This window comes from Salvia splendens, chromosome 21, assembly GCF_004379255.2.
Source record: "Salvia splendens isolate huo1 chromosome 21, SspV2, whole genome shotgun sequence".
NCBI lineage: Eukaryota > Viridiplantae > Streptophyta > Magnoliopsida > Lamiales > Lamiaceae > Salvia > Salvia splendens.
In genome coordinates, this window is record NC_056052.1 from 27,245 (window position 1) to 168,291 (window position 141,047).

The 141,047-nt window shown below is 39.1% G+C and overlaps 15 protein-coding genes, 1 long non-coding RNA gene and 3 pseudogenes across 21 annotated transcripts in view; 10 read left to right on the forward strand and 9 right to left on the reverse strand.

Annotated features, from left to right (window-relative positions):
* Window positions 1-21,939: 21,939 nt before the first annotated feature.
* On the forward strand, window positions 21,940-26,527 carry LOC121784689 (annotated as a pseudogene).
* Window positions 26,455-30,847, forward strand: LOC121784688 (alcohol dehydrogenase-like 6). Of its 2 annotated transcripts, none has more exons than XM_042182887.1 (10): window positions 26,455-27,099; window positions 27,509-28,144; window positions 28,456-28,502; window positions 28,620-28,942; window positions 29,116-29,198; window positions 29,289-29,364; window positions 29,460-29,521; window positions 29,865-29,960; window positions 30,048-30,209; window positions 30,528-30,847. In XM_042182887.1, exons 2-10 carry the CDS (start codon window positions 27,989-27,991, stop codon window positions 30,642-30,644), a joined length of 1,122 nt encoding a protein of 373 aa, XP_042038821.1. In that variant the 5' UTR covers window positions 26,455-27,099; window positions 27,509-27,988; the 3' UTR covers window positions 30,645-30,847. The 2 variants fall into 2 exon arrangements, with proteins under 2 accessions (XP_042038821.1, XP_042038822.1); XM_042182888.1 differs by having other exon boundaries at window positions 26,455-27,036.
* Window positions 30,848-31,450: 603 nt separating this feature from the next.
* LOC121785374 (uncharacterized lipoprotein syc1174_c-like) lies at window positions 31,451-33,863 on the reverse strand. The gene is made up of 8 exons (XM_042183775.1): window positions 33,725-33,863; window positions 33,512-33,646; window positions 32,777-32,893; window positions 32,564-32,692; window positions 32,282-32,461; window positions 32,072-32,212; window positions 31,811-31,987; window positions 31,451-31,743 (listed from the first exon to the last, which is right to left on the reverse strand). The coding sequence occupies exons 1-8, from the start codon at window positions 33,845-33,847 to the stop codon at window positions 31,513-31,515; spliced, it is 1,233 nt and encodes a 410-aa protein (XP_042039709.1). The 5' UTR covers window positions 33,848-33,863; the 3' UTR covers window positions 31,451-31,512.
* Window positions 33,864-34,040: 177 nt separating this feature from the next.
* On the forward strand, window positions 34,041-36,249 carry LOC121785373 (pentatricopeptide repeat-containing protein At2g22410, mitochondrial-like). Its single transcript, XM_042183774.1, has 2 exons — window positions 34,041-35,735; window positions 36,111-36,249. The coding sequence occupies exon 1, from the start codon at window positions 34,041-34,043 to the stop codon at window positions 35,667-35,669; it is 1,629 nt and encodes a 542-aa protein (XP_042039708.1). The 3' UTR covers window positions 35,670-35,735; window positions 36,111-36,249.
* LOC121785375 (kunitz trypsin inhibitor 5-like) lies at window positions 35,775-36,732 on the forward strand. Its single transcript, XM_042183776.1, has one exon. The coding sequence runs from the start codon at window positions 36,050-36,052 to the stop codon at window positions 36,653-36,655; it is 606 nt and encodes a 201-aa protein (XP_042039710.1). The 5' UTR covers window positions 35,775-36,049; the 3' UTR covers window positions 36,656-36,732.
* Window positions 36,733-39,647: 2,915 nt separating this feature from the next.
* On the forward strand, window positions 39,648-40,414 carry LOC121783859 (kunitz trypsin inhibitor 5-like). The gene has a single exon (XM_042182033.1). It carries the CDS (start codon window positions 39,670-39,672, stop codon window positions 40,267-40,269), a length of 600 nt encoding a protein of 199 aa, XP_042037967.1. The 5' UTR covers window positions 39,648-39,669; the 3' UTR covers window positions 40,270-40,414.
* A 1,761-nt stretch (window positions 40,415-42,175) lies between these two features.
* Window positions 42,176-47,696, reverse strand: LOC121783724 (annotated as a pseudogene).
* A 2,703-nt stretch (window positions 47,697-50,399) lies between these two features.
* Window positions 50,400-51,737, forward strand: LOC121785183 (probable carboxylesterase 18). Its single transcript, XM_042183563.1, has one exon. It carries the CDS (start codon window positions 50,464-50,466, stop codon window positions 51,472-51,474), a length of 1,011 nt encoding a protein of 336 aa, XP_042039497.1. The 5' UTR covers window positions 50,400-50,463; the 3' UTR covers window positions 51,475-51,737.
* A 201-nt stretch (window positions 51,738-51,938) lies between these two features.
* LOC121785182 (organic cation/carnitine transporter 1-like) lies at window positions 51,939-54,234 on the reverse strand. Of its 2 annotated transcripts, XM_042183562.1 has the most exons (3): window positions 53,779-54,234; window positions 53,514-53,700; window positions 51,939-53,340 (listed from the first exon to the last, which is right to left on the reverse strand). In XM_042183562.1, the coding sequence occupies exons 1-3, from the start codon at window positions 53,899-53,901 to the stop codon at window positions 52,100-52,102; spliced, it is 1,551 nt and encodes a 516-aa protein (XP_042039496.1). In that variant the 5' UTR covers window positions 53,902-54,234; the 3' UTR covers window positions 51,939-52,099. The 2 variants fall into 2 exon arrangements, with proteins under 2 accessions (XP_042039496.1, XP_042039495.1); XM_042183561.1 differs by having other exon boundaries at window positions 53,514-54,233.
* A 1,779-nt stretch (window positions 54,235-56,013) lies between these two features.
* Window positions 56,014-56,722, reverse strand: LOC121784979 (LRR receptor-like serine/threonine-protein kinase EFR). Its single transcript, XM_042183282.1, has 2 exons — window positions 56,318-56,722; window positions 56,014-56,129 (listed from the first exon to the last, which is right to left on the reverse strand). The coding sequence occupies exons 1-2, from the start codon at window positions 56,720-56,722 to the stop codon at window positions 56,091-56,093; spliced, it is 444 nt and encodes a 147-aa protein (XP_042039216.1). The 3' UTR covers window positions 56,014-56,090.
* A 173-nt stretch (window positions 56,723-56,895) lies between these two features.
* LOC121785209 (probable LRR receptor-like serine/threonine-protein kinase At3g47570) lies at window positions 56,896-58,726 on the reverse strand. Its single transcript, XM_042183594.1, has 4 exons — window positions 58,721-58,726; window positions 57,942-58,668; window positions 57,790-57,884; window positions 56,896-57,189 (listed from the first exon to the last, which is right to left on the reverse strand). Exons 1-4 carry the CDS (start codon window positions 58,724-58,726, stop codon window positions 56,896-56,898), a joined length of 1,122 nt encoding a protein of 373 aa, XP_042039528.1.
* LOC121784977 lies at window positions 58,553-62,372 on the reverse strand. Of its 4 annotated transcripts, none has more exons than XR_006046870.1 (5): window positions 61,725-62,372; window positions 61,213-61,437; window positions 60,727-61,110; window positions 59,373-59,903; window positions 58,553-58,668 (listed from the first exon to the last, which is right to left on the reverse strand). XR_006046870.1 is itself a non-coding variant. In XM_042183281.1 (5 exons), the coding sequence occupies exons 1-5, from the start codon at window positions 62,322-62,324 to the stop codon at window positions 59,557-59,559; spliced, it is 1,455 nt and encodes a 484-aa protein (XP_042039215.1). In that variant the 5' UTR covers window positions 62,325-62,372; the 3' UTR covers window positions 59,445-59,556. The 4 variants fall into 4 exon arrangements, 2 of the variants coding, with proteins under 2 accessions (XP_042039214.1, XP_042039215.1); XR_006046869.1 differs by lacking the exon at window positions 58,553-58,668 and adding an exon at window positions 58,873-59,090; XM_042183281.1 differs by lacking the exon at window positions 58,553-58,668 and having other exon boundaries at window positions 59,445-59,561; window positions 59,663-59,903.
* Window positions 62,373-63,928: 1,556 nt separating this feature from the next.
* Window positions 63,929-65,603, forward strand: LOC121783900. The gene is made up of 2 exons (XR_006046667.1): window positions 63,929-64,388; window positions 65,116-65,603. It is a non-coding gene; the product is annotated as an uncharacterized LOC121783900 (long non-coding RNA).
* Window positions 65,604-66,390: 787 nt separating this feature from the next.
* On the reverse strand, window positions 66,391-72,888 carry LOC121784746 (protein argonaute 1-like). The gene is made up of 21 exons (XM_042182967.1): window positions 72,759-72,888; window positions 71,494-72,170; window positions 71,193-71,401; window positions 70,923-71,072; window positions 70,713-70,846; window positions 70,478-70,587; window positions 70,167-70,273; window positions 69,755-70,010; window positions 69,470-69,577; window positions 69,301-69,372; window positions 68,999-69,121; window positions 68,751-68,916; window positions 68,130-68,389; window positions 67,904-68,046; window positions 67,700-67,762; window positions 67,546-67,609; window positions 67,313-67,448; window positions 67,144-67,217; window positions 66,971-67,065; window positions 66,860-66,891; window positions 66,391-66,772 (listed from the first exon to the last, which is right to left on the reverse strand). Exons 2-21 carry the CDS (start codon window positions 72,157-72,159, stop codon window positions 66,558-66,560), a joined length of 3,183 nt encoding a protein of 1,060 aa, XP_042038901.1. The 5' UTR covers window positions 72,160-72,170; window positions 72,759-72,888; the 3' UTR covers window positions 66,391-66,557.
* Window positions 72,889-84,477: 11,589 nt separating this feature from the next.
* Window positions 84,478-87,683, forward strand: LOC121783405. Its single transcript, XM_042181464.1, has 7 exons — window positions 84,478-84,645; window positions 84,722-84,820; window positions 85,468-85,798; window positions 86,432-86,566; window positions 86,878-86,960; window positions 87,172-87,277; window positions 87,354-87,683. Exons 1-7 carry the CDS (start codon window positions 84,497-84,499, stop codon window positions 87,447-87,449), a joined length of 999 nt encoding a protein of 332 aa, XP_042037398.1. The 5' UTR covers window positions 84,478-84,496; the 3' UTR covers window positions 87,450-87,683.
* A 6,905-nt stretch (window positions 87,684-94,588) lies between these two features.
* Window positions 94,589-116,356, reverse strand: LOC121783683 (annotated as a pseudogene).
* An 8,799-nt stretch (window positions 116,357-125,155) lies between these two features.
* LOC121785211 (secreted RxLR effector protein 161-like) lies at window positions 125,156-125,632 on the forward strand. Its single transcript, XM_042183595.1, has one exon. It carries the CDS (start codon window positions 125,156-125,158, stop codon window positions 125,630-125,632), a length of 477 nt encoding a protein of 158 aa, XP_042039529.1.
* Window positions 125,633-137,200: 11,568 nt separating this feature from the next.
* On the forward strand, window positions 137,201-140,817 carry LOC121785332 (bifunctional D-cysteine desulfhydrase/1-aminocyclopropane-1-carboxylate deaminase, mitochondrial-like). The gene is made up of 10 exons (XM_042183715.1): window positions 137,201-137,550; window positions 137,621-137,686; window positions 138,372-138,566; window positions 138,657-138,767; window positions 138,859-138,950; window positions 139,461-139,553; window positions 139,641-139,698; window positions 139,776-139,889; window positions 140,024-140,121; window positions 140,410-140,817. The coding sequence occupies exons 1-10, from the start codon at window positions 137,299-137,301 to the stop codon at window positions 140,612-140,614; spliced, it is 1,284 nt and encodes a 427-aa protein (XP_042039649.1). The 5' UTR covers window positions 137,201-137,298; the 3' UTR covers window positions 140,615-140,817.
* Window positions 140,818-140,821: 4 nt separating this feature from the next.
* The window catches only part of LOC121785333 (putative D-cysteine desulfhydrase 1, mitochondrial), a 2,441-nt gene continuing 2,215 nt past the window's right edge, over window positions 140,822-141,047 (reverse strand). The window contains exon 10 of the mRNA XM_042183716.1: window positions 140,822-141,047. This exon is cut by the window's right edge and continues 136 nt beyond it. Within this exon, the coding sequence (XP_042039650.1) occupies window positions 141,015-141,047 (33 nt within the window). The 3' untranslated portion in view covers window positions 140,822-141,014.

Here is a 141,047-nt window from a genome sequence, read left to right on the forward strand (position 1 = left end):
GTTGGGCCTGGCGCATACAATCGCGCTTATTTTTCAATCCATCATGTTTAACAAATTAATGAATATATGAGTTTCAAATAAAAGTAAATAAATAATTGTAAGTATTTTACATTATCTGTAATTTGATTATATAGTTCACCATCTTACTATAAAAAGTTAAGTTAATGTTCTATAAAACTTAGACTACTGTCAAAACACAACGTACAAATTAAAATTTATAGTAGTATATTTTTTCATCAAAAATTGAATCGGTTAAAAACCAAAGTTTGAGTATATACTTTATATATGTAAAATCAATTTATTCTTGATATAAACTTTTTCTATAGTTCTGAAAAAAGGAAAAGACGGCTAACTTTTTTTTTATTCCTATGAACATTATCCCATGAGAAATAGGACTTAACAAGTATGAGGAGAAACTACTACATGTAAAGGAAACTTTTTATGCATCGTGAGTCCACTAGATTCACTCACATCAAACTCCTCCATCTTTACTTCATTAGGCAATTCGAAATCGAAGTTATGCACTAACTTTGTTAAAGCAAGCTCATAGACTGTCGTTGTGAATGTAATACCAGGACAACCCCTCCTACCTGCCCCAAACGGGGTCAGCTCAAAATGCAAACTCTCTGTAGTCTATGTTCGTCTCAAGAAACCTCTCCGGATAAAATTGTTCGGGTTTTTCCCATAACAATGAATCCCTAGCAATTTCCCAAGCATTGATCAAGACAGGTGTGCCGGATACAATGTCGTAACCTAGTACTTTTGTGTCTTGAGTTAATTCATGAGGAACTAGTAATGGGATCGGTGGATGCAGCCTCAGACTCTCCTTTGTCACTGCTTTTAAATAGAGCATTTTCTCTAAGTCTTTCTCATCTATTTCGACCTTGCTTCCCACTACTTCTCTCACTTCATTTTGGAGTATTTTCATGGTAGTTGGATTCCTTGTAAGCTCTGTCATCGCCCATTCAAGAGTTGTGGATGTATTATCGGTTCCACCATCATACATATCCTTATATAAAGAATCATTATACATACTCCCTTATTTATGACACATTCATAATAATTGATCCATTAGCCTAAAAATCAACTAATCGAATTACTGATCAATGGTACTCTGATTCCACTACCGGCCAACCGGACTGATCCAGGTTGCTCAGATCTAGGTTATACAGTTGGGTGTGAGACTATTGATCATGCATGAATACTCTAGTATATATCTATTATAAAAAAAGCATTAAAATTTTAAAGTATAACAACAAATTGAGTGTCAAAAACTCAAATCATGATATCACAAAAGATTATTTGCTTGCAACTTAGTGAGGGTTTACAAATAAGAGAAAAAGTGCTTGGAAAAAAGTAAGAAAAGCGTAAAAAAAGGTACTCCGGAATTTAAATAGTTCAAGAATTAAACAAAGGTTTTTGTTGAATATACCAAAATAATAAATTGAATGTTACAACTTCAAATAATTCAACCGTGGGCCCATTCACGGTAATACATCGCGATTTTAGGATCATAATGATTCAATGTTCCACCAATTTAATTCCACTATTTCCAAATTGCCTATGCAGCATGTGAGTTCACGGTCATATCAATCAAATTGAGTAAACGGCTTGAAAAATTACAAAATTTAATTAATTTCTTATCAATTCCACAACTTTTAAAAATAACCAATCATATTATTTTCTTATTTTTAAAATTTATTTAGATTTGAGGGGTGTTTTTTTATATAAATTTATATTCACTTGTTAAAACCATAGATTTAAACCTGAAAAATATGGAATATAATGTGAAAATTATGAAATAATTAACTATTTTTAAAGTAACAAAATTAATCACAAATTAACCAAACTTTGCAATCTTATGATGACACAGATTAATAAAATATAAAAAAATGACTAAAAAATTGTTAATCGTTGAAGTTGTCGTCTCATTAGAAAGAAAAAAATTAACCAAAAATTCAAAGTAGACTATCTTTATCGATAGAATAAAATGAAAGAATGACATGTGAGTATATATATATAAGGAGATGATCAAAATAAAAATGCATTTATATCCAGAAATGCAGCTCAAATCTTGGCCCTAGGATTAGATGATCTAATGGTCAATAATTAACCAAAAACACGGAAGGTCATAATTAAGCAATTTTAGGTCATATTATAATATTTGGGTTTAATGTCATGCTAATATCATTTTAGGTCATGCTTTGTTAGCATGACCTAGAAATTAACTAACTATGACCTAAAAGTGCCCTACGTATGATATTGTCCTGCGTTTCTATATTTAAATATATTTTTGTATAGATCAAAACCATATATATATATATATATATATATATATAGGGATGTAGGCGTTTGATCAAAACAAGTATGGCCTGAAACAAAGAAATGCATGCCGTTTTTCAGCCATTGGATTGTCTGAGATCATCTTGATTTAATAAGATCTTACGGTTTATTTAATTCGATTTTTATTATTATTTGAATCATTTAAAATACGAAAAGGTTAATTAAGTAATTATCTATTTGTTGTTGGTTAATTGATCTCCTATAATCTAGCAATTTAATTTATCTCTATCAAAGCATACGCGTCAATTGTGATTTTAACTTTATCAACTGCATCTTCTTCGTGATTCATCTTTTGTAGCCATTGTAACCCCAGATTTGCAGTCTAATTCTTACAGATTATTATTTTCACGTGTCAAATATATATCATCATCTTTTGAAGATCACAACTCCATTTGCGTTGCAGTTTAATCTTTTCAATTTTCGATTATATTTAATCATAGTTTGCAGTTTCCAAACTTTAAAAATGGAATCCGAAACTCTTCCTACTTCGCATGTAGCTAATCAATCATACTCCGATGACGTTATTGGGAATACAGGTTTTGGTCATTGTTTTTATTTTCATTTGTTTGCTATGCTCCGATTCACATTTTAAATCTGTTTATTTCCCCGTCGTCGTTTGCGTGTACCTTTGCAAATATAATATTTGAGCGTTTTGTCCGCTATGCTTCTGTTTGTGTATAGTATGACACATTTTCATATATGATAATTTTGTTAGTTGTATGCCACTATGTAAGCCTATTATGAATTATTATCATCCTACACCCAGTATATGGTATTTTTTTGTTATTATCACTCATATTCCGGTGACGTTTTTGAGAATACAGGTTATGGTCATATTTTTTATTCATATTTTTTTATATGTTTATGTTGTCGTCTTCGTTTGTGTGGCTTTTCTCAAATATATTATTCTTCTGTTTTTTCCAATATGCTTTGATTTAAGTATAGTGTGACACATTTTTATATATGATAATTGTATTAGATGTATGCCACGATATAAGCCTATTATGAACCATTATCATTATACACTCAGTATATGGTTGCTTGTTTGTTATTAATTGTTTTTATTTCATGTTTTTCTGATTATGAATTTTTACAGATTTAAATATACCAGAATGCCCTATAGAGCATAAACCTTTTGTTGGTCGTAGCTTCCCCACATTGGACAACGCAATTGAATTTTATGAGAATTATGGTAGACTTGTTGGATTTGATACAAGGAAGAACGGTTCAAAGAAGGTTGATGATGTCACCATATGGTTTTACATGGTGTGTAACAAAGAGGGAGAACAGAAATTTAACGATCAACAACCCAAACGACGACGTAAATCGAAAAAATGTGGATGTAATGCTTATGTTGCATTTAAATTCGATTCCGACCGTGGTTATGTAATTAAATATTTGAATGAAAAACACAACCACCCCATGGTTGAGGTACAACACCAGAAGTTCATGAGATTAAATCGTCAACTTGAACCAGTTCACCAAAAATTTATTTTAGATTGTGCTGGTGCTAATATTGGGTCATCTCTCACTTTCAAGTTGTTGACTGAATTGATGGGCGGTTATGAGTCTGTTAGGTGTACTGTGTTGGACATCGGTAACTACACACAGGACATCAAAAGATACGCTGAAGGATATGACGCCCAAATGATAATAGATGAGTTGAAGAAGAAGAAGAAGAAGGAAAATTGTGATGCCTTCACGTACGAGTATGAAGTTGATTCCCGAAGTCGTCTGATCCATTTATTCTGGTGTGATCCTATTGCTAAGATGAATTACTTGCAATTTGGTGACATCGTCTCGTTTGATACTACGTACTCAACTAATAGGTAAATGTTGGTCTCTTAAAATTGATGCATTTATCTGTTGTGCTATGATTTGAGTTTATTTTGACATATTAGTTGTTATATCATTATTCACGTGTAAATGTTGTAATACTATTTTATGTTTCTTTGAAGGTACTCAATGATTTTCGCTCCGTTCACTGGTAAGGACAACCATGGGCGCGCAGTGTCCTTTGGAGCTGGTTTGCTTTGTAGTGAGAGCACGGATTCTTTCTGTTGGTTGTTTAAGCAGTTTGTGAAGTGCATGGGCATACATCCCAAGTTGATAATTACTGATTAGGACTTGGGCATGAAAGTAGCCGTTGAAAAAGTTCTTGTGAATACACGTCACAGATGGTGTATGAGGCACATCATGGCAAAAGTAGCTGAAAAAGTGCCTAAGTCACTTCTGGGTAATCATGATTTTAAAAAGGATTTGAATTCATGCGTTTGGTCTGAGTTGATTGAACCCACTGAGTTTGAAGACAAGTGGAAGAATGTGATGGAGATATATGAACATGATGGCGCTGAATGGTTCGTTTCTATGTTCGAATCAAGAAAGTATTGGGTTCCTGCTTACTTTAGGGACTTCCCTAATTGTTCTTTGATAAAGACGACATCTGTTTCGGAATCGCAAAATAGTTTTTTCAAGAGGTATACTCAGTCCAGGGCTAACCTTGTTGTTTTTTTAATGAATTTCAATAATGCGGTTGATGCCCAACGAAACTACTCCGCAAAGCTGGACTATATGGATTATAATACCACTGCAAAGATGAAAACAGAATGGCCTATTGAGAAGCATGCCTCCACAATATTCACTGATGGTGCATTCAAGGAAATTCAAGAACAGATTCTTGAGGCTTATAACCACTGTAGTCTGGTATCAATATCTAATGATTCAAGTCTAGAGGTTTACAAGGTTTTAGATCATTTTTTAAGCACATGGACTGTCACATTCTCTGTGGAGGATTCTGTCGGTCTATGTGGTTGTAAGATGTTTCTAGGACTGGTCTTGTATGCTGCCACATCTTCCTTGTGTTGAAGAACAAAAAGTTGTGATTGATTCCTGAGTATTTGATTGGAGGTAGATGGTTGAAATCTCATCTGCTTAAGGCTGTTCATGCCGTCCAAAACCCAGATGTAGGTCGGCATGTTTATGTTGATGAGAAGAAGAAGGCCCAAGCAATTTTATTGGGAGAGATGTTGGGTCTTTACCAGGCTGTGTCTGTTGATATTGATCAAATTCATGAGCTAACATCTATAGTTCGTGAAGCCAGACAGTAGATTTTTGCCGACGGGGTTGTAACGTCTACAGCCCAGAAGAAGAAAATAATGGAGGAATTTTATGGGGCTGAGGCACCCCAGGAAGTAGATGTACAACCACCTGAAGTCGCCAGCACGAAGGGATGTAGTAGTAGACTCCCTACAAGAGTGGAGAAGGCTTTGAAGCTTAAGAGCAAGCCTATGCGTCAATGCAAGAAATGTCAGGAGTGGGGTCACCACGATTCAAGGAATTGCGACAAATTCAAGGAGAAAGAAAAGATGAGCTCCTCAAGAAATTCTGATGTTTGATGCAAGTTTTTTAGTTTTTGTAAGTAATGTTCGTTTAATTCCTTTCTGGAGACCTCTTATATTGCAATGTTAAGTATTTCAAAACTACTGAAGTCATTCATCAACGTTTGAGGCTTTTTGTTTGTCAATAGTTTTATGTCATGACTGAAATTTTGGATTATTATGACTAAGGTTACTATTAAATGTTCATGACCTATATATTCATCTAGTGTGACACAATAGACTAGATTAATATTTTGGAACATAAAATAATATTTTTATGTCATGACTCTAATTTAATATTATTATGACCCTATGGACCCATATTATTTTTTGACGCATATCATAGGTTAGTATGACCCAAAGGCATACTTATAGTTTTAAGTAAATTTTTTTGCATGCTTGGATTGTACAAGCGTTATTAATGTGGTTAAAATATGAGCAGAAACGCGGTTTTGTTTTTTGAATTTGTTACCAGACTCCAAAAATATTCTTCAAACGTACTTATTATCAGTTTGTTTCATGTAAACATTTATATTCTTCTGTATGTGGCCTTCTGTTATTCAGTAGTTTTAGGTAATGCTTTCTATTGTTGTATATTTTGACACTGAGTAAACTAACTATTATATGACTCACATACGCAATGTATTATGACCCAGTGTATGGAGTAATGTTAATAGCATCAGTTATCGTTCAACAGACAAAATAGGGACGCACTCAAAGGTCATTGCAATGAAATTTTTTCTCAACTTATTGATGAAACAGTATATAATTTTGTTTGCCATCCACTAGCCGAGTATAACGGAATTAAAAATCATGGGTCACACTATCCCTAAAGAAACGAATAAAATGATCCACTAATTTAAGCTACGCAATAAACATTTGGAGAGATCAATAGTTTGCTATCATGTTTTCTACGTTGATCTTTTTTTTCTTGTTCTCCTTTGCATAATGTTTATAAGCCGCCTCTTTATTCAGTAACGCGCTGTGATTATTTCCTGCCAACATCAACACACGGTTGTATTTAGCTCTTAAATATTGTAGCACACCTTTGTTTTTTGTCGATAGTCCACAATTCCATTGTCCCTCCCTTTCACCCATATAGACTTCAAGGTGTCTAAGCAAATAAACGCCGATGTCATCTACATTGTCTGAATAGGTACGTTTATCACTTATTTGCATTGATTGTGACAACCAATCCTGGCTAGATACTTACATAAGAACGTCCTCTGTAAAACATGCAATGTGTTAGTATCAACAACTATCTAGTAGTACTGTGAGTGCTAATGTGTCATTCATACCAATGCCTCTGGAATACAGCCGTAGGTGAATCGCAAGCCATGGTCTTCTCCATCTTTACAAGCATCTATAATCACCACTGATCTTCGTTGGAAATAAAAGCACACAGTGTAGTACCTTTTTGAAACGCAGAATGCAAAGAATACCTATATTGAGTTATATGTTAGTGCTTTTTGATAAAATGAGTGGGGCCTTTCTCAAAGTAAATTACAATTCTATCATGGATTTTACAACAACATACCATATCTATGTCTCCCCATGTGAAGTGTGGTATTTCGCTGACCTCTTTGTCAATGTTTGAGGCAAATTCATCTAGTTTGTCCTCATCATCATCTTTTCCATTACTCTCTACAACCGTGTAAAGCTACACATATTTATATTAGTAGAGTTAGTTCACAATTTTATGTTAACAAATAACGGACTAGGTTAACTCACAGTAGGGTAGGTTGTGAAAAACAGCCTTTTGGGAGAAGTGACCGATTTCAAAGCTTCCATATGGTTAAGCACAGAGCAGTAGGCGCTAGTTATTCCAATAGAAACCTCATGATGTGGCAGTAGTGAACAGAATTCCAAAAGCATGACTTCAACAACTCGGTCATTGTATATAATATGTTCTCTGTCATTCAAACAATTATTATTTTGTTTATATGGCAAAGAATCTGAATCTATGTTGATATCATAGTAATTACTCATTTCCGTTGTAAGTGGTCATCAACCAGTAATACATAACTCGTTCATATGGAGTAAGCTTGCGTGACACTGTAACTGCTCTCTCAAGAAATGGTGAACGCAGTGCATTAGAACATCTTATGTCTGTCTTGGGGCGAACATTCATCTTTAATTTTTTTTGGTTGTCATGTGGCTAGAAGTAGAGGGTATAGATTAGTGGTATATGATGTATATATAATCTTTATGTTCAGTTTAGGCAGTTCACGTTATACTACATACAACTAAATAGATCATTAAAACAAATCTTACTTGTTTGTTAGCGTACATGACCAAATCTTTGCCCAATTTTGGTTCTGACTTATTAGCTAAAGGTGTGACAAAATCCTCATCAACCTCATCACATTCCATGTAAGCTTCCACTGCAGATTTGACTATGGCTTCCACATCGAGTACCTCATCCTTCATATTAATTTTACCAGAAACGTACATAAGACGTCATAATAAATACGGGGTTTTTTTAGACTGTAATTATGGATAGACACATACATTAGTTTCATCCTTGCTTCTAAGCTTATTATCCAAAATTGGTTTTGGTTTCGTTCCTGAAGCTTCTGAATAAAATTCATCAGCGGCATCATCACCTCCGCCTTCCATGTAGTCAGCCACGGCTAATTTTACAATCTCTTCCACATTCATAGTTGTTTCCTGTTTATAATACAGTGCATATTAATCAGTGCAATAATTTGCGGCTGATGTCGTAATGCCTGATATTTGGTTAATAATGTGTACATACAAGAATATATATGTACGGTGTTTGTACCTTTTCTAAACCCTTTTGATGTGATGCAACGCTACCACCGTTATTTGATGTACCAATTATTGTGTTGCGTTCCTGGTTCTCACTCTGGAACAAACATATATGTCAACATCTATATAGAAACTCAACAAACATTGCAGTACCCATAGTTATCTAATGACATTTTAACTTTTCCATTTACCTTTGATGCACACAAACATGCTGATCCAGAACCAACACTTATAACTGATTTTTCAGTGTTCGAGCTTTGAATCCTTCCTATAGCCGTAAAGCTACTAATCTCTGTAACAGACTAAAATAAATAGTAATATTAATGAATGTGTACGTATGTCAATGACCTTCAGAAATAATTGTTACATATTGTACGATATGGTCATTTTTAAAACCTATGTATAGTAGTACTCAAAGAAGTTAAACTATTATTACACTAGAATTACCTTGTTTACTCCATCATGTGGTGTTCCAACACAATTTTGAAATTCATTTATGTTAGGACTTTTTCTTTGTTTCACACCGATTCTTCTTGTGAGATCACCCTACAATTCACTATGGTTGTCGACTCGAATTCTTTGGATATTCGTAAAAAATATCAAAGTAATAGATCAATTATATTAAATTTATATTAAAAGCTGGACATTGGTGCCAAGTATTAGCACGGCCGAAGAATTCACCAACATTTACACCAAACGTATTAAAAAAATTTGGGCCATACTAACTGAATGTTTAAGTCATGAAAACATATGCTCAACACTGGTAATCACAAGCTGTATTTGAGTCATACGTTTAAATCATACATTGATAATATTTAAACAATTCATTGAAAACTTTTGGGTCATAATATGCAAATATTTATGTCAAAAAAACATAAAGATTATTTTGGTCATAACAAGCATGTACTGGGTCAGACGATTAAAACATACATATACTGTCATAAAATAAATAACAATTCTTGGGTTATACTAGCAGATTTTTCGCAAGCTGAGACATATGCATAATTTAAGTAATAATAATCAGTTCCTAGGTCATATGAATTTGAGTCTATAATAATAGTCATTGAAATCCAATAGACACGAGTCTGGGTCATATTTATCAAGTATTTGGTTCATGGTTTCAAAAGGTTTCACATCGTAACAAATAAACTGGTCCTGGGTTCCACATTGTCACTGCACCATTACAAATTACACAAGTCTTGTTCACAAAAGTGTTCAAATTTTTAATACAGGCAAATTGGTTTAACATCAAAAATTACATCGTGGTTCGAGTTAGTCTTCAACTTACATTCTTTGGTTCAAAAGAAGGATGGATGTCAAAAGGTGGCCATTCCTCAGCAAGCTGTGTAAGCTGTGCTGTTACTTTGAACATGCTCTGCACAGCCTCTACAAGCTCTGGTGAATTGAACTTGTCCTTCGCCAAAGCCGTCTTCAGTGATGCCACTGTTTCTTCCTCATCCACCTCCACCTCGGGAATTACCCCAATCATATTGCATGCAGTCGCTCCAGCAATCTTCATTGCTTCGAAGTTCTGGATGAGGTTTTTCACATCAGTCATACTTAGCAACAAGTTTTGAAGCCCCCTCACAGCATCTTCACTTGCTGTTGCAAATCCCTCGATTGCAACTTCCCATTGGTCCTTTTTCTCTGTCTCTGCCTCTTCAAAAACAAGAATGGTGGATGGACGAGGCAGCTTGTCAGGGTCACCTCTGTCTACTAAACTTCCCCTCCCGATAGTATCTTCCGATTCAAGCTCCATTTTCTCTCTTTGCCTTAGTTTTTCGCTTGTCCAGCCAAAAACTGTTGGGAATACGCGTGACACCAAAAGTTTTTTGTGGAAAACCCGATCCACATAAAATGCCTGAAGTAGATGTTTAATAGTTTAGCAGTAATAAGTTGTGCTGCAATATTTGAAATCTCATACGTAATGCATATTTGTAAATTTGAATGTTCATATAAAAAACTATTTGAATAAAGTGTGTTAGAGAGCATACCACCAAAAATGCTATAGGTCCTGTGAATGGTGTATTCTTGGTAGTCCTCCAATTTTTAACTGCCACAGCCAGTGTCTCCAGTACATAAGCACATCAATTGTAATCTTTCACAAGTGATATGTCTCTGAATAAATAGTTTATATGCGTCCTACACTTTCCATCCCCATAAGGATTAATAAGAACCGTGTCTACTATCAGAATGAAAAACTTGCGAAACCATTCGCCACCACACTTATACTTTAAGACCTCCTTAATCAGGTCTTCTGGAAGAATACGCTCGACATTTTTTCCAATTCTTCGAGCAACCTCCTCGAAGAATGGCTTCTTTTTTTGTCTATTGACGCGGTTGATCAAAGTCCCCCCGATAGGCAGCCCTAAAGTCAAGTAAACATCTTCCGGGTAAATTGTTAGACGTTGGTTTTCCAGCTGAATAGTGCAGTCTACTTCCCCGAAACCTTTGACCAGGTCATAGGCCATTTTCCTAGGGACCTCAACTATTCCAAAATTCCTCAACTCACCAAATCCCATATCTATAACTTCATTCATTTGCTCTTCGTTTAGAGATTGAAACATCTCGATTATTTTCCGTGGACTGGTTTTGAGCTTCAAGGTTTGGTGCCTTATTTTCTCTGCATCTGTCTCTCCTTTTTCAACTCCCCCATGTACCTTCTCCTTCCCTTTATTCACCTTCTCTTTATTCACCTTCTTTGTCGCAGGGCCCTTTTTGGGTACTTCCTCTGTTTGTTCTTCGTCATTTTTGTATAACGCTGGATCGTTTCTATTCAACGCAGATTCTTTCATGCGCTTTGAACCTGTAACCATAAAAACAAATCAAATAATATTCTTTTTTGTTAATAGTATTAGTTGTTGTATACTAGTGGTATACCTTTTGTCTTATCGGGTGTATCGTTAACAGCATCAATCTCTTGGACATTGGATGTATCAGCATTATCACTTTCAGATGTTTGCAGATTCAATCTTTTTAGGCTTTCCTTAGCCCTAGCTCTTTTTTCTGATAATGAGTTCGTTTGCCTTGTTTAAGGACAGTCCACTCCTTCCTACAGCCACACATTGTTTAGAAAAAATAATTAGATTTCCAGTTTCATAATATTGGCACATAGTATATATTATCATTGTCACTTATGTCAAGACAACTTTTAACTCAAAACATATTCAAGTACACACAGATTGATCATTATTTGTTCAATATACATTGCTTTTCAAACTACTTCCACAGTTGAATGGTTTTCTTTAAAAGTAATGATCATTAGATTTCATTAACAAAACTACGAATTAATCATTTCAAGTGTAGATTCATTAATTGTGTAATGTTTGGATTAATTTTCATAATATCTAATGTCCAATTTAGACATAAGAAAGAAGTTAATATTGAGACATAATCATCATAATACAACAATTGTCTAATACACAACTCATAACAAACATAGCAAGATATTTATAGTATATAAACGTACACAGACAAATATTCCAGCTTAGTGCTACTTTTAAAGAAATATTTTACAAACATTAAATACAATGACATTTATAACACATAGATGCCACCACATGTGTTCTACCAAAACAAAATTGTATTAGAGATATCATATCAAACATATCAAGTAAATACTTGTTGGGAGGAGCACAGACCTTTACCAGTAATTGTTATATCTGCAGCAGTCTCCTTAACTGGTTCAGATTGCGGAGTTGTTTTGTTATGAGGTGCAATCACTGAAACATAAATACATCAGCGTATAACATTTAATCAAAAAATGCACGTAAATATGCCTCTTATTCCAGAACTCTTTACCCATATATGGCATACCTATACATCAGTTTTTAAAGATCAGCGATACAATAATGTAACAAATATATAATTTTAACCTGGATTTATGTCATGTATAGCATCACTTGCTTCAGTTGATGGTTTGGTTGAAGTTTGGACTTTTGCGTATGAAACAAAAGACCACAATTACATACCAACTTCCAAAATCGAAAAAAGAGGTATACATCCAAAAACTAGAAGGTGAAATCTATTTACTCGTCTGAGCTTTAGGGATCCGCGGTGGTTTGTTTGCATTGTTTGTTCTCTGATACACTAGGTCAACCAAAAAAATGAAGTTAAAATTTTGATTGATTTTGTGGGATGTAGGTCATGGGTTACAACATAGAACTAACCTTTTCCGTTATGAGTTGAAGATCCAGATGCTCTAGTATTCACCGTTGTTGAATTTGATTGTTGGCTCCCTTTGTTCATCGCCTTCAACAAAAGGGATAGGTTTTACTGGGATGAACCGATTTTTGTGGGTGGGCGATTTTATGCGAAGGACTCTATGAATCTGTGGTCGATACGATTAATTGTTGGAGTTTTGTAGATTTTTGGCGAATCGGATGCCCAGATTTTGTGGGTGATTTAGTGCCTAGGGTTTTTGTTTTTGAGTGAATATTTTGGGGAGAGAGATGAATTCAATGGAGCGGGAGCCGAAGAATCAGGTTGATGGCGTGTGGAGTAATGATCCCAGGAATTCCGCGATTAAAAACGAAACGGCTGTTTCATTACTTTTTCTGTACCCAAATTACCCTTGTATGCCTCAAATTGACCTTATTATGACCCATAAAAATCGTTGACAAGCTCAAATCGTGGCCGTTCAGAACCAGATCGTACGGTCCAATATTGGTCTGTATTTTTATACTTAAGGGCTTCCTTTGGTAGATGAAGACCCTAGGGATGTATTCATATTCTTTTTGTAAATATGATTCATTCTTCCAATCAAATCTCAGCCCCATGATTTGAAGATCTGATGGACGAAAATTAAGCGTGTTTTCATTATTTAAATTATTAAATTAATTGGAAAGGGAATTGTTGGGAGTCATTTTTTACTGCGGTTATTTCAACTCCTAAATTCTCTCCATTAATTTTGGTAATTATATTCTCTAATTTATTTTCCATATATTATTCTTCTATCCTCCATCTTTAAGGTTTACATTGCTGCAAATCACAAAATTCAAATGCCATTCGTCTGCCACAATTTTGAGATTGCTTTCGGTTTTTTCAACAATGGAAGAAAGTCATTTAATTAATTCGTTCATCGATTTCGAGAATTATTGATAAATTTTGGTAGAAAGTTATTGTATTAGTCGTGTAACTGACATCTATGGTTTTCTGTATTTGTTTGTGATTAGTTCATTCTTGTATTTAGTTTTATTTTGCATCAACTGTCGTTTTATTTTCAAGAAATCATCTGACATTTATAGATTTTCGTGTTTTCTTTTCGTAAGTTACAGCTTGTAAATTTTAGACAAGTAATGTACTATATTAAGTGTATAATGTTGATTGTATTAATGTACGATTATAGTTGTATAATGTATATGCCGTCTTTTAATAATGTAGATTACAATGGGTTTAATGTGTGACAGAAGTTAAATTCATTCCCGAAAGGGTTTAGCAATCCATGGGGCTAGGGTATAGTACCGACTCACTAACAAAACCTTGACTACGGGAAGAGAGTTAGAGCCATTCCCATAGGGTTTAGCAATCCATAGGGTTAGGGCATATTACTAACCCATACATCAAAATTCATTTTTGAATTATGTATGTGTTTCGGGGAATAATGTTTAGGCTAAGTAGAACCAAATAATGTACGCCAAGTGGCCTTTAATGCACATGTGTAATAATGATGTACTTGTTTAAGTATTTAATGTTTGGCGAGAGTTGAATCCATACCCTTTGGGTTCAGCAATTCATGGGGCTAGGTTGTAGTACCCACTCACAAACGAAATCATCACCAAGCGCAGAGAGTTTGAATCATTCCCCTTGGGTTTAGCAACCCAAGGGGCTAGGTTATAGCACCACCACATGAATTAAATTTTATTTTTTAATGCGTTTAAGATTTGGTATAGTAAATAATGTATCAATAATATCTAATAATGTGTACAGATCAGTGAATAATGTACTCGGCGATGTTGGTGGCGAAGGAAGAGCTCCGCCGCGTCGTCAAAGAAGGCAACAGATTCGAGGAAGCGCAGATCGACGATCTACCTGACCTGTTGCGGCGGATATTGTCACCAAGAGCAGGGAGATAACTCTTTTCCTTTAGGGTTCAACAATTCATTTGGCTAGGGCATATTACCAACACTTTCCTATAATTTCTATTCTTATCCTTTGGTTTTGGTTTTGGTTTCGGTTTCATACAGAACTTGATGTACGAATACGGTTTTGTAATGTACGAAAGACTTAGTTTAATGTACGAAAGAATTAGTTTAATGTCGAAGTTAATGAATGAAAATGGTATATGAATGTATGAATCTCAGACATTAATGTAATTAAATTACTGAATAATGTAAGTACTTATATAGCTACATCATGTCGCAGTGAGTGATATTTTGAAGTCATGTACAATTATGCACGTATAATGTATCATGGGTTGGGGAAGATTGCATGTCCTCCTTAAAGTCCTCATCACCAAAATTTTTTGGGCGCTTTGTACCTATTCAAAAATATTGACATTGAGGAGATTAGACTACAACCAATATCAAACCAAAGTACGAGGAGATTACACTATAAGTAACATCAAACAAAAATACATCAAATAATAATATAGATAATCTGTTGTGCGTAATTTACAGAACATGTTCACCAATGTAACTCAAACTGCCATAACACATATTAATGCAGCATATATCAAGAACTAATCTAATGTTTTCCATCAATGTACTTTGTACAAGTTTAGGGGTAAATAATGTACATCTGAGATTGTATAATGTAGTAGTCTATATCAGAATAATGAATGACAAGGTTTTGTTAGTGAATCGGTACTATACCTTAGCCCCATGGATTGCTAAACCCTTTAGGGAATGAGTTTAACTTTCATAACACATTAAACCCATTATAATCTATATTAATAAGAATGTGAAATATACAATAAACAATCATAATCGTACATTAAATTCAAAGAAGTATTCATACTGATTGTTTGAAAATCATATATTAAATAACCATAATCGTATATTACTGAATTAATGTAACAATTTCTGTGAATAATGTACACGACTTGAATGTAAAAAAAAACATTCAATTGGCGACAAGCACTCACCAACAACACATTACAGTCGAAATCACACTTAGAAAGATGGTTTAGGGTGAATTTAAACACTACATCAAAGTGAATTTCACCACTTTCGACCATAAAATATAGTAGATCATACCATAATCCAGAATAATGTAGCACATCAGTACGTAATGTAAATATTGGGTTAAATAATGCACAAATGCTTTTTAAAAGAAGATATAGATGAGTATATAGAACAGATAATTGATAGGGCCTATTTCATGCATCGGTTTATGGGTGAAATACATGCTACTTGATCGGTTTATCGCGCAAAACAAGTGTTAAATGTGCAGGATTACCACTTTACCAAGGCTTCAAGGCCGACCTGATCAAGCAAGTACAAAGGCGATAAAAGGCCTGATCGGGGGAGATGATCAAGGGGGGCGATCAAGCAGTTAGGAGGGGACCACGGGCTTCTGGAAGAAGAGCACGTGAGGAAATGAGCTTGATACAGCGCACCATTCTGTTATCAAGGACGACGTTCTAGAAGGGGACACGTGCTGGAATATGAGACGCAAGGACGAAGCTGAGTCACGAATTTGTTACCAAAAAGCGTCGACATTCTAGAAGAACAGCACGTAGCAATCAATGAGTCGCTCATTCTCAGAATGAGTGAATATTCCCTGACAAGATCGTTATCCAGCTGGAGGCCGAATCGAGCTTATAAATAGAGGGTGTGCCACCACAAGAAAGGGGGAGACACTTTACTTTCCGCCTAGTTTAGTTTAGCATAGTTATCTAGCGTAGTCCAGCTCTCTAGCTTAGTTTAGTTTAATTCTCTAGCTTAGTTAGAAGGGCGACCAAAGGGAGCGCTGCAGAATACTCATTTCTATTAGCGTGACTTAAGTTTCCCGCTGAGATTCTTCTCAGTTTACCGCTTTCTTAGACTCCAAGTGTTAGCTTAGTTTAATTTCACGTTGTAATCAGTTTTTAGTTAAATCAAGTTATTTTCGCTTTAAATCCGCGCATTTACTTTTCTGTTGTTTCCTGCAAATCACTTGACACAGTAGTTAGAATTCTGTTGATCAAGCTAGCTAGTTTAAATTCTGTCTAGATTAAAACAGTAGTTAAAACTCTCAAATTAAAGTGTGGCAGCAGCCAACCCCCCTCCCCTTGTTCACTACTCACACACTCGACACACCAACTTCCCTGTGGGATCGACCCCGAACTTGCCGCTTTACTGTTAAAGTTGTAAAAAATTGGGAGTTATAAATTACTTTGGCAAGGCGGAAAGGGCGAGAGCCAGAGTGCATTGATTAAGTGGCAACGACATTTGCTAACTGATCCAATCGGTTCGGTTATCACTCCATATAACTTGATCCGCATTCTATTCGTGTTTTCGATCTCTTTCCTAGTCCCTCCAATAATGTACGAGCACCATTTAAATATTGTAGCAAACCAAAATCGATATCCATCACAAAACCATAAATTGTAAATTGACCGAATGATTGTAGAAGCACTAAAACGACCAAAAATTCAATTAACGAACGACATACAGTAGATAACCTAAAATTGAATTTCGGTAATGAAAGAAAATGACCTTAGATTTACAAAAAATGTAGTTTTCAGTGTACAAGAAGTGAAATTATTGCTCAATCATCGGATTTCGATCAGAAATTTTACCTGCTTTCGGGCTACGAATATAAACGGCGACGTCTGGTTGTGACAAAATAGCTAAATCGACCCTCGAATGATGAGAACAAGATCAGAGTTTGCTTTGGTTCGATTTCCCGTCATCCTTGCAGCACGAATCGACATATTTTCTTGATCTGCGGATGTAAAACGGTGCGGTTAGGGTTTGGGAAGAGGGGAGAAGTGAGGAAGTCGCGACTAATGAAAGAGAATGGAATGAGGGATATGTCAATCGTCTCTCCAAATAACCACGTAATTATCGCACTTGCAGTTTTGAAACTGCGGATATAACATGTTTACAATTATACCCCTACAATGTACCACGAACATGGTTTAATGTAACGCGGAACATAAAATCTCCTCATCATCTAATCCGCTCAAAACCTTAATCTAATGATTAATATTAAGTTGAAACTTAACACTATAGAGGTAGTAGGACCTATATATATACATATTCGGTATGCGGTATTTATTAATGGTATATACCTCAAATTACGGTATATATCGTAATTTGCAATATAAGCGGTATATGAAAAATTCATACCGTTACCGTACCAAAATCTTACGGTGCGGTATCACACCATACCAAAAATTGCAGTATATCGAAAATTTGGTATTTTCGATATTTTTCTGTACGGTAAGTATGGTATTTCAGTATTACAGTATTTTTCCCCAGCTGAAGATGGACTGTGAGATTATCTGCTGACCAGGAGAAAATTGGAGATGAGTTGAAGAGGGGTGGAATACTATTGTAAATTCTCTTATAAATTCCAAATTTATGTTTATTTATGTTTAGGACTAAATTTCAAATTTGGTCAAAAATATATGGTCATTTTATGAGTTTGATCTATAATTGTTATGTTTGATATTAAATACTACATCTCCAAAAAAATAGACTAGTTTTATCATTTTGATCGTCCATCAAAATTAGATTAATTCAAAAAATGGAAAGTTTTAAACACAACTGACACGACTAGTAATGTGGACCTCATAATCCATTAACACTACTTCTGACACCTTTTTCCCTCACTCTATCTTACTTTGCCAGTTACCTATTAAAATTTGTGTCATCTACAATTTTGTTTATTTTTTTTATCGACGGATGTAGTATACTCCCTCCGTCCTACAAAAATATGCTCTTTTAAATTTGAATTTTAGTCTATTATAAATTGGGTTATTTGCATGTAAATACAAGAACTTTCAACATTTTCTGCTTTTTCCTCCGAACTTTTATTTTGAATCTAAATAGATGAAGTTTTTGTTTTTATGATTTTTCCCCAAAACATAATTTTTCTATAAATTGAAGCTGACGTGTACGTCGGATGTGTCAACATGGCAAAAAGCGACGAGTATTGAAGCTCAAAAATACACAAACTTTCGTTTTTTTTTATTTCACCCAACATTTAAAATTTTCTAGAATTTCCCCTAAACTTTGAAAATTTATAATTTTTTCTCCAACAATAATTTCTTTCTAAATTATTTAATTCCCAATACTTTTAAATTTAGGTGTGAATATTAATTTATAATATATATCAAAATTTATGGAAAAGTGAATTTTTTAAAATAACACTCCATTTCAATAACATTTTTAATCACGTCATATAAATAAAAAAAATTATATAACTAAAATAAAATATGAATAGATGTGAATTTTTACATAATCCTTTAAATAATGAAAATAAAGCATTAGTATATAAAAACGAAAACAATCATCATTCTAATCAAATCCAACTTAAAATACAAATTTCAAGACATTAGACAGTTAAATATAATTAAATTAATTTGTCGTCTAAAACAACTAAAGTTGCAATTTAGAAAAAGGGTAAAATTATTAGTAAATATTATTTGATTGAAATTGTTTATTGGAAAAAAATTAGAATTCTCATTATTCATACATTTAAATTAGAAAAAGGAAAAATATCAAAAGTTGGTGTATTTAAAGGCTAATAATATTTTATATTGATTTGTCACCTTTTGTCTCGTAATGGTAATATGCTAAGTATACTCCATATCAGCTTTAATTTTACTAAAATATTTTAAATGGGGGAAAATAAAAAAATTTCATAGTTCATGTATCTACGTTCAAAAATAAAAGTTCGGAGAAAACAACAGAAAATATTGAAAGTTCTCGTTATATATTCAGTAGTATTTGCGTTTAAATTAAAAAAATATTACTCTCTCCGTCTCATGCTACTCGCACTTTTTACTTTGACAGCGTAAATTTAAATATGATTAATTAGTGTAATTAAATTAGAATTTTAAGAGTAATAAGACAACATTTAATAAGGGACACACTAACTAACTCTAATATCTTAATTAAATACCATAATTTTTTATTTAAAATATAAGTAGTGGAAATAGTTTGGGACAGTCCGAAAATGAAATGTGCAAGTAGCATGAGACTAATGGAGTATGTAAGATTGATTGTCTTAAATTAAAAAAAATAGTACTACTCATATATATTACTCCCTCCGTCCCAAGATAAGCGACACATTCCTTTTTTGAACGTCCCAAGATAAGTGAGTCATTCTTTTTTTGGTATTCTCTCTCTTATTTTTTCTCTCTACTTTATTAACTCTCTTACTTTATTCACTTTCCACTTTACTAACAAAACTTCATTTCCTTAAATCCCGTACCGAAAAGTTTGTGCTCATTTATTTTAGGACGGAGGGAGTACTACTAATATTCTAACTCTGCAATATGATTATGAGAAAAATAAGAAATATAGGGCTTCTGCATCTTAGGCCACCCGCAACACGTCACACGGGTGGCTCGTAACCCTCACGCCGGGACGAGACGACGGCAAGACGCGTTGCAGCGTCCCATTTCGTCCCAGCCCGCCGAGCATCTCGTCCCGCCGAGACGGATGGCGAGCCAGCGTCATGCGTGACGCCCACTCGCCGGCCCACGAGTGGGCATCGTCAGCTGACGCAATAAATCATTTTTTTTAATTCGAATTTAAAAAAATAAAAAATAAAAATTTGAAAAGTGGTAATATTACTGTTATTATTACCGTTTTTTTCTTTTTTTATTATTTTTTATTTTTTTACTCTATAAATACTCATAATTCATCCTCATTTCACACACAAATACACATCTATTCTTCCAAAATCATCTCCATTTCCTCTCCAATTTTCATCTAACCTCTTATCACAAAATGTTCGGCGACGGAAACTCTGGCGGTGGCGGCTCCGGCGGGTTTGACATCAACGCGTTCGACGACTGGGGGGACATGTACAATGTCCTGGGTGGTGGTTCCGGTTCGTCGACACCGGCCACCCAGGGTTCGTCAACGCCGGGGGGTACCAACCACCCCATTTTGATGTGGATGCATACGCCTGTCCCTCAGCCCCGAGGTATTCGCAGGGATTATCCCAGATTCGAGAGGATTATTCGGCTGAACCCACTCCGGAAGGAGGCTGAGGCGGTGGAAGCTCCAGGGCGGAGGCGGAGGCGGACGAAGAGGAGGAGGATCTAGGCCGGCATCCGTACAGCTCCAAGGAAACGCTGCCCATGTACAACGCCTGGATCAGCGTCTCATACGATCCCATCGTCGGGAATCAACAATCCCAGAAGTACTTATGGGAAAAGGTCACCGAGGCCTACCACGAGATTAAGTCGAAGGGGTCCCGCCGCCGCACATTTAAGATGCTCCGCGCTCACTTTGACCGAGTCGACAGAGAGGTCAAAAAATTATGCATCATCTACAAGAGTGAAGCGGCTCATTACCAAAGCGGAGCCACAGGAGCCGACATTCTGAGGTCGGCTTTGCGAGTCTACTTCGACGACACCGGCAAACAATTCAAACATGTAGATGTTTGGGAGGTCGTCAAAGACGAGGAAAGGTGGGTTGGCGGTGTCCGGTTCAGCTCGGGCTCGACCTCGAAGCGCACGAAGCACACGGTGGGTGGCCAATACTCGTCTAGTGAGGGCGGTTCTGGCAGTGCCGCACAAGAGTTTGCCTCGCAGGAGGTTGAGGGCACGGCAGACGATGTTGGGGGGTCCTCCCGTGGGTGCCGTCGGCCTCAAGGGAGAAATGCGGCGAAGGCGGCTAGAGGGAGGAAGGGCCGAACCGAATCAAGCCAGGCGGGCTCGGGCTCGAGGGCACCCTCGAACTCCCTAATGTCCACATACATGACCGCTACAATGGCGGACACTTCCCGCATGACGCCTCCCCAATACCAAGCCTATCTTGATGGAATTGAGTTTATGGCAAGACAACTTGGTATTCCGCCTCTAGGTGGCTTCAGTGCACTTCCACCGCCTTCAGGGGATGATTCGCCGGCGGAGTAGTTTTTTTATTTTCTATAAAATTGTATTTTAAATTATGTAATTTTTATTTTTTTTGAATTTTAATTATATGTTTTTTTAATTTTTTTGAATTTTAAGTTGTATTTTTATTTTATGTTGTAATTTTATTTTATTTAATGAAGTGTGCTTTTATTAATTGAATTTATTGGAAATAAAAATAAAAATAAAATTGAATGAATGAATAGTAATTTAAGAGACGGTTAAGGGACAGATGAGAGATGGAGGGTTGCAGGTTCCGTCCTTTAGTTAAGAGATGGAGTAAAAAAGTAAAGTGGGGCCCAAGAATAGTAATTTAAGAGACGGTCAAGGGACGGATAATAGAGAGCAAAATGTAAAGTGAACCCAAGAATAGTAATTTAAGATACGGTCGAGAGACGGATAAGAGAGAGCCAATTTCACGTTGATTTGAAGATCAAAATCAAAGTATCTCCCTCCCCCGCCATCGCCACTCCCTTCCCTCCATCTGAATACAGATATTGTTTTGTCGTTGCTCTTGATTTACTGTAATCCTTCCACAATCAAGATTCAATCAATTACTATCTTGTAAAGGGTATGGATTTGGAGCAATGGATAGCTAAGGTGAAAGAGGGCCAGCACTTGTCCGAAGACGAGCTTCAGCTTCTCTGCGAATACGTAACTTCTTATTTATGCACCTTCTATTTATTTATTATTTCTTCTTTAATTTTGACTCTGCATCTCAATGTCTGGAGAATTCGAGAATCCCTTTTTCTGAAGGATGGAAGAAATTAAAACAGAGTTTCATTCATGTCGAGTCTTAAATGTTGGCCTTTTTCTGGTAATTAGGGTTTTGCATTGATCGTTTGGTTCTTGGGTTTAGGGATAACATGTTGACAGAGGATTAGGGTTCTTGAAGATTTTTTGTGGGATTGGGTTTTAGGGTAAACTTAGAATTACTCGAGAAGAGGTTCCTGCACCTAAACGACTCACTTCATACTCTTTAGTTTTTGCTGTACTTGAGAGTCGAGCACTGACAGCTGATGATATTCTGCACTATGTCTATTCTGGAAAATCACTACTTGGTAGATGAGTTGAGTGTAAGTTTCCAGTCTGGTTGTTTTGTTCTTGACTTCTAAAAGATTTGGGAGGACTCTACCTGTGCAAGTTAATATTGAATCTTATTCTCGTTTTTATGTTCAGCACTTTATCATTATTTGAATTCTTGACTGGTCTCAGTGCACTGCTGATAATCGTTGAAAGTTTCTTATCTTCAATCTTCTCCATGTGCTTTTAGCTAATGGGTTAATAGGAGTTAATAAATACTTACCCATGGCATCCTACTATTGCATCCTCACTTACCAATAAATTCCCGTCGGGTCCTATGGATAGTGAACAATACATTAGATAAATTAGGGTTGCTTGATTGTACTTGCCTTTTATTTTTAATAACCATTTTAAAATCTATTGTGAAACTGCTTTATTCTCCAGCAGGGATTCGGAAACTTCTCCAACTCTTATGACATATGAAGTCCTTGTAATTCTTGCTCTATATGGTTATATGCTTGTAACATATAGTTAACATGTGATTTGTGGACATGCTTCTGTTAGGAAAAGACTTAGTGTTCAGGCATTTTGAGCCATCACAAAATCTTATGATGGTTAGGCTGCTAATTTACTCCATAACATGTGACATACACATTTGCTTGATCATGGCAGTGAGTGATTATACTGGGGGCTGACGCTTGTACTAGCGGTTGAAACCAAACCTATTGGAATTCTGATTAATTCTTTACCTTAAATTCTTGTTTTTTCATTTTAAATTAGTTTTCTTGTGAGCTTCTGGGTAGATACACGGGTTGCCCTTATAGTTCTTTGATTACATCGCTTCAGTTACCCCAAATTTGTAACTTGCTCAATCACACACACTTTTTTCTCCCAGTCTCCCTCTCTGTGCATGTACGCCTATTTTCATCTTTAGTTCAATTCTAAATTTGATCTGGTCCTGCCTTATTCAGGTCAAGGAGATTTTGATTGAGGAGTCAAATGTTCAGCCTGGCAACAGTCCGGTCACAGTTTGTGGTGATATCCATGGACAGTTTCACGATCTAATGAAGCTTTTCCAGACTGGAGCCATGTACCAGAAACAAATTACATATTTATGGTAAGTAGTTTGAGGTGATTTCCTACTTTATTGTTTTATGTTTGTCCTGATTGTAATTTTGGCTAACAGGGGGACTTTGTTGATCGAGGTTACAATAGTCTTGAAGTTTTCACCATCCTTTTGCTTCTCAAAGCAAGGTGTGTATAATTCAGTTCAGGAATATTTATCTATTAGAATTGGTATGTGTCATTATTTGTCAGTGGGTCAGTCCATCACCTTCTACCAGTTTCCTCCTCTAAATAGCTAATATGGTGTGAATAGCCATTTAATATTTCGTTCAGTTAACTTATAGGACTTAACCAAGAGGTTTTATCATCACAATATGGTTTCTTCAGCTTTAGCTTTGATCTTTTATTTAGTAATTGCTATTATCCTTAATCCTTAGAAGTTAATAGTGGACTACAATTCATTGACTTTTTAAAAATCTTCTCTTTACCACAAATATTATGTTATTCAGCATTAGAAACTTGGACTGCAACTCTTTTTTGTTATAAGTTAATCCAGAAAATTAAGGTCCACCAGTTAACCTGTAGCTTACAGACTTCTATACAGAATGATACTCTTGTATGGCACAATCTCATCTTGAATCATCTATTCTCAAAACATTCTACCTTATTTTCAGTCATTGAAGATACTTGCTAACAACATACTTACTGGTCTTTCTAGGAGTCAGTGGACTTTTATTTAATGAATAAATGAGCACTTGATAGTTGATAGCTAGTTGGACTATATTAAACTGTTTGTTATTGCTCCTTGTAGTTATTTATTGATGTCACGTACCTTTGCTTTCAGATACCCTGCTAACATTACCCTCCTACGTGGAAATCATGAAAGCAGGCAGCTAACGCAGGTATTTTTGTTAAAAACTGGTGTATCTATTTTAAGCCATAGTAATTTGTAAAAAACTTAAAGCAGTTCTTTCATGAATTTTAATTGTACATATACTTAGATAAATTATTGCAGGTTATGAAATAACTAATTGTGTAAAGGATCCAGCTGACAGGGCTTTCCAAATTAGGCTTTAATGACTGACGTTGATTTAATGATTTACACAATTTTTAGTTCTTTACAATGATGTAGTTGATGGAAACTCATATCATGTTCTCCCATATGCCCTCTTTGTTGGTGGTTTGGCCTTCTTGTATTCGATCGCCAAAATTTTCAAAGATGTATGAATCCTGAAAATTGCATTTTTTTTTGTTTTGGGGGTGGGGGGGGGGGGTACAAGTTGATTAGTCACTACATTTTATGTAGCAAATTGTGCTTTATAAGCATTAGGCTCCTTGTCACTCACTATTAACTAAAACTGCTAACTCTTTGTATCGTTGTTGATCCTTGTAATGTTTAATTAAAATCTCATTGAACTAAGTAGTTCTATGAGAAACTTTAACTGTATCCCTTGTGGGAAATCGTATAAAACCCTAACAGGGCTGGCTTGTGTTGTATTATGTTTGTATTACTTCAATTTTGATAACCTTAGGCACATATATGCATGTAATATGACAAGGTTGCCAACAAATATCATGTCAATACTTGTCTAATTACTAGTTCTCAATAAAAGGTAGCTGCAGAATTTGTTGCCACTGCGTTCCTGATTAATGATGAATGTCAAAGGAAGTATGGCAACGCTAATGCTTGGCGTTATTGCACCGATGTCTTTGACTATCTTACTCCATCAGCAATTATTGATGGCACGGTATGCATTCTAAAGTTAGTTAAATGGTTCTTCGTATCCCTGCTTGTAGATCCAACTTTTTATAATTTCTAATATCATCTAGGACTTGTTTTGAATTCAAGGTACTTTGTGTACACGGTGGTCTATCTCCAGATATTAGAACTATTGACCAGGTAAGGCCATATGCATTACACTGTCTTTAGTTGGACGGTATGTCCTGTGTAATGTAAATAATAATTGATGAGCGCTCATGTGCTTATTGTATATTAAGTCTTATTGACTTCTCCATTTTGTTTGTAAGCAGATTAGAGTTATAGACCGTAACTGTGAGATCCCACATGAAGGGCCGTTTTGTGACCTAATGTGGAGTGATCCTGAAGATATTGAGACGTGGGCAGTGAGTCCTCGAGGAGCCGGGTGGCTGTTTGGATCAAGGGTCACCACGGAGGTGAGTCGACATGCCTCGAGATATCGGTGATTAGGTTGGTGGTGCAAAGCTAAACTGCTGGATTTTGTTTTGCAGTTCAATCACATCAACAAACTCGACCTAGTTTGCCGTGCACACCAACTTGTTCAAGAAGGTCTGAAGTATATGTGTCAAGATAAAGGACTTGTGACAGTGAGTTGCTTATTCTCTATTAAGTGTTCTGATGAATGATCATAGATCAAGATATAGTTAAATTGTTTATTTGATGGTCGTGTCTTGGACAATGCAGGTGTGGTCTGCACCAAATTATTGTTACCGGTGTGGAAATGTAGCATCAATCTTGAGCTTCAATGAGAATATGGTAAAGAGTGTTGATGTGTGTGTTATCTTGATTACCGGTGTGGAAATGTAGCATCAATCTTGAGCTTCAATGAGAATATGGTAAAGATTGTTGATGTGTGTGTTATCTTGATTGTTTTTTCCTAGATGAAATTTTGATTTCCACCATTGTATGGATTAGGAGAGAGAAGTGAAGTTCTTCACAGAAACTGACGAACAACCAAATGAGAGGACCAAGAAGCGGAGTACCTTATTTTCTTTAACTTGGAATTTGGTATTATTCTTTGCTGGATAAGTGAAATGTAGTTTGGATAAAGATATATATAAGCTGTGTTAGAAGGTGCAAAACTTATATACTTTTTTGACATGTATTCCATTTCCCAGATAGCACATCACGTGTTTAAGTTTCCTTGATTTTTTGTTAAAGAACTCATTCATATCTTACAATTAATTTCCTTAATACACTTTAGCTCACAGAAGGTGCAAGTGTGAGGATTTCCTTTAGTTGCTTACCTCCATGGCCAGGAAGTTCTCTCCACTTTATCATGCCATAACTCTCTCTTTTGCCTTGCAATTACCTTTTGAAACTGATTGTTTTTCTGGATTTTTGTTTCTTCATGATATTCAAATTGTTTTCATCAGTGTTACTTGCTTTTATTCCCCAATGTTGATGAGTTGTAGGGGGAAGGTGATGAATATGTCGTTGGGGACTGTCCATTTGTGGGGAACTGTGGCAAACCTCACTCAGAAGCCTGTGATTTGTACAATGTTTGTAATTATTGCGTTGCGGTCAAAAAGAAGGGAGGTGTATAGAGCAAAACTCAGAAACAATCAAAGGCCAAAAACAAGAACCGGATATCCTGCAATGGTGATCATCAAGCTTGTGCGTTGCAGCTGTCGAAGTTACACACGTAGGAAATGTTTAAAAAGTGCCAGACTGAAGTAAGTAGCTACAGACGTCCAATTCTGACTTTTGTTGTCAGAGGAAGTTGAATAGATGAAGAAGTAAGTGTCCTTGATCACAATGCTGTAGAAAAAATAGTTGGAACAAAGACTACAGGCGTAGCTGTCTCTTAAATGATGCTGATCGTGATCTGGAATGTAGTTGCAGAAATCACAATTAGACCTGTCAATTGGATTATCTCAAAATCGAAATTGAAACTCCAATGAGTATAAATGACAGGAAATAAGAGCATTCCTAACTGTGCATGCTCTTAGCTAAGTAAGAGCATAGTTTAATGTAAAAATGGGTAATGAATGAGAGTATTTATAGATGATTTGGATAAATTAGAGATAAAAAGTAAAAAATAAATAAAAAAATATTTTGAAAAAGAGCTCTATTTTAGAAAAGTGAAAAAATATATATATTTTATTTTTCTGATTTTTTAAGAATTAAAAAAAATACATTTAACAGGCGCTTGCCACCCGGAAAAGCAGAGCTCGAGCTAGGGTGTCCACAATGGTGAGGACGCCCGACTCCCACCGCCACCCCCCTTCTTGCACAGCCGTTTCACCGCCGCGCCGCCCGCATTCGCCCCGTTTCCACACAATAGGGCGCCGCGGCCGTCGCCCCACCCATTCTCCCTAGCCGCGGTCTCACCCCGAACTCGGCTATCCCGCGTTCGCCGTCCTGCCGCCCCGAATCCGCGTCCGCCCACCTTCCCCACTATAGCCGCCCGCCCACCGCCCCCAGACGCAGCTATAGCCGCGTCCTACCCATAGTGGATACTCTAAGAGAATGATCATATAAGTTTATAAGTCTAAATAAATATGGCCTCACCTACTACCTCTTCCCCACCAAACTATCGACTCACCTACCTGGCTACCTTCCGTTTAGTGTAGTAAAAGTAAGAGTGTGTAGTAAAAGTAAGAGTGAAGAAAGCATTCGCAATTGATGTCGATTAGATGCAAAGCGGCGGTGGCGTGGGCAGCGGGAGAGGCGCTGGTGATAGAGGAGGTGGAGCTGAGCCCGCCTCAACCACTGGAGATCCGCATTAAAGTCGTCTGCACTTCCCTTTGCCGCAGCGACCTCACCGCTTGGCTCTCTCAGGTGCACCTCTTTATCTTTTTTGTAAACCCGATAGCCTAACTCCACGATAACTTCAACTGAATTTCGCTATGGAATATGCTGTGAATTCACTACTTGGATAAGCTACTATGATTTGATTTGCCTTACTTTTTTTCTCTCCAGCTTCCGTTTCTGGTTCAATATTTTAAGCAGAATTCTCGATAATAGAAGTAATCCTTCACCTTATTGTTTTCATTCTTTGAGCTTGATGTCTATTTCTGTTTCTATGCACATTGCACATTTCAAGTGTGCTGACATATCATTTTAAGACATGCATTCTACTGTTTTTGCAGGCTCAACCTCAAATATTTCCTCGGATATTTGGGCACGAAGCATCAGGGTGACTTCTCTTTGTCCTTATTACTCCTTTCATCTTGCTGGATGTGGTTTTATCAATATCGATGGTCTTAATCATATGGAAAAGAAACATGGTTAACACATAGTTTCATATTTATAGAATTGTCGAGAGTGTGGGTGAAGGAGTTACTGAATTCGAATTGGGGGACCATGTACTGACCTTATTCACGGGAGAATGTATGAGATGCAGACCATGTGCCTTAGGCAAAAGCAATATCTGCCACACGCTTGGCTTGGAACGTCAAGGCTTAATGCATAGTGACAAGAAAACCCGCTTCTCGTTGAAGGGAAATCCTGTATATCATTACTGTGCTGTTTCGAGCTTTAGTGAGTATACAGTTGTGCACTCTGGATGTGCTGTGAAGATTAGCCCAGTTGCACCATTGGATAAAATATGCCTTCTAAGCTGTGGAGTGGCTGCAGGTACTTATCTCACTTCTTTTTCCAAGGATTGTGATGTAAACTTAGCATTATCTCAGCCTTACCATCATAAGCATTCCCTTATTTGTCGGTGTTATTCTTGGCTAGCATGTGGGAGCTGTTGCTTTTACTGTAAACTTGCTAATATGAAAGCTGCCTGAATTTCCCACCACTAGGTTTAGGCGCAGCTTGGAAGGTTGCAAATATCTCAGAAGGATCAACTGTCGTTGTTTTTGGCCTTGGAACTGTTGGTCTTTCTGTGAGTAGCAATTTTCTTATTCCACCATCATGACCAAACCTTATTTTTTTCCTAGTGACGTCTATATCTCGCTTTTCCACACCTGAACAGGTTGCACAAGGTGCAAAACTGAGAGGAGCATCTAGAATAATTGGTATTGACACAAATCCGGAGAAGAGTGAAAGAGGTGCTTAAAGTTTATACCCTGATGTTCATGAGCTACAAAAATTAAGCATAATAGAAGATTTACTGAATTGCGATCATGTTTTGTTTAACATACAGCCAAGGCTTTTGGAGTAACCGACTTTCTGAACCCAGATGACCATGATCAACCTATCCAACAGGTTTGCACTTGCATTTTCATTAGGCAGAAATTGTTATACACACTATTTTGTGTTATGTGGAAAAATTAGCCAATAGCAACCAGAAAACTAGAGTAGAAGCTGAAACAGTGCGATGCACTTGGTAATTGTGAATCATGTTTTACTTATTGACTAACGTGTTCTGATCGTGGTTGCAGTTTATTGATGTTATCCTTTTGATTTTAAATAGAGTTGAGACCTTACTTTCTACCCTATTTTTCTATCATCAAATCTGTATTACAATAGCTTGCTTCCAAGAGCTCATCTTAAAAATTATACTTATAATAAGTTCATATACAAGGCTTTATGCTGAATCCCTTTTCAGGTTATCAGTGGCATTACAGATGGTGGTGCAGACTATGCATTTGAGTGTGTGGGAGACACTGGCATGATTACTGCTGCTTTACAGTCATGCTGTGCTGTAAATTCTGAACTTCACTTGTTCATATTGTTTGGTTCACTTGTTTGAGGAGGACAATAAGATTCCAGATATATCTTTTGGTTACAGGGGTGGGGTTTGACTGTGACCCTTGGTGTGCCCAAAGAGAAACCAGATATATCAGCTCACTATGGACTCTTTCTCTCTGGAAGAACGCTAACGGGATCACTTTTTGGTGGATGGAAACCAAAATCTGATCTTCCTTCACTTGTTGACATGTACCTGAAGAAGGTAACAGCATTACATAGTCTTGAACATCTGCATGTATTAGATTACTGGGACATGTACTGTTTGATGTATTGTGATTATACTGCTTGAATGTTTTGACGTTTCACTTTCCTTGATTTATGCAATCACATTAGCTAGTAAGTTTTGAGGTAAAGAACACCTCATGCAAAAAAAGTTAGCTAACTTTGTGCAGAAGAATCCTAATAACTCTACTTCAAACTAGTTAATGGAGATAATTATTCAATTTAAAGGTATCAGCAGAAATTGATTTTTTGGAACACTGTTATTGTAATTGACGTCACTACAATTACTGTGCTTCAGGAAATTGAGATCGATAGCTATATAACGCACAACCTGATGTTTGAAGATATAAACGAGGCGTTTGAGTTGATGAGAGAAGGGAAATGCTTGCGCTGTGTCATCCACATGCCAAAGTAGAGTTTTTTCTGATGAAACCAATGAAATTACTAGTTGAAGCCATTTTGAGTTCATTGCATGATTATGTTGGAACAGCAATACATCATATGTTAGGGTGAGATTGTACTATTTTTTTTACTTAGCCGTCTGGTTTCAAAATTATGAATGTATTACATGGAAATCATCTAGCATGTTAACTGATTATGGAATATAGGATTATGATATCTTGTATGGTTTCAAATATTGATCAACATCTTCTTCCCCATCTTGTTTGTGAGCTTAATTCAACTTAGTCATGCTTCGCTACCCTCTAATGAAGGTAAAAAAAAAATGAAAATTGTGTCATGTTTAGATGGCCTAACCCTCTCTGACTTTCATGCACTTATTACTTTAGTTGTTTAGGTAAGAAAAAAGGTTACCATTTTTCCGACCAAAGAGAAAACTCCACTTTCATAGTCACACACATATATATGAGTACACCATAATTATATCAATACATAATTTAGACTTAACATACTGGTTTTGGCAACAATAGAAAGTTGGTGATTAGCCTTGTCTGACCAGAGCAGCAATTGAGAGTAGAGCAAGTACTTGTCATTTTGGACACAAACTCACAATAATTAATTCTTTTTTTTGTGTGTCGCTGATGCCCCTCTTCCCATGTCATGGGAAGACATAAATATCACATCATCTTAATTTTTATGTTTTTTTCTATGTTTTTTGCCTACAATATATTTCGTTTTTGTTATTTTATACTACCTCCGTCCAAAAAAAATTGTAAATGACGAGGATTTTAATATCGAATTGATAAAGTGGGAGAGAGAATGTGATAAAAGTAGGGTTAGTAGATTGTAGAGTTAAATGAAGCCAAAATAAATAGATGAATCAATCAGCACAAGGAGTTGTGTGGCAAAACTGCATTTGATTGGATTGAAGAAGACGTGAATGGTATGAAAGTGATTCCATCTTTCCGGAGAGAATTGGGGTCGATTCCTGCTTTATGAGCTGCAATCACTCCTATTGCTTCCCAGTAATTCGATACCTTCACCGCTGAAATCCCAAGTTTCTCAGGTGTATCATTCAGCACAGTCTCATTCTCTTCAACCACAACTATAAGCGGCTGAAACAAACAACACCATTATCACCAACGGGCACTATTTGAGGATCTTCGAAACAAGGATACTTACCCTCTTTGTCTTCCTAGTAGCAAACGCGAGAGCTGCGTCTCCTCCACAAGCATCAATCGGCAGAATCACACTGTCCACGTCACCACCTACTATATCATTCCTCGAATCCCCTGATAATGAGTACTGCGGGGCGCTGCTCAGACCAGCAAGCACACACGGTAGGAACGTGTACCCTATCTGCATTCACACCACAACAACTTTCATCAAAACCTCATTCTCTTTGTAGAGTACTTAATTACACAAATGAATGAATGTACGTACCTCTTCCGCAGCTGATTTGGGGCATAAACGAGGGCTCGCTGGGAAAGGCAACATTGCAGGAGCGTGCGCACAAGGAATCCCAAATTTCTGCACCACGAGATGACTTATCACCGCTTCTACGCCTGCCAAAACATCAACTCCCTGCTCAAATCCAAACCCCTTTGTTAGTATGCAAAGCAGTAATTCGTGCATAAAGGTAATAAAATGTACCTTTCCTTGCCGATACTTATCTAGATCATCGTCATCGTCATCATCTGGGAAGCGAGCTACAACTGCTATGGCATTAACGCCACTTCTCTCCACCAACGTTTCCACAGCCCTCAATAGGGAATCAGGACGGTTTATCCTACCAGTTGACTTTCCAGTTTTCCGGTCAACCCACTTTTCCACCTACAGCATACATAAAACTCAGATCTTCACTCTAAACTTTATTAAGGATTTAAAGTTACACCACACCAAGTGATATAATGAATCTAGTTATTAGCTGCAGACCTGTAGTGCAGCATCTGTGACAGTATATTCTACAACAGGCAAGCCAAGAGAAGCCCTTGTTGCATCCACCACCTGCAAATGACGAAGGCGAAGATCTTCCTCTATCCCATAATCAAGAACTAGCCCCACCTAATTGGTATTGCCCATGTTCCATTTCAAATTCTAACAAATAAACTTATGAATAGTCAATGCACAACCTCAGGACATGCTCACTTTATTCTGATGAACTGGTTCAAGTGCCCAAAGGCCTTGAGCAAATCGATCCAGTGCATAGCCCTCAACATATAGCACATTTGGCATTGGCCAGTAAAGCATTGCTGCATTAAGAACCTGAAGAATTACACCCTTTTACCATGAAATGCCTTCAATGCACAATCCACCACATTTACTTACAATGAAATGGGACTGATCTAATCAGTTTCTTGATGTTCAAGTTTGACCTTAAGCCATATTCATTTGCGATTGATTCTTCAAGTAAATCTTACACAACATTACTGCACGAGGGCCAATACGAACCTAAGCATTGACCTATGCTTATCCAAAAAAGGTTGCTCCCTTTTGGAATTGCTTTATACCCAACAAGTTTAACTTGTACAAGCTAGATAACAATGAACTAACCAACCAAAGATGAGGATCACATTATAAGGTGAAAACTAACGAGTTTCCAAGCCTCATGGGGCGTTTACTTTACACAATTGAGTATTTTTATCCTCCAATCCTACTCTTTCAATGAGATATGAGTCCAGCAAATTTAGCTCAAATGATGGAGATATCCCAAAGCAATAGATTACCCTATATACTTTTCCGGGATATCTATTGCTTAGGGATATCCCGCACGCTTGATAACTTTTCTATATTGTTATTTGCTGATTTTTTATTCCTGTAAAAGAATGTGCTGATTTTGGAACAAAGTATAGATTAACCTATACGTTTTTTACAGGAACATACATTGGGATGAGAGATGAGGCAGTCGACAACAGAGGCCAGAGCTCGAGCTACCGGCAAAGCATCTCCGGCGTAGCCGCCAATGGCCGCTCCTACTCCAGTTGGCACTATCATCACACTAGTGTACGCCCTTTTAAACTGTTTCAATAATCCACAACAAAAAGTTGGCATTTTTTTCAATTTTTTGTTTTCCAGATATACATCTTTCCAGCTTACCTTATTTGGGAGGAGAGAGGTCGAACATGAGATTCTCATGGGGGTGGCTGAATTCTGCGGAAGCCGCCCTAGTCTCCGGCCAACGCCGGCAGGAAATAAACGGCCAAGACTAAGGCTCGTCATTCAATTTCAACCTACAACTGTGTATGAAATACACCAGAAATATACTATGGTTGATGATAATAAAATAAAAAGACACTTTTGCCCCTTCAACAAAGCACAATAGATATAGAGAAGAAACAGCGGCAACAACAGGAGTTCAACTTCAAAATCCGTTCTTTCTTCTCCTGTGCTGAACAAATTGGGTCGGAATTTTATGATCGATTTAATGCTACAGACACATATCCACAAATCCCAGGCTGCTCCAATTGTTGAGCTGAAAAATCTATTGGCAAAATGGGGGACCCGTTGCAGTCTTCTCAACGAAATTCTCGCCCACTCCATCACCGCTGGCGTCTTCGCGCGGGAGATCGCAGGCGGACTGCTTGGCGCTTATGCGAAACTCAACAAAGTGGCTGAAGCACGGAAGATATTCAATGAAATGCCTAAACGAGATGTGGGGTCGTGGACCTCTCTTCAGAATCTTTACCTCAATATCAAACGACCTAGGAAGTCGCTGGCGATATTTTCCGATTTGGTTTTGTCTGATTTCCCGAAACCCGACTCGCATTCCGTAGTTGCAGCTCTTTCTGCTTGCGCTCGCTGCAAGGATCTGAGAAATGGAAGAGCGATTCACGCTATGGCGTTAAAGTACCTAGAATATCCTAAGACCAATGTGCATAATGCGTTGATCGACATGTATGGAAAAAATCAAAGGGTTGGTTTAGCTAACCGAGTTTTCAATGGCGTGAATTATAAAGACGTGGCTATTTGGACCAGCTTACTTAACGGATATATTGTAAATAGTGATATGGATTCAGCTCAGAAGGTGTTTGATGAAATGCCGCAGAAAAATGTGTTCTCTTGGACTGCGATGATTGTAGGGCACGTTCGCAGCAAGAATGCTCTCGAGGCGTTGGAGTTGTTCATGAAGATGAGACACGAAGATGTTGGAGAGCATTGTTGCAATCCCACTACTTTCACTGTTGTTGCTCTGCTTTCTGCTTGTGCCGATATTGGGGCTCTGAATTTAGGAAGTTCAGTTCATGGATATATTAGCAAACGCCATGGGTTCGCTTCGGATGTTACCGTGAATAATGGGTTGATGGACATGTATGGAAAAAGTGGAAATCTTGATTCAGCTATGAAGCTGTTTGATTTCATGAGGAGGAAAGATTTGTTTTCATGGAGCATTATGATATCTGGTTTGGCACTGAACGGAAGGGGCAAAGACGCCCTCGTTGTTTTCGATTCAATGGTCGAATCAGGGCTGATTCCAAATGAAGTTACTTTTCTATCAGTTTTGTCCGCTTGCAGCCATGGAGGATTAGTTAGTGAAGGAGAGAGATTGTTTGAAAGATTTGTAAATAGCTACAAAATTAAGCCGTGGATTGAGCATTACGGGTGTATGGTAGATCTCTTTGTCCGAGCAGGACGTTTGGAGAAGGCCTTGTGGTTGGTTGAGCGGATGCCTATTAAGCCAGACGCTGTGATCTGGAGATCCCTTCTGGCTGCTTGTCTCCAACATGGGAATTTCGAACTAGCTGAAGTGGCAGGAAAGAAGGTGCTTGAACTGGATCCCGATGATGATGCTGTTTACGTGCTCCTTTTCAGCATCTATCGCTCCAAGAATAGGTGGGATGAGGCTGTGAGTGCGATGAAGATGATGAGAGATCAAAGAATCAAGAAAACGCCTGGATGCAGTTGGATTGAAGTGAATGGTGGTTTTCATGAGTTCCTTGCTGAATCTTCTGAACACTATGTTAGTGACAACATAGGGATTATTTTGAATGGGTTGATTGAGCATTCAAGATTATATACAAATCTTTTCTTGGAATCATCTTGAGATTATCATTTTTATCATGGTTTGATGGATTCATCAATCATCACGAAGGCACAGACAATTTGTGAGGTATTGTTATTAGTGGTATAATTAACTTCATTTCTATAATCTGTCTGTTTCAAATGGATTAGTGCTTACGTGCACTGAGGCTTGAATTTTCAGCTATATGATCAATGTCAACGATCAAAATTGAATGAATGTTTGAAAACTTGTTACATCTTTAAATAATTTCATGTGTGGATATAGGTAAGTTTGATTTTTCAGTGCAGCCTCATCTGTCTAGTAGGAAAAGGTCTTGAGCTTCATTCAATTATTGGGTTGGAATAGTCCTATAAGAGCAACTTACATCCATTTCTTTGACTTATTCACTTATACATCTCAAAATGAAGTCATCTTATATCTCTCTTTGTTTGATTCTCTTGTCCATTTCTGTTAACTCTTCAGCTGCGGATGAAGGTGCTGCAGTGGTCGACATAGATGGGAATCCGGTGCAGGCAGGAGTGGATTACTACATCCTGCCTGTTATCCAGGGCAGAGGGGGCGGTCTCACCCTATCCAGCACCGGCAACAAGACTTGCCCACTAGACGTCGTCCAAGAGCCACAGGAAGTGGATAACGGCCTCCCATTAACGTTCCACCCTGCCAACTCCAGCCAAGGTATGGTCCGTGTCTCAGCTGATCAGAACTTTGTATTCTCTGCTGCCTCCGTGTGCGTTCAATCCACCGTGTGGAGACTCCAACGCGACGACTCAATCTCAAACTTCATCATAACAACCGGAGGGGTTGAAGGGAACTACGGCCTTGAGACTGCTGGGAACTGGTTTAGGATCGACGAGTTTGACAGCGACTACAAGATAGTGCACTGCCCCGGAGTTTGTGACACGTGCAGAGTCGTTTGCGGAGACGTTGACGTTGTCGTGCAGGATGGTGTTAGGCGTTTGGTTCTCAATGGTGATGGCCCTTTGAAGGTTATGTTGAAGAAGGCATAGAAATATATATACACTTAATTAGAATGTTTGTATATTTTCTAAAAAAATAATCAATGGATCTTTACTGTGGTGCTTCAGCAGACGTGTCATCTTATCCTCTCTAAAGTAAAGGTGTCGTAATAAAAGAATAGATTATGATAGATCTCCAGTCCTCAAATTTGACCAAATCTAAGCGATTGACTAAGATCTTTAGGCCACCCGCAACGCATCACGCGGGTGGCCCGTGTTTCGTTCCGCAGTGACGGAATCGGGGCGGGACGCGTTGCAGCGTCTCGTCCCGTCACGCAACCCGTCCCGCCGCGGCGAAACGCGGGATGGCTCGGCACTCGCCGAGGCGACGTGACGCGCTCCCAGGCCATGTGTGACGCCCACTTGCCGTCCCGCGAGTGGGCATCGTCACGCTGACGCAATAATTCATTTTTTTAAGATCGGATTAAATAAAAATAAATAAATAAATGTTAAATAGTAATATTACCGTTAATAGAGCCGTTTTTCCTTTTTTTATTTTTTTTATTTTTTTACTCTATAAATACTCCTATTTCATCTTCATTTCACACACAACTACACATCTTCTTCCCAATTCATCTTCATTTCCTCTCCAATTTTCATCTAATATCTCATCTCAAAATGTCCGGCGACGAAAACTCCGGCGTTGGCGGCTCCGGCGCGTGGGATCTCAACGCGTTCGGCGACTGGGGGAACATGTACAACACATTGGGTGGTTCCGGTTCGTCGACGCCGGGCACCCAGGGTTCGTCGACGCCGGGGGTACCAACCACCCAATTTTGATGTTGATGCATACGCCCGTCCCTCCGCCCCGCGGTATTCGCAGGGATTATCCCAGATTCGGGAGGATTATCCGGTTCAACCCACTCCGAAAGAAGGCCGAGGCGGGGGAGGCTCCAGGGCGGAGGCTAAGGCGGACGCGGAGGAGGAGGAGGATCTAGGCCGGCATCCGTACGGCCCCAAAGAAACGCTGACGGTGTATAACGCCTGGATCAGCGTCTCGTACGATCCCATCGTCGGGAATCAACAACCCCGAAAGTGCTTCTAGGAAAAGGTCACTGAGGCCTACCACGAGATTAAGCCGAAAAAGACCAACTGCCGCACATATAAGATGCTTCGCGCTCACTTTGACTGAGTCGACAGAGAGGTCAAACGATTTTGCGCCATCTACAAGAATGTAGCGGCGCAGTACCAAAGTGGAGCAACGGGAGCCGACATTCTGAGATCGGCTTTGCGGGTCTACTTCGAAGACACTGACAAACAATTCAAATATGTCGATGTTTGGGAGCTCGTCAGGGACGAGGAAAGGTGGGTTGGAGGTGTGCGGTCCAGCTCGGGCTCGACCTCGAAGCGCACGAAGCACACCTCGAGTGGCCAATACTCGTCTGATGAGGGAGGTTCGGGCAGCAGGGCACAAGAGTTTGCCTTGCATGAGGAGGAGACCCCGGCAGACGATGCCGGGGGGTCCTCCCGTGGGCGCCGTCGGCCGCAAGGGAGAAATGCAGCGAAGACGACTAGAATGAGGAGGGGCCGACCCGAATCAAGCCAGGCAGGCTCGGTCTCGGGCTCGGGAGACCCCCCAACTCCCTTATGGCCATGTACATGACCGCCACAATGGCAGACACTTCCAGCTTTACGCCCGCCCAATACCAAGCCTGGCTTAACAGAGTTGCGTTTATGGCGGCACAACTTGGCATTCCGCCTCCTCGCGGCTTCAGTGCACTTGCACCGCCTCCTCCGGGGGATGATTCACTGACGGAGTAGTTTTTTTATTTTTTATAAAATTGTATTTTAAATTATGTCATTTTTATTTTTGAGGATTTTAATTATGTGTGTTTTTTATTTTTTTGAATTTTAAGTTGTATTTTTATTTTATGTTGTAATGTTATTTTATTTTTAATGAAGTGTGTTTTTTATTAATTGAATTTGTTGAAAAAAATTAAAAAAATGAAATTGAATGAATAGTAATTTAAGGGACATGGGGTTGCAGGTTCCGTCCCTTAGTTAAGGATGGAGTAAAAAAAATATAGTGGGGTCTGTGAATAGGGTTTTAAGGGACGGTACAGTGACAGTGTCGTGGATGGCCTTAAATTTGATGCAGCGAACAAACCCCTAAAGCAGGGACGGATGCAGTGTAGAGTGAGAAGGGGCAATTGCCCCACCTCAACTATTCATTAACATGTATATATATATATATAAATATTATTATAATATAAATTCTAACACTAATTTGCCCCCCTTCAATAAAAAAAAAAGAAAGTCATTTGCCCCTTCTCCCAAAAAGTCACGCCACTTTCTGACTTTCCCACTACAATAAAATATTCATTTTCCCTTTCCCCATGTTAAAATACACAAACATTTTACACTAACACTTATAAATTAGAAAAAGACCTAATTTGGCTTTATTTGAACCTTTTAAAGCAGGTGCCGTTTTTCAACTTCTTCCTCTGTTTTCCCTTCCATTTCAGAAGCTTCAAGGTTCAAGCAATACCCCTGATATCCGGCCATACTTCTCACAGGTAATTCTTATTACCAAAATTTGATGTATTTGGTAATTGGTATAATGGTATTAATTGTTCATTCTTATTCAATTGATCTTATATGGAATATGTTTGTTTGGTTATTCTCTGTAACTCTGTTAATTCTTATAGACTATAGTTTTAGTCTTATTTATTGCACTCATCTAAAATTTTTTATTTGTTTGATTGAATAAGATGGGAGACTCTTGGATAAATGATTGTTTGATTACCTACATTGAGAAAGACATATTTTGTAAGATTGATCGTGAAAGAATTTTGAATAGTTTTCAGGTTATGAGACCCCGTCGAGAACAGTTGTAATGTTAGGTAACCTTAGTTAACGGTCGATAAACTTTTGTCCTTCTTATTATAATATATTATATTTTATTATATTTTTATATTTATTAATTTGTATATTAATATTTTTGCCCCTCCTACTATAATTTCCTGGATCCGTCCCTGTCCTAAAGTAAACTGATCAACACCAACATGGAAACCACTTATCTTTCATTCCTCTTCATTCTCATCGCTGCCGCTGCCGCTGCCGCCGAAGCCCCACCCCCGGTACTCGACATAGCCGGGAAGCAGCTCCTCGCAGGAGCAGACTACTACATCCTCCCCGTCATTCGGGGCCGCGGCGGAGGCCTGACCCTCGCGGCCACCGGCAACGAAACCTGCCCTCTCGACGTCGCCCAAGAGCGGCAAGAAGTGAAGAACGGCCTCCCACTAAGCTTCCGCCCCACCAATGCCAAAAAGGGGGTAATCAGAACTTCAACTGATCACAACATCAAATTCTCCGCTGCCTCAATCTGTGTTCAATCCACAGTTTGGAAGCTGCATTTCGATGAATCCATCCAAAATTACACCATCACCACAGGAGGAGCTGAGGGGAATCCGGGGCGTGAAACCATAAGCAATTGGTTCAAGATTGAGAAATTTGATGAGGATTATATGCTTGTCTTCTGCCCTACTGTCTGCAATTACTGCAAAGTTATATGCAAACAAGCTGGGATTGTTGTTCAACATGGACTCAGGCGTTTGGCTCTCACTGATTCTGCACCTTTCAAATTTATGTTCAAGAAGGCATAGTTAATCAAATGTTTGTCGTTTTATTTTCTGGTAGGAAGATATGATCAACTAAGTTTTCTTAAGAAAAGCTCATCTTTATGCAAAAAATTATTGGATATAAGTAGTATTTTATATTGTGGAATGAATCCAAATTTGACCATCTTTATTAATTGGAATTTTAGATGGATTGAAACAAGATGGTTCCTTCAATAAAGAAGGACATGTACTAATTAGAGGATGTGGTCAAGGATTGAAGTGCTACAAGAAATTTCAAGAATCGACTAGATGATACTCTGTATTTTTTTTGCATATCATTATAAGCAGCATGATTTAAATGATTGTTGTCACTTGTCATCCTGCACCGTCCACCTTAAACCCAAAGGGTCCACACCTGCAATGGTGTTCTGTTTGGTGACATTTATAATGTGAGAGATCAAAGGCTGCTGAGTGGAGTCATGTAATTTTAGGACAAGATGTTGAATATGAACACAATGAATTACTACATCATTAAATGGAGGCAAACAAAATTAGACATTTGATGAAGAAAGGTGGGTGGAGCACTTGAGTTGAGGAAGGGGATAATGTTAGGCAAGTGGCCACTCTCCTCTCCTCCACATGTGTGTCTTAAAAGTTGACTTTGTTGCACCCATCATCACTATTCTACCCACATACAAACCACAACACATGATGAATATATAAATAAACTTGACATTGCTTTTCAATTTTCATTGATGAGAGACCTATAAATTCTCACAACTCATTGTCTCACCACTCAACTCTTTAAATTCAATAATATTCTCTCTTTACAAGAAAGTGTAAAATGGGTGAGAAAAAAGCTACAATCTTTCTATTTATGGTGTTTGCTTTCTTCTCCTCTCTTCCTCCCACCATTGGAGTCCCATCTTCAAGTAAGTACTATCGGAAATAGTAATATTTTCTTAGAAATTATTGTGAATTAAATTAAGTATAATTGATCTTGTGAAGGAAGCCTGAAATCACTCACTCATGGATATACATCAAATCAGCATATATATCATGAGATATTTCAGGTCAGTCTTAAATTTCCCATTTTCATGAAAAATGAAATAGTAATTTATATATAAATTTGAAAATTGCAGTTCAAGAAAGGAAGAATGGATGTAGAGGTGACAGATTATTCAGGGACGGGTGCTAATAATCATCATGATCCAAAACCACCGCCTGGAAGCTTTTGACCTCGTTCCCTGCATATTTATATAAATATATATATATATTTGTAAAGGGTTTCTTCTTCTGTATCACTTTGGAATCTTGAGTTGGCAGCTGCTTACTTTGAATTTTATGGCAATTTCTTATTCAGGTTATTGGGGTTTTCTTGAATGATAACATCCACTATACATTCATTTACTCCCTCTCCCTCTCCCTCTCCCTCTCTAAATAAGATCTTAATTGTTTAGTTTCTTGTTCCATATTTAAACGTTACTCTTAGGCAGGAATAATATCTGAGTTTTAACTTTTTTAAGTATTCAAACATTTTTTTAATATATTTTGATATTAGTGTGGATTTTTTATATAACAAACAAAATACTTTATTCAGCTCTAATTTTAGCAGATCGTTTCATTTTGATTAGTGGAATTAATGAACTCCCCATTTGCTAGCAACGCACTACACTTGCAAATAAATACATTGCAAACGAGCTAAGAGACCAAATATTTTAAAACCAAGTATAATTACAGATTAAAATAATCGTATTAAGACTGGCCATCTTTGGTATATTTTGCAATTAAATGATAGAGCTATTAGGCCTTCTTTTATGCTACTACATATAGGCCATTAGGCCTTTTTTATAGCCCATTGAGCCTTGGTAGGCTGGTTGATCCAACTCCAGTGGAGACTGGAGTTACAAAAATTCAAAGCCACACTAAATGGTTTAGACTGATAGCAAGGTAAGAGACAAACATACGTCTGTGTAACAAACAATTGGCTCAATTAACCAAATCAATAGATGGTGTAGTTAGATACAACCATCTTTAAGAGACAATAACCAGCTGCTGGTTTAGACTGATAGCAAGGTAAGAGACAATAAATGGAATATCCTAACTAAATTAACTGGTAGCTTATAGGAAGGAGGGGAGCCCCATGCCGATGACGATGCTCCTCAGTTTTTCGTCATATTCGGGTGTGGATGAAGAGCATCGTCGGCTGATGAGAATGACACACAGCAGCAGTAAGCTCCAACCAAAGGTCAGGACGGAGTTAGAATATCACCTTCACAGAACCTCCATGAGCCATCGTCTTGCCTCATCAGAAGATAACGTATCTTATAAGGGCTGCACCAGATAATTTTGATACTATGAAACGCTAAGTTGCACAAGGAAACAAATTAAATGGTCTACTTCGTTTCATCACATCATGGAAATTATTTAATAATTCATAACCTACAGATTCGCCACAAAAAACATAAAATCCAAAGAATGTGAACTTATGCAGGAGTTTCTACTTTCTGCCAAGTTATGGCTTAATCAGACAATGCTTTGATGGAAGGCTGTAAATATTCACATGTAATGGAGTAGCTCATAGCAAATAAATCAGTCAAAACACCAGAAATGAAAAGAGAATTACCAGAGTTACCACTAAGGATTTTACCTGTAGTAAGTTGGGTTTTCAGGGAGGGACTCATCCACCAGTTCAGCGGCCTCCTCCAAATGTACTTCTATGTCTGCCATCTCCCCACCAATCCCATCTCTTGAAATCTCTGCGTGTAAAATTGTCAAGTGCAGCAAAACAAATCTCCAATGGCACGACTTGGCTTCTGCAGTATCAGTTAAAGCTTGCCACTAAAACAAAACCACTGACCAGAAGTTAGTAATAACATATGACAAAGACTAGATAGGTTGAAGTACACTTCTTCACCACAATCATGAAATGAAACTCACCTGTGCAAGCATTGGTCCATCAAGTATTTCACTGAGCCTGTGTATGTTGTGGTTAGGTCCAAGTGCTTCGGCTTTAATTGCTTGCCACTGTTTGACAATAGCCTCAGCATCTTCAACCGGCATTGGAAACCAATAAGTTGATATTGAAGAAGAGACAAAGCTGTTTGTAGGTCAGCAGATTCTGGATTGTCCCTATACTGCATTTTGAAAAGAGAAAAAGACTTTCTGGATTTGTCTCATGATGCCATTTTGCTTTGCACGTCTGAAACTAAAATCTATAGAACAATCCGTCAGGGTAGGAGAGCTTGTGGAAATTCTTTGTTCATACAACCTCCATCTAGAACCATTTCCAAGTCTCAACTGTTGTGAGTTTATTAGTTTGAACATGGCAACCAAGATACAGCCTAATGCAGTAGCATATACCATCTTTCCAATCACATGACTGAAATCCAACCACATATTCCACATTCCACCCTGCTTGGAACCTAATGTTCTCTCCAATTGAATAGAGGATGTGCCTACACTGCTTCCAGCATTGGCCTTGCCCTCTATCCGTGGACTTTGCAGGTTAGGAGGAGCAAGCTGCTTGACAGCTGGCCCAAGATGTCGTGAAGTTTCTGTGAAAGAACCTGGCACTTCATCTCTTCGATCTGTTGGAAGAGCAACAGAAAGTGCTCGGTGCCTTATGTCAGATAAAGCTGGAGAAGATCTTCTGTACTGTCTTTTTCCAGAAGCTTTTTTATCACCATAGAAAAAGTCAGCCTATTGTTGCAACTGGAAATTAGAATTTGAGAGGCTACAAGAATTTCAAACATTATGCATATTCACACTATCAAAGAAAGTGTTTACCAAGGATGGGTTACAATCTCGGGTATCTGGAAACATGCCAAGAGCAGCATCTTTCAACCATGTTTCCTAGAAAGAGAAACGCAAAGCTATGATGAGGATCAAAATTATTAAAATCGTAAAAATTGCAATAGAATTTTCATCCACAACATGCAAATATACCAAGCCATAATGATTGCAATCTCAGCAGAAAATGACAGCAAGAATTCCAAATCAAAGTCATTCATGAATCAAGTCGCTTGCACACTAGACTAGGCTGTATAGAAGGCTCTTATCCTACTTGTGGATATCAATACGATTGGTTATAAATAGGACCGAAAACAAATTTAAGTATTCCTTGTTTCAGAGTTACGATATGAGTCACAGTTCTGTGGAAAACTAACAATCAGCATGTAAAAACTACACAACTGATATATGGATTTTATATGGTGGGTGAGAATGACATATATAGATAAGAAGCTTTAATATCAGAGAAAACTACCAGTGGTTTGTTAGCACTTGAAACTTCTTTAGTTTCTTTCACTTGCAGTGCTTTCTGAGAACTAGGAGAAGAATTCAGCTCAAGCTGTCTTAGCTCTTCAACAACTGTAGCTTCATCACCCTGGACAAAAACTACACAACTGATGCATTGATTTTATAAGGTGGGTGAGAATGACATATATAGATAAGAAGCTTTAATAACAGAGAAAACTACCAGTGGTTTGTTAGCACTTGAAACTTCTTTAGTTTCTTTCACTTGCAGTGCTTTCTGAGAACTAGGAGAAGAATTCAGCTCAAGCTGTCTTAGCTTTTCAACAGCTGTAGCTTCATCACCCTGGACAAATCAATATCTCAGATCTTCTTACCCTTGTCTAAAAATGCATAAACTGGAAAATGCAACAGTGAACAGGGAAAGGAGCAAAACAGTGTACCTGCCCAAGAAGGAAAGCACAAAAGGCCTCCTCAAATTTCAAGTCAATGCCTTCAGATGCTATTAAGCATTCGCAAATTGATTTTGCTTTGTTAATCTACAAAAAAAAAAAAACATTGGCAAACTTATCATCACTAGAAAACAGCAGATCTGTTTGTACTACTAAACAATGGTAAACCTATAATCAGTATATAGCATTGAATGAATTAATATTCACAAGTGGCATAAGAGTGAGGATGTACTACATAAAATACTAAGAAGAAAATGTATACTCAAAAGGCATAACATCATCTATTAAGGGGAAGTCAAACATGATAGATATTATAGCAGAAAAAGATAAGTACCACGTCTATTTGTTTGCTCGAAACTCCAAGGGCACTATGTGCTAACAAAACTACATAGAAGCTACTGAAATCAATGACAATCCTTTGATTCAGTGCCTCAAGTGACTTTCTGTTCTTTCTGGTGATAGCTAAGCTATCCCATGGAACAAGTTCCACTATTTCTGTAGCCAATAGCTTTTTGAGTGCTTGATGCAGAAAACAAGCCCAGTCTTGAACTTGGCATGAAGTTTCAACATCCAGGCCTTGTCTCAACAGTTCACGTAAAGCTGCAATTGCTCCAATCCTTCACTCTGCATTTTCAGGTGTATGGGACATGCCCAAAAGATCCAATGTGCAAGCAGGAGCAAGCTCCTCCAATGATTCTTCTATCTAAAAGCAATAATAGGACTTGACCAAGTTAAGAAGTAAAGTGTATTTAATAGGATTTGTGCATTTCTTGTAAACCTCACCAGAGAATAACCTTACAAAAGCACATCTGAGGTGAAGCCCAAACAGTAAAACTGATGGTTACCTAAGCCAACAACATCATCTTCCCAAGAGATATCTTGCTCCTCAAAAGACACTGAGCACGGGCAAGAGCTTCAAATCCTTGAGAAATATTGTTCTTCTCAAATCCAACTTTGGCAATTGCACACTTCAAGAACGCACCTATAATAAGAAGGTGAAACATAGCAAAAGTGCCAGGTAAAAATTGCTGCTTTTGTCTCTTACCTCGGATAAGGCCATAGATAGAAGGAAATCGTGAACAAATGGCTTTGACTCAGGATGTTGTAGAGCTCTTCGCCCAATTTCTAGCACAAGCTTCTCTTGGCCTACCTAAATTATTCCAACAGAGTTGCATCAAAATATAGATTCTACGGAAGATCATTCCATTCTGTATTCTCCATTTGCAGATATGTAAGGCCAGTAAACAATAGATCCATCAGATGAAATAGAAAATAATACTGCTAATATTTAGCAAAGTCAACATCACACTTGCTACATTATGTAAAGCAGGTTGGAAAGTATCAACATCTAAGTGCATGGCAATGCCTACCTCCTGAAGAAGGCATAAAGCACCAGGCAACCAAGTCCAAGGAATCTTGAGAGAAGATTTAGGTGGCTGCTTCTCTTTGAAATTTCCAGCATATTCTGGTTCAAAAAGAAGTTTGTCTCTTACATCCATCAAAACATCCTGAGGCAAAAAGGACACGAATATATGAGCAATACAGAAATCAGGGACCACTTATTAGGGAAAAGGTGCAGCATAGATGAATAAGTAACTCATCATATTATGCCCACCAGGCATGAAAAGGTAATGAAACAATAACAGGAAAGAGTGAGTAAAGAAAACACAGGATATAGACCCGGCGAGACAAAACAGCATCTTTGGTGTATCCCTCTTCAATCTCTGCACTTTTTAGACGCATCACTGACTTAACAATTTCATCTTTCTCAGCTTGATCATGCACGCCGATAATCTGAAATCACATTTTATCAAAAAAGAACTCAGTCACACGGATTAAATTCTTAATTAGTAGGGCAATCAGTTGTATGTTTCCATACAGGACACCGAGACCACATGTTATAATGCTGCCAGTTTCTGAAACTTAGCCGCATAATATGAAACATCATAATGCCCTCAAAAGAACCCACCAGACTACAGGGCAAAAAATGAGATGGGAGAAGCCCGTATCAAGTTGATTTTGATCATTTCTTTCCCAAATCTTCTTATATTCATAACAAAATGAAAAAGATCACAATTATGGCTTAGTGTCGGAATCAACATCATGTGCACGTAAAATAAGGACGAGCTGGTGTAATATTTACCGTAAGTGAACAAAAGTCAAAAACTATCTATGGCACCCAGTAACTTAGCCCTTGAGATCAACTGTAGAGTCCTTTAGATAGTCTCATTAACAACACTTTCCAGCGAGTATAATCCAATTAACCAAAAAGGCAATCAAGTTTGCAATTCCAAACTATACGAACGACATCACAAATTTCAACAAAGTAAGTGTAAATTAACCTGGCAGCAAGTGACGGGGATTTCAATAACGGGAACCTCATTCGCAGCATTGACACTCTTACTAGAACTTTCCTGAAGGTCCGTGGCAGCACACAGTCTCCACGGGCGGCCGACCGCCGAATCCTTAGCTCCGCAGCCACTGTGATAATCAAAATAGCCGCATTTCTTCTTCGCGTCGTAATTGCGCCGCCAAGTTAGAATATCGCCCGCATTGTAACAGTATAACTTGTTTCCAGTTTCACTATAGAGGCATATATTATTTACACTGGGCACCAACGTGTGAATATTGGCCATGAAATCCTAAATCAGCGGCTCCATTTTACAGTCATGTACTAGTAGTATTTCTGAAATAGATTCCCAAAACCTAGCCATGGTTTTTGAAGTGGAATTGATCTGCATTTGAGGAGAGATTATGGAGCCTAATTTTGTCGAGATTGTCTGCAAAACCGTTGCTTTTTTCCTTTCTTGCTTTATATGGAAAAGCAAAACATCCAAACAAGGAAGGGACGAAGCTATTAGAGCATCCACAGTAGGAATAGCCCAGCAATAACCCAGCCATAGTCAAGCCATAAACTCCTCCTACGTCATCAATACTAAAAATCCTCCGGCCACATCATAAATAGCCCAGCCATAGCCTAGCCACATCATAAATAGCCCAGCCACATCAATAGCCACATCACTAATAACACAATATACGAAATTTAATTTACGGGAAACATTAATAATACTATTTTAATTTTTAAAAAAATACAATAAATTAAAAAAAGTACAAAATTTTTAAAAAAAGTACATTAATAAAAAAAATTACATTCAAAATCGAAAAAGTACATTACTTAAAAAAAATCACTCGCCGGCTCCCTCGCCTCCGTCGTCGCCGTCGCCACCGCCACCGCCGCCTCCGTCGCCACTGTCACCGCCGCCTCCGCTGCCACCGCCGCTGCCGCCTCCACGCAGATCGTCATTCATGCTCTCGAGCAATGTGAAGAGAAATCTCTTCTCTTGGGGGTCCGTCGCCGCTCGCCATTCGGCTAACGTCTTCACCATCATCTGGCGCGTTTGTTGACGCGCGAAGTACTTGAGATCCTCTGTAGACTGGCGGTCAAAGGGGGATGCCGACTGGACCTCCTGGGAACCCCCGGAGACCACCCTCGCCTCCCATTGCGCCAGCTTTTGCCAAGCGGGGCGAGGTCGGCGGCCGAACGAATGAGGGTTGGGGAGCATCTGGTCCGTCTCGGGGGAGGTCGTGGGAACCACCGCTGCTGCCGCTGTAATCCCCGGTATAGTTCAATCGTTGCTTCTTCGGCCAGCCAGCGTCGACACCTACTCGGAATTTCTCGGAGTCGTTCAGCACAAGATAGCAATTCCAGCAGGTGAAGTCCTTATACAACCCGGGCTGGGGAAGGCTTTCTCCGCTATCCTCCTGCAGTCGTCCTCCGTTTGGCCACTACTCTGCATGCGGAGGGCGTTGGCGTACAAACCCGAAAATCAGGAGACGGCAGCCCTGATTCGGTTCCACGCCTTCCGGCAATCCTTCCCGTTGTGTGGCCTCCCCTCCGGGCAAAATAGCTGGTAGGCTGCTGCTACCTTGCCCCACACGTGGACGATCCTCTGGTTATTAGAAACAAGAGGATCGTCGCAAACACTCACCCACGCCTTTGACAGTGCAACATTCTCCTCGTCCGTCCACCTTCTCCGTACCGTGGGGTCATCCCCACCCGGCTGAGACGACTCCCCGACCTTCTTTCCCTTGCCCTTCTTCTTTGGAGCGCCACTACCTTGCACTGCTCCCCCCGTTTGAACGGGAGTTTCCGGAACTCCGAGACTATCAAACCCCAAATCCGACAAAGCAAAATCATCAAAACCGCTCGGCGTGAACTGCGAATCCGTTGGGGTCGATGTGTGCGATGAAGCAGTCAAAAAATCAAAACTGGGGCGATAGACGTCCCCCCACCTCACCTGCGTCGCCGGCACGCCCCCCGGCGTCCCCTGCGTCGTCGAACCTCCCCCGGGTATCATCTGCATATTGGGTACCCACCCCGGCATCATCTGCATATTGGGTGCCCAACCCCGCATCGCCGGGAACCCCCCCGGCGGACTCCCTCCGGTCGGCATCCCGCGTAGCATCTGCTGCCACGGGTACATGTTGTAGTACCCGGGCATCTGATTCCATCCGCCTCCAACGGGGATTGGGGGAGTTTGAGAACCGCTCGTCCCTGAACTAGGCTCGTTGTTTAGATCCATTTCTCGGTGTTGATCTTGTACAGAAATTAAGATAGAGAGAGTACTCGTTAATACAAGTGGTGCGAATGAAAATGAAGTGCAAATCGCGTATATATAGTGTTTCGAAAATTAAAAATAAAGAATAAAAAATCCGCTGGGCTATGCGCTGGGCGATCCGGCCGCTGCAATGGAGCCGAGCGGATCGCCCAGCGCATAGCCCAGCGGTTTTTGACCGCCGAGCGCTAGGCAAAATTGATATCCGGAAAACCGCTCGGCGGTTTTCGGATCCTCCAATGGTACGCCTAGCGACCGCCTAGCGTCGGCGCTCGGCTAGGCGGTGCGCTAGGCGCCATTGTGGATGCTCTTAATGGTCTAATTAGTCTAGGTGCCCCCAATCCCCACAATATACTAGGATTTTACTATATTTGACGTCACAAGATTCTTGTTAATTTTACAAGTGTTTTAAATAAGTAGATAAAAAAAATAAATTATAAATAAAATAGATAAAATAAAGTAAAAAGGAGTAAATTAAGAAACACTTTTCTTAAAATTTGTCATATATTTCCTTTTTCGTTCATCTTAAAAATTTGTCACATTTCATTTTTACCATTTTTGGTAATAGACCTCACATTCTACTAATTTATTCTTATTCATATTTTATTTTATATAAAAGTAGAATTCACATGCCACTAATTTTTCAACTCACTTTTCCGTGCCGGGTCAAATGGTGACAATATTAAGAAAAAATTAATCCCTATTATTTTATCCGAAAAATGAGAAGCAAAAAATATTTTTAACAACGGATCATTCGTTCATGAAAGGTCAGAAATTTTTCACTTTTTTTCTAAATTTTCTTAATTTTTCTGATAAACAATATCGATAAGTCAAAGCGGTCTTCTACAAGGTTTCCCAAAGTAAGTTCTTACTTAGAACAAAAATTAGGGCTTGAATTCAATTTTTGTGGCTGGAGAATGAGTGATGGGAAGAGAGAATCAGGTGCAGTGCCACTGCCAGTGTTGACAAGATTGAAGTTGTTTCTGTCAGAGCTGATTACATATCTGACGACCCGCTCCGACGGCAGCCTGAACCGCCGCCTCTTCAACCTCCTCGACTTGAAAGCCTCAGCACCATCCACCAAGCTCATCGACACCAGCCATGTCACTACTTCCGACATTACAGTGGACCCCTCCCGCAATCTCTGGTTCCGCCTCTTCACCCCGGCCAGCTCCACCTCCACCTCCACCTCCGCCCCCGTCCCCTTGATCGTCTACTTCCACGGCGGCGGATTCTCCAAATACGCCCCCGACTCCAAGGTCTTCGACCACCTCTGCAGCCACCTAGCCGCCCGAGTCCCCGCAGTCGTCGCCTCCGTCAACTACCGCCTCGCCCCCGACCACAAGCACCCCTGCCAGTACGAGGACGGCTTCGACGTCCTCAGATTCATCGACGCCCGCCCCTCCCTCGTCAATGCCGACATTGGGAGGTGCTTTGTTGGAGGGGACAGTGCGGGTGGGAACATAGCTCATCATGTCACGGTTAGAGCTGTTGAGGAAGTGGAGCAGTTTGGTGTGATGAGGATCGTTGGATTGCTTGGGCTGCAGCCCTTTTTCGGAGGCGAGGAACGCACCGAGTCTGAGGTGAGGCTGACCAAGGTGCCTGGGCGGATGGATAGATACTGGAGGGACTTTCTGCCGGAGGGGTCGGATAGAGACCATCCTGCGGCTAATGTGTGGGGCACTGGCAGAGATGTCACCGACCTCCTCCGCTTCCCGCCTTGTTTGGTGGTTGTTGGAGGGCGTGATCCGCTGCAGGACTGGCAGAGACGGTATGTTGAGTGGCTGAGGACTTGTGGGAAACGAGTTTTGGTGGTTCACTATCCAAATGCATTCCATGCTTTCTATGCATTTCCCGAACTGCCCGACTTTCATCTCTTTCTTCATGATGTTGCAAGCTTTGTCCGGGAACAACTCAACTCCTGTTGAATTTCACTTCTGCAAACCAGAATCTTATTGTTCTTGCATCATTCATCTACACATGATAATGCATTTCATTTTGTCAAGACCCAGTTACTGCCTTGTAACAAGTTTGTGTTATTGGTCATGTTGTATCATGTACTATCTACAAGGGCTTGTACGTCTCGAGGTTCCTTCCTGTCTGAGCTTTATATATATACCAGATTGTGGAATGCAAGACTCATTTCTTTATGATCATATATATATATATATAGGTGTACTATCTCTCTTGATGTTTTATGCCTCAGATTGAATTTTTCTCGAGTATAAAGTGTGGATGATAAATTCTACAACTTTTTCATTCAAGGTTTACCATTTACCGATGAATCATGACGATAGTGTTCATTTTCGCGTAGAGAGATTTTATTCAAATATATTGATAAAGTTTTCTTTACTTGATTTAATACTCTATGCATAGCATATACCATTTGAAGTTGGGAGTAAAAATAGCAGGATTCATGGATTGCAATTGAAGGTAAGTCGAGCAAAGCTTTGAAATTGTACACAAATTTGAGCCTAGTTGTGGATGCTGCTGCTTTGGTCTTTTGTTTCTAAGGAGAAACTACAAGTATGGTGGAGTGATACACATTTACATTTACATTTGCAGGTTCTTGCCCATTTCCATCCCAATATCCAAAAACTCGGATTCTAACATTTCTTGCTCTTCTTGTTGCTCCAGAGTTTCATAGAGAGGAGAATTCCTGGTTTCGGGGAGCCACAAGCTCAAAAAGCCACTGATTATGGACAGAACCCCAAATACGAGGAAAGAAAGAGACGGGCTCGATCTCCCAAACACAACCAGCAGGGGAGAAATCGAGGCCCCCAGCATCAATGACTGCCTCAACATGGAAACACAGAAGTTCCTCACGTTTGTAGGGAACAGCTCCACGCAGTAGATGTACAGCACATCAAATGCAGTCGAAGCTGCCATGAAACCAACTGCCTCGATCATCAGTTGTGGTAAGCTTCCTCTTTTCTGTGATGATATCTCGCTTCCATTCTTGTCTCCTGTTCTTGAGAAAATCATGCCGAGGATGCAAGAAATTCCGGTGAGAAACGCTGAGGCAGAGAAGAGCAGGCGGCGGTTTGTGAAGGCGAGCATCACACTGCCTATGAAAACAGCTGGGATCTCCATCATCGCGTTTATGGCAACAGTAAAGTAGAGGTTAAAGTTAAGGTTTTCAACGTTGAGCTGAACACCATAGTAAACGAAACCAATCCCAAAACCTGTGAGCATAACCATTGTCATCCTTCTCACAGCCCATCTAGTATTCCGCAGTCTCTCAATAGGCAAGGCTTTATTTTCTCCTTTGCCCGAGACCATTTTCTCATTCGTAGACGATGGCTCCAGGAGACTTAGATTCGGGGGCAACTCTCTTCCATTGATCCTAGCATATCTTCTCAACACATCAAGAGCTTCTTCGTTTCTTCCCCTCACGAGTAGCCACCTCGGAGACTCTGCTACAAAGGGCATTAGTATAAAGATTGAGTAAATGAGTGGAAGGATTGAAATAATCCTGTACAAAGTTCTCCAACAAGTTCTGGTCGGATAAGCAATCAGGGGGGTAGACAGAAACCCCGCTGCAAAGAAGAAAAATCCAACTTGGCCAACTTGACCGCGCCATTTCCGGCCAATGGTTTCTGTCGAGAGCACCAGGCAGCATATACCGATGCCTGCTCTGGAGAACCCATTTGCAAAACGGAGAAGAGAGTAAATCCATATATTTGGGGAGAAGGAAGTAAGGAAAATGGTAGCAGCGGTTAGGAGACATGAAGCAAGCACTGCCCTTTTCCGCCCTAAGCGTCCATCCGCCAAGCGGCCAAACACTGCAGAGCCTATTAACACATACGGTCAAATTCATTCAGAAAAACTGGGGGAAAAACACCTTTTCTTCATGCATGATGCCTTAACATTATTAAATCTCATTTATGCAAAGTTTAATATTCTTTCTGTCTCTTTTTAGCAGTCTTGAGTTGAGACAAATAACAAGTGGGAAAAAGGAGGAAACCTATGAGGGAACCAAGGAAGTAAACCGACGTTGGCAGAGCAGCAAGAAATCTACGGTCACACACGAGTCCCCATTCAGCAATTGTGGAGCTTGTACTCCCACCACTCCACTCCCAAGTCCCCGGCTTCAACCCACAAACAGAAGCAGCCGTTGTGCGACCACATTCGCGGCCAATGCACCGCCATGACTGTGGTTGAGCATCTGTGAAGATGGTGACAAGGGTGCAGTGGGAATCGAATATCCTAGCCAGGGACACCAAGATTACCTGCACAAGCTGCGAGAATCCGAACGACCCCACGTATTCCTCCACCACCTCATCCACTGTAAGCTGCAGCTTACTCCCTACTCCATTTTTCTCTCCCACAAGTTGCTGTTTTTCCTCATCCATTTCAGACAAGAATGTGAGGGCGTGTCAGTGTTGTCTGATTCTTGAAAATAGCCCTTTTTATACACTGTGAAAACAAACAGTGAAGAAAAGGATGGATACCAGTGACTATATTTGCATTAAGTTTGGGGTTTGGATCACATTATGGCTAATGTTGGTTGGTTTCTTGACGTGTTATGCCACTAAGAAAAGATAGCATTTTTATTCCTTGAAGGTGGCAATCTGAGTAAGGAACTAGCTTGGATTATATTATACTAATGTAATCATTATGCCTTAATAATCAGTGACATAGAACTGCATTATTTAAACATTAACTTGTGCCTCAAATTCAAGGTTTAATGCATACAATCAAAATTTCTACTGTATTTGATGAGGTAGAAAATGTATTGTGCTGTTGTAGTGGGAACAGAATTATTCCCACTAGTACAAGATGCTGATCCTATATTCTCACACACTATACATATACTCATATATACTCAAGTATTTAATCTATTTTGCAAAAGATAAAAATTACTTACTAGCTTATTTTGAATTGTGATGCAACTTGAAACGAGTTATACATTTTTATGGATGCGCATGCGAAGAAACAAAGTACATATCCCCATATTGTTACAATTTGTTTTATTTTTTCTTCTCATATTTATGCAGTTAGAGTATGATATTATCATTGTACATTGCACATAGATGCATGTGACACGATTAACATACATTTAAAGAGATTATGATTGCGAATAATATTAATTCTCAACATAAACAAATTCATTTATAAAGTACTTAATAAATAATTTGCCCACTTTGAGTTTGTTGCCTATAATTTCAACAAACATCAATTTAAAGAACCAAATATTGATGCCAGCAATATACCAAAAATTTTCTTGTTACAAGAAAACTTTATTTCAGTGAAACAGAAAAAAAAATCCAACTAATATTATTTGTATCTACAAATTTAGTTAAATCTCCGCGATCCGAAAAATAGTAATCGGTTTATGTCTCATATAGGCGACGTCGTTTAGCATTATAAAATAATGATTGTAAAATTAATAATTTCCACAAAGAAACATAGTATGAATTTTTCGTATGATAAGTTCTTGTAATGAAGCACTATAGCAAGTATTTTTGGATGTAAATTGATGGATATCTCAATCATGCATGCTTGGTGGAAACCCCTGCATTATGGAGACTACCACCTTGCATACATATTTCATATGTGGGCATCATATTTTTAAGACTTTTAAAAGCTAATTAAAAACAAATTATCACATAATGCTTTTTCTTGTAAACTATGTCTTACTTTCAAAATTATTCAATGTACCAGTAGTTAGAGTTGTGACATCCATACAAATTAATTATCTGAGGGCACATAATAAACACAAAAGGGACATTAATTTGTGATGGTCATGGTTGCCTAGCTACAATAAATTTAGAAAGAAAAATGGATTGAGAAAAAGTATTGATGGTTTCCTTTCCATTGTTCTCTTCTACTTTCAGACTTGCTCAATATTAAAGGACCTATTTTTCAAGCCATGATGTGTGTTAGGACAGAATACTTGTGTATTTGATCAAGAAACAAGGTGTATGTTAACTTCTAAAATGTAAGAAAAAATAAACCTTGTGGTGATCATTGCAAGTTTACTATGTTCTTATACTCCAAGAAAGTCCCCTCTAATGACCAACAGTTGCTGATGAGCTTGGTGTGAGCTCATCCGATCCTTTGGTGATGCAGCGAGCATGTAACTCCAATTTGGAGGAGATGGATCATGCAGTCACGCTGCACGTTTCTCAAACTTCTCCAAGCTGCACTCCATGTCTCAGCATTTCCTGTTACTTGTTCACACAAAGCTGAGTTGTCTAGAATTTCTGTGACTTTTTGTGGGACAGACATCTTCACAAACTGGTGAAGGCTCAAGTTGTCGACTGGCCTTCCTGTCAAAATTTCCAACAAGAGGATTCCAAAACAGTACACATCTCCAAGTTTAGATAGTTTTTATAGTTAGACGAAGATTATTCAAATAAAGATTTTAGATGTGAATTCTTGAACTAGTTGTTACCCATGCAGAGCAGTATATCCAATGGTTCCTCGGATTGCAAGTGAGCTGGACTGGTCTGAAACTTCTCTTGCTCCGAACATGGGAACTACTCAGGCTAGACCAAAATCACCAACACGAGCAGTCATGTCGCTATCAAGAAGGACGTTATGTGGCTTGAGTTAACAGTGAGCAACAGGTGTACACCTGTTATGAAGATAATGCAGTGCAGCAGCTACATCTGTTACAATGTTGATCCTTTGAAGAATGTTCAACGTAGGTGTGTTTTCTTGTGGATTTAGCCATTTGTCTAAGCTCCCATTTGACATAAACTGATATACGAGTGCTTTGAAATCGTTTCCATGGAAATCATTGCTTGAACAAGAAGTTATCACCTTGGCAAGGTTGTAGTGTCTGACGCTCTTCAAGGCTTCGCATTCAGCCAAGAAGTTTCTAGCGGCTCCACTCCGTCTGAGGTTGAGAACCTTAACTGCAACGACTGTTCCATCCGAACCCAGAGTGCCCTTGTAAACACTCTCAAAACTGCCTGACCCAATGAGGTTCTGTGATGATAAACAGTAGGTAGCTTTCAGCAGTTCTTGGTAGGATATCTTGGGGAAGAAGTTCACAGGCCTGGATTCTGAATCCGGTGACCTCTTCAGTCTCCTTAGTATCCAGTAAACCAGGAGAAGAAGCAACGATATAGCAGCAAAGGATGAAGGCAAGACGATTATCAAGATGGTATTGGAGTTTTTGGTCCTTGTTTTCTTCGGATTCTTTGAGGTTCTTGCTGAGGGCATGCCAGTAACTGGAACTGAGGTGTATTCCACTGCAAAGCCTAGATTTAAGGACAGATTTAAGGAGATGAAAGAGAAGAGTTTTGTCAAGAAACTTGGATTATCCCCCAAAGATTGTTGTTTGAAAGGTCTAAGTAGTTGAGGATACTCAAATGAGCTTAATTTGGAATCCTCCCTCAAAAGAATATCCTTGAAAGCAGATAATGTTCAATTCCAAACAGCTGCCTATGCTGTCTGAAATCTGACCATAAAATCTGTTGTAAGATTTCAGTTCTAACAAGATGGCTCATGTTTCCAAAATTTTCAGGCAGGGGACCAATGAAGGAGTTGTACGACACATTAAATGACAGAATGCTTGGCATGCCACTGATTTCTTGAGGAATGATCCCTCTCAGATTGTTCCTTGCAACATCAATAAAGACCAGTTGATTACAATTTGCCAAGGATGATGGTATGCCTCCTTCTAAGTTCTAACATGTTGTCAAACAAAAACAGTCACAGCATGACAGAATGCTTGTCATGCCACTGATTTCTTGAGGAATGATCCCTCTCAGATTGTTCCTTGCAACATCAATAAAGACCAGTTGATTACAATTTGCCAAGGATGATGGTATGCCTCCTTCTAAGTTCTAACATGTTGTCAAACAAAAACAGTCACAGCAGGCTTGTGATGTTTCCAATGGATTACGTGATCTTTCCTGTCAGCCGGTTAGACCCAGAACGAGCTTTCCTACACTTGGAAGCATCCCAAACGAGTCAGGAATGGTACCATTGAGATCATTTGAGAACATATAGAGGGTACTCTAGCTCACAAGATTTGATCTCTCTCTCGGTATGCTTCCATGGATAATATTGGAATGTAGATAGAGTGTGTTCAACTTAACGGAAAAACTGGCTATACAGAGAGGCAAGATTCCTCCAAATTGGTATTCACCTAAATGCAAGAGTTCAAAGTTGCAACAGTTTGTCAGAGAAGAGACAAAAGTCCAGATCTTTTCTTGGCCTAATCTATGATTGTTGGAGCCTATAAAAAATGTTAGTAGATTAAGCTGCCCTAAGTTCAGAGGTACTGTCCCGGAGAAGTTATTGCTGCTCAGCTCAACGCTCTCGAATTTTGAAGCATTAGGGAACGAATCAGGAAGAGGGCCGGTGAAGAAATTGTTAGCTAATCACAACTTACTGAGATTGGGGAGAACAAGACAAATATCATTCCTTGAGTTACCAGTCAAGTTGTTGAAGGGGAGGGCTAAAAAGTCGAGCGCGGTGAGGTTATAGAGTGAAGGATGGAATTCACCGGTGAGGTAATTTACAGGAAACCTCAAATTTTTGAGGTATTTCAACATGGATATTGTGCTAGGAACCTCACCACTCAAGTAGTTGTAAGACATAACTATCTCAACCATGGATGTTAAGTTTCCAAAAGAAGATGGGATTGTACCTTTTAGAGTGTTGCTGCCAAGGTACAACCTGAGAAGCTCAGGAAGTGATCCTAGTTCGGTTGGAACGGTCCCTATCAAGTAGTTATGGTCCAAAGCCAGGTTTCTGAGTTTGGAACAGTTAGAAAGACCGTCTGGGATTCGCCCTCCGAGAAGATTGTTGCTCACATTCAAGATTTCGAGTCTTTCAAGATTTCCCAGCCCTGAGGGAATCACTCCTTGGAATGAGTTTACTGAGAGATTAAGAATGGTAATGAAGGAAAGGTTTCCCAGTTGGGGAGCTATGGTCCCAGCTAAGCTGAGTTGTGTGAGATTCAAACCCCTGAACCTTTGGAGCTTTGGGCCACATGCAACCCCGGTCCAGTTGTGAAAATGGGAAGAGTAATCCCAGGAGGCTAAGGACATGAGGGGATCTGCGGTTATGAGGGACTTGAACGCGATCAGTGCTTGTTTATCGCCTTGTTGCTGGGGTATCTGCAGCTGATGCTGGGGTATCTGCAGCTGATGAACAGTCTGGAGATGTGATAATGAGTGGAAATATTAAGGAAAATCTCATTGTGAGAACATCCATTTTAGCAAACTGAGAAACTACAAAGGAAAAGTTTCTACTACATGCAGTGTGCGTGTGTGTGTTTTGTCTTGTTTGTAGGCGTGATTCTTGATGGCTAAAGTTTAGAGTAATGAAAATTTTGCTAGGGCAATAGTAATACTTGAAACTAAAACAAGTTTTCTTATCACGCATCTTTAAGGGTGGAAATGTACCACAATAGATCAAATAAAATAATGTTGTAGGCCACATTGAAAATGACTTCACTGATTTAGCATTACAACCAAATCCTTCTGCAAATTTCAATTATGACTATAATTTTTTTGATGCAACAATTGACTTGAATTAGGATTGCATGAGATCAACTTCCATTTAGAGAAGAAAATTCCTGCAAGCAAAATACGAGCTGGTCTTCATAATATAAAAATGGTAGATCTATCAAACCAGCACTAAACAGGCATGCAAAACAAGAAAAAATTTTAGAAAACAACTTCTTTCGCGTCCAATTTAACATGATATTTTACAGTGCAGAAAACATTCAACTAACACTTAGGCATCATGATTCCTCTACAGATGATTACTTCTCAAGTGATACAGTTTGCAGTCAAAAAATGCACAGGTCAGCCACATATTCCTCGTTTAAGGGGAAGAAAACCCCCCACACTGTTACCTCTCAAGAATTTGTCTCGGCAGCAAAACATGTTTAAGAGCTCGCGCAGTTGAGGCACTAGTTTGCCTGGTGGTCCAAGAAAAGTCTCAATTTGTGTAGGAGGAGCTCTTGAGTTCCATAAAGTGGTTTACTGCTAATGATCCATTCCTTCTCAAGGTGCCCTGCTTTCCCAATGCTCAGCATCTCATTCTGAAAAGCAGATGCAATGCAGTAAATTGAAGTTTTCAGGATATCAGCCATTGAATAAGCTTTTGCATACAGAGGGCTCCCTCTTATTTTCCCCATTGCACCTGCTGTTGACTCCCTTCTGCCAGTGTTGACAGTGGCCCATTTGATTCCAGCAGGACCCATCAAATGCGCGGACTGTACATTGGTTTTCTTTCCCATGAGAGCTTCCACAGCTAACAAACTAGATAGCAATGTCGAGATTACAGTAGCATTACTCCCTGAGAGTTGAGCAACACCAAATTTGTCCTCCTTGCGCGACCTTGAAGTTAATGAAGCAACAACCTGAGCGCACCATGCACACAGCTGCATGATTGGCAGAATAAGTTAGTGAGTGAGTGCAACATGCAATAATCATGCCTTTCTTATAACATGTTGAAACAAATACTCTCTTCACAGTTCACTCTAAAGGAAAACAATGAGGACTATAAATAAAACAATATAACTGGCTTTCTTATCAGGAAAACAAATCATCAAGCATCACTGCATCAACAGATAAGTAAGTACTTGCTGAATAGTCCTTTTTGGGAACATTTTTGTGATACCAAAAATTAGGAAGGTACTACAGCAAGAAACTTAAGATATAAAATTAAAAATATAACGTTTCAAATAATTTCTACTTTGGATTCTTATTTCCCAGTCTATCTATCAGCAACAGTACCTTAAGTCCTTAACCCATTCACACAACTACTAAAACTTTGGCTATGTGTGGAAGAAACTAATCACACTTCCCAAGCATCAAGAAAGATAGCAAATTCAAGAGAATGGCCTCACTCCTTAACAAAAAACTTCCAGATACAAAATAAAGACTTCCTTAAACCACCATGGAGTGAATGACCATACAAAATATATATAACTTGAAACAGTATAAGTGATTAAAATGAATTTCTAGAAGAGAGAACCAAAAGATATAGGCAATATAAATATGCAAAAGATGAAAAAAATGTTTTGACTAAAACACAAAAGGATAAAAATCACGGAAAGAAAAACAGTAGAACCAAAATATATGAGTTGATGAAATGAGGGAGAATAAGCCAGAGAAAAGTGAGATGATGGCAAGTCCTCACACAGTTAGCGGACATAACCAATTAAATAATCACTTTGATGTGATGTGATCCTGATGTCATACCTGTGCATCAAAAAATGAGACATTGAGTTTCAGAACAGCAAGCCATTCCGTTGGTGAAGTTAACTGGTCAGATAGTTGCATCGACTTATCAGCTGAAGAGCACTCTAGACCTTCAGCTAGTTTCTGGGTGAACTGTTCCAGAGGCCGTAGGCAAGCAGCTATAACTCTTCTATAAGTCTCACCAGTCTCCTCAAAGAAGGCAGCTCGGCGCCATGAATCAACACTATTCTCACACACCATGCAGAGATCAAGATAAGCAAGATACTGCAAAAGTGAATTGGGGGTGCTTTCTTCAATTGTGGCCAGGAGCTGCTCACTTGGATTTGTTTCTGCTGCTGCTGATCCTTTTGGGGGTGCAAATACAAATCTCTTGGTATGTAGAACCTACAGAGTGATCAAAATGGAGTACATAAAATTCTTGAAAACTCAAAACGTGTTAAACTGTGAACAAAAGTTTTAGGAGAAACAATCGGTTAAATGAGAAACCTGATGCAGATGGTGGCTTAGTTCCCAGCAAAGAACTACTACAAAACTCCCAAGATAAAACACAACCTGCTCGACAACAAACTTTCCAACTGAACCTTGACTCTTGTACTCATTAGGCAAGAAAAAAGATAGTATCCCAGATAGCGCAAAGCCAACAGCAGAAAACCTTAAAGCCCGTCTGATAGACAATGGAAGCCCCATTTTGTAGCTGAAGAACGGAGGGCGCTGTTGGTTCAATTAGCTTTAATCAGTACAGCAAAATAAGAAACAAAAAATTGCAGTTTATCAAGACTTTGTTAAGTCCAAACTAAATATTTCACTAAAAATTGCGATGTTTCATAAATTAGTACAGGACTACAGACTCATTATCATACCATTCTCTTAATCTACTTTAACCAATAATCTCAATAACTGAAGTAAAGTAAAGTCTAGTCAATCAGCACTATATAATTCCACATAAACACAAGAATCTAAAAATTGACTTAGTTCAGAAGGCTTGAAGAACTAATCACCTGAATTATCGGAAACCTGAAAACCCACCGTTGCTTATACACATAATGCAAGCCATAAATCAATCCGATCACGAACCCCCTAAACCCCAAAACACCAACCCTAATCGAACCCGAATCAGCATCATAATAAGCATCACAACCCCAGCACACAGAAATCGCCGAAACCGCGCCGGCCACAGCACAGAGGCACACAAACAGAACGAAGCTCAACGACACTCTGACCCTGGTCCTCAGCAAGCTCTGCTCGCCTCCGGAAACAAATATTAGGCGAATAAACGAAAGCGAGATTTCGAGAGGGGAGGCGAACTGCAGAGGATGCGGAGAAGAAACGAAGAAGAGGGAGACGGAGAATACGAAGAGAGACAAGTGGAAGCAAAGGAAGTAGAGTAGGGATAGAAAAATGGGGGAAAATGGGTATTTAGTAAAGGGGGAAAGAAGAAGGGTTTTGGAGAGGAAGAGTATGAGGGTTGATTGGAGCGATTGCCAAATTAAGAAGCTGAGGAAGCGGTGCCTGATGATGGCGGAGAGAGCTCCACCGCCGCCGCCGCCGCCGTCCTTCTCTTTGAAGAGAGTGCGGTGGATGGCGGCGGAGATTGACATTTCAGCTATTGTGACAGGGGGCGGGAAGATTGGGGGTTTTGGGGTTTGGATTTGGTATTGCTATTATTTATACGGTCTCCCAACTATAATCATCTCTTTTGGCACATCATAATAAAAATGAATCATTTCTCTTTGATATAAAAAAAATCTAATATTTAATTATTATTACTATATTTTATTATTTATTTTACTCTTTTTTATTTTAATTATTTTATTTTATTATAAATAAGAACATGTCCAAAGAAAAGGATAAATAGAAAAATAAACAGAAATTACTTTCTCCTTTATAAGAGCATTTCTAAAGAAAGAGATACATTATGGGGTACCGGCTTATAATTATGGCCTTTTTTATGAAAAATTATTCTCCAATGGGAAGGGTATTTGAGAAGGTATTTATATGTTTTTCCATTTTAAAGATGTATCTTTACCTTTCTATTGATGGAGAGATAAAATCTTATAATTATCATATTTACCTTCATAAAAAATCAATCTCCAAGGAAGAAAATATTTGAGAAAGTATTTATAAATTTTTGTTTTGGAATGCATCTTGTACTATTTTTTTATTTTAGAAAATAACTTACTTTTATATATACCGTATTCCTTTGGAGTTTAGAGTTTGTTACTTTTTGGAATGATATATTTCTTTTTTTGAGAAAGTAAATAGAGTATACATTTTCTATATACATTCTCTCCTTGGAGATGCTCTAAAATTTTATATTTCAATAGAAAAGGTATTTGAGGAAGTATTAAAGTATCTTGTTTCATTTTGAGAGATACTTTAGTACAAAAGGTAAAAAAATAGTTATTTTTGTTTGTGTTTTTAATTTACCTCTTTTTCTTGGAGTCCATTATTTTCGAAGAATGAATAATTACCTCCTTACTAGAAATATACATTTTTAATTTAAGTTTTTCTTTTGAAGATGCTCTAACTAATTCAATACAATTTTTTAAAATTTTTATGTCAAAAAAAGTGATCCAACTTAATTAGGATAGATGGACGTGAGTTCCTTCTAAGTTTTGGATTACTAATCTAACTTTTTTTACATTTATCATTGGGATTTTGGGTAAAATCAGTAAAATATTTGGAGTTTGCAATTTGCACCACATAAACTGGATAACCATTTGTAGCTGAACTAGATTAGTAACAAAACTCCAACAAGTATAATGGGGCACCATTAGGAGTAATAATTGGCATTATTCTCTGGATCATAGATAGATAAATTTTGTCCAAAGCATTTTGTCCACAAATATAAAAATAAATAAACAATGTGACGAATATTTAGTACTCTATTACATTAGATCATCCAACTCCCAGCTTAGCTCGAGAGAGCCACTAGATTGCCTCATTTAGATTCTATTCACTGCAAGATGAAACTTGGATTTTAAGATCTATTTTGAACCACAAATTACAATTTTTGCAATCAATGATCGACCAAAGAAAACTGATAAAATAATACTATGCCTCCCAACAAAGCAAAATAAAAAAAATGAAAACGATTTGGTTGGGAAAGAAAAGGTTTATCATACTTTATCTGAGGCATGTGATTAGAGGTAGGTGGTGGTTCAATATCTTCCACAAAAATCTTGTTATGTTAGAGATGAGGGGGGCGATTCTTGCAAGAATTCAGAAAAAGATACGGGACATGGACACGTGGCAGGAACCCGTTTAATCTCAGCCACAAGAAATCTCAGTGCCCACAGCCAAAAGATCCAATCTTTTCCACTCCTCCAAATTCTGGACAATTCCATTGAAAAGAATTTTACATTTTAATATTAGTAGTATTGGAGTATTAGATAATTTAGATTAGATATGTGGCAAAAATCAGCATAATCCTACGTGGCTATAGCTCCTCTCTGGTCAGATTTCTCTTAATTGTCCTTCATATTTATACACCTTTGAGTCTGCAACTATTCCTCTCTTTTCTCTCTCTATCTCTCTAACTGTTATTATACCACACACAAATGTGGGAGGTGGTGATTTGAGTAGTAAAGCTCCAGTCTTTGCCTTTCTTGAATCAGTTCTTGTTTTTGCCCAATCTTGGAGCTATGGCTGCTGAAGTTAAGGTTGGTTAGTTTATTAGAGTCCCAAGTTTATTTGCTTTGCAAATGAATATCTTAGTCTGCTTTGCTAAAATGGTTATGTAACAAGATTTATGTTTTTCTATGTATAAAAAATATATCCATTTATGCATAATACTACTAATGTACAAAGTTCTCTTATTTTGCCCCAACGGGTTTATGGTTTTAGGAGTTCTTCACCACTGGCCAGTTGTGTTGTTCTATAAGATTGATTCTGTAATTGGATGTTATTTTTGCTAAATCAAATTTTTGAGATATGTTCTTTACATTTATCAAAAATATACAAGGAATTAGTGTTGCATTTAGTTGATTTATTGAGGATTAGCCTAGATTGATTTTTTTTTTTAAAGTTGTATACTGTATAGGCTTGGTAGTTGTTGCTAAAATGGATTGGAACTTTGGGATGTTCAAGTATAATCTGAAGGTTGAACAAAATGGTTTGATATACAGTATATCTCATTGAAAATGGTAGAATTGGTGAAATCATGACGATGGGGATAAAAATGTTCAATTATACTATATGTTTGTTATCAATCATGAACGTCCCTTTGTGTACAAAGTGATCGCGGGGAGCTTTAATAGGCTCCTAGGTTGGTGTAGATGGTAGCTGAGAAATCTGTATCTTGATTTGAAGCGAATGCTTTGGGCAGATCTTGTTTTCTTGAAAATATAAGGTATGAATGGTGCTTAACTGATGGTCTTTTATTGGCAGGATCATGTCTGCCCTACCTTGGTATACTTTAATAGGCTCCTAGGTTGGATTTGTTTCAGGCACGCCTCGTGGTAACGTTTATTGCCACGTGGAGAACATGTCTGCCCTACCTTGGTATACTCATCCAGTATACACATGCCCAGAGAGCCAAATGTAGATGGTTCAAACAGTGGAACGATGGGCAAAATGGTGATGCTCTGCGGGGAAAAGAGCATGCATATGATATGCTCATAGCATTGGCGTCTTTCATGTATAATCTCGCCGATGCTGAGCAGAACAGGGCTTGATCTAAGTGATTGCCTTCTGGAGTTGTGTTTCAGATTCTATTGTTATCATTTTTTGTAATCTGAGACTTTCAAGTATTCAAATTAGCTGCAAAACCAGTTTTTTTTTTCTCTTGTTCTCTTCTCCGTCTCCTTGCTTTAGTAATCCAAGTGTTGGTTACTGAAATCATGATTTACTGTATGTAACATGAAACACTTTTTCTATACTACTAGTATTATTATTGAAGATTTGAAATAACAAATTTGTAATAAAACATCAATCAATGGTGAGAGCATAAACTTTATAGTGAATAAATTTGATACAGGTGTAAAATTAAAAATTTAATTAAACAACCGGAAATATGGAGATTTAAGAAAATACTATCATTAATTTTATTTTAATTTTTAACTCTCTTTATATACCTTAATACCTCATTATTTACATTATTTTCTAGGTTTTTATATGTGTTTTTGTTGTTAGTTATTTTATATATTTTTTAATTAAGTATGTTTTCTATATAATTTATTTGTATTGAATTTATTCTTATTCACCACTTTATTGCATTTTATTTGAGTGAAACAATTAGAATTGAAATATAGAATCATTGATGACGTGGAAATGAAATGGAAACGGAGATAGTCTCTTCCATTACAGTCTACAGAAAGATAAACCCTTAAGAATAAGTTAGATAAAATGCCGACGCAAAAATAATCAAATAATAAAAAAATAAGGGCCCACTTTGGCAAGATCCTTCTATAGTGAATGGTCCAACTATTTATTACTCCCATCATTTATAAAAATGATAATAAATAGTTAAAGTTGAAAGAAAATAAAGTGAATGAGAAGATATAAAAAAGAGTTGTGTATACAACATTATCTTACTTTATTTTTACTTTAACTATTTATTATTATTTTTACAAAACATCCAATGTGGAGCGCCTCACTTTTAGGGGACGGGGAAATACTATTTTAAGGTAAAGCAGAATCAATAACAAATTTGGGAGAAGTGCAAGCACAAACAACATTTTAATAAAAGATAAAATGTCAAGTTTACGAATAATACAATAAACACAACCATAATTATTAGTAGTAGTAGTAGTCATCCTGATTTAGTAGTATTATATTAGAATTAACTCAACAAAATACTAATGAAATAGTTTTGGAGCCAAAGTAATCGCTCAACAGTAGAACATAACTCTTTTAACATTCTCCCTGAGCTGTGGAAGGGGCCTCACAGCAGCATTCACCCCCGGAACCCTAGTAGTCCGTGCACCTGCACCACCACCCCGACCAGGGACTGCCCCACTGGTCATCGACCCACTGTCAGAGGTTTCAGGCTCCATGTAGAAACGAGCACGGAAAGCAGCCAAATGTGCATAGTATGCAGGAGGTACTGACAACAGCCAACGTTCAAATAATAAGCCAAGGTACTAACACAAGCAAGAATAGAGAGAATAAATCATTGACATCATACACATACCAATTGAAACAGATCGTGTACATCTTGCATATCTGCAATATAAGAAAACAGTAGTTGATTAGAAATTTGTACGAGTAAAAAACCCTCACAAGCATTGATCGAGAAACTCACGTGTAACAAAGGTTATTAGTAAGTGACTGAAGGGCATCAGCTGAAAACTTATTCTCATCCCACAAGACATGGTAATGAGCAGGACGGCTAGTTCCCTATTATTTCAATGAAAAACAATTCAGATTACAGAAAAATACATGATTTAGAAATATAAGATGATGCGTATGGCCAACCTGAATCCCAGCATGACTGCAAAGGTAGAAGTCGAATTCAGTGGGATGGCAGATCTTCGAATCTACAACAGTACCTGCAACATTCATAAGAAAATATACAAGTATCAGGACTCCAGCCACCAAACAAACGAACAAAGTAGCAATGAATCACATTAAAAAAAAAGTGTACCTGGCAAAATATTGCCACTTCTGTCAACTGAATTCCTGTCACTGTGGTTATTAGCAAACAGACGAGTGTGATGACGTTTTTGAACCACCACAAAGGTAACAGTTGGCTGATAGTTTGGCTCCAAAGACGCACATGCCTAAATGAGTATGGCCATCATTACAAACATCATTTAAAAAACTTATATCAAATTGTATATCTATTCTCGATGACAAAACCAAAGTAGAAATTACAACCTTACGTATGGCCTCAAGTTCATAAAACAAAACTTGATAGAACTGTCCCTCACTTACTCCATCCCTACACGTGAATTGACATATGAGAAGAGAATTTGAAGACGAAGCTGCAGAAGATCGCACCTAAGAGTTAAAAGTTAGTTGAAGATATTACCTGTAGAAGATAATACGCTGAGGTTTCTGTCCTGTTGCTCTGCGGAATGAAATAAGCAGTTCCCTGATTTGCAAAAGCATAACATCTTAGACATATAGAAGACTGCAATTCTCATATTAATGGAACAGAGCTTTCAAAATATTCATGAAAAAAAGGAAAGAGGTATATTTGAAAAAAAATGCATAAATTAAACCATCAACATACTTTATCATGCCACCGTGCATAGTCCCCCTTTGTGGGTCATTCCAGGTTTTGTACAAATCTTGAATTATCTCCTGCCTATGGCTTTGTGCACAAACCAAGCCAGCATATTTTGTAACCTCGGGCCAATCCTGAGAGGCCACAACCTGAAACATTTTGAGTGAGTATACAACTACAAAATAGCATGCGTTTAGGATATGATACACTAACATTAAGAACAAGAACTTACAGCAGCAATTGATGGGCTAGAATCTTCACCAGGGTGTGGATGCGTAACATCCGCACCAAAAATAATTGTAGGTTGGTCGCTCACAAGGGGTATACGCCTGGAAAGTGCATCAACAAGAACAGTGTTCCTACCACCAACTTTGACATTTATCTTCAGAGAAACATTGGCAAGATATTGTTTGCTCATCTTGAAAACATGCTTCTGCAGGCAACATTGCGATACAATACCCAGATCTGTCTCACATATACGCTTTAGATCACCTGAAAAGAGTAACATGTGAAATTATCATATCTACATATCACATGAACAGTAGAAACCTAAATTATTTACTTAGGAGTCATACTAAACACTCCCTCCGTCCACAAAAAAAAGTCCCATTTGTGGACGGCACGGATTTTGATGAGAAATTGGTAAAGTGGGAGAAAGGAGGAGAAACAGTTGGTAAAGCAAGAGAGATAGGGAGAAAAAGTGAGAAAAGTATGAGAGACATTTTCCATTTTAAGAAATGAGACTATTTTCGTGGACATTCTAAAATGGCAAAATGGAACTATTTTTCGTGGATGGGGGGAGTAGTTCCTTTGACAATATATTTAAGCATTTGATGAAATAATTATCCAGTACCATATAGAGAGCCATTATTGTCAGGTAATATAACAATTAGCAAGTCAAGCTCCCTCTTATGTGGCTGCAGTTTAGTCATCACATCATGAAACCTAGCTTTCAAAACTCTTTCCACTTGATCAGGGCGACCACTCAGGACTGGCAACACAGGCTGAGGATTATATGCCTACAAGTGAATAAATATATTCAGAAACAGTTAACATGTTAACAGTAGATGGAACACAAAACATATTACAAACTGCCTCTACCATGCCAGAAGTCATGCACATCTGAGCAAGCTCATGACAGAAGCTGTGTGCCAAACCATCTTGAACATTCCGGGCAAAGTTGATACAGATCCAACTGTTGACAGTGCCACCATTAACCATCCTCTGCATCATGCCAAACAATTGAAATTGTTAATCCAATTACAACATATAACATCCAACAAGTAGAAAATAGCCACCAGACGAAATATAGCATATATGTATTTTACATGATGCCTTGCTTCTACAAGAAAGATATTTTTTCCATTGAAAAGCCAAATAAAAATAAGAATAAACCAAATTACCTTGTTCATCATATTCCACTGCCCAACTTGAGGAAGGCAGTCCTTCTCCCTACCGGAATCATGATACTTGAGCTGTAAAAGGATCACATAACTTTAAGAAACTTCATGAAGTAAAATAGATAGTATACGTAAAAAAAATTAAAAAAATCAAAATAAAATATTTCATTACCCATGGTGCAGGAAGGACACGAGCCTCAACTTGTGCCAACTTCTCACTAATTTTAATTCCAAACTCTTTCGCATAAGGGTCAGCAGCATAGGCATTATGGCTAACAGTCTGTACAGATAGCAAAATTAAGAGGGGGTGAGGTGAAAGGTATACTCAGATCTCATAACACGCGGAACACAAAACAGAAAACGATGAGTCAGGTGTCCTAAACAAAGTGCATTTCTGTCAAAGCGAAATTAACAATAAACAACAACTAGAGTAACAGAGATAAACCACATGACTCACCCGAAGAATGTCTAATTCTCTTTCCTTGGGACGCTGGCATGTCACTTTAAGTAGTGCAGTTATCTGTCTCTCATTTAATCTCTTGGAGTATCTCTGGCCCTCCACTATCTTGCACACCTCCATGGGCAAGTAGTTTAGCCTCTGGGTATTTCCCACTTGAAGACAAGGCCACTGGGTGTGCTGAATGACAAACCCATAGGTCTCTTGGAAGTATTCCACCACAGATTTCATTGTACCCCTTTCATCCACCGGAAATCTGAGACCACCAGATTCAATTGGAATCACACTATTTCCATTAAGTGATAGTAGTATAAAGAACCAACATGTATGAAATGAACTCAAGGCACAAACATTTTCAATAGTGAAAAATCATAAGTGCATAAAATAATAACAAAAGGAATTTAACTCTCACGTTAGCTCACGAGTTGCCTGTGATGTCAAACCAGAGATACGGTATTTCCTTCGCATGTTTCCTCGATGAGTAACCTCCACCTTTACTCCTCTAAGTGCTTTCTTGATCTGCCAAAAGAATTGTACTTCAGTAAATAAAAAGCACGGATGGGGGAAAATTAAAGCACTAAAAGCATAATGGTAGACAATAAAAGTCATAAATGAACTACGATATCCAAACACATAGTTGGAAAATCACACCCAAGCTAGCAGTTTTATAAGCAATGTCCAGGTACCAAACAAATCACATCAAACTGAAGAATCAAAACTAACCTTAACACGGTCAGCATCAGATAATGGTCTAGCTGACACATCCCTATTCAGAAGCTGCGCAACAAAATCAATAACTGGGAGTGGCTCGATGAACGCAGTGGAAGACATATCTGTCAAAGATCAGTAAATTGTAAGGATAAGACTCAGTGCTAGTAAATATTACTACACCACTACTCCTAGCATACATAAAAATCTAATAAATTAACAAAGTCTGTACCAGATCAAGAATGCTCACCAATATTCAGCGATAGACCCATCTGAGTAGGACGAATACTCTGGTAAAATCCACGCCAACTTTCAAGTCCTTCACCCAGAGGTTGCCTTCTGCCTAAATCTGGGGAATAAAAAGAACGGCCAACCGGGGAATACCTGAAGTAAAAATAATCAGCACAAAGCATGTATAAAGAACTAAAATAAAAAGGCCTCGAATGACAAAAACACATACCGAGCAGTGGGAAGTTCACGAAGCACAATGTCCAGAACTTGAAGAGCCTCTTGTGGCGCATCGGCTCGTCTGCCTTGTAAAAACATTCCTAGATGATGCAAGTCAGCCCGTGAAGCATGCTTGATGATCACCTTAAATTCTCTTTCTCGCCTACAACACACAGGATATAATGAAAAAAATTATGTTCAAAGCAAAACAACTAATACCTAAAAACAGGATATGTCAAAAGTCAAATATTAAAGAGGGTCTAAGAGATGCGGAGACAAAAACCTCGCACCACCGGGAGCATCCTCTTCATCTAGAAGTGTTATGTTGAATTCTTTATAATCGAAAGGTAGTGGTCCAGCAGTGTACAGGCTCTTTCTTCCATCATAGGCAGGAAGCCTCCTACCAAGATGAGATTCCCTATATAACTTCACTAATTGCTCCATCACAGCACGATTAACTCCACGGGATGTAACGTCAGGAATAATTGAGACCTTCACTCAATAGGAGAAGGATGGGTCAGTTGATAAAGTAGAAGAAAACTTAAATCACAGAGAAAGACAGTAAATTCATGTGAACCGCTCACGTCATATTGATGCAAGTCCTTGTCTGGAAGCTCTGCAAAGAAGTGGTTGGCTTTCACCACACACTTTGAGCCATAGGTCCCTTTTCCTGGCCTCAGCGGATATCTCAGAGACTTGCTTGAAGCCGGTTGCATATGTTGGCCTGGAGTCACTTCTTGCTGGATAGAGAGATCCTGGATGTGCTCAGTTACTTCTGAAATTTGCAGAGGATCAGGTGCCTGTGTAGAGGAGCTTGCCCCATAAGAACTAGGCGTAGTCATCACAGCTTGATATGGTGACTGTGTAGCTTGGTGCAGCTCGGGAGCTGGTGGACGAGATGGACCACCAGCAGAAGGTGCTTCGCGGCCACCCACAAATGCACCTCTGCGTGCTGCACCTCCTCGGCTATACTGCTGACCACCACTGCCCTGACCCTGTTGATACTCAGGTGGTCCACCATAATACTGCTGAGGAGCTGTTCTGCCGCCGCCACGGCCACCATAGGCCCCACGTTGGGGTGCCAAGCCCCTTCCCGCTTCTTGATATCCCCCTTGCTGTTGTGGCTGTTGTTGCTGCGATTGTGGTTGTTGTTGAGCAGGTGAGCGCTGAACACCACCATGTCCTGAGCCAGCTTCTTGAGACTCTGAGCTCTCACCACCAGGAAGTTCGGTTCGCCTCTTTCTTGCCATGGTAGAAGCAACTGTAAAAACATTTAGCATATGGGTAAAATAATCTTAATATAAGAAATTACTCAAAGGAACACCCCCACCGGCATCCTACGTAGACAATCACACACAAACACAACCAGTTTATTTTAACAGTAAAGTTGATAACTATTCTTCCAGGACTGTGGTTCGAAACATACGACTGAGAATAACAAACACTATACAAACAAGTGCTGCTGGGTTAAAAGTTCAAAGACCTAAGTTTAAACGGAGAATTCAAAAGCGAATAGCGCTTAAAAACCTAGGAAAACAGTGAAAAACTAACATTAGAAAAACCTTAAACTCATCTCAAACAAAATTTGTGGCTCAGAGTTTCAATTGACCCAAAGCATCTCTTCTAGAAGCAAATCACGCCAAAAACAACTAAAGCACCTATGAAACAGAAACAAAAGATCAGATCATGATTAATGGTTGAACAAAGCCTAGAATTAACAGTAGCAACTGCAAACACATAAAAGGGGTAAACCTCCAGATTGAACTAGATCCACCCCCAAACAACGGAATCAAAACCCTAGCAGCAGACATTTCCATCGCCAAACACAAAAATCTGCGGCTACACCTACCTTTAGACTTACAAAACGGCAAGGGAAAAACTTCAAACCACGCAAACAGCGACGAAGTAGACACAGAGCAGCAACTAATAGAGAGAGAAAGAGAGAAAGAGAGAAAGGGTTGGGTGGGTAATGAGTGAGAAGTGTGGAGAAAATACTGTAAGGGATAAAAAGACAAGTGAGAGCATGCACAACGGTGGACGCCGGCCCCGCGTCCGTCCGTGCCAACGGCAAGGACGGTGCTCGCCGCCGCTGTGCTCGTGCCGTGCCAGCGAGCAGACGACGTGGCGGCACGCGATTGGGCAACGGCATAGCAGTTGCCTTTGAATATTTTTTTATTTTATTTAAAATTCGTTATTTAATTTTAAATAATGATAAAAAAAAATATTTTCCAAATCCCAAAAATATGGTCGTTTTTTGCCCGTTTTTCTGAATTTTTTTTTATTTTTTTCCCCAAAATCATCTATAAATACACACATTCATCATCCATTTATCTCATCAAATCATCTCTCATTCATAATTCCCATACAAACTATCAACACATTCATCCCACACTCAAAACCTCAAATGGATTTCACCCATCTTATGGCGGAAGCAGAGCGCGAAGAACAAGAATACTACGAAGAACATCGTGCCGCTTACGAAGCATATGTCGCGGCGAATACCCTCGCTCCTCCTCCTCAACGAACTAGATCAACTCGCCGCTACATTCATCGTGACCGGGAGGGAGCCCACGAAAGGCTCGTTGCCGACTACTTTGCCGACCAGCCGCGGTTTCCGGCAGATTACTTCAGGCGTCGTTTTCGCATGTCAAAGCGCTTGTTTATGCGAATTGTCAACACATTGTCCGCATGTGTTGAATTCTTCCAAACAGGTCCAGATGCAGCTGCCGGCAAAGTATCACGCTGTTGTAAAAGTGTACGTGTGCCATCCGACAACTCGCTACTGGGCAAACGGCCGACATCTTCGACGAGTATTTGCATATCGGTGAGTCCACTGGAATCCTTTGTCTAAAGAATTTTTGCGAGGGCGTTCGTTCAGCTTTTCGAGGATGAATTCCTTCGGGTACCCACCACCAATGATTGCCAACGATTGCTTCGTCTTCACGAATCAGTCCATGGCTTTCCCGAAATGCTTGGCAGCATTGACTGCATGCATTGGAGGAGGAAGAATTGTCCGACTGCTTGGATGGGGCAACACTTAAGCGGTCACAAAGGCGGCGGCCCAACACTTATCCTTGAGGCGGTCGCCGACTACCGCCTATGGATTTGGCATGCATATTTTGGCGTTGCCGGATCCAACAACGACTATAGCGTGCTCTATTCGTCACCCCTCTTCAATGATGTGATGAATGGTGTAGCACCGCTGCACCGGCGATCGACTTCACCATCAACGGAACTACATACCACATGGGTTACTATCTCGTCGATGGTATCTACCCAAGGTGGTCGACTTTCGTGAAGACGCTCAGCAACCCGCACGACCTGAGATGGGTTCTTTTTGCGCAGCGTCAAGAGTCCGCGCGGAAATACGTCGAAAGAGCCTTCGGGGTCCTTCAAGCCCGATTCAACATTGTGAAGGCCCTGGCTCGGCTGTGGTACGTGAATAATATAGCCGACATCATGTTCACGTGTATTATCTTACACAACATGATTATAGCCGACGAAGGGCCGAGGGCGGCTAGCTTCTACGACGAGGATGAAGCCGGAAGCTCAACAGCGAGGTCTCCCCCACACTGAGTTGAGCATACGACGGTTGGCCAGAGGATCGAGACAAGGCACACAATGCGCGATACCCGAAACCACATTCAGCTACAAGAAGACCTAATCAAACACATGTGGGCGAAATTCGGCAACGAGTAGTGGTTTTTTTAATTTTTAGTATTTTAATTATGTAATTTTTAATTTTTAGGATTTTAATTATGTCGTTTTTATTTTATTTGTCATTTGTAATATTATTTAGGTTTTTTTAATGAATTTTAGTATTATGAAAATGTTTTTGTTTAATTGAATTTTAAATTAATTGTGCTCGTCCTTGCGGAAGAGCACAACTGTGGGTGTTGTGCTCTTGCCAAAGAGCAGGCAGAAAAAGTGGGCCCGGGCCCGCAAGAGCACGGTTGTGGATGCTCTAAGGGTGAGAGAGGGTTGGGTGGGTAATGAGTGAGAAGTGTGGAGAAAAATACTGTAAGGGATAAAAAGGCAGGTAAGGGTGGGGTTTCTGGTTGGAAAATGGCGGGGTAATTTCATGTTTCATGCAAAATGTTTTACCTTGTTTCAATTTAGTACAAAAAATATTAAGTTTACATATTTCATACAAAAAGTTACATTAGTGTTTTAAATTAATACATTCTATTAAGCTATTGCTAACACCGTTACTTCCAATTACATTATACATATAAAAAGTTTCATCAATGTTTCAAATTTGTACAAAAAGTTTTAAATTAAAACTTTCCATTAATTATTTCAAACACAGTTATTTTTATTACTCACAAAAATGAAAAACACATAGAAAAAGATCACCACTCTTCACCATCAAATTAGCGAAGCATTTTATTGTCGAGGCTTTCTCATGTAACAATAGAGAATACAACTAAAAAGATATTGAATCTTTTTTGTAAAAATTAAATATTGACTGTTTGAAGCTCAAATTAGACATTTTGTAAAGATGAAATATGGACTTATTTTATACTGTGTCCTATAAAGAATTAAACCACGATCAATTGCTGGAAGAATTAATATTGACTATTATTTTTTAGAGTGATTAATTGTATTAAATCTCTAATTATTCTTTTATTATGATGATAAGTTGGACAAATTATAAACTAACTAACTGTGTTTAAAGTATTTAACGGAATGTATTAATTTAAAACACTAATGTAACTTTTTGTATGAAATATGTAAACTTAATACTTTTTATACTAAATTGAAACAAAGGTAAGAGCATCTCCAGTGGGTGGATGTCTCACTCGGACATCCACTAGGACTTCCCAAAAACACCTCCTGCCACGTCACTAGGACTTCCCAAAAACACCTCCTGCCACGTCACTAGGACTTCCCATCCCACTGCCACGTCACTAGGACATCCCCTTCACAATCCGCTCTTCCCATCGCCCTTCCCACTAGGACTTCCCGCAATAAAAAACATCACAAATTCACAAATAAAGCAATTTACGTTTACAGAAATAAAATTTCAACACGAATACGAACGAGAAAAATTAACAACTTCATTTAAAAAAACATACATGATTTGAAAAAAAAATTACATAGTGGTGCGAATGAAATGAAGTTCAACGAGCCGTATATATAGAGTTTTTAAAAAAAATTAATATACAGGACGTCCGACCCGGACGTCCGACCCATGCCACAATGGCGGACGTCCGCCCGCCCGTCGCCCGCACGTCCGAGGACGTCCGTATCCGAGTTGAAACGCCACAATGGCGGACGTCCCGGTCGCCCGTCGCGGATGTCCGACTAGACGTCCGCCACTGAAGATGCTCTAAAACATTTTGTATGAAACGTGTAATTACCCCCAAAATGGTGCTAGCGTTTGAGGAAATTACATAAATGCCACCCATTTGACGTGGCTCCTATGTGGAGAATCTTAAGACGTTGACCGCCGGAATGATAGCGTGGAACTTGGATGGTGATAGAGTAATTGAGTCAAATGATTGAATTGTTAGAAAATTTAAATCTGAATTATGAAATCTAATTTGAAAAAATCTAAAGTGGGATAATGTAAAATAAAAATCTAATTACTACAATTACGTATGTTCAACACAAAAATTTGTATATTAGTTAAGTTTATAATTGTAATACTCCATATTTTATTAAATATATATAAATATATTTTGAATTTTGGATTACTTTGGCTTTTAAAATATCTAATCTGAACATCCAATTTTTAAATAAATATATGAACCGAAAATTAAAAAAAGTCTTAAACTGAGTTTTAAATTTAATGTCATAAAAATGACTCATTTCGTAATCATAAAAAAAGTCTTAAACTGAGTTTTAAATATATGACTCATTAGTATTTTTCATTAATAGATTTTTGGAATTATGACATTTTTGGATATATCATTTCTTGAGAATATGATTACGAAATTATGATTTTTGGGAATTATCATTTATAAAATATGATTAATGTAAATATGAATTTTGTGAATGTGATTAATGTTTTTGAAAATATGTCAAGGTTATGGAACTAATACTTTTGTTTACTTAGAATAGTCTATTAGATTGAAAAAGTATATTTGTACATAGTAAAATGTTTGTTTATTTTAAATTATAAAATAATCGATCCAGTTGGATAAGCATACACATCTACGTCTCCAACTTTCTTACTATGAGAATTTGAAATCTTGATTTCGTATATTACCACACTCTCGGAAATTGCACTTTTTTCTTTTACAATGATAATGGATGATATCATAATGAACTGGCAATGTTAGAGCATCCACTATAGGAGGAAAGGGGGCGGACGAAAATCTGGAGCGAGGGTGGGGCGGTCTATAGTGGATCGGACGTCGGCCCCGGGGCGGACAAGAAAAATGGGGCGAGGGTGGGGCGGTAGAGGCTTCGCCTCCTACGGGGCGAGGACGGAGCAATGGTGGTGGCGGCGGGGTGATCCGGGGCAATGGGGGGGCGATCTATAGTGGGGTGACGGGCTATGGACGTCCGCCCCGTTTGAGTTTTTTTTTTCGTAAATTATATCTATAAATACCACTCCTCCACTTCTCATTATTTTCACACCAAACATTCCACCTCTTCACACACATATGTTCGACGAATACCTACAGATGGGTGAGACGACTAGCCTCACGGTGCTTAGGCAGTTTTGTAAGGGGATTCGGGAAATATTTGGCGGGGAGTTCCTACGAAAGCCCACCCCTGCTGAATGTCAAAATCTGCTGGATATGCACGGTTCGATCCACGGTTTTCCTAGGAATGTTAGGAAGCATCGATTGCATGCATTGGGAGTGGAAGAACTGCCCGGTGGCGTGGAAAGGCCAGTTCACAACTGGATTCAAAAGCAAACATCCATCGATGATTCTGGAAGCCGTAGCAGACTACCGCTTGCGGATCTGGCATGCATATTTTGGTGTTGCCGGTTCGAACAACGACATAAACGTTCTTTAGTCATCGCCGCTCTTCAATGACGAGTGTCGGGGCGAGGGTCCAGAAATCAGCTTCGTAGCCAACGGCATGCAATACAGAAGGGGATACTATTTGGCAGATGAGATATATCCCCGATGGCCAGTATTCGTCAAGACAATTCGCCAACCGGTAGGACCGAAGAAACAATACTTTGCGCGGAAACAAGAGGGTGCTAGGAAGGATGTTGAGCGAGCTTTTGGTGTCCTCCAAGCGCGATGGGCAATTATACGGTGCCCGGCACGAGTTTGGCACGAAGATGATGTCGCAAATATTATGTTAGCATGTATCATATTGCATAATATGATAATAGAAGATGAAGGATTTGGGGCAGAGCGCTGGGCACCGGAAGAGGGGGCAAGTACAAGTAACGGATTCGCCTCCGCGCCGATCCAGATGGGCGTACCACCGAGCAATGAATATTTGATCCAACGTTTCAGTGATATGCGCAGGAGCACAGCACATACCACACTCCAGGCCGATTTGGTTGAAGAAGTTTGGGCACGTAGGGGAGGTGCCGGTGCAGTGTGAACACTATTATGATGTTTAATAGATTAATATTTCGTTGTATAATTTTACCCCCACTTTAATACAACGAAAATGTAGTGTTTAATTTTAATTTCTTCACTTATACCCGTTTTTTTATAATTACGTATAGTCCGATAAATTTAATTACTTATTATAATTGAATTAAAATTAAAATTGGTTATTAAAATTTCGGGGCTATTGGAAGTGTCCGCCTATAGTGGGTAGTGGAGGAAAAAATTGGGGCTATGGACAAAAAAGTGGGGCTATGGACAAAAAAGGGGCCGGGGCTATTGGGGAAGGCCGCCTATAGTGGATGCTCTTAGTAACGACAATAGCGGAGTGAGAGTATCAAATCATGTTCATATATTTAAATTGCCACCTAATTGTAGTGAGGGGAGACTAATCGCAGCTACCAAAGACATGAATTTGCAAAATTATTACTCTATCGCCTATCAGTAAATCACTCATTTTGCTATTTTGGTTTGTCCATCAATAAATTTTTCATTTACTTTTGTACTACTTTTAATATGAACCTTATATTCATTAGTTTTATCTCACTTATATTTTATTATAAAATTAATATTCCTATAAAAGTAAGACTCGCCTTCCACTAATATTTTCAATCATTTTCTATTGAATTTCTTAAAACACGTGCCCGATCAAGCGTAGCCTTATATTGGTGAATGGAGAGAGTATTTTCGTTGAGAACAAGCAAAGAAATAAAAGTATAAAAACGATGAAGATAAAATTTTTATGAGAAAAAAACAATGGTCACTTTTGCAAATATTCTCTACATCTCATAGATATATGCTATTTAGGGTTAAGACGAGCTTTAATATGTAATTGGTATAATATAAGTGAATGAATACAATTAAGAATGCATAAAATAATGTAGTGGATAATAAGTCCTATGAACGATAAAATAAAAGAGAAGAAGAAAAAGGTTTAGAATATGGATTATTTTTGCATGATAGATGAATAAGAAAATTGAGTTCATTTCTATAAGACTTGCTTTACTTATACTTACTCTGTTTGCAGAGTTTTATTTGTTTTACTGATTAAATTTTTATTTAAAGTGCACGTTTTCACTTTTATGTTTCATTTTTACTTCACTTTAATTATTATACTTTTATTTTACTTATATACATTATTGTTACTCTTCTTTTCTAATAAATGCTCAATTTTATTTTTCTGATTGTTTATTACATATGATTTTTATATTTTTTTCACTTACAGACACTTTTTATTTTTGTTACTCAATTCAAAGAAAAACATCAAAACATAAGAATTTATCAACAATCCTATATATTTTTTGGTTTCTATCTCTTGCGTTATTCTAATACTCATGCCATAAGGTCCGCAATTATTTTTGGCGATATTGATACGACAACATCTGTAAATACTCCATATTTATTAAGAGCAATCTGGGCTCCCAACATCAAAATCATGGCCGTCACTGTATACATGGATGACATGATTGTAGAAATTTTAAGACTATGTTTTAACAATTTATCGTAGGCCGAGATTCCATGATAAATATGCAAGATTTAAATAACTATTATCTATAAATAATTTGGGGGTGGGGTTCGAGTAGACTATGCAACTGAGTGTTTATACTATGACCATCTATAATGTGTATACTAAAACCTAAAATGAGATGGATAATTACTTTCAATGTTACTCAAAAATAAATTTATTTTTAGTTTTTGAGTAATAAATACTGATTTTTACTTTTACACTAAAACAAACCAAATTTTATAAGTATAAAAGACTTAATATAGAGAATGGAGTATTATTTTAAGTTTGAGTTTAACATAAATAAATTGTATGAGCAAAATCATATTTGATGTGATATATATACTAAAATAGTTTGAGTTTAGTGTAAATAGTTGAAGATAAACTAGCCTTTAGAGCATCCGCATCAGTGTCTCGATGCGGGCTCGGTCTCGTCCCGGCGAGACGAGACCGCATCGACACACCGATGTGGATGTTCCGTCGCGTCTCGTAGCCCAGGGGGAGGGGTATGTGGCGAGCTGTCTCGCCACGCGCGTTGGCAACGTGGCGAGCAGCGAGTGGGGCGCGACGCCCACTCGACGACACTGTGAGTGGGCGTCGTTTCCAGGCTATTTTTAATTTAAAAAAAGCGGAAAATAAAGAAAAAAAATTGACCGTTTCTTTTCGGCCGTTTTTTTAACAGTTTTTTTGCAGATTTTTTTTTTCTTTTTTTTTCCCACATTCATATATAAATAATCCAATTCCCCCACCATTTTTTCTACACACAAACACTATATTTTTAAAGATTTTAATTATGTATATATTCTTTTTAGGATTTTAAATTGTAATTTTCTTTTATTTAATGAAGTGTGTTTTTATTAATTGAATTTGTTGGAAATAAAAGTAAAAAATGAAATTGAATGAATAGTTAAGGGATGAGATGATTAAGAGATAGAGGGACGCATGTACTGTCTCTTAGTTAAAAGATGAGGTAAAAAGTGCAGTGAGACCCATGAATAGTTAAGGGATGAGACGGTATTGAGACACGGATGTGGATGGCTTAGATATAAAATTGGACCCTTCAGCCGGTAATAAATACTTTGTGTATGATAATTTTTAAATAAAAAGAATTATGAAATTTGGCAATAATACTTAGCTTTGGCTGAAACTATGCATCCACTAATTACACAATTTAGTTTGATACTAGAAAACAATAATTATTCTTTCTTCTTTAATTGTCGATTGTTTCGATGAGGGTAATAATTGGAAACACCAAAATCTGGAGTAAAAGAATTAGAGGGTTTGTCCCTTTCATTTTGGATTCTCTTGTTATTTTTTTCATTTTCTATTTTTGCAATAACCTTCGTTGTTTCGATACTTCTTCCTTATTAAATTTTGGTTTTGGTCAACAATGAAAGTTTTATTAGTACAATAAATTAATAATTGCATATACAGAGAGGACAATCATGAATTGAATGGCCTGCTTGGCCACTTGCACATCCTTTCATCTGAGAAAATTAAAATATTAAAATAAAATTCATGGAAAAGAGAAAGAAAACCCCAAAAGAAATTATTAGTACAACAAGTTGGGATTTCTTTGTACAACAAGTTGGCTTCGATTTTAAATTAGGCGGATTAGAGCATCTCCAATAGGTTAGGACGTCAAATAGCCCTCAAATAGCCTTCACACTGCCACATCATCAGCACTACAATTCTCCTGCCACATCAACTGGACATCAAATAGCCCTCACATAGCCTTCACACTACCTATCCACATCACTAATAACAATTATATAATTTAATTTACACTCGTATCAACATACGGAATTTAATTTACGAGACAAATATGGAAAATTTGAATAATAATATTAAAACTTAAAAAGTACATTGATTTTAAAAAAAAGTACAATAATTTTAAAAAAAGTACAAAAATTAAAAAGTGCATTAATTTAAAAAAGTAAAACAAAATCACTCCTCGCCGCCGTCCTCGTCTTCGTCGTCGCCCAGCGCTTCTTCACCGTCGTCGTCGCCGCCTCCGTCGCCACCTACGCCGCGGCTATTCCCGCCGGTGTCCCTCCTCATCGCCTCCAATTCTTCACGCTGGCTCTGGAGCAATACACGAAGAAAATCCTTCACCTCGGGGTCCACCGCCGCTTGGAAGTCGGCTAAGGTCTTCACCATTTGAGCGCGCGTTTGTTGGCGCGCGAAGAATTTGAGCTCCTCGGTAGACCTGCCGAGGGGGGATGTCGAATGGACCCCCTGGGCTCGCAACCTGTTGCGCCCGCCTTTGGCCAACCGGGCGAGGTCGGCGACCGAACGAACGAGGAGTCGGGACCTCCTGGGCCGTCTCGGGGAGGTCTGTCGAACCACCGCTGCTGCCGCTATAATCTCCGGTATAGTTCAGTTTCTGCCTCTTCGGCCAGCCAGCGTCGACGCCTGCCCGGAATTTCTCCGACTCGTTGAGCACAACGTAGCAGTTCCAGTAGGTGAACTCATAGTACTTCTTCTGCGGATCGGGGTAGGCTCTCTCCGCAATCCTCCTACAGTCTTCCTCTGTTTGGCCACTGGTCTGCATGCGGAGGGCGTTGGCGTACAAACCCGAAAATCGAGAGACGCCAGACCTGATTCGGTCCCAGCACTTCCGGACCTCCTCCCCGGTGCACGGTCTCCCTTCAGGGCAAAATGCCCTGTAGGCTGCGGCTACCTTGGCCCACAAGTTGACTATCCTCTGGTTGTTCGAAACGAGAGGATCGTCGCAGACACTCACCCACGCCTTGGCAACCGCAACGTTCTCCGCGTCCATCCACTTCCTTCGGCCCCGGATTTCCGCCTCCGGCTGCGACGACTCGCCGACCTTCTTGGCCTTGCCCTTCTTCTTACCCCGCTCTACTCCCTGGCTTTGAATGAGAGTTTCCGGAACCTCGTTCATATCAAAACCCAAGTCCGCTAAGGAGAAGGTCTCCGTATACTGTGCATCCGTTGGGGTCGATGTGTGCGAAGAACCGGTGGAAAAATCAAAAGTCGGCCGATAGGCGTTGTCCCCCCCGTGCGTCCCCTGCGCCGGGGGAATCATCTGCTGCGCCGGTGGAATCATCTGCTGCGTCGATGGCTGCATCCCGGGTGCCCACCCCGGCATCATCTGCATAGGGGGCTGCATGCCGGGTGCCCACCCCGGCATCATCTGCTGCCACGGGTACATGTTGTAGTACCCGGTCATCGGAGGCCAACCACCTCCCCCAGGAGCCGGGGAAGTATGGGACCCTACCCCGGGAGTCGGGGCCGTCTGAGACCCTACACCGGGAGGCGGGGGAGTCTGAGACCATCCCCCGGGAGTCAGTGCAGTACCTTCGTAGTTGTTCTCCATTGCTCGTTATTGATCTTGAACAGAAAGTAAGGTAGAGAGAATACTCGTTAAAACAAGTGGTGCGAATGAAAATGACGTTCAAAGCGCGTATATATAATGTTTTCAAAAGAAAAAAAAATAAAAAATAAAATCTGACGCCGGTTTGACGCCGATCCGGGACCCACAATGGCGCCGTGAGGATCGGCGTCGGAACCGGCGTCATCGCGCGAATCGGCATTACCACGCCGATTTTGACGTCGATTTCACCGACGCCGGTTCCAATGGTTCGGCGTCAGAACCGGCGTCGGCGAAAAATCGGCGTCGCGATTTTGACGCCGTTACTGGAGATGCTCTCAAAATAAGCCACAACTTATTTTTATATTTTTAACTTTTTTCATAATTTTAAATTAGTAAACAAAATAAATAGCAAAATAACAGATTAAATAATATATATATATATATATATATATATAGGGAGACGATCAAAATAAGTATGTGTTTAAATCCAGAAATGCAGACCAAATCTTGGCCCCAGGATTAGATGATCTAATGGTCAATAATTAACCAAAAACACGGAAGGTCATAATTAAGCAATTTTAGGTCATATTATAATATTTGGGTTTAATGTCATGCTAAGATCGTTTTAGGTCATGCTTTGTTAGCATGACCTAAAAATTACCTAATTATGACCTAAAAGTGACCTAATTATGATATTGTTCTGCGTTTCTGTATTTAAATCTAGTTTTGCATAGATCAAAACCATATATATATATATATATAGGGTTGCGTTAAAGATAGAACCATTCTTAAGTGTAGAACCTAGAACTCTACATATTTTATTCATTGGATGAGGAAAAAATGACGGTCAAGATTAAAAATCATACATATTAGACTATGTTTTCACGACATTCCGGACTCAACATGTGAAAAAACTCACATGTTGATGAAGAATGAATGAAACGAAGAAGAGTCCATGCATGCTTTATTTTTTCACTTCTCTGCATTCACCCATTAATAATAGTTTTGGTTGTAATGGGAAGTTGCTGTGCAAATCAACACCATTGGATTAAAAGATCTAACGAGCTCCGTTTGGCATTTGTTCTACGTTTAAGAATGGTTCTACGTTTAAGAATGGTTCTATCTTGATCACAATCCTATATAATATATATATATATATATATATATATATATATATATCGAAGAAGTCGTTTAATCGTGAAGTAAACTCTAGAATGGCGGCACTCCAGAAATCGGCGGTTCTGTATCACTACCCCTGCCCCGACGGCGCCTTCGGTGCATTAGCAGCCTACCTATACTTCTCTCATGCTCCGGCCTCCACTCCTCCTCGCTTCTTTCCCAACACCGTCTACTCTCCTATCAGGTTCCCACATCTTCAATTCCATTCACAAATTGCTTGTTTAAATATTCATGCGCAAAAGGTGTTTGTAATTTTGCAGAGCTGAGGACTTGCCCTTGAATGAAATTGATAATGTTTACCTGCTGGACTTTGTGGGGCCGCCAGGTTTCGTCGAGCAGCTCTCTCGTAAAGTTGGAAGGCAAGTTTGATTTTTTACTTTTCTTTCAATCCAAATACACCAATTTAGTATATTTCCACATAAACGAACTTACTGCTCTCTCTCTTTTTAATCCAACTATATGTTTGCTCTCGTTTTTTCCTCAATCCAAATACATATTGTTTCATCAATAGCGTAAGGTGTTGACACGTTAGCGGATAGTAATATGCCATGTGTAAGAAAGATTAGTTTTACATTCATCAGAATTGCACGTCATGAGAAATATGAAGAACACTAAGTTCATTGTAACTTTTGTCTTCTTTTTTTTTTTTGTAGTCATCCATCCATTAGGCAATAGGCAAGTTGATTATTGATGTGGGGAGATGATTGTGGTTTTTGTGATATGGATTGTGGATCAAGATTAAAACTTTTTAGTGGGTTTTGCTCATTTGTTGCGTTTGGATATGAAATTAAACAATTATGAAATTTGGTGATTCGTTTGTTACACCTTTTGTCTGGAGCTAATGTGGTAAGTTAGTGCATAGTGGGAGCATGATTAGATTCCCACCATATATCATTTAAAGAATAAACAGGAAACAAAACTATCTCCAGTAATGCATTATCCATCTAGGGCCATTCAGTGTTTCACCATTTTTGGTAATTCTGTTTGTTTGATTGGTGATATATAGGGTTGTAGTCCTGGATCATCATAAGACTGCACTCGAGTTGTTGGGTTCGGGGACATCAACTAATGGGAATGTGACTAAAGTGATAGACATGGACAGGAGTGGAGCTACTATAGCTTATGATTATTTTAAGGAGAAACTCTTGTGTGGGGACATCAACAGTGATACTAATGGTGCCATTGCTGAATTCCAAAGAGTGAGGAGACTAGTTGAATATATTGAGGATGCTGATTTGTGGAGGTGGCACCTTCCAAATAGTAAAGCATTTAGTAGTGGATTGAAGGATTTGAATCTTGAATTTGATGTCACATTAAATCCCTCCCTGTTCCAACAGGTAACTTGTATTCTACACACTTTCTAAATTGGCAACTGTACTCAGATTATTAGGTACCTGCGATGTTTACGAAAATGAATTATGTGTCTTTGAGCAAAGGATCACTTTTTGAATCATCTATTCGATAACTTTGAGAGCAGAGTTGAAATACTTTAACACTAGCCATGATCTACATGTTGTAAGTTGTGAAAATGCTAGCTGGACATATGAACACCTATACCTGAATAATGAAGTGTGTATCATTAACATGCTTCATAATTTCAAAGTCTATGAGCACCATATTGATTAATGATCATGGTTCAGGAAGATGTTTATTGCGCTCCATTCATCATGATATTTTATTTTATCTTCTTTGCCCTTATCTTTTTGAATGCTGAGAAGACAACTAGTGAAACGAGGGGTTATTACAATTTACAAGCCTTTAGATTACACTAGGGGCAAGAGTTTGGCTTTTCCTTCCTTCTCTCTCACCTTTTTGCATCAGCACTGTCGTCTTCTGCAGTGTATCATGATTATTTTGAGATATTTTCTTTCTCCTCTTAGTCCTCTAGCTGACCAAATATAGTTGCCCTCACCTTTTCTGGTTTTTTAAGTTTTATAACTACTTATCTAATTATATTGATTTGGTTTCAGCTTCTCTCCTTAGAACTTGACTCAGTAATAAGTCAAGGTATGTCAAGCTTGGCAGACAAACAGAAAAAGATAGATGAGGTTCTCAAGCTTTCCTATGAAATAACTCTCGGTGGTGGTGCTTTTGGAAATTGCCTGGTAAAGTTGATTATCTTCTACTGCATTTGTTACACTGAATCCAGCTTCTGTTAACCAAATTCAGTTGAAGTGTTTCTTTTGGTGCTTTATCATGATTGGTTGACTTGGGTCGAGTTAAACATCATACAATCTGCATTTGTCCATCTGTGAGTTGACAAATAACTTCAGTTAAGTTATTTGTGCTGCATAACAATTTAACTTTCAATATTCCAGACAAGTGTACATATCTGGCTTTTGAATCATTGCTAATACTTGTTTGGTATTTCATTTTGATCTATCATTACATATTTATTTGGATCTTTATCCTTTAGGCTGTCAATGCGGATTCCATCCAGGAACTAAGGAGTGAGCTTGGAAATCAATTAGCTCTTAAAAGCCTCAAAATGAACCTGAGGTTTGTTGTTACTGACTTGAACTCTCTAATGAACCTGAGGTTTTATGTTCCCAGTTATAGATAGTAGTTCAAAGGTGGGTATCTGGGTTAGATTCACAGGCCATGCTTATTTGCTTGTTCTTGAGGCTGAGCTTGGTGTTTCTTTGAACTCAATAGCAGCTTGCAATTTTCATCATTCTTCCCCCTCATCCTTATCGCTCATTTTCTGCAGGGGAATTGGAGCTGTTGTATACAGAGTTCCTGAACTTGAGAATGACTCACGGTTGAAAATTAGCCTAAGGAGTGTTCGTGAAGAGGACACTACACCCATATCACAGGTAATTTTCTGCTTTCTGAACTAATGTTGTTTGGAGATGCAACTAAAGATTTGGCCTATTTTCTAATTTTACTCAGAAATATGGAGGTGGTGGACATCGGAATGCCAGTTCGTTCATGTTTGATAGTGCCGGATTTCAAAGATGGAAAGTCTCCGGTAACAACTCTATCTAGGATGTCCCCCTCAGATAGGCCGAAAATGGCACCATTACCATCAGGCGAAGCTTTCTGCCCGAGCGAATCCTGAAGAAAAGGAATCGAATCCTGTGGGGGTTAACTTTTTTCATATGACTTGGTTTGACTGTACACCATCATGAAGTTTAACTTATGACAGAAACATTAGTTTTTTTCATCTGATATAAATGTCAACTAGGTTCAATAATCTATCTAGTAATGTCATTTCAAATATGCTTTTTGTTCATGTCTGTTCAGCACCACCAACTTGATATATTTATGTTTTATGTACCACCTACTTACAATTATTGCAGAAGCAATCCCTTCACATCTAATGTCCTCAAAGCTGCCACAGGAACATGGTTAGATATAGGACTCGATGAGTAATTAACTTATACACTTTGTGACTTGCACAATGTAAGTGAATGTGAGGCGAATGTCGAGTTGCTCTTTGTTATGTCACCTACTTCGTTGTCTTAAATCTTGTTGGTTAGATAATGCTGGTTTCTTGGCTCTCTCTTTCCTTCAGATAAATCAAGTTTCTGTCTTATTATATAGATTTTTCCAAATTTATGTATTCTATTATTGTTAGTTGAGTAAAGATTAATTTTGGTTCTAAACACAAAATACAAATTTGGTCAAAAAATTTACTTTTTGAAAAACGAGTCCATAACAAATGAAAATATTGCCAAAGCAGTCCTTTTTGACTGTTCCGTCAAAATACTAACGATCAACGCTAATTGTATAGTGACATAGCTGTTAGTTTTTTGATGAAACATCACTCCGACAAGGATTTCTTGTACAGTGACATAGCCGTTAGTTTTTTGACGGAACACCACTCCGACAATGATTTTATTTGTTATGGATTTGTTTTTCAAAAAGTGAATGTTTTTTTTTTCAAATTCGTATTTTGGTCATATATTTAGGACCAAAATTGACCTTTTGTCTTGTTAGTTCTATAAAATGTTTAACCATATGCACTGAATAAACGGAAATGTTCTATAAATTGTTTTTCCAAATGCCTTATAAAATGTTCTATAAAATATTCTATATAGAATGTTTTCCAAATGCCCTATAAAATGTTCTATAAAATATTCTATAAAATGTTTCAAATTTAGACATAGCGTGGCGGATTTTGTGCACGAACGAAAATTGACATATGAAACTGTTTGTTTAGTGGGACTGAGTTTTGTCAACAGAATTGAACATATAGTATATTTTTTCAATAGGAGCAAGAACTCGTGTCTAAAGCAAATCTATTATTTCTGATTGGTCGAGAATGGATCAAGAAATCTTTTTTTCAATAGGAGCAAGAACTCGTGTGTAAAGTAAATCTATTATTTCTGATTGGTCGAGAATGGTCAACGCGGATCAAGCAAATCTATGACTGATTAGTGGATCAAGAAATCTCTGATTTCTGATTGGTCGAGAATGCTTGCGGATCCACTTTTTTTTACAATGTTTTGGTTTTCTTTTTCAACGCTTATATAAAGCTGTCATTTTTCTCAAAAAATTTCAACAATTAAAAAAAAATCAGATCGAAAAAATTGTGCCTTTTCTTTTTCGTCAACCAAGGGTTGGCTGGGTGGATATGAAGGGTTTGGCAATAGGTAAGCCAAACGCAGGAACCGCACTGCCTGCACCCGCGCATGCTCTTGAAGCTGGGAGTCAGTGTGGTGCAAGTGCCCCATGCTCTGGCTGAGGAAGGCAGCCTCTCTGCTCGAGGAAGGAAGCCACCCTGCTCTGGTCCCTGATATGGCAGAGGAAGCCTGCCCTAATGAGGAACTGTTCTCCCTAAGGAAGCTTACCCTGTTTTGGCTGAGGAAGTGGCAAATTTTGGAGGATCTTTGCTGTGTTTGCTTACCTATTTGGCTTTTGGGCTGAATAAGCTGCACCATACCAAAGATGATCTCTAGATGAACTCTAGATTTGTAAAAAAAATCATTCATACACTGCTTTGCCATCGAATTCTATACATGAATTTTGTTATAAAAAAATATAAATTTCCTGGCTTGTGTACCCAAATGGTAAATTATTAATTACTTAAGTATCTACTAATTAATAAATCTTCAAATGGTCTATAATTAGTTTTTGATACTTTAATTCTTAATTTGTATAATAATAATAATAATAATAATAATAATAATAATAATAATAATTCCCCCTCAAAATATTATTATAGCTTAACAATAGTATATGACACTATATATAGGTGAGATGCTGAATTACTACAATTTAAAAGGATGGCGGCACAATAAATCTATTCATAGCTAACGATTTTCAAATGTTAATAGATCATCATGTCAATTTTCAATGTTGATTTGTGAAGGAACATTCTCAATCACAAAATACTGTGGTGTTTGTGGGCATAAGAGATACCAATCATACCACAAATACATGGAAAATGACAAGAGCCCAATTTTAATTAGATAAATCACATATTTGGACTAAATATGGCAAACTACAAGACTGCCTTTTGGTGTTAATGTCACTATGTATCATACTCCTATATATCAATTTCAAACACAAATTTGATGCATATTTAACTCATTAAGGTGGTGCATTCGACCCCCTACTTCCAACTTTATTTTGTATTTTCCAAAATAATGTATTTTTATTTAATAATTGAACACTAGTGAATTAATATTTATAAGTAAAATATGCAGCATGAAAATTGCATATTTTTCTTGTTATTGCTTTCTTAGTTAGAATGATGTGATGTTGTATGCCAAGAAAAATAATATAATTTATAATAAAAAACCTATAAATTTCTTATTTTTATTTGCATAGAGAGATACTCTATCCGTCCACAAAATATAGTTATATTTGTGGACGACACGTATTTTAATTAGAAACTAGTAAAGTAAGAGAAAGAGAAAAAATAGGTAAAATAAAGAGAGATTGAGAGAAAAAGTGAGTAAGGTACGAGAGAGAAACTTTCCATATTTAGAAATGAGACTATTTTTTATGGACATCCCAAAATGACAAAATGAGACAATTTTTCGTGGACGGAGAAAGAGTAATATAATTTAGATTATGAGGTGTGATCAATTGTTAACTTATCACTTAATTGATAACTACAACTAACTTAAGATTATGATTTTAGAGATCTAACGGTCATGTGCAATTTCATTTTTTTATTTTTTAATACTCTATTAAAAAGATAATTACAACTATCAAATTTAGGGTTTAGGAACACATTGTCAATACAATGTATTAAATATATCAACATAAAGTCATGATAATGTCAATACTATTTCATATTGACATTGTATAAACCATTCTATTAACATATTACGATAACTATGTTGATATTATCTGTTTGTCGAAAAATATGAAAATTTATGATTTTTTTTCAAATTGTGACATTGAAACATATGCAATTGAGATCTCGTTGAAATTCTTATAAAATTATTTTTAATTTGATATATATTGGGCGAAAAAATAATTTAAATTGAGGTAGTTATATGCGTTTAAAGTTTTTGAGATATTTTTAAAAAATTAGTACTAATTTTTAAACGCATATAACTAATTTGTTGTTAATTGACTTAAGACTAATAATTGATATACTTTTTTTTACACTGTATTGATACTAGTGGCTGGATATTTTTATGCTTTGATTTAATGATCTAATGCCTAACTTAGTTGTAATTAACAATTTAAGAGTGAATTAGCAATAACACACCCCTTTAGATTAGTATACCTATATATAATAATCGTGTTAGATACTCCCGTCGTCCCAACTAAATTGTGTCGTTCTGTAGAACTATCGAATCTTAGAAGATGTCAACATGTCTTATTAATATTCTAAAGTACGTATTAAATTAGAGAGTAAATGAGACTTTGAAAATTCTAATATAGAGTTGATAAATGTTATTCTGTCATTTGTGGTACTACTAGCTAGTTAATTTATTTTGTGGCTAGGTCCAATATATAGCTAGACTTGTAATTAAGGGAGTCCCCATTTTATAATTCTACTATATGGAGTATTTTTTTCCATGACATTCATCTCGAATTTTTTTTTATCAATATGCGTGACATTCATTTATGAAAATTAACTTGCACTAGCATTATTCTACTATATTTTCCCTTATGTTTTGTTTTTCATTTTCAGAAAACATCATAGAAAATTCTAGACTAAAATCCAATAAGACTTATTACACGTTGGAGTTAGTTATATTCCGTTTGATAAGAAATGTGAGATATAAAAAGATATGTGAATTAAGTTAAGTAATGCGCAATATATGAGCGGATAAAGTTTTTTTGTGATTATTTGATAGACGAGAAATTATCTAAATTTGTGTATTAGATCATACACGAAATGACACAATTGCCCATCTTTTGCAATGAGTAGTAGGACAAAGTAATTACCTCTATCAAACAATTGAAATTTGACTGAAGTAACAACGCAGCCCCACTGAGAATGCAAAGTCATTTGAAGCGCAAATTTGTTGGAAATCAAATATGTTTAGATCAACCATGAACCATCCATGCCTTAGAGAATCAAAGAGAAGATTCATTTGAACCATTTGAAAATCAAAGAAGAAAATTGGTAAACAATAGAATCACCTTTGCTGTATTTTTCAGCAGCAATAAAATGAAGAAGAAAAATAATGTCAAAGAGAATCAAAGAGCCCCATCCCACATTGAACCATTTGAACACCCATTTTTCAGCAGCTCCTTCAATTGAACCATTTGAACAGAATTTGAAGAGACAAATCGGGCAAACGCAAGAGCTATCTCTACCCAGATTTTTCCACCATCAAGAGAAAAGAAACAGAGAAATCCTCATCCAGATGTTAGAACCATATTCGACGAATCATAGAAACCACGGAAGAACCCCATCCCACATTCAACCAACATCGAAGTGAAATCGCACCCCACAGTCAACATGCCTCGAAGAATCAACCACGGTAGAATTAAACCCAGGTACCAGGCCATGAATCGGCGTCGGCTAACGATGTGCCGGTGGCCGTGTTCCGACAGCGCTGATGTGCTTGCCCGTGGTATGAACTTTAATTTGACTGAAATTGGGAGAATCATGGGAGGCGAGGATGAGGGAGGGGTAGGATCGGATATCTTGAGAGAATAGTTACATAACCTAACATATTCGTGGGATACATAAATGAGCACAAATAATGTATTTTTGGTAGGCCGAGACATGCCCTTGAGTTTTACCGGGCTTTGAGTTAAGTATTTCTGTGTTATCAAACAAATAGAAAAGTCCAGATATAAATCTATATCTTGGCATTAGAGCATGAATAACGCTTGGGGCCGGGCCGCAAATCGCGAGTCCCGGCCCGTCCCGCGCGTTGGAGGAGGAGGCGGCACGGCCTGGGCCGGTCCCCGTGCAGCGATCCCGGCCTGGTGCCCGTCCCGCGGCCCGGCCTGGGACGGCGTTATTCGGGGGACGGGCCGCCTCCGCGAGCCCCGGCCCAGCGTTACACGCTCTCGGGCCGGCCCGCAAGTCCAATTTATTTATTTAATTTTTTTTTGGATTTGTGTCTATAAATACGAGCATTCCATTTGTGCATCAATCTTACGTGCATTCCATTTCAATCTATATTATACCCTTTATTTCGACGTAAATGGATTGGTTCAACAGCGATGAACGTGAGATGGAGGAGTTCGTTAACTCGAACAATTGGTACATACCGGGGTCGCAACGATTGCAGCCACAGCCTAGTCCGGGAGTCGGTAGCAACGTTGATGTAACATCGCCGGTCAACACCGATGAATTCGAGATCAGCGAGATGGAGCACGCTCAAGAGCGTGGCAAGGAGAAGGTCGGCGAGGAGGATGGGCCGAAGAAGTACGGTCCGCAAGAGACAATGTGGCTTGCGAGGAACTACATCGACGTCGCTGAGGATCCTATCATCGGCAACCAGCAGACCAGCAAGGCTTTCTAGGAGCGGATTGCTCAGAAGTATAACGCTGGCCGTCCTAAAGGGTCGATCGAGCGTAGCTACGTGAAGCTGCGCAAGCATTGGGGCCGAGTCCAGGCGGATATGAGCAAGTGGAACGGAAAGTGGGCCAACGTAGTCCTGATGTGGCCGAGCGGGCATAGCGAGGTGGACCTCGTCGAGAAGGCGAAGGAGGCATTCTTCGCTGACGGGAGGAAGGCCTTCAAGTACTTCGACGTTTGGAAGCTCGTCGAGAAGAGCCCGAAGTACACGAGCGGTGCCGAGCCGACGGCAACTAGGGCGGCGAAGAGAACCAAAGTTTCCGCCTCCGGAAACTACTCTTCGAGCGATGGAGGTCCGGCGATCGACCTCAACGTGACGGACGACGACGTCTTCGGCTCCTCTCCTAGCATTCAGAGCCGCCCGATGGGAACAAAGACTGCAAAGAGGAAAGCAAAGGGGAAGGCAACTGCGAGCAACTCCGCCATGGTGCCACCGCCAATCAATCCGTCTCTGGATAAGATGTCCGACACTTTGTCGGAGATGAATATTACATGGCGGATGAGCCAGCTGACGGAGTTGACAGCGAGGGATACGTCGAAGATGTAGGACGACGAGCTCGAGTTGCACCGTGAGATGATCGCCTACCTTCGCGCCCAAATGAAGAAGTAGTAGTCGTGGCCCGGGTTTGTAGTATTTTAAATTTGCTGCGTCTAGTAATGTAATGTTAATTTTTTAATGAACAATGCATTTTCCCGGTTTCAATTATTGAACGAATTGCATTTACGAGTTAAATATGTTGGAGTTGTGAATAATGTCATTTATTAGTTGCGGCCGGAGTTGCGGCCTGCAGGGTTAAAGGAGTTGGGGCCTGGGCCGCAATTGTAGAGGAATGATGACGTGGAGGGGACTTGGGGCCGGAAATGGGGACGGGGTTATTCATGCCCTTACAGCCTTATCAAACAAGCCGTAAGTATCAACGTGTCCCATCTAATCTAACTACCTATCAATACTTGTATATTTTTATTCATATTCATTATTATTGTTCATTAAATGAGAATCCATCCATACACACATGTAACACATCTCTATTTCAACAATCGCTACTAAATTAAATCAGTAAATTACTACACAAAACCTTTTCTTTAATCCAAGAAAATGATGAATAGAAGTCAATACCCGAACCATACAGATTTGAAGAAATGCACTGTAACGGTGCGTTCTTGACTCCCACTATGTTTTTTCAAGTACTACCAACAAAAATTAAGTTGAGAAAAAAGTGTATGTATCAAAAAGAAGTAAGGAGCATTCAAAATGGTTCCATTCCATAGTCAGGACCTTACGATTTACGATGAGGAGCAATTGATAGCCGCTTTGATATGATGGACGGTGTTGCTTATGAGGTTGTTGACCGTGTTGACGGTCTCCGGGCTGATCCTCGCTGTAGGTGTGTTGCCGACTAGGATTTGGAAGACCACTGTCACAAGGGACCCGGATGATGACCTGGCACCGGGGTCCGGGGAGATCGTGAACCCCGAGGGCAGCAGGGGAATGAATGAGGTGTCCTCGCCACTCATCGCGATGTTAATCGATGGAAGATCCACAGGGCAGTAGACCACTAATGAGCCAGATGAGTCTAGACAGCTCTCTTGGAGTATCATCATATTGTTTTGGCTTGTGTTTAAGGCCTGTTTTGGTTCATAATATTAATTAATTATATGGAGTAGTCAAATCAAAAACTAAATAATGAAAATATAATAAAAACCCCCAAACTAAAATATGCATGTAGTTAATAATACTACTAATTGGAAATTAATGTAAGGACAATAGTTACCCTGAGCAGAGAGATGCAGCTCCCTGGGTGAGAGCCATTGGCAATGTGAGCAACTTCTTGAACTGGATTTTGATTTGAGAGCACATCCCACTACACAATAAATAAAGGGATGATTAATGCAAATAACTTAAAGAAGAGGACTATAGAAATGTTAGCAAGGAATTACTACTAACTTTTCCTTTTTCAGTAACTTAAACTAAAAGATTACCTGAGAAAGGGTCCGCTCGTCCCTGAAGAAGTTGAAGACGTTGTGAGGGGAGACGGGGAGCCATATAGTGGCTGCGGCACTGAGCACCTTGCGGTTCGCCTGACCAGGGTCCATGCTGTTGTGCAGCGTGACCCTGACCTCAAGCTCATTGGACCCAATTAGGGTTGTCAAATGCTGGCCACTCGAGGGATTGATGCTCGCACACAAGTTGTTCACCATTCTCTGCGCAAGCTTCATCATGCTTCTTGTTCCTAATGCTGATGGAATGACTGCAAAAACACAAACAACAATTATGCACTTACACAACTCCCATGCCTATGAGTAGTACTCCATATTAGTGTGAAAAAACCTCCAAGCTCAGGGTTAGTATTTGCAGCCATTATCAAGCAAGCAATTCTCTCACACATCCTCTGAAGATTTGATATCCACCTCTCAGCCCCAAAGGCTAATCCACTGCAGATAAGGTCTCTGTATAGCCTGTGGACTGGAGATTTATCCTCCACTTCCCAGTGCTCGATCCACGTCACCTAACAACCAACGCTTTATCATCATTCTACATACACACACAGATGAAAATTCAGAATACTACCTTGGAGTAGCCATCAGGCATTTTCTGTATCAAGCATCCCGAAGGGAGCTTGTGCGCCCTACACACAAATTGGGTTTCTTGATTGGGGATATCATAAGAGACATCGACAACAGCCCATGATCCAGCTTCAATCTGCTGAACAAACCGAAGGAAGTAGAGTTTCCTTGTTGGGACTAATGGTGAGAGCACCTGCACCTCTCCATACATCTGCCACAATAAATACAGTTAATTACTACTAGTATAAACTTAACATATAATCAAATACTCCACCATTAATTACCAGTTGTAATGAATCACTGTGGCTCCCTAGCATTCCAGATGATATCACCTCAATAGTCCTCACCCTTGACACAATTGCAGGAAACAACTCCATCCATTTACTCTTCAATACAAACATATATAGTAACACAAATCAATAGTAGTAATATATATATACACAGAAAAAAGAAAAGCAGAAAACCCAACTTACAGAATTAACAAACATATCAACCAAAGCCAAGTCATCCATGCTAACAACTCCTGAGCTTCTCGAAGCTTCTGTCCTAACATTAGGGTTCATCAAGTGACTATTAGGCCTCGGAAACGCCCTCTCATAGCTCTTGAGATTGAGGTGCTCTCTGCCGTCCGTTGCAGACTTGATCCACAGCATCTCATTGCCCGGCATCAGACTGATGAACTCATTCATGGCTGCGGCAGCCACCTGAGCCATGTGGGACTTGTCCACATCAGAGATGCTCAACGAGCTCCCAGGGAGGAGATCAAGATCAAGACCAAGAATGAGAGAAGGGCAAGGCCCACCAAAACTAGCCATTGACAAATCCAATGAAGAGACATGAACTGGCTGCAAAGGCGGCAGCTGGGAAATAGGGCGGCCTATGTACTTAGCCGCAATGCTAGAAACTCTATCCAGCTGCGACAAGTTGAAGAAGAAAAAGATTAGTTTTTTAATGATAAGAATACAAACAATAGTGGGACTGGGAAACGAAGAGACCTCTTCTTTTAACTGGGCGTTTTCCATGCGGAGTTTTTGCTAGTCGAAGTAGGAATCCTCAGTGACCGGAGGGCCGCCGCAGGAGGGGCAGATGATGTTTCTCAGGGCCTCTCTCATAGCAATGTTTTCACACCGGATTCTGTCGTTGTCTGCCCTTAATGTGCAATTGTCTGATCTTTCTGTTGAGAAAAGGGGAGCATTAAAGAATAATAGAGTTCCAAGAATGGAGTTCCAAGAAGCATTGAAGATGTGCATGTTCCAATAATAGTGTAGTTCCATGAATATACATTTATTGTAGGATCTCAAAGGTCACCAACATCCCTATAAATATATGGGTGCTCAACTACCATTTCCATTTATCTTATGATGTACCCAACACAAGTCCGTGTCTTAATCCTCCGAGGGGAGGCAAAGCGTTGTACAAGGTCAAAGCACACCACTCAACAAACAAAATGTGTAATGACCTCAGATCCAAGGACTATTACATACTTCATGTACTAATACACTGTAGACACTCAACAAAACAGTTTAATAGTAGGGTATACCAATACTCTCCAAAGTATACCATGTGTCCATCACGAGTATCTAATATCTCATAGTTGTGAGAACAACTACATTATCAAAGAATGTGATGCAAACCCCATGCTAACCTATAACATATCATCAATATCCCATTCTTGACGATCATTGGTTAGGGCTATTTTAGAATTATACTATATCATTAATGTCTCACACCATCAACGACAGTCATAATTCAAGGGAACAAATATTTAGAATAAAATCAAACATTTAAAATAATTATTCCAATAAGTGCACAAAACCCATAGAAAATGAAATTTTCATATAATGTGATCAAGTAATATTGTCTCAACACAAAATGTTTCTAAGACATATAAAATTTTAACTCCCACTGATTCAAAGCCATCTACCAAGATGCTTAACACCTAAGCTCTCAAAGTGCTTGTTGTGTTTTGCTATACATAACGGTTTGGTGAAAGGATCAGCCAAGTTATCATCAGTGGGTACTCTTTCTAATTTTATGTCGCCTCTTTCAATTATTTCTCTGATCAGATGATATCTTCTGGGAACATGCTTGTTCCTGTTCGTAGCTCTGGGTTCTTTTGCTTGCGCAACAGCACCAGTGTTGTCACAATACAAAGGTATTGCGCTATTGGCACTCGGAACGACACCCAGTTCTTTAACGAACTCTAACAAAGCAACAGCTTCTTTGGCAGCTTCAGATGCAGCAATATACTCGGCTTCGGTGGTGGAATCGGCAGTTGTACCTTGTTTGGAACTATTCCAACTCACTGCTCCACCATTGAGGACAAAAACATATCCAGACTGAGGCTTATAGTCGTCATGGTCTGTTTGGAAACTAGCATCAGTGTACCCAGTAACTGATAACTCTGGTTGTCCACCATAGACTAAGAAATATTCTTTAGTCCTCCTAAGGTACTTAAGAATAGTCTTAACAGTTTTCAAATGTTCCTCACCGGGATTTTGCTGAAATCTGCCTGTCATGCTAAGCGCATAGGCCACATCTGGCCTAGTAGAAATCATGGCATACATAATAGATCCTATAGCCGAAGCATACGGGATCCTTTTCATGTTGTCTCTTTCTTTGTCATTAGAAGGACAATCCTTCTTTGACAATACAATGCCATGTCCCATAGGAAGAAAACCTTTCTTAGAATTCTCCATTGAGAAGCGCCTTAGCAACTTATCTATGTAAGTGGATTGTGATAATCCTAACATCCTATTCGGTCTATCTCGATAGATCTTGATTCCAAGGATGTAGGAAGCATCACCCAGATCCTTCATCATAAAGGAACTAGACAACCATTCTTTCACGGATTGCATCATGGAACGATCGCTTCCCATAATCAAGATGTCATCAACATATATGATGAGGAAGACAACGTTTCCATTCTCGCGTTTACTATAAACACATGGGTCCTCTTTGCTTATGACAAAACCAAACGATTTGATTGTTCTGTCAAAACAAATATTCCAACTCCTCGAAGCTTGCTTAAGTCCATAGATGGACTTCTTTAGCTTGCACACTGCATTCGGCCTTTCTTTCGATACAAAACCTTCAGGCTGTGTCATATAGACATCACCTTCTAATTCTCCATTGAGAAATGCGGTTTTGACATCCATTTGCCAAATGTCGAAGTTGTAGTATCCAGCAATTGCAAGTAGTATCCGAATGGACTTGATCTTAGCAACGGGCGAAAAGGTTTCATCATAGTCAATGCCTTCGCGCTGACTATAACCTTTTGCCACTAACCTAGCCTTGTAGGTTTGTACTTTGCCATCTACATCTCTCTTCTTTTTGAAGATCCATTTGCAGCCTATGGGGTAAACCCCATCTGGCAAGTCAACTAGTTCCCAAACTAAGTTGAAGTACATCGAGTCCATTTCTGATATCAAGGCTTCAAGCCACTTCTCTCGATCGGTGTCCGACACCGCCTCGGTATAGGTTTTAGGCTCATCGTCATCTAAATCAACTTCATCATCTTGGTTCTCAACCATTAGATTCAGTCTCTCAGGTGCGCGACGAATCCTCCTAGGCCTATTGAGTTGGTTTTGCTATGGTTCAGGCTGTTCATTCTGTATGTGAGAAGGTTCAGGAATATCACTATGATCTTCTTGAGGTAGAGGTGATGCAACTATTGTATCATCTTGTCTTTGATGCATCTCATTGTCTTGAGGTGGTCCTTCGAGAGTCTCTCCAAGGTCCTCTCTAAGAGTAATTTCCCATCCCAATAGATCATCAAAAACTCCCACTGAGTTATTGTCCAATCCAATGGATAATACCTCATCCTCATTGTTAACTTGTGGTTCTTGAATTTCTTCAAGATCTACTGTATTTTGACCTTGTTCCTTGCAGACATAATTGTCTTCAAGGAACGTCACATTCCTTGATGTTATCACCTTGTGATTTTCAGGACAGTAGAAATCGTACCCTTTAGTTTCTTAAGGATATCCCACAAAATAACATTTCTCACTTTTAGTTTCCAATTTATTAGTCATCATTTTCTTAACAAAAGCTGGACAACCCCAGGTCCGGATATGGTTAAGACTTGCTTTCTTGCCACACCATAACTCATATGGTGTTTTCTCGACTGATTTAGAAGGAACCCTATTTAGAATGTAAATAGCCGTTAGTAAGGCATGACCCCATAGGAATAAAGGAAGACTAGCTAAACTCATCATGGATCGAACCATATCTAATAATGTTCGGTTTCTCCTTTCAGATACTCCATTCATTTGTGGTGTACCAGGAGGTGTCCAGTCTGACTGAATTCCATGTGATTTCAAGTAATCAAGAAATTCCCGGCTCAAGTATTCCCCTCCTCGATCTGATCGGAGAGTCTTGATACTTTTCCCAAGTTGTTTCTCAACTTCACACTTAAACTCTTTAAATTTCCCAAAGGCCTCAGATTTGTGTTTCATAAGATAAACATATCCATACCTTGTCAAATCATCAGTGAAAGTAATGAAGTACGAATAACCACCTTTTGCTTGAGTTGGAAACGGTCCACACACATCTGTGTGGATCAACTCTAGCACATCATTAGCACGCACCCCCTTCCCAGAAAGTGGCTTATTAGTCATCTTTCCTTTGAGACAGAATTCACAAGCACCATATGATTCAAAATCAAATGAAGTGAGATAGTCTAGCTTTCTCAATCTTGCTATTCTTTTCTCATTAATATGACCAAGTCTGCAATGCCAAAGATAAGTTGCATTATTCGTATTACTTAGCTTAAGTCTTTTATTTTGCACATTGAGAATGTCCCGTTTGCATTCAAGCATATACAATCCATTCTCTAAAGAGGCATTTCCATAAAACAATCCATTATTAGAAAACGAGCATCTGCTGTTTGCAAAATGGAAGGAAAAACCTTCGATGTCTAACATCGGAACGGAAATAATATTCTTTGAAATAACTGGAACAAAATAACAATTATGTAAATCTAGTCTATGTCCTGAGGGAAGATCTAATCTATAAGTTCCTACGCGTTCGGCAGCAACCCTTGCTCCATTTCCAACACGTAGGTCTACTTCCCCAGGTCTCACTTTCCTGCTGTCAATTAAACCTTGCACATTTTACAAATGTGTGAACCACAAGCGGTATCCAATACCCAGGATTGTGAGTTATTCATAGACATATTTATCTCAATGACAAACATAGCTGAACTCCCACTCATTGCACCTTGTGCCTTGAGTTTTGGGCAGTCTCTCTGCCACTCCGTGAAATTTGACCTAGTCAATTTGTTTGTTTCCATTATACACTCATAAGATAAGTTTGACATATTATCTGAACAGAAAATAAAACGAAAAGCAAATTAGAAAAGCATACAAAAATCACATTCGCATCACTAATCAAACAAGGGTTTATTGTATTGATTAGCTCCCACTAATTTTAACATATATTATGTCCCCCAAACATAAAATACGAATTTATATCAAATATAAATTTTAGTGGTCCCTGCTTTGGCTGATCACTACAATAATATCACAAGGTAGGCCTCCAAGCCAATTGCAACAACTATTTTGCAATTCTTGGTTTATTAATCCAATTAATATGCATCCATAAACTATTTAGGTCGCTTTGGCGTCACTAAACAATTTAAGCAAGTCAACCCCATCACACGATGCCAACCATGCATCTATGAATGAGCCTAGGTCTTGTAGATTTAGAGTAAACACTTTGGCGTAAAACTCGTGGTCGAAAAGGCTAGGAACATCAAACTAGGGATGTCAATTTAGCCCGCAACCCGTGGGCTGACCCGAATAGCCCGCCAAATTTATAGGGTTAGGGCTGAAAATTTCCAGCCCGATAAAATTACAGCCCGATTAGCCCGCACCCGATTAACCCGCAACCCGTTAGGGCCAGACCCGAAAACCCGATGGGCTGGCCCGGAAACCCGATAAAATTTATATTGTTCTATTTGTTTGACTCTGATTCAACACTTCATTGATTATTTTATAATACAGATTACTGAAAAAATAACTTTCCATTTTATATATTAAATATATAAATTATATATAAAGTTTTTATTAATATAATAATAGATAAATGAATTAGAAACTTCAAATTCACTAAAAAATATATTTAAATTTCTAAACATGCTTTAAAATTTCTTGATGTTTATGTTTTATGTTGCATAAATCTCAAATATTAGTATTTGATCATGTTAATATTTGAGTTTACGCATATATCTCAAATTTATTATAATTAAATATTTTACATTTTATAAATATAACTAATTTTTACCATTATTTATTGGATTGATCGCATGTTAATTTTATCGGTAGCAACCCGATTAACCCGATGGGCTAGCCCGAAACCCGAGCTTTTAGGGTTAGGGCTGAACTTTTATAACCTGAAAAAAAAACAACCCGATTAGCCCGCACCCGATTGACCCGCAACCCGAATAGGGTTGGCCCGAAACCCGGTGGGCTGGCCCGATTGACATCCCTACATCAAACAATTATGATGGACGATGCGTTTGTTTCAAAACAAGACTTATATTTTGTGGGGAAAAGTGTGATACTAGTTCTGTGAATATAATATCCAATATTAAATTTCAAACAATTATTGGGCGCCGCCTACCCAGACATAGTATAACACGGACTACAATTACTGGGCGCCGCCTACCCAGACATAGTATAACACGGACTACACATACTGGGCGCCGCCTACCCAGACATAATATAACACGGTCTCTAACTACTATAGTTAAATAAAATAAGCATAAATCAGATAGCATGCTTATCACATAGGATATCAAATAATGCTCAATGAATAAAATCAAATTTTATTCTCTAATTAAATGTGGACTTAAAATTTATGTATTAATTCTAAATTAACATAATCACATATTTAATATTAATTCTAAATTAATATTAATAATATATTTAATATTAATCACAATGATTAACCTTTAAGATTGAATTAATTAAACAATTAATTAATCCTAAAAAACAAATCCAATCACCGCCCAACCCCATGCCTTTTCGGGATCCGATCCGTAACCGCCTTCACGCACAGGATCGGGTTATCTGCCCGGTCACTGTGTTTTCAACCCGGTAGAAATACTTCCTCCCCACCGCCGCCGGCTGCTCCCTTAAATTCTTTATATTGCTCCCGAATTTCGTCGACGGCTTGTCCGTGTCGGTCCAGTTGTCCTTCAAGTACCCACTGCTCCACAGCGGATCTCCAGAATTATGATCTCTGTTTGTTGTTATCCGCCGGGACAGAGCAGTGTCGCAGATTTTTGTTTATGGATGCAGGTAGTCGATTTTCATAAACTTGAAACCCTTTGAAAATAGATGCCGGAAATACGATAAACTACTATATATAGTACACATCATACCTCCCACCAATGGTTTCTATTCTATACACTCTCATCAATAGCAAAAGGGGCAAAAGGCGCAGCTCAAAAGTGAAAGATTGAAATCTAATTTCCAATCTTTAAAATCTAATTTCAGTTTTGGGCGAAACTGTTAAACTATAAAATTTTGATTTCCAAAATCGCCACATATAATTAAATTACAAAACAAATTATGAATCGAGCCCCGGGCTCTGATACCACTGTTGGGAATTCTTGTATTCATCTAATGAGCGCAGCGGAAATTGCAGACAAGAATAACAGATCTAGATTCATAATCATATTGCAAGTTGAGCACGTAATACACAACGGAACTAAATCTTACTTGTTGTGTTGTTCTTCTTCGATTGAATCCTGCAAGTTGAATCCACTACTATCGAGGTCCACGTGCAATCCAATCCGATGCAGGAACTATCCCGGTACAATTGCTCCGTAGAAGAAAGCTAGGAATTCTCTCTACAGAGCTTTACGTATTTTCTCTCTAATGTTACGCTATTTTTCATCTCACACAATGGAGAATAAATAACCATTATATAGACAAAGAGTCATTAGGGTTTCATGATTGTTGGGCCTATGGACTAATTATAATTGTAGCCCAACTATAATTATTTAATCCATATTAATCTAATCTAGCCCATATCCTTTCAGTTTTTGCTAGTCGAAGTAGGAATCCTCAGTGACCGGAGGGCCGCCGCAGGAGGGGCAGATGATGTTTCTCAGGGCCTCTCTCATAGCAATGTTTTCACACCGGATTCTGTCGTTGTCTGCCCTTAATGTGCAATTGTCTGATCTTTCTGTTGAGAAAAGGGGAGCATTAAAGAATAATAGAGTTCCAAGAATGGAGTTCCAAGAAGCATTGAAGATGTGCATGTTCCAATAATAGTGTAGTTCCATGAATATACATTTATTGTAGGATCTCAAAGGTCACCAACATCCCTATAAATATATGGGTGTTGAGTACCATTTCATCATTCAATCAAATACAATTATCTTCTCCCATTGCTTTCTTCTCTAAATATGTTGTCTATACCATTTAACATGGTATCAAAGCGGGTTTGGACTCAGATAAGGTATCATCATCGTCCTTGATACCTTTCTCGGCCCCTTCTCGTTTTTTTTTGTTTTTCCTTTTTTCCGTTGTACCTGTAACCATAAGCCAAAATGTCAAATGACAACTATATAGTAACTGAAACCTCAGATTCATCCATGACAGATGAATTTGCCCGGCAGTTTGCCAATTTTATGCGCAATAGTTTTGCGATGAACCAATCAAATCCACCAGAAACAGCTGTCGTGCCATTCAGAATCGACACGCAGCCCCTCCACATTGGTGGGAACAAGTTAAATGGAGAAAATTACGCCCTTTGGTCCGTATTGATAAAGACGGCAATAAGTGGTCGGGGAATGGTCTCTCACGTCACCGGAGTGCCTCCTTCCCCACCTCGAACCGATCCAGCCTTCACACAGTGGCAACAAGCCGTGATCACTTGGTTAATACAAAACATCGAGCCTCGACTGGTTAGTCGAGTTTCACAACATCCGAAGGCGAAGCATATCTGGGATGCGTTGGCCGTCACATATGGGAGTGGAAGAGATAAAATCCAGGTGTATGACCTTCAGTTCAAAGCAACCACACTAAGACAAGGAATCAGTTCATTAGAAGAAATATGGAGCCGGTTGGGAGAGATCTGGATTTCAATTGATCAAAAACAGACGAACCCAATGAAATGTCCAGAGGATATGGAGATTCATAACAAATTCATACAAGATCAGAGAGTATGTCTGTTTCTATATGCAATTGATAGCAAATATGAAACAACCAAGAGGGAGATACTGAAAATGGACCCGCTTCCCTCCGTCGACTATGCGTACAACCTGATTCAGCAGGAGGAGACACGACTCCGAGTGTTACAACAGGCAAACACCGGCGGAGCAGCTGCCACGGATGGAATCGGAACCGGCCTCGCCATCCGAGGGTGGTAGAACCCTACCGGCAGCTCTCGGGGTGGCGGTCGCGGCAGCAACGGTGGTGGTCGCGACAGCCACGGTGGTGGTCGCGGCGGCGGCAATGGCAGAAATCGGCAAAGTGATGAAGAAGACAAGTCAAAATTGGTGTGTTCCTACTGCAAACGGAAAAGGCACACAAAAGATTCATGCTTTGAACTAATTGGGTATCCAGATTGGTGGGAAGAGAAGCACGGCAAGCCGCAGCAACCGCAAACACCCTGGAACCGTGGCGGGCACGCCGCCGCAGCAGTTGGAGGCGACGGTGGCAACGCCGTGCAGGGGGTCGCGCAAACCGCCGGTGCTGTCCAGCCAGGAGGAAGGACCGGAAATGAAGCTGCTCAGCCGGTGAACACAACCGGGGCAGCAAACTTCGTCACCGGCGGAAGTGGGAGTGTTATTCGTGATTGGAGTGAAGAATTGATGAGGGAAGAGGCGGCGCCCGATTCAGGTAGATTAGGATTAGGGGGCTCTTTTATTGGAAGCCCCCAAATCTTTGGGAAATTGCAGGTTTTACCCCACCAAAATTCTCAGTCACAATTAGCCCCCAAATCTTCTGAAAATTCCATAATTTCCCAAACTACTTGCCAAAATCGATTTCAGCCTCTCGAGAAGCTTGGAGTTGTGTGTGCAGTATCTAATAGCCATGAGAAAAATGATAAATGGATTTTTGACTGTGGGGCAACCGATACCATAACATATGATGCCTCAGACCTTACCAACCTTCAGAAACCTCTAAAATCTCATATCCAAACTGCCAATGGGGAATTTACAGTGGTTGAGGGGGCTGGAACCGTTAACATTTCCCCAACTTTGCAGTTATCAAATTGTCTATATATTCCTTCGATGTCTCATAAGTTATTATCCATTAGTCATGTCACAAAGGAATTGAATTGTACGTTACTAATGCAGCCACAATTTTGTCTGTTGCAGGATATCCGAACCGGGGAGATAATTGGGCGTGGCACTGAACGTGATGGGCTTTACTATGTGGATGAGATAGCTCAAAAAGGGACTGCCATGTTAACTCACGGATCAGCTGACCGGAAAGCTTGGCTTTGGCATCGGCGCTTGGGTCATCCATCTATCGGTTACTTAAAATTGTTATTTCCTAGTATTATTCCTAAGCATGACATGTACTGTGAAACTTGTCTTTTATCCAAAAGTCATCGGAACTCTTACCCATTAAGTAATACTCGTGTTGAAACCCCGTTTGCCTTAGTACACTCTGATGTTTGGGGGCCCGCACCAGTTATTGGGGGGCAAGGTTTTCGATATTTCTTAGTTTTTGTGGATGATTGCACTCGCATGACCTGGATATATTTCATGAAACAAAAATCTGAAGTTTTGTCACACTTTACCCATTTCTATAACCTTATCCAAACTCAGTTTCACAAAACCATCCAGGTCATTCGGTCAGATAATGGGGGGGAGTTCGTTAATTCTACCATGAAACAATTCTTCCAAAACAAAGGCCTTATACACCAAACCACATGTGCTCATACTCCCGAACAAAACGGTGTGGCAGAAAGAAAAAATCGATCTCTCCTCGAAATGACTCGTTCTATGCTTATAAAGTCAAAAGCCCCGAAACACTTCTGGCCAGAAGCCATTGCCACCTCAACCTATCTCTTAAACCGATTGCCCACAAGTATTCTCAAACACAAAACTCCTCTACAAGTCTTGTCCACCTTCACAAAAATTCCTCCGCCCTTGACTCTTGAACCTCGCGTCTTCGGATGCTCTGTTTTTGTCCACATTCCTAAACATGAAAGAACTAAACTATCCCCATGCGCTATCAAATGCGTTTTTGTAGGATATGGGGTAAATCAAAAGGGGTATAGGTGTTTCGATCCAAAGTCCAACCGGATGTTTGTTACAATGAACTGCAACTTTCTTGAAACTGAGTACTTCTTTACCCATCTTAGCGGTCAGGGGGAGAGTAATGTTAGGGATAACAATGATACGGACCCGCTAAGTTGGATCTCAATGCCACTGCCAACGCCAAGTAATCCTGATGCGGATCTATCAGAGAAAACAGTAAGCAATTCCGCTGAGCAAGTCTCTGATGTGGTAGAGTGCATCGTAGAAGGTGGCATCGCCTCAAATATTTCTCCGTTAAGGTTATCCAATGTAAGTAATCCTGTGGATACATATAATTGTTTGGCTAACACTGTAAGTGCAGAAGAAAATTCAATTGAGACCGAAGAAAGGGAAATTGAGGAAGTCGAGGTCGAAGGAGTTGACCCTGACACTGGGAGGTACATACTTCCACCAAGGTCAAACAGAGGAGTTCCACCCAAAAGGTATACACCAGAGAGGATTGACAGGAAAAAGCGGTACTCTGTTGTGAACCTAGCCAAAGGCCATTTATCAGAGATGGCTCGGGCTTTCGAGAATGCACTATATGAGGAAGAAGAAATACCACAGACATGGGAAGAAGCTATGAAATACAAGCATTGGAGGGAAGCAATGAAGAAAGAGATTGATGCACTGATTCGAAACCACACATGGGAGAAATGTGCTCTACCAGAAGGGAAGCGACCAGTGGGTTGTCGATGGGTCTTCACTATCAAAAGAAGACCTGATGGCTCGATAGAAAGGTACAAGGCACGACTTGTCGCAAAAAGCTATACTCAGACATATGGAGTTGACTATTCTGAGACCTTCTCTCCAGTAGCTAAGATGAACACTATTCGGGTGTTGTTATCCGTTGCTGCTAATAGGGACTGGCCATTACACCAGTTTGATGTGACGAATGCCTTCCTACATGGAGAGTTGAAGAAGGAAGAAGAAGTTTACATGGATGCACCCCCAGGTTTTGCAACAGATTTTAAAGCAGGTGAAGGGTGCCGATTGAGGAAGACCTTGTATGGATTGAAGCAATCTCCAAGATTATGATTTGGGAAGTTTGCTGGGGCAATGATTAGCTATGGATATACACAGAGCAATTCAGACCATACGCTATTTTTTAAGAAGCAGGGTGATAAGATCACATGTTTAATCATATATGTTGATGACATGATTATTACAGGTGACGACCTAGAAGAGATTGAGGAATTAAAGAAAAATCTTTTTCAGGAATTGAAGTGCTAAGGTCAACCAAAGGAATTTTTCTTGGGATTGAAGTGCTAAGGTCAACCAAAGGAATTTTTCTGCGACAAAGGAAGTATATCTTGGACATCCTAGCAGAGACTGGCCTACTGGAATGTAAACCAACAGACACTCCTCTGGCAGTTAATCACGGATTACAAATCAGAGAAGGAGCCAAGTTGGCTGACCGTAGTCGATATCAGCGACTGGTCGGAAAACTCATATATCTCTCGCACACTAGGCCAGATATTGCCTATGCAGTTGGGGTCGTAAGTCAGTTCATGCATAAGCCGCAGACAGATCACATGGAGGCAGCACTTAGGATTTGTCGGTATTTGAAGGGAACTCCAGGGCATGGAGTGTTGTTCGCCAAAAATGGGCATCTTGAGATTCATGGTTATACAGATGCTGACTGGGCAGGGAACCCAAACGATAGGAAGTCTACAGCAGGCTACTTTACCTTTGTTGGAGGTAATTTGATAACATGGAGAAGCAAGAAGCAGAAGGTGGTGGCTCTTTTGAGTGCTGAAGCAGAATTTCGTGGGATTAAAAGTGGGTTGACTGAGATTTTATGGTTAAGGAGATTGATGAAAGAGATTAATCTCTCTCCAAGCAAGTGCCAGTTGTATTGTGATAACAAAGCCGCTATAATCATCTCACAAAATCCAGTACAACATGATCGAACGAAGCATGTGGAGGTTGACAGACACTTCATCAAAGAAAACATTGAGAATGGGATTGTCGAACCCCTTTTTGTTCGCTCTGAGGATCAACTTGCCGACATCCTAACTAAAGCAGTCAACTCAAGGAGTTTTGAAGATGTGCTTTCCAAATTGAGTTTTGGAGATCCCACCACTCAATTTGAGGGGGAGTGTTGAGAAAAGGGGAAGTATCAATAAACATTAAAGAATAATAGAGTTCCAAGAATGGAGTTCCAAGAAGCATTGAAGATGTGCATGTTCCAATAATAGTGTAGTTCCATGAATATACATTTATTGTAGGATCTCAAAGGTCACCAACATCCCTATAAATATATGGGTGTTGAGTACCATTTCATCATTCAATCAAATACAATTATCTTCTCGCATTGCTTTCTTCTCTAAATATGTTGTCTATACCATTTAACACTTTCATGCTGTGCCTGAGGAGGAAAAGAGACATATATATATATATATATATATATCATTTCATCGAAAATTTGAGATTGTTGTATTGTCTTTTTTTTTTGAGGAAATCAATGAAACCATCATTTGGGTTCTTCGATTTTGGAACCAAAATTTGATCTGCCGTGGATGAAGGCCGAATTCTCTGCTTAGCTGATTTCTTGTCTTCTCATCTGGATGAGCATACTCTTTGAACATCCTAACAAAACAAACCTTATTATATTCATAAGTTATAACATTAAAATGCCGATATAAGAAAAATCGTTTCTTGCATCCTTAGTGTACTCTATCTTAACGATGGTAATCGAGAGAGGCGGAATTCCTCTTGCTAGGCATTTGGGATGTAAAGGAGTAGGAGTAGAGAAAGTGTTTTGTATGTTTCGTATGTTCTGAATGAAGAATTACAGCCCTCATTATAAAGGGGGGATTTGCCACTATCTATGGAAACTATACCAATCTATTATAGGACATAATATTAATTACATGATTCCATAATTCTTGCTTCCATAATTCTAGCCTTTCAATTATTCTTGCAATCTTTTCCTTTCCATGGATTTCTCCGTTAATGTAGTTTGACACTCCCCCTCAAGTTGAGCGACGGTATCTCCGATACTCAACTTGTCCAGAACTTCCTTGAAGAATTTCGGATGAACTGCTTTAGTTAGAATGTCTGCAAATTGTTCTTCTGATCGAACAAACGGGAACTCTATGATTCCTCCTTCGAGCTTCTCCTTGATGAAGTGACGATCGACTTCAACATGTTTGGTTCGGTCGTGTTGTACTGGATTTTCTGCGATACTGATCGCTGCTTTGTTGTCACAGAACAATTTGCTCTTCCGTGTCGGTGGAAAGCCAATATCTGTCAACAACCTTCTTAGCCACATGATTTCCATTAGTCCACTTTTAATTCCTCAAAACTCCGCCTCTGCACTCGAGAGAGCGACCACCTTTTGCTTCTTACTTCTCCAAGTGACTAAGTTTCCTCCTATAAAGGTGAAGTAACCCCCTGTGGATTTTCTATCGATTGGATTGCTTGCCCAGTCAGCATCAGTATATCCATCGATTTCCAGATCATTCCTCTTAGCTAGGAACACTCCATAGCCAATGGTTCCTTTTAGGTATCTCACAATCCTCAAGGCAGCATCCATGTGGTTGACCTGTGGTCGGTGCATGAATTGGCTGATAATGCCGACTGCATACGTGATGTCTGGTCTAGTATGTGAGAGATATATAAGTCTCCCTACTAGCCGTTGGTATCTTTCTCTGTCCGCAAGATCAGCTCTCTCTTCGATCTTCAATCCATGGTTGGGAATCATTGGAGTCTCTGCAGGCTTGCAATCCAACAGCCCAGTTTCGGCGAGGAGATCCAAAACATACTTTTTCTGCCTTAGAAATATTCCGTGTCTGGACCTCAATACCTCAATTCCAAGAAAGTACTTCAGTGCTCCTAGATCTTTCATCTCAAACTCTTTGAACAGGTTTTCCCTTAAATTTTGGATTTCCTCAGTGTCGTCTCCGGTAATGATCATGTCATCTACATAGATGATCAGACATGTCATCTTGCCGTCCCTCCTTTTTGTGAATAGTGTGTGATCCGAATGGCTTTGTTTAAACCCGTGTTTAAACATTGCCTGGCAGAACCTCCCAAACCAGATTCTTGGAGATTGCTTTAATCCGTACAGTGTCTTCCTGAGACGGCATACTTGTCCGGCTCCAAATTCTGCTGAACATCCTGGGGGAACCTCCATATATACTTCTTTATCCTTCTCAAATTCACCATGTAGGAACGCATTTGTGACATCAAATTGGTGTAGCGGCCAATCTTTGCATGCTGCCACGGAAAGTAAGGCTCGAACAGTGTCTAGTTTTGCAACTGGTGAGAAGGTCTCCTCATAATCTACTCCATACACCTGTGTGTATCCCTTGGCCACGAGTCTCGCCTTATATCTCTCGATTGAACCATCTGCACGCCGTTTTATAGTGAATATCCATCGGCATCCGACCGGCTTCTTCCCTGTGGGCAGTGTACACTTCTCCCATGTCTCATTTTTTATTAGAGCATCTATTTCTTTCTTCATGGCTTCTCTCCAATGTTTGTGTTTTGAGGCCTCCTCGAATGACTGTGGTATCTCCTCTTCTTCATATAGGGCAGCTTCAAACGCACGGGCCATTTCAGAAAGCTGTCCTTGAGCAATGTTTGCTACTGCATATCTGCCTTTCTCCCTTTCCAGTCCGGAGAGTATCTCCGTGGAGGTACTCCTCGTGTACATCTGGCGGTAATTCATATGATTGCCTTGTGTCTCCGTCTCCACCACTGGTTTGGTTGTCATCTCCACCGTCCCTGCCATCATTAGTACTTTCTAACATAGTATCCGGATCAGGATTGTTTACCTCTGGATTCAAAGACGGGGTTGACTATTGAGCAATGTCACCTAACTCCTCGTCCTGTTCAATGGGATTCGACTGCCCGGCGGTACCACTACTTTCCTCTGTTAGACCGACGTCTGTGACAGGACTTGACTTAGGCGCGTCCTCTCCCTCTGACTGGTTTCTCCCCTGGTTAGGTATAGGTGTAGGGAGCCAATTTAGTAGGTCACTAGCAGGACTATTATCCGGTTCAATCTCCCCCTGACTACTAGATTAGCTATAGAAATATTCTCCTTCCACAAAGTCACAATTCATAGTCGTGTGGATACGGCTTGTGGCCGGATCATAGCACCTATAACCTTTTTGATTTTTTCCATACCCCAAGAAAACACATTTGAGGGCACAAGGTGAAAACTTATTACGCTCATGTTTCGGAATATGGACAAAGACTGAGCAGCCGAAAACTCTAGGTTCAAGAGACAGTGAAGATGGTAATTCAAAATGTTTGGAGAACGTGTCTAAGGGAGTTTTGAATTGTAGGATTCCAGTGGGTAGGCGGTTCATGAGATAGACAGCGGTGGCTATGGCTTCGGGCCAGAAAGTTTTAGGTATTTTGGACTCGATTAAGAGGGCTCTGGTAACCTCAAGGATGTATCTGTTTTTCCGTTCTGCCACCCCATTTTGTTCTGGAGTGTATGCACAAGAAGTTTGGTGGACTAAACCCTTTTCTCGGAAAAAGTCTCGCATTTTTTCATTCACAAATTCTCCCCCATTATCTGACCTAAGGATTTGGACGTTCTGATTGTATTGGGTTTGGATAAGTGTATAGAAATCTGTGAATTTTTCAAAAACTTCAGATTTGTTTTTCAAAAAATAGACCCAAGTCATACGAGAATAATCATCCACGAATAACACGAAATAACGAAATCCTTGACCCCCAGTAACTGGTGCAGGGCCCCACACATCAGAGTGAATCAACGCAAAAGGTTTTTTCATTCTAGTATTATTCAACTTAAACGAGTGTCTATGGCTTTTGGCCAACAAGCAAGTTTCACAATGAAAAGATTTCATAGAAGTAGCTAATTTAGGATAAAGTAGACGAATATATCCTATAGATGGGTGTCCTAACCGACGATGCCAAAGCCAAGTCTGCCTGTCTGTCAGTCCATGAGTCAGCATCGCAGTACTCTGTTGGGCTATCTCATCAACATAGTACAGTCCGCCTCGTTCAGTGCCACGCCCAACTATCGTCCCCGTCTTGATATCCTGCAACATACAAAATTCCGGTTGCATCAGCAATTTGCAGTTCAGTTCCATAGTCACATGACTAATGGATAAGAGCTTATGTGATAAAGACGGAACATAAAGGCAGTTAGACATGCTTAGAGTAGGAGAAATATTAATTGTTCCCGCCCCCCGGACTTGCGCTAGGTCTCCACTGGCGGTTTGGACATAGGTTTTTTTGGATTTAGAAATGGATAGGAAATCTGAGGCATCAAATGACATTGTGTCGGTGGCCCCGCAATCAAATATCCATTGGGCGTCTTTGGTATGCGACTGTGAGGTAGAAGAACATGCCAGGGATTCAAAAGAATTTTTACACGGAATAACTGGCTGAATTTCGGGCAGTTTTGGTAGTTTGGGGGCAATCTGCAAGGTTTTGGATATTTTGGGGTCATTGTGAGTTTTGGGTGAAATTCGTGGGGCATTGTGGGTTTTAGGAGAGTTCTGGGGTGGTTTTTGGGATTGGGTATGGTTGTGGGGTAGAGTGTGTAATATAGGGAAATTGGAGGGGTCAAATTTGGATTTTGGAAGGGTTGGGGCATTTAATCGAAGAACCCCCCTTCCCTTGTCGAAAAACCTAGCCGCCTCGCCCCTCCCCTTCTCGGAAACCCTAGCGCCGTCGTCCCGTCCACCGGGGGGCGTCTCTGCCGTCGTCCGGTAGCCGCCGGCGTTGGGGGTCGGTTTTGTACCTTCTGACCAGGACTTGACCACTGATGCAGTCGCCACGGTCTGTGGTTCGTCGTTGCCTCCTCGGGGTCTGTCCTCTCCATTTGCGGCTGACGGAGGGAAGATGTTGCCCGCCGGTTGATCTCCGACGTAGGTAGCTCTTTCCCCAACAGCCACGGATGCCCGGCCTCCGATTCCTCCTCGATTCGAACTCCGGTTGGCTCTTGCCTTCTTCATCTCCTCCCACCACTCCGGATACCCGTGTATCAAGAAACAGGTATCCTTTGTGTGTTTCTTTCCCCCACAATGTGTACAGACGAGCTTGCTCTTGTCTTCGTCCCTCCGATTTGCTTGAAATTTGGATGGTTGGTTGTGATTCCGGTTTCTGTCGATTATACTTAGACCGATTCCAATTCCGGACTCCTTGGTTTCGGTCTTGGATGAACGGATGTTGGCGTTGACTGCCTCTCGCCGTATCATGCCGTAGGCTGTTCTTACCGATGGGAGTGGATCCGTGTTCAGGATTTCTCTTTTGATGGTGTCGTACCGATCGTCGAGTGCCCACAAAAATTGGTAGACTCTGTGCCCTTGGGTGATTTGATTATACCTTTCGATGTTTGATGGGGTGTCAAAAGGATTTGGATCGCGGCTGTCGATGGATAGCCACAGATCCAGAAATTTTTGCCATAACGCCTCTAACGTCATTCCTCCTTGCTTCATTCCGTATGCTTGTCGATGCAGGTTCGAGACTTGGAACGGATCTGCGCCACTTCCGTAGGTAGTGGCCAGTCCTTCCCAGAGATCTCTGGCCGTCTTGTACTGTGAGACTTCATTCACAAGGTTGGCCTCGATATTGTTTATGATCCAGTTAAAACAGTAATGATCGCGTTGCTGCCATACCGGATAGATTGGATCGGTAATCGGTGGGGGGTCGGAAACTCCAGCGATGTGAGACGTCAGACCCTTCCCCCCGATTGCCCGTTCCATCAGATTCACCCAGAGCGGGTAGTTGTCTCCGTCTAGCTTGGTTTTCAGGTTGATGTCCCCCAACGATTCTAGTTGTGGGGATGGCCGATTTGGTGGTTTGGAGTTGATTGCCATCATCTGTATAAGTTCCGCAAATTGTGCGGCTGACAGATTGATGGGGCTGTTATTGACGGTGGTTATGGTGTTGTTTGAGTCGGTTTCGGTCTGGTCAGTTTCTGACATCGTTTGTTGCTTGGTTTTTGCAGGTTTACAAAGGCCGGGAAAGGTATTTTCGGGACAATGATGATACTTTTCTGAGTCCTAAGCAAGACCAAACCTGCTCTGATACCATCTTAACGATGGTAATCGAGAGAGGCGGAATTCCTCTTGCTAGGCATTTGGGATGTAAAGGAGTAGGAGTAGAGAAAGTGTTTTGTATGTTTCGTATGTTCTGAATGAAGAATTACAGCCCTCATTATAAAGGGGGGATTTGCCACTATCTATGGAAACTATACCAATCTATTATAGGACATAATATTAATTACATGATTCCATAATTCTTGCTTCCATAATTCTAGCCTTTCAATTATTCTTGCAATCTTTTCCTTTCCATGGATTTCTCCGTTAATGTAGTTTGACACTCTAATTGTTAAAATTTTGCCCATTTTATAAAAATCATATCTTGATGCTCTTTTCCTAGTAATCATTCAAATACCAAGTTCAAGAAAATCGCCTTTTGGTGTGTAGGATACTCGAACAACTAAAATACCCATTTCAAGAAAATCTTTTACTGATACTTTTTTCCATATTAGAATAGTCGACCATTAAAAGACCCATTTCAAAGATATGGTTTCTTGATGTTTAGTGAAAAAAAGTCGTCTTTTTCCTTAGTATTCTCGAACAGCTCAAAAACTAATTTCATAAAAATCGATTCTTGATGATTCTGTTATCGTGGTGATGCAAGTGCATGGTGGAGATGGAGTTTGAGAGAGAAGAAAAAAAAGGGAAAATCTCACGATTCGAGACTCTGAATTTGGTTGGCGGTGTGTCGATGGTAGCGCTTCTTCCGCCTCTTGGAGGCGTCGTGGGAGCCCCCGCCGCTACTGAACTCCATGGCCGGAAATCCACCCACCTGAGCAAAAGATATACACAATAAATACTAGTTGTATATTCAAGATGAGCACCAACTATTCTCGTAATACAACTGTAGCAACAAACAATATTTTCCCTTTTACTAGAACTAGAATAACAACAATCAAGAAAAGCAAAAAGCCACCAAGAAATTTATGGCGAGATGATGGGGAAAGTAGTCATGTGGGATGAGAGAGAAACGGAAAGGAAAAGAGAAGAATATCTGGGATTTGATATGGAAAATGATATGAAGTTTAGGGAGTGGATTTTGGGCAAATGTGAGTAATTGCAGCATCTGTCAAGGCACAAGCCATGTTTTCATTTTTGAAAGTGTAGCTAGAGTAACGCCACACAAGATATATACATACATACAACCACACAACACATGCATGTGTATATGTATGTATGTATGCATAGGAGGGTAGGGTGGGGTGGGGTGGGGTGGGGGTGGAAATGAAGAGAATTCTTTGAGGGTGGGAGTGGAAGGTGCGGAGTAATTAAGAGAAAGGATTTGGGTAAAGGAGCCAAAGAAGAGAAGAAAAAAGAATTGAGAGATGGAAAGGCAGCCAATAATATAATAGGAGTAATAACTATACTATTGTAATATGCCTATGTACACACACTGTATACTCACTGTATTACACATTAATATGTGTGTGTGGTAACGTTGTAACCGACGGATTTATGGTTTTCTGGTCATAAGGTGAGAAAAAAAGGGTTGCAATAAAGAGGGAGTGGGGGTTAGGGTTGGGGGTGGGTGGGATTCTTCATTCTTGTAATACGAATTCGAATACACAGTTGAGCCATGCCATATACATACACATGTACTGTAATGGTTTGAAATTTTGAATTATTATTTTGTTGATTACTAGTAGTAGAATTTTAGATTGTTTTGAGAAATTCACACAACACACAATATGGTGTATAAGACTTTGCTATAGAAAAGTAATATTGGCTGAGACCATGTTATTAGACACACAATATATAGGGTAATAGGGAGTACTATTAGATTTTGTTATAGTAGGAGTAGTAATTTTGGCTGAGACCCGCTAACAATGGTGTTACAATTAACATATTGCAAATAAACATGAGAATTGTATATGCAATAAAAAATTAGAAGGTTTCATGATACTTAAAAGGAATTCGTAATTTTGGAGATGTGGGCACATACATTATTATTGATTATTTTCAAATTAAAGACCATGTTTTGAATCTTTTGATTAATAAGTTTGTATGTCAGTGTATGCATAATCGGTTTGCAATATTATTTTGTTGATTAATGTTGGTTGTATTGGGTTGTTGGATGGTGGACTATTATTTAGGCCTGGGAAATTAATTTGGCCCAGATACATTGGGCTTGTGTTTTGCCCTAGCCCGTTTCCTGGATGATATACGCCCTCCTCTCTCCTCTCCACCGCCTTACATTCTCATTCTCTCACTCTCTCTCTGCTCTCTATGTGACGATTGTGATTCCCTCTTCTCTCTTCATCTTTCTAATGATCTCCGGTTGTTTCCACGGTGATCTTTCATGGTTTTAGAGTGATAGACCTTGTGTGAGTGTTGGAGATGGCAACTACTTCGGTTGCTTGAGTTTTGGTGAAACTAGGGTTTCTTTCTTGAGAGGTTTCTGTGAGATCTGTTTGGTGAGAGGTTAGATCCGGTGTTGAGGAGTGTTTTGGGGTTGGTATCTGGTGTGAGAGGTTAATCACTTGAGGAACCCTTCTGTGCTCCCTTGGATCTTGGTTCTGGAGAATAGATCTGCCCTATTGGCGGGTGGCTGAGCCACATCCTTGATCTATTGTGTTTTCCAGTTGAATTTGTTCTATTTCTTTGATCTTACTGCACCAGATCCGAGAGGATCTCTCCTATTGTACTAACTAGGGTTTGAGTGTGCAGGTTCTTGGTGGTCCAGAGACGCATCCGGTCAAGGAGTGCGTGGTCCGAGATAGTTAGCTATATCTGTTGTAATAGATAGGTTTTACTTGTATAAAATCAGTCGAGTGGGTGATAGTTTGACTGAGCTATCATGTACAAGAAAAAAGAGATCTCGGTAAATAGTGAATCTGGATAGTCTGATCCCTACAGTGGTATCAGAGCCACGTGGGGCTATTCCGGCACGCCGAGTGGAACCCTCCTTCGAGTGGGGGTTTGCTCTAGTAAATTGGTTGATACTCTCTCTGGCTTCTTCTTTTCTTGTTTAGTGCCACATATAGGATTGGATTTTTTTGCTGCTGGTAGACAGCCTTGGCAAGGCTTAGGGTTTTCTCTGTGTTTTCTCTCTGTGATATACTTACTTCCGTGGTTTCTTGGTGCTCTCTGACCTCTGATCTCTTCTCACCTAACCACCAAGCATACTATACTGCCTAAGTGACCCCCTGCGCCCTCAGAAGTGAGTGATTGCGAACTGGGATAGCCTTAGCCAGTGTTGCTCGTGACAGTCAGGGATTTGAGGTCTGACCTGTGTGTTTTGTGTGGAATTTGTGAGAAAACCGTGTCATGTCTGTGAGTATATGTCTCTGTGCTTGATTGTATGCAAGGTTGTGTGTTCTTATCTTGCTCCCTGTGTTCTTGCAAAAATTGTTACAAAAATGACTCAACCTGTTGGCTTGGTTCCCTTCAATGGGAAAAATGATTTTGTGATTTGAAAACAGAAATTAAAATGTATTTTGATCTAACAAAAGGTTTTCAAATCAGTTGATGGTACTTTGTCTGATGATGTTTCTCAAGAAAGACAAGATGAAATGAATGAGTTGGCTAGGGCTACTATTATTCTCAACTTGTCTGATTCTGTGATTAGGAAAGTTGATCATATTGAATCTGCTTCTGAAATGTGGAAAATGCTTGATACTCTGTTTACAGAAACTTCTATGTCCTCTAGAATGTATTTGCTGGAAAAACTTTTCAAATTTAAGCTTGATTTGTTTAGGGATATTGATGATAATGTGGATAGGTTTCAGAAGCTTGTGCAAGATATTAAAAGATCTGGTGATAAAACAATTGATGAATATACCAGTATTGCCTTGATGAATGCCATACCTGATTCTTATAGTGATGTGAAAGCTGCCATTAAATATGGCAGAGACTCTGCTCCTCTAGACTTGATAATTAGCACTATTAAATCTAAGGAACTTGAATTAAGGGAAAGAGCTTCTGACAAATCTGTTGTTAACAAGGTTTTAAATGTTAGGTGTAGATCTAAATTAAGAGTGGGTAATGAATCAAAAGGTGGTTCAGATTCAAACTCAAATTTCAAGAAAAAATTTAGGCCCAGGTCTAACAGTAGGGATCCTAAATCTTTCAGAAAATGTTATAACTGTGGAGAAGCTGGGCACTATAAAAGAGATTGTACCAAGCCTAAGAAGAATAAGCCTCCTAATCGTAATAATGGTAACTCTCAGATTGAAAATGTTGCAAATATGGCAAAATATGAAGTTGACAATGAATCTGTGTTTATGGTGCATGATTTGTTGAATATAAATGCTTTCCCTATGTGTCCTTTTACATCAAATGACTGGCTGTGTGATTCTGGTTGTACTTATCATGTTTGTCCCTTCAAGGAAGTGTTCACTGAGATTAAGCTTGTATCCAATACATTTGTGTCAATGGCTGATGACAGGAAGTGTGAAATTCTCGGCATTGGTACTGTGTGCTTAAAGTTTGAGAATGGCTATGTGTTGAACCTGAAGGAAGTGAGATATGTTCCAGATTTGTGCTATAATTTGATGTCTTGTACCGCCCTAGAAAATTCTGGCATGAGTGGAAAGTGGGGGAAGGTTGCATGAAAATCTGTAAGGGTGCTATGTGCTTGTTTAAGGCTAAAAGAAAGTGTGGTTTGTATGTCTGTTCTGCTGTGCCTCTTACTTGTGAAAAAGCATGTGCCAATGTTGTTAAATCTGACAAATTGATGTTATGGCATAATAGGCTAGGTCACATGAGTGAAAAGGGGTTGAATATTCTAAAAAAGCATGCTATATTGTCTGAATCTGATGTTTCTGGTGATTTGCCTTTTTGTGACACATGTGTGCTAGGTAAACAACATAGGGTCACCTTTCCTAATCCTGTGCCTACCAATATTAGTAAAAATATTTTGGAATACTTGCATATGGATGTATGGGGCCCTGCTTCAGTGTCGTCTCACTCTGGTTCTGGGTATTTTCTTTCAATCATTGATGATTTTTCAAGGAAGGTTTGGTGTTTTCTTATGAAACATAAAAATGATATGTTTGAAAAATTTGGGACTTGGAAAACCTTGATTGAAACTCAGACTGGAAAAAGAATTAAGGCAAAAAAGAACTGATAATGGACTAGAGTTTTGCAATAAACAAATGGATGACTTGTGTGCTGGTTTTGGAATTAAAAGACATAAAATTGTGCCTTATACCCCACAACAAAATGGAGTAGCTGAAAGAATGAATAGGACTTTACTTGATAAAGTGAGATGCATGCTATCCAAATATGGTTTGTCTAAGAAGTTCTGGGGTGAAGCTTTGATGACTGTTGCTTATCTTGTGAATAGGTCCCATTCTGTGCCTTTGTTAGGGCAGTGCCTTGAATATGTGTTTACTGGAAAGTCCCTTAACCTTTCTTATCTGAAGGTGTTTGGTTGTTCTGCTTTTGTGCATATTAAAACTGACAAACTTGAACCTAGGTCTAGAAAATGTGTATTTTGGGGATATCCTGAGGGTGTAAAAGGGTATAAAGTTTGGTTAAGAGATAGGCCTGGTTTCAGAGTCATTATCAACAGGGATGTGGTGTTTAATGAACTTGAGTTCCCATGTTTGAGATTGACTGATAACCACAGTGACCCTCTTAGTGAGGTTGAGTCCACAAATAAATGTGGAGCATCCAGTGGATGTTCCAAGTGATGTGGAGCAGCCATTCTGGAACTCAACACCAATCTATACACCTAGTGATACACCTAATGAGGGAAACCTACAAGATAATGATGTCAACATTGCGCCTTTGCCTGATAATAACAATGCTGATGATATGCATGCAAGTCCTATGAGAGTGAATGCTCTCTTACCTGCCCAGAATGTGTTAAATAGTCCCTCAGGGATTCAAAATACTATTGATGCTCCCAACTTTAATGACTATGTGCTATCTAGGGATAGGCCTAGAAGGCTGAATGTTAAGAAACCTGCAAGGCATGATGGTCATGTAGGGTTAGTTGCTTTGATAAATTTGGCTTTCAATGTGCATGAATCTGATGGGGACGAGCCTCAAACTTATAAGCAGGCTTGTCACGCCCGCATTTTCTAAGGATAGAAAACACGATTGATCGCGACTAGGGGAGGATTAAAGAAGCGGGGAAGAAAGCGGAAAACAACACAAATCGACCATAACTCGAAACAAATGGGAATAGCTCGAATAAAATCAGACTATCTCAACAATCAACAACTCAAAAATGAATATTATCTCAGTTATACTCAACGGAAGCATTTGAGAGAAGGAATATGCCATATGTGAAGACATGACACATTCTAAACATTTAAATTTCTTCAACGGTCTTGCTCAACACCCACCGCACCCGTCAGGCTCAACCTGCACATTTTTAAAAAAGAAATGCAGGGCTGAGTACTTGATGCACTCAGTGGACACATGCCAAAATGATTTTCATAAAATATTGTGTCAGCATTTAAAAGTGAACTCGGGGTTTTATAAAAGACCAAGTCACCAAAACATTTTCTCGCTCAAAAGTATGGCCGCGCAACCCATTTTTCTCTCTCCTCGTACCATATCTGAACCTCATATGTGAAACGAGAGCATGGCCACATTCTCGATCACTGGACCGAACAACTCAAAAGATAGCGCACGATCCCCTCTGTGTACACTAGCTTGAATAGGGACTCACTCCCAAGACAAACCCGAATTCGATTAAACTCATAACTTCTAGTAGGGACTCACTCCCCACTAGGCGATCAGATAGGCACATCCTCAAAAATAAAATACGGCATGACACAATATATTTGGAATTAAAGCTCATAACTCATACTTGAAAGATATTGCGTAAATTTAAAAGTAAGCCTACACAATATTGTAGGATAGAAAGCCCACCTCGTTCGCTTAAAATCCTCAACTTGTCTTTCCATTCACTTCTCAAATAGCTTGCACAAAATCACCCCTTTGATCTTAATTAGAAAATTCTGAAACTTCCGAAGCCTCCTATCTCCCTCTCGCCCAACACACAGATTACTTATCTTGGCCCATCATTTATCAAAGAGCAGACTCCCATTTGATTTAATTCATTGGTCCACTAAGAGAAATCTTAGCCCAAAAATTTTAGTCCCAACACTTATAACGTGAGTAGCATTGACTTCCTCTCACTTATCTCCTTCCCCAATCCAATATGTAGAGAAGCAATCTCAACACAAAATTTCAATTACCAAATCAGAGAAACAAACTCTAAACCTTGCCTTACTCTCTTTCATATTCCAATTCAGTAAAATATCCGCCTACTCTCTCTCTTCTTGCGCCGTCGTGCTGCTGTCCGATTGTGGTGCAGGATCGACATCGCCGACGTATTTCTCTCTCTGCTCGCTCTGTCATCGTCGTCGCCGCCATCTCACCCTCAAACTCCCGATGTCTCTGTCACTCGCCGTCCTCCGGTCTCCGTTCTTTTCTCTCTCGCATTGCAGCACTATCTTGAGTCACAGCTGCTGTTGCCGACAGCCCATCGCCACTGCCGGGATCGCCGCTGCTGCTGTACAGCCCCGTGCTTTCCGTCGTCTTTCCTCCATAAAGTCACCGCCCCCGAACAACCGTTGCCTCCACGCTGCAGCCGCTGATCAGGCGCTGCTGCTCCGCCGGGACAGCCTGACATGCCGCTGCTGCTCGTTGCTTTCACACCGTTATCTCCAGCCATCGTCACTCCGCCTAGCCTCATCGCCTAGTGCAGTAGTTGCCGCTGCGTTCGCCCAACATACCAGCCGTCGCGAGACTCTGCCTCCGTCATTTCCTCTCTCTCTCTCTCTCTTCCTTCTCTGATTCAAAGACGCCCCCATAAATTTGGATGTGTGTAACGTGAAATATGTGGAGTAGTTGAGATATATATGTATATATATATATAGGGAGATGATCAAAATAAGTATGTGTTTAAATCCAGAAATGCAGCCCAAATCTTAGCCCTAAGATTAGATGATCTAATGGTCAATAATTAACTAAAAACACGGAAGGTCATAATTAAGCATTTTTAGGTCATATTATAAGATTTGAGTTTAATGTCATGTTAAGATCATTTTAGGTCATACTTGGTTAGTATGACCTAAAAATACACTAACCATGACCTAAAAATGCCCTACGCATGATATTATTCTGCGTTTCTGTATTTAAATATGGTTTTGCATAGATCAAAACCCTATATATATATATATATATATATATATAAGGTTTTGATCTATGCAAAACTAGATTTAAATACAGAAATGCAGAACAATATCATACGTAGGGCACTTTTAGGTCATAGTTAGTTAATTTTTAGGTCATGCTTACAAAGCATGACCTAAAATGATCTTAGCATGACATTAAACCCAAATATTATAATATGACCTAAAATTGCTTAATTATGACATTCCGTGTTTTTAGTTAATTATTGACCATTAGATCATCTAATCCTAGGGCCAAGATTTGGGCTGCATTTATGGATTTAAATGCATGTTTATTTAAATGCATTTTTATTTTGATCATATATATATATATATATATATATATATATATATATAGGCTACACGTTTGGATATGGATTCGAGAATTTATCCTTCTTTTTTAGGGTGGTGGAGAGATTTGAGATAACTATCGTGGATTTGAAATTGAAGAGTGATAGATTTCCTTGGATAAAAATTAAGAGGGCTAATTTTGGGCTCAAAGAAAGAAGAATTGAAAAAAAGTTTTGGGCTCATAACAAGCGGGTTCCTAATTGGTAGTAAAAGAATAATTGTTTGGCCCAAAGGTGAAATACTTCTCTCGACAAATAAATAAAGGTAAAAAAATTTTCAGATGCACAAATGATGTCACTACGAGAACAAATAAAAAAGAGTAGAAAAAGTCGGGGTGTTACAAGGCTACTAAATCTAAATTCTGGAATGAATGGCATAAAGCCATGTTGGAGGAAATGAACTCACTTAAAATTAACCTTACTTGGATACTTGTACCACTGCCTCTGGGTGCTTCAGTTGTTGACTGCAGGTGGCTTTATAAGCTTAAAAATGAGGTGGAGGGTTTGAGGTACAAGGCCAGATTAGTGGCCAAGGGTTTTACTTAACAAGAGGGAGTAGATTATACTGGAATATTTGCTCATGTTGTTAAATTTACTACTGTGAGATTATTTTTATTTTTAAAAAAATTAACTCCTATACGAAGGAGGAAATTACAAATAAACTCCTATACTATAAAAATGAGGAAATTACAACTGATGTCAAGAGGGCTCAAACTCGGCATCTCATACAATAATGTCTAAGCTCCTTGCCGCTAGGACAAAGGCTCTGGACAATTTACTACTGTGAGATTAATGCTTACTTTATGTGCTCATTTTGATTGGGAATTAAAACAAATGGATGTTAAAACTGCTTTCTTGCATGGTAATTTGGATAAACCAATTTACATGAAACAACCTGAAAGCTTTGTTGATCCTAAGTTTCCCAATCATGCTTGCTTGCTGAAAAAGGCTTTATATGGTTTGAAACAGTCTCCTAGGCAGTGGAACATTAAGTTCAATACTTGTATGCATAAGTTGGGCTTTGTTAGAAGTACTTTTGATGCATGCTTGTATGTTAAGAACCTTGGTACGGCCCCTGTCTTCTTGCTTTTGTATGTTGATGACATGTTGATTATGGGTCCTTGTTTGAAAACTATAAGTGTTGTGCAAACTGCTTTGAGTGAAAATTTTGACATGAAAGACTTAGGGGATGCTCAGAAAAGATTAGGAATCAATATTTTCAGGAATAGGAAAGAGTGTGTACTTGTTTTGCATCAAGAACCCTATGTGTACAAAATTCTGAAAAAGTTTAACATGTTAGATGCTAAGCCTGCTTCTGTGCCCTTAACTGCTGATTTTATGTTGAGTAAAGACTTGTGCCCTTAATCTGAATATGATATTAATACCATGAAGAAAGTTCCCTATGCTAATGCTATTGGATCTGTGATGTACTTGATGGTTAGCATTAGGCCTGATATAGCCTATGTTGTGTCTTGCTTGAGTAGATACATGTCTAATCCTGGTCCTGCTCATTGGGAAGCTTTAAAGTGGTTGTTGAGATATCTTAAGCATACTGCAAAGTATGGTCTGTGCTATTCTAAATGTGAAGAAGGTGTGAAATTGACTGGATATGTTGACTCTAATTATGCTAATGACAGAGATAAAAGGAAGTCCACCACTTCCTATATCTTTACTGTGTGTAGGTCATGTATAAGTTGGAAGTCACAGCTGCAGCATATAGTGGCTCTGTCCACAACTGAATCTGAGTATATTGCCATTACTGAGGCAATGGAAGAGGCTGTATGGTTGAAGGGAGTGTTTTCTGAACTTAATTTTGTGAAAACTCCTCCTGTTGTATTCTCTTATTCTTCGTCTGCAATTTAGTTGTGTAAAAATCCTGTTTTCCATGATAGAACTAAGCACATTGATGTAAGATTTCATTACATTAGAGATATTGTAGAAAAAATGTGAAGTTTCTCTTTTAAAGGTGCACACTAATAAGAACCCAACTGACATGGGAACTAAATGTTTACCATTTGAAAAAACTTCTTTTCTGCATCAAGTTTCTGCATTTTGACCTAGGATAGGTGCATGTCCCGGGGGTATAAAGACCTCAGCCACTTTGTCTACTGTGGTAAGGGTGATTAGTGGCTGGAGGCATTAAGTCCTATAGACTGTTGGGTGTCAGCCCCTCTGGAATCTTTTAGGCAGACCTGGTTGTTTCCCTAAGCTTGTGAACTTTGTTCTTTGGTGCTGTGGGGACTACCTTGTAGGCTGTGATGATTTAAACCTTAGCTAATAGTGCAATTGGTTTCCTAGAATAATGTCCAAGGTGGAGTATGTTGGTTGTATTGGGCTGTTGGATGGTGGGCTATTATTTGGGCCTGGAAAATTAATTTGGCCCAGATACAATGGGCTTGTGTTTTTCCCTAGCCCCTTTCCTGGATGATATACACCCTCCTCTCTCCTCTCTACCGCCTTACATTCTCATTCTCTCACTCTATCTCTCTGCTCTCTGTGTGACGATTGTGATTCCCTCTTCTTTCTTCATCTTTCTAATGATCTTCGGTTGTTTCCACGGTGATCTTTCATGGTTTTAGAGTGATTGATCTTGTGTGAGTGTTGGAGATGGCAACTACTTCGGTTGCTTGAGTTTTGGAGAAACTAGGGTTTCTTTCTTGAGAGGTTTCTGTGAGATCTGTTCGGTGAGAGGTTAGATCCGGTGTTGAGGAGTGTTTTGGGGTTGGTATCTGGTGTGTGAGGTTAATCACTTGAGGAACCCTTCTGTGCTCCCTTGGATCTTGGTTCTGGAGAATAGATCTGCCCTATTGGCGGGTGGCTGAGCCACATCCTTGATCTATTGAGTTTTCCAGTTGAATTTGTTCTATTTCTTTGATCTTACTGCACCAGATCCGAGAGGATCTTTCCTATTGTACTAACTAGGGTTTGAGTGTGTAGGTTCTCGGTGGTCCAGAGGCGCATCCGGTCAAGGAGTGCGTGGTCTGAGATATTTAGCTATATCTGTTGTAATAGATAGGTTTTACTTGTATAAAATCAGTCGTGTGGGTGATAGTTTGACTGAGCTATCATGTACAAGAAAAAAGAGGTCTCGGTAAATAGTGAATCCGAATAGTGTGATCCCTACAATTAATATAGTAATTCTTGTTATATTAGTATTTTTTATTGAGGCCATGTTAATTAATAATGGTGTAACAATTCATATATGCATGTAATTAAACAGTGAGAGTAACATATTATGCAATAAAATATGAACACTGTCGATCGATTTGAAATGTTAATTTGTTGATTGATATTTCGATCATGTTATATTAGTAATTTTCGATCATGTCATGTTATATTTTACTACTTTTTTAACACTAGTAAAAAAATTCGGAATTGTTTTATAAAATTTTATAGGCATGCACTATAATTCTATGTTGTTGCTTTTGTAACTACTTTCAAAATTAAGACTATACTTTATAATTTTGCATGAGTATGAGTAGCATATATATGTTCTTCATTTGATAATACTGAACATCCAATATCAATATATGTAGATGACAACCAAACAAGGTGTAAATAATAGTAGTAATGGTGAATCATTTGTGCAAAATATATACTATACTCTCTCTTGTTTTGATTTGGTTGGATTTTGAAACCACTGAGAAAAACATAAAGAGAGAGAGAGAAAGGACAAGCGTTATTAGTAGTTATTGGTGGATGGAACTATTAGGTTCGTGGCATGTGAGTTGGCTCGAGGTTCGGATGAGATAGCTCAGCTCAAGGCATAGGCTCGGATGAAACAGAAACCTATCAATGCATGCAGCTAGAGAAGTCGGTTATAACTAACTTTCTTTCTCAAAGGTGCATCGCGGTTTTGGACGTTTGCTTGTGGAGTATACATGCGGAGAAGCTGCTCATTTCAGAGAGAGAGAGGAGAATCAAAGAAGGAAGAAGAGAGAAACACTTTAGCTTGTATCTTGAGAGTAGATAGCGTGCGTATGTGAGTTCTTCATTCCAGTTGTGTTTCCGCTGTAATCTTCATCTAGTGTTGTGAATAAACATCCTCATATAGTTTCCCGTGGACGTAGGTTTGATTAAACCGAACCACATAAAATCCTCTGTGTTACTTCGTTCGTTCATCCTTGATCGTATTGTTTCAATCGCCATCACAAAACTACAATTGGCGCCGTCCGTGGGAAGCGAAGAAGACAATGGCTAGATTTGAGGCCGAGAAGTTCAATGGCTTGAACGATTTTGGTCTCTGGCAAATCAAAATGAGGGCATTGCTTACTCATCAAGGACTGGATGAAGCTTTGGAGCTAGGAGAGAAAGAAGATAAATCTGATGCGAAACAGATCGAGATCTTGAAGAAAGCCAAGAGTGTGCTCATTCTGAATCTAGATGAAATTGGAGGATCTCTACATGACCAAGTCATTAGCCAACAGGTTATATCTCAAGTAACGTCTATATTCTTTCAGGTTTAATGATGATAAGCCGATTGGGGATCATTGGATCAATTCAACAAGATATTGGATGATCTGGAGAACGTTGATGCTAAGATGGAAGAAGAGGATAAGGCGATTGCATTACTGAATGCACTTCCCAAGTCATTCAAGCACTTTAAAGATGCTATGCTTTAGGGAAGAGAGAAATCTATCACTCTGTTGGATGTTCTAACAGCCTTGAAGTCAAAGGTCTTGCAGAGATCAGAGAATGGCCAATCTGAGACGTCTGCAGAGGTTCTCAATATCAAGAAGTTCAAGTTTAAACCCAAGCCTAAACATGGAGTCTCCAAGAATTTCCAAGAGAAGCAGAAAGTGGAAAGGAAGGAGACCCGCAACTGTCATTACTGCAATAAGCCAGGGCATATCAAGAAGAATTGTTTCTCATGGAAGAGAAAGCAAGCTACAGAAGGCAATGATCAAGGCTCCACAGATGTAGTGCAAGAAGAACTAGTGCATCAAATCATGAATGTGAATGCAGAAGCAATAGGGGAAGCTTGGATCATAGACTCTGGCTGCAGTTTTCATGTAAGCTCTCACAAACAATGGTTTGAGGATTTTAGAGCATCAAATGGCTCTGTCATTCTTGGCAACAATCAGACTTGCATGATAAGAGGAATATGTAATATTAGATTGAAGCTTGCAGATGATTTTATAATATTGCTCACTCATGTGAGGTTCATACCAGAAATCAAAAGGAATTTAGTTTCTCTTGGACTTCTTGAGACAAAAGGATATGGTTTCAGATCAGAAGATGGAAGACTGGTTATCTACAAGGGCTCCAATATAGTGATGAATGTTGTGAAGAGACAAACTCTCTATTATCTTGAGGCAAGTGTTATTGCAGGAAGCACAAATTTGTCCTAGCGGCAAGGAGTTTAGACATTATTGCATGAGGTGCCGAGTTCAAGCCCTCTTAACATCAGTTGTAATTTCCTCCTATATATAGTATATGAGTTTATTTGTAATTTCTTCCCTTATATAGGAGTTAATTTTTTTTAAAAGCACAAATATTGCAGAGAGGCAGATAGATGTGCACACATGGCACATCAGATTGGGCCACCTGGGCACAAAGGGAATGCTTCAACTCGCAAAGAAAGGTATATTCAGGATGGAGAAGGATCAAGATCTGAGCAAATGTGAGCAGTGTATGATGGGAAAGAGTAAGAAGCTTCCATTTCCAAAAGGAAAGCACACATTTGCATAAGTTCTTGAATATGCTCACAGTGATATTTGGGGACCTGCTCAGCCATTAACTATGAATGGGGGAAGATACTTCATGACCATCATAGATGATTTTTCAAGAAAGCTATGGGTGCAAGTTCTAAAAGAAAAATCAGAAGCTATCAGATTTTTCAAGGAATGCCACTTAATGGTTGAGAGAGAAAAGAAAGTTAGTCTCAAGTGCTTGAGGACAGACAACGGCTTAGAGTATCTATCTCAAGAGTTCACTGAGTATTGCAAAAGAAAGGGAATTCAAGGCACAAGACAGCCCCCAGAAATCCATAACAAAATGGAGTGGCCGAGAGAATGAATGGAACCATTATGGAAAGAGTTAGGTGCATGTTACTGTCGTCTGGTGTTGATAAAAGGTTCTGGGGTGAGGCAGTAGATACTGTTGTGATAATAAACAAGTCTCCTTCTTCAGCAGTGAATTTTGATATTCCAGATGCTAGATGGCATGGTTATCTACCTGATTTCAGCAAGCTAAGATCTTTTGGATGCAGGGCATATGCACATATAAAGCAAGGGAAGTTGGAATCCAGGGCATTAAGGTGCATTTTTCTTGGATATCATACTGGATCCAAGGCTTACAGACTCTGGTGCACTAAGCCTAGGAATGGAAAACTCATAGAGAACAGAGATGTCACTTTTAATGAGGCCTTTATGCCTTATCTTGCTGAAGTAAGAAGGACTGCATCAGTTGAGGTGGAGCCAATAGACAATGGCAGAAATGAAGTAGTTGATGATGAGTTGAGGAGTTCAGATGATGAGCAGTAGACTGCAACAAACAATTTCACCCCTACAGTACCAAATATTGCCAGAGATAGACCAAGGAAAGCACCAAAATTGCCATCAAGATTCTTAGATTATGAGATGGCTTATTTTGCCCTCCATGTAGGAGAGAGCATAGAGTTTGATGAACCTGCCTCATATGAGGAAGCAATGAAAGGAAATGAATGGGAGAAATGACTTGAAGCAATGAGAGAAGAAATAGAGTCTCTCATGAAAAATAAGACATGGATCCTATCTGACAGACCATCCTCTTAGAAACTAGTGGGATGTAAATGGATTTTTAAGAAGAAGGTGGAGGTTTTGATGGGAACAAGATCAGATACAAGGCAAGGTTAGTAGCAAAGGGATATTTGCAGAAGGAGGGAGTGGATTTTAATGAAGTATTCTCTCCAGTTGTGAAACATTCTTGCATTAGGATACTGTTGTATGTGATTGCTCAAAGGAATTGGGAGTTACATCAACTTGATGTCAAGACAACATTCTTGCATGGAGATCTAGTTGAGACTATATACATGGAGCAGCCAAAAGGTTTTGTTGTTCACGGGCAAGAGGATAAGGTCTGCTTGTTGAAGAAGAGCTTATATAGCCTTAAGCAAAGTAGTAGGTAGTGGTATCTCAAGTTTGACTCGCATTTAAGCAACATTGGTTTCATAAAGTCAGCTTATGTACATAAAGTCTGATGGAGAGAGGGCAGTGGCCTATCTGGTGCTATATGTTGCTGATATGCTAGTGGCTGCAGCTGACATGGATGAAGTTAGGTCAGTGAAGTCAGAGTTGAGTAGGGAATTTGAAATGAAGGATCTAGGGGAGGCTAGAAGGATTCTTGGAATGGATATTCAGAGGAGCAGAGACAAAGGGGAAATCTATCTGGTGCAGACTGATTACTTAAGCAAGGTTCTTAAAAGATTCCAGATGGAGAACTCCAAAGAGGTATCTGTTCCATTAGCTCAGCATTTCAAGTTATCTCTGCAGCAAATCCCTAAATCAGATAAAGAAAGGAAAGAAATGTCAAAAATCCCTTATGCTTCGATCATAGGAAGCATCATGTATAACATGGTCTGCACCATGCCAGACCTGACTCATGGTGTGAGTGTGACAAGCAGATACATGAGGGAGTTTGGCAAAGAGCATTGGTGTACATTAAAGTGGATTCTCATATACCTAAAGGGCAACAAGAACCTTGGAATATTATTCAAGAAGGTTGATTCTGAAAGTGATGATCCACTGATTGGATATTGTGACTCAGACTATGCAACGAATTTAGACAACAGAAAGTCTCAGACATGATACATATTCAAGTTGTATGGTGTAGCTGTGAGTTGGAAATAGACACTTCAATCAGTTGTTGCCCTATCCACTACAGAGGTTGAGTATATTGCCCTCACAGAAGCAGTAAAGGAAGGAATCTGGTTAAGAGGGATCTTGGCAGATTTTGGAGTGGAGCAAAAGAGAGTCAGAGTACTATGTGATATCACTGGTGCAATTAGTTTGGCACGACACCAAGTGTTTCATGAAAGATGAAAACACACAGACATCCGACTGCATTTCATCAAAGACATGATTGAGAAGGATGAAGTGGAGGTGTGGAAGGTTGGCACTGAGGACAATGCAGCTGATGCATTGACTAAGACAATACCAGTCTCCAAGCTAGAACATTGCTTGAGGCTGGTGAGTGTGGTTGCACAGTGAGGTGGAGTTTTGAATTGGAGACGAAGTATGAGGGGATTCGCATGTCCAAGGTGGAGATTGTTAGGTTAGTGGCCATGTGAGTTGGCTCGAGGTTCGGATGAAATGGCTCAGCTCAAGGCATAGGCTCGGATGAAACAAAAACCTATCAATGCATGCAGCTGGAGAAGTCGGTTATAACTAACTTTCTTTCTCAACGGTGCATCGCTGTAACGCCCCACTTTTTGAACCCTAATTTTGGAACCCTAAGACGTTGTATTTATTGCTTTGATTGTCAGAATTAAATGATGAATCGTTATGTGATTGATTCGATGACCTAATTTTGATTTTGACCTAGTCAATTTCGTTGATTTTATGACGTGGCTTAAATTAATTGATGTGGAATGATATATATTGCGGTAACTTATTTTTTTTAAGGGGAGTGAGATTTAGTTAGGATCATAAATAATTACCTTGCCCTTTTATTGAGGGAATTTTCGACCATTATTATTATTTGGAGAGGAATTATTTTTCTTGGATTTAATTATTTGTTTTGGGATAATTATCCAAATTAAATCCTAAAGCCTAATTATCTTATTTAAAAATCGGCCCCTATTATTTTGTTTAGAGAGATTTCGAAATCTCCTAGTTTGTGGGAGAAAGAAATTATTCATTATTTATTTTGATCCCTTAATTATTTCTTTCCATGTTTTAATTGGAATATCCTAGCAAATCTTGCCTTATCTATTTTGTTAAAGATTTGGAAATTATTCCTTGTGAGAGAATTTAAATCACACGCCTATTTCCTTTATTTGGGAGAATTTTTATTAATTTTCCTGCTCCGTATTTATTTTTTTCTGCTCCGTGAAAATGCCAAATTAAATCATGGCTAATTAAATAACCATGATTTTTGAATATCCTCCTTATTCTCCCTCATATTTCACGCCAATTACCTCCATCAAATCTCCCCAAATCTCTCAAACCTTTATTACAATTATTCTCCCAAATCTCCAATTAATTGTGGGATATTCTATTCCTAAATTCTATAAATAAAAGACTCCTAAACCTATCACCTCAAATCACACGCCTCTCTCTCTCAATCTCACGCCATTCTCTCTTCTCCACTCTCCCACACTTGTTCATCCATTCTACTCAAGATCCCCTCAATTTCCCAAGAGATTATTGAAGAACCAAGCTTTTATTCGCTTTCTACCGATTGTTTAGTCATATAAAGGTAAATTCAAACCTATATTCTTCACTCCTCTCCATCTAAACCTTCTTTGACTCCGTCATGCATGTAGAGAGTGTAGGGAATGCAGATCTAAGGGTTTAATCGGTGGGAATGTGTAATCGTATGTGTGAATGCTTTTTGATTTCAATTGGTTGATGATTTAATGAATCATCGGTGAATGATATGTGATTTCATGAAAATATGTGTCTAAGGACCCTTTTGAGCATGCTTGTATGTTAAAACCATGAAAAGGTTGATTTTGAATAAGTGAGGGAAAACCCTAATTCGAATTCCTAAAAGCATGAGAAACTGTGATTCCAAACAGTAAGTTCCGACTCGTTTTTGACTGACCAAATGAACTCCGATTTGACCGATTCTTTTTCCTGAGTAAACTTCATGATGTCTTCTGTGTTGTGTGTAAATTTGAACTCATTTGGATAAAAGATGGATTTTTGGTGAATTTTTAAAGTTGACTGCGCATTTTTGGCAGAAACTGTTTTCTCGACCAGTAGGTTACGTTTTCTATTTGACCGACCTAAAAAGGTTATTTTGACATGAAATTTAAACTGGAAGTTATTTGATGAGTCTACTGATTTTTCGTAAAGTTTTAGCCCCAACGGAAGTCGGATGATTTTTAAATGATTTTTATAAAATGGTTGCGCAGTGCTGCCAGATTTCTACCTTTGCAAAATAACTATATTTTTATGTTTTGAATGACATACATGAATTATATGTGTGACGAGATGATGTGATATTCAAAGATGTTATGCTATGATGTGATTTCCATTTGTTGTTGGGAAAAGGGAAAAATTAAGGACATGCATAATACTAAGTCCATGTTAGTGACTAATTGGGAATACCTTATCCAAAGGTGAAAATTCGTGCGTAAAGCGTGATATCAAAGGAAAAGCGAAACTTGAAATCTAAAGGATCGAGGTGGGCTTCTTTTCTACCCTACATTTTTGTGGGTTTTCTTTTACTAAAATCTTTTACATATGACTATGGAGCTATAAGGGTGGTTTAAAGCGATTATCATGCCGTGATTTGTTTTAACATGCCTATCTGATGTGGCTGTTGCCACTGTTATATAAATCGAATTCGGGTCCTCGTAGGGCCGCAAACCCTACTTGGATTAGTGTACACCTATGGTAGACTGTGTGCTAGCGTACGGGCTGGCCGGTCTAGTGACCTGGTTTGCGGCCGCATTCCTTGTCATGTATTGGCAGATATGGCTAACGTCTATGGAAAAATGACTGATCAGTCGACTTTTACAATGGGAAATGATTTTGAGTACCTCGGGCCTTTCTAAAGCTAAACCCCGATGGTTACTTATGTATGGCATGATAAACTATATCTTTATTGAAAATATTTTCGGCATAAGTCCACTGAGTATCTTTATAGTACTCAGCCATGCATGTGTTTTCTCTATGTGCAGGTTGAGCGGCGGCGAGAGGTTGGTGGTGTTGAGCAAGTAACTTAACGAACTTAATGTTTATCTTTGAACTATGGGTGTCGTTGTGTCTTCACACATGACGTCACTCCTTCTCTTGGTCGTTTTCCGCTGCGATATTTCTTTTACTTATTTGTTGTTGGGCCCAAACTTGAATTTGTCCGGTTATTGGTTTCTTGTAATTTTGTTGGATAATGTCAAACTGTTAATCGTTTCCTTGAGTACTAATTGACGGCCCAACTCATTATTTAAACCCGGGTCCTCATCTTGTTTTATACTTAATTGCTCATTTAATATGTTGGTCAAACCTCCTTGATGAAACCCTAGCCAATTTTCATTGTTATATTTAAGTCTGTTTAAGTCGCGATCGCCGCATTTATTATACCCTAGAAGGGCGGTCGTGACAATCGCGGTTTTCGAAGTTTGCTTGTGGAGTATATATGCAGAGAAGCTGCTCATTTCAGAGAGAGGAAGGAAAATCAAAGAAGGAAGAAGAGAGAAACACTTTAGCTTGTATCTTGAGAGTAGATAGCGTGCGTATGTGTAGTTCTTCATTCCAGTTGTGTTTCCACTGTAATCTTCATCTAGTGTTGTGAATAAACATCCTCATATAGTTTCCTGTGGATGTAGGATTGATTAAACCGAACCACGTAAAATCCTCTGTGTTACTTCGTTCGTTCATCCTTGATCGCATTGTTTCAATCGCCATTGCAAAACTACAATAACTCATAGCCAGATGTGTACAGTTTGGAGCTTTTATTTTGAGGGATGCCAAACCCACCATTAACTCATATTAATGACGGTGGGGCCGCCGGCCGTTAAACTTTCCCGGCAGGAGTGACCGAAGTGTCCTTCATTTCTAATGGGTATTTTATCAAACACTTGGTGTGCAACCAAGTTTGTACTACTTCTACTTCATTTTGGAGTGCAATTCATACCATTCTGGAGTGCAATTCATACCATTCTGGAGTGCAATTGATATACAACAAACACCACAACAAAGAAACAAAATTTGATTCAGAATTCCAGATTTGATTCACCATTGGAAACGAAATTTCATTACTTGAACCCTAATATACAAACAAGTACCACAACAAAGAAACAAAATCCATACATCACAACACTACGTAATTTCTCTATTGCCCTATTATTCTCCTCGATTGATGACAAAATCAAACTAAAACTCTCATATTCGGTCTCCGGCAGTGACATTGCAGATGTCACGACGTCGTCTTCGTCGATTGGCTCACACCACTTGAAAAAACGTCAATCTTTTCTCTCACAAACAAAGTATAGCTTCCCCCTTGTTGATTTTCCATGGGTGTTGACGATTCGGAGTGAAGCTTGATTCTTGCAATGGGAAAATTCGTACCGGAATCGGAGGTCAGGTCCACCGCCACTCTCGCCGGTCTCTCTGCTGTAGTTCGAACGGTCCATGATTGGCGAGTTGGGGTTACTTGAGGTTCTACCAAGAACTAGGGTTTCTCACCGTTTCTCACCCTAAACCGATGAAGAAGATTAATAGAGAAAAAGAATTAAAATTCGTTTCACAAACGACAAGCAATTTATTTTATTAAAAATAAATTTGAAACAAATTTGAATTTATTTGAAAAAGAATAAAAATTCGAATTTTTATAAATCTTTATCTGGTCAAAATCGATTTAAAATGCGTTGACCGTTACATTTTAACTGTTCCATTCATTTCAGACTAAATGTGATCCGATTTCAAATGTGAGGGACCGAATAATTCAAAAGATAATGTTTTGGACCAAAATAAAAAAAATCACAATATGCTACGGACCAAAATGAGACTTTAGTCTTGAGAATATTGAAATGAAGCATTTGAAAAAGGGGAAAATAACATTAAGAAATCATCGGGTGCGTAGGTATAGAATTTATATGTTGCTTTGAATTTATAGGTTTTATAAAAAGCACGCACGTACACAATAATTATACAAATAATCATTCGGATATTAAATTATTGGAAATAAATATATCGATGGGAATTTTTTTTCATTGTTTTTTAATGAAATTAAAAGCTTTGATAATATGTTGGTTTCATAATGAACGTAATCTTCAAACTTACAATCAAACTACAATTTAATTTATTGATTTTATAAGCTTTTAAACTTGCTAGGGTATTAGTCATAATAACCATTTAAACCATATATAGTACTCCTATTTCATACATCCTTGTACATTTAAAAATGAAAAAGATGTTTTGTGTTGTTTATAACACATAATTTCAATATATTCGTACCCATTTATCTTTTTGTTGTCTTAATGAAAATAGATGTGTTATGATGTTAGCAATTGCTATAAAATCATATCATTCGGATAAAAAAATAAATGCAAGGTATTGGGCCTACCTTTCGTTTAAAGTGGGCCTTCTTTCAGCCTTCATTGTGCGGCTGTGTATTTGTGTGACAATTACTTTAACAGTATTGTTTTCAAAAAATTGAAAGTACATACATACTGATTGAGGTTGGATCGAACATTGAGTTATACTATTATAACTGAAGGTTCTGAATTTTTAATTAAAACTAATGTACATATTTAGAAAATTGTTTTTTTTTTCGTTTCTATAAAATGAGAGAGTGAGAGCTGACTGTCAACTGAAACAAGATTCATACACTCTATCGGCAAACTGAGATGATGGGAAGTTATATATAATATCCAAGCAATGATGATAAGCAGTCGCTTGTTCAATTCAGCGCCCTTTTCGATCATCTCCGTCAGTAACAAGAAAAAATTCAGGTCCTCGCACTATCCGACAGCCACCGCAATTCATTCGATCAAATCGGAGGTTTCAATGGATTCTACGCCCAAAACCAACGACACCTCTTTCGAGTTTCTCTGCAAGAAGCCTTACACGCCGCCTTCGTGGGCAGCCAACCTCAATCCAATTCCTTCCCACGTTTTCTCCCTCGGCCAGGTCTCTTCCTTTTTTTTTGTAGTCGCGTTGAATTAATTGAATGCATTTTTTATTTTCTTTTGGTGTGCAGTTTCCGACTCCAATTCACAAGTGGAACCTCCCTAATTTGCCCAAGGGAACCGAGGTTTATCTCAAGGTAACCGTGATTCTTGATTTTTTTGGTGGTTATTGAGTCGATTATTGAATTATTCTAGTGTGATTAACCGATTGCCTTTTTCTTGTGCTTCTATCTGTGTATTCTTGTAAAGTTTAGTCTTTCTGGCTGTGTTTGCAGAATTTGATTATTTGTATTGTGCTTCTACATCTTTATCCTTTGGTAGGTAGTTGGTGGATTGTTGACCATAAGGTTATAATCGAGCAGCACATAGATGAGTAGAGCTAAGGCGTGAGCTGACCTCTAGTGATTCAGTCTCATACTAGCTGACTGAATCACTGATTTAGTGATGTAGAGAGAGACCTGTAAAATTTAAATTTTGTTGGCTGAGTAGAGAGCTAAGACGCGAGCCGACATGTAGTGATTCATCATTGCAATCCTTTTTAGAGAACTAGATTTCCATGTTTGAAGGGGCATGAATAATACTAGTAATTTGAAATTTGGAATGTCTGCTCAAACTCTTAAATCTGCTAGATTGAGAAACATGGTTTTAATAGTTTGCTTGATGTACTAGTTTCCATGTTACACACATATTGGCATGTGACTGATGTGGTTTGTGATTCTTGTTATCCTGGTTGAGGCTGTGTTATTTTGCAATTCCTGAGTATTCTAGATGGGATTATTTTGTACCCATTTACTGATGTCTAAAGTTTGCTATTGTTTATAGCGTGATGATCTTTCAGGAATGCAATTGAGTGGTAACAAAGTCAGGAAACTTGAATTCTTGATGGCGGAGGCGGTGGCGCAAGGTGCTGATTGCATTATAACTATTGGAGGGATACAAAGCAATCACTGCCGAGCCACTGCTGTGGCTGCCAAGTATTTGAATCTCGACTGCTATCTTATTCTACGCACGTCTAAGGTATCCCCCAGTTAGCACTCTTTTAGCTACTGAGAAAAAACAGGTGCCTTCAACGTTGATTCTTCTTCCCCCATACTTCCCTTTTTGCAGGCTCTAGTAGACCAAGATCCCGGGTTGACTGGAAATCTCTTAGTCGAACGTTTGGTTGGAGCACATGTAGATCTTATATCAAAAGAAGAATATGCTAGCATTGGGGCTGTAGTACGTCTAATTCTTCACTGTTTAATTATGTTGATTTACTGGCCACAGTTTCTGGAAGTCTTACTCTTCTTTCTTTTGTTTCTGCCATCAGGCTCTCACCAACATACTGAAAGAAAAGCTGTTGAGTGAAGGCAGAAAGCCGTATGTCATTCCCGTGGGTGGATCCAACTCCTTGGGGACTTGGTAAAATTTTTCATGAATCAGACTATTTACCTTTACCATATAAGTTTTTACTTGATTTTCTTTTTTATTGCTTTTCATTTATATTTGGTCTAGAGGACTGTAGCCTCGAGAAGTTGTGAGTGAAAATAATTTGGATGACGACGGATTTTTTTTTATCATCATGCCACATAGACACGACTTAGTCTCCTGGTACGGTACTTAATCTTGGGACAGTGCCTCATAGAATTAATCTTACCTTATGACTTGTGCCTCCCTGACAAAATTAATCTGTGATATCTCCAGCCAATTCAAACTTGAATAATGTCCGGCCAATTTGATCTCGATTAACCAAATTCTGCCATAGTCTTTAATCTCAACTTGTCTTTGTGGATGTTGAGCATTACTATTCTATTGTTGGCATAAGCTTTACGTTTATTTTGATGAATCTCAAATTTCTAGTTATATTCCATTTTGTTTCTTCTACACATGATAATGTTGCAATCAATCAACAAAACAGTTTTCTCTTCCCAGGGGCTATGTCGAAGCAGTTAGAGAGATCCAACAACAGCTTGGAAAAGGGAGCGGTGGAATAACATTTGACGACATAATTGTGGCATGTGGAAGGTCTAAACCTTAGTTATGATGTAGCTGTTGTTTTCTAATCCAGTGATGGTAACTGCTGAGACGTGCATACATGTCATTGATTTGCAGCGGAGGCACAATTGCTGGCTTATCAGTCGGGACTTGGTTGAGTGGCTTGGCTGCTAAAGTATGTATTCTTCTTCCCCACTACTCTGCTCCTCCATCTTGAAAATCGTTATCTATTTACAAAGGCCGTTAATGCAGGTCCATGCCTATTGTGTATGTGATGATCCCGACTATTTCTATGACTACGTTCAAGGCCTAATCGATGGGCTCCAGGCCGGTGTTAGCTCGCGTGACATTGTCAACATTCAAAATGTTGAGCTCCATTTCTTTCTCAACACTTTTAGATTGGCATTTCTTGATATTTGAATGTTAGTTAAGATTAAAACAAAAAATTCTAAAATTTGTTTAAAATTCTAATTTCTGCTATTTAATTGCACTTTCCACAGGCCAAAGGACTTGGTTATGCCATGAATACATCAGAAGAGCTAAATTTTGTGCGAGAAATTGCTAAAGCCACCGGTATTGTTCTTGACCCCGTCTACAGGTACGAGTTCGTATTGTCACCTGTCTCCTCACCTCTCGATGAAACACTATGAGATATTATGAATTTCATATGAAAAATGATGAATAAAAAACAATACTTAGAATTTTCTCCAGTTGTGGGTTGTGAAGCCTGTGCCAGAAATTGATTTAATAGCTTGAAATGGTTCCTATTTTATAGAAATACATATCCGGGCTCATTCAAACCTCTCCCTTTAACTAAATTCTTTATGAAACGTAAACTTCCGACCAATATTTTCCGGTGACATCATCATTTTTGTGATAAATACAGCGGAAAAGCTGCATACGGGATGATGAGAGACATGGCTGAGAATCCCAGGAAGTGGGAAGGAAGAAAGGTCCTCTTTGTACACACTGGAGGCTTCTTGGGACTGTACGAGAAAACCGAGCAGATAACGCCACTGGTCGGAAACTGGCGCAGAATGGATGTCCATGCGTCCATCCCTCGCAAGGAAGGCACGGGCAAGATGTTCTAGAAACTTCTTTGGCCTAAGTGAACATGTTCAATTTCAAGAATGGGGGAGTCATGATTCTTATTTGTAACCTCTTTTGCTGCAATATAACTTAGTTCTCTTGCATATGTTGTGGTGACAATGACATCATAGTGATGTGTGTGTGAATGTTGTGAAGAATTCATTTAAAGCCTTTTGAAACATAAATAAACTTTAGTGTCACCTAAGAGCTAAGTTAGAAAGTGGTACATTATAAACTAATCTTAAATCACTGTAAATAATTTCACAAACTCTTAGATCTCAAACACCATTGAAACTCAAACTAATAAACCAGCCAACTACTGCAATACAGTTTGTCACTGCAAATGCAAGAAATCTCCCATCCCCCCTTGTTCTTCCAAAAACAACGAGAAACCCGCAACTACTACCCGCAAATATCCATTTTCCGCCAGTTCCC

Bases quoted from the DNA above. Each gene is read 5' to 3' on its own strand.
- LOC121783405 (XM_042181464.1), top strand. From the start codon at position 84,497: ATGGCGGCACTCCAGAAATCGGCGGTTCTGTATCACTACCCCTGCCCC. The intron at 86,567-86,877 runs GTAAAGTTGATT...TTTATCCTTTAG, and splicing joins GTGCTTTTGGAAATTGCCTG to GCTGTCAATGCGGATTCCAT. The intron at 87,278-87,353 runs GTAATTTTCTGC...AATTTTACTCAG, and splicing joins ACACTACACCCATATCACAG to AAATATGGAGGTGGTGGACA.
- LOC121785373 (XM_042183774.1), top strand. From the start codon at position 34,041: ATGATCGATTTAATGCTACAGACACATATCCACAAATCCCAGGCTGCT.
- LOC121783859 (XM_042182033.1), top strand. From the start codon at position 39,670: ATGGAAACCACTTATCTTTCATTCCTCTTCATTCTCATCGCTGCCGCT.
- LOC121784977 (XM_042183280.1), bottom strand. From the start codon at position 62,324: ATGTCAATCTCCGCCGCCATCCACCGCACTCTCTTCAAAGAGAAGGAC. The intron at 61,438-61,724 runs GTGATTAGTTCT...TTGAACCAACAG, and splicing joins TCAGGTTTCCGATAATTCAG to CGCCCTCCGTTCTTCAGCTA. The intron at 59,904-60,726 runs GTATGACATCAG...CCAATCATGCAG, and splicing joins TCTCATTTTTTGATGCACAG to CTGTGTGCATGGTGCGCTCA.
- LOC121785332 (XM_042183715.1), top strand. From the start codon at position 137,299: ATGATGATAAGCAGTCGCTTGTTCAATTCAGCGCCCTTTTCGATCATC. The intron at 137,687-138,371 runs GTAACCGTGATT...TATTGTTTATAG, and splicing joins GAACCGAGGTTTATCTCAAG to CGTGATGATCTTTCAGGAAT. The intron at 140,122-140,409 runs GTACGAGTTCGT...TGATAAATACAG, and splicing joins GTTCTTGACCCCGTCTACAG to CGGAAAAGCTGCATACGGGA.
- LOC121784746 (XM_042182967.1), bottom strand. From the start codon at position 72,159: ATGGCAAGAAAGAGGCGAACCGAACTTCCTGGTGGTGAGAGCTCAGAG. The intron at 71,073-71,192 runs GTTTTTGTCTCC...TGTGTGTTGTAG, and splicing joins GATGCTCCCGGTGGTGCGAG to GCGAGAAAGAGAATTTAAGG. The intron at 70,847-70,922 runs GTATGTGTTTTT...TTTTTACTTCAG, and splicing joins CGTGAACTTCCCACTGCTCG to GTATTCCCCGGTTGGCCGTT.
- LOC121785209 (XM_042183594.1), bottom strand. The intron at 57,885-57,941 runs GTAACTCAAGGA...AGTTGTGATTAG, and splicing joins CCCCTTCAACAACTTGACTG to CTAACAATTTCTTCACCGGC. The intron at 57,190-57,789 runs GTACCTCTGAAC...ACAACATGTTAG, and splicing joins GCAATAACTTCTCCGGGACA to AACTTAGAAGGAGGCATACC.
- LOC121785375 (XM_042183776.1), top strand. From the start codon at position 36,050: ATGAAGTCATCTTATATCTCTCTTTGTTTGATTCTCTTGTCCATTTCT.
- LOC121784688 (XM_042182887.1), top strand. From the start codon at position 27,989: ATGTCGATTAGATGCAAAGCGGCGGTGGCGTGGGCAGCGGGAGAGGCG. The intron at 28,943-29,115 runs GTACTTATCTCA...TCCCACCACTAG, and splicing joins AAGCTGTGGAGTGGCTGCAG to GTTTAGGCGCAGCTTGGAAG. The intron at 29,961-30,047 runs GTAAATTCTGAA...TTTTGGTTACAG, and splicing joins CTTTACAGTCATGCTGTGCT to GGGTGGGGTTTGACTGTGAC.
- LOC121785211 (XM_042183595.1), top strand. From the start codon at position 125,156: ATGAAGAAAGTTCCCTATGCTAATGCTATTGGATCTGTGATGTACTTG.
- LOC121784979 (XM_042183282.1), bottom strand. From the start codon at position 56,722: ATGCCCTCAGCAAGAACCTCAAAGAATCCGAAGAAAACAAGGACCAAA. The intron at 56,130-56,317 runs GTGATAACTTCT...TCTTCATAACAG, and splicing joins GACACTACAACCTTGCCAAG to GTGTACACCTGTTGCTCACT.
- LOC121785182 (XM_042183561.1), bottom strand. From the start codon at position 53,901: ATGGATGAGGAAAAACAGCAACTTGTGGGAGAGAAAAATGGAGTAGGG. The intron at 53,341-53,513 runs GTTTCCTCCTTT...ATGTGTTAATAG, and splicing joins CTTCCTTGGTTCCCTCATAG to GCTCTGCAGTGTTTGGCCGC.
- LOC121785374 (XM_042183775.1), bottom strand. From the start codon at position 33,847: ATGACGAGCCTTAGTCTTGGCCGTTTATTTCCTGCCGGCGTTGGCCGG. The intron at 33,647-33,724 runs GTAAGCTGGAAA...TTATTGAAACAG, and splicing joins CCTCTCTCCTCCCAAATAAG to TTTAAAAGGGCGTACACTAG. The intron at 31,744-31,810 runs GTAAGTATCCTT...TGTTTGTTTCAG, and splicing joins CTACTAGGAAGACAAAGAGG to CCGCTTATAGTTGTGGTTGA.
- LOC121785183 (XM_042183563.1), top strand. From the start codon at position 50,464: ATGAGTGATGGGAAGAGAGAATCAGGTGCAGTGCCACTGCCAGTGTTG.